The following is a 143456-nucleotide window of genomic DNA, read 5'->3' as shown; positions in this document are numbered from 1 at the left end:
CTGGGGGATTTGGATCACACGGAACTATCCGAACACACAATTTAGGATAAAAACGACGTAAACGTAGGCGGGAGGAGGATAATTGGGCAAAGTAGAAATAAGGAAAGGGCAAGAGCTAGTTCTTCGGTGGATGGTCAAGAGGGTCAGGAGATGAGGAGATTATGTGAACTCCAACATCCAGATGTTGAAGGAAAAGTGTGCGTTTTAGATCTGTAAGGTCAGAGATACCAGACATCTCTCTCTCAGGTCAATCTAAAACAGTTGCAGTTATCTAAAGAGAGCAATACATAAATAGCCTTGGGTTTCAATTTATGAGATATGCTCTGGAAATAACGCTACAGAATAGAGGCAAAGTCAGTCTGTGCTCTCATCAAACTAGTTTGATCTGTTAATTCCTGGTTGACTGTCATTTGCAAAGCACCGTAATTAAACTATCATGCTTTTTCATTCTTGAATTTCTTTAGAAGAGTGGTTCTCAAGGTGGGATTCTCAGACCCGTGATGGTCCTTGAGACCCTTTTGTGGGGGGGGGGGGGGGCTGCCTGTGAAGTCCAAACCGTGGTTCATAATACTAAAACATTATTTGATCTTTTTAATTGTTGATGATTACACTGAGGCACAAAAGCAGCGGTGGATGAAACTGCATGACCCTTATTATGAATCAGTGGCACCACACGGCCCAAGTGATCATTGTATTCTTCACCACTGTGCAATCACAACGTTTTCAGAACGCCGGTGTTTTGGTTATGTAGTATGTTCTTGATGAAGTAGTAAAAATTATTCTTTTTTTTTTTTTAAACCTAAACCCTTGAGTCTTTAATCGTCTGTAGGACAAAGGAGGAAAGACTCATAAAGCGCTTTGCAGAGAACGGAATTGTGAAGGAGAAGCACTTGTTCCGTTGTGGGAGTTAAGAACTCTTCTGAACTGCTGCCATGTTTTTTGTTTGAGGAGACCATCAGATGACATTGTTATTCAGACTCGGGTTGTTTGGCAGCCACTGTCTTGAAAATAAAGGAAGAGAGCCTGTCACTTCAAGAAAAATAGCGGGCAGGATTTGTTGCCAGTGATAAAATTGAGCCTTCAAGTGAAAATTTGAATTTTGGAAACTTGTCTGCCACTAGGTGCTTGAGAGCTTCCTAGTGCTTAAAGGATTTTTTTCTGATGAACTCAGTGGTGATGCTAATGAATGTGATTTTTGGTACTCTGAAATGAAATGTGTCAATATCTGGAAAGTCTACATAAAGCATGGCACTGATATTTTCCAAATGACTCATGTCAAAATCTCAGGGCGCCTGGGTGGCTCAGTCGGTCAAACATCGGACGTCGGCTCAGGTCATGATCTCATGGTTCGTGGGTTCGAGCTCTGTGTTGGGCCCAGTGCTGACAGCTCAGAGCCTGGAGCCTGCTTCGGATGGTGTCTCCCTCTCTCTGCCCTTCCCCTGCTCATGCTCTGCCTCTGTCTCTCTCTCTGAAAAAACAAACAAACATTGAAAAAATTAAAAAAAGAAAACAAAGAAAGTCATGCATGGGTCCATTCAAAGTGCAAACTAGTAGTGGGTTTGAATATATCTGAGTATGAAAAGTTAATTGATACTCTTCAGATTGTATATCGCCACTAACCCTTGAGGAAACTTTGCTGAGTTCTGGTATGTCAAAGAAGAATATCTGTCTGAAATATTATTTGAATATTATCTGAAAAGCCTATTAAGATCTTCCTTATCCAAAAAAATGAAAATAAAAAAATAAAATCTTCCTATCCAACTATGTATTTATGTGAAGTCAGATCATCTTCTTTAAATAACTTACAGGGACTGTGTTGCTCAGTCAGTTAAGCATCCGACTCTTGATTTTGGCTCAGGACACAATCTCAGTATTCGTGAGATTGAGCCCTGCATCAGGCTCTGCATTGACCACGTAGAGCCTGCTTGGGATTCTCTTTCTCCCTCTCTCTCCACCCCTCACCTGCTCGTGTGCACACACTCTTTCTCTCTCAAAATAAATACATTTAAAAAAATAACTTACAGCAACTGATTGAATACAAGGTATATGAGAATCCAGATATCTTCTATTAAGGAAATTTGAAAAAAAGTAAAACTACTTTTTTGGGGGGAATGGGTTAGAAAATATCATTGACTACTTGAGAAAATGTTAACATGTGAGATGCTTAATATTGTTACTTAAAAATTTTTTTAAAGTGTTTTATTTATTTTTGAGACAGAGACAGAGCGTGAGCAGAGGAGAGAGAGGGAGACACAGAATCCAAAGCAGGCTTCAGGCTCCGAGCTGTCAGCACAGAGCCCGACGTGGGGCTCGAACTCACCACGAGATAATGACTTGAGCTGAAGCCGGACGTTCAAGCGAATGGGCCACCCAGGCACCTCAATATTGTTATTTTTAAATGAATTTTGAAAATAGTTATTTTAAAAAGTTTTAGTTTTAATTCTGAATGCAATAAATATCTCTCCACATAAACACAAATTCTCAGGAGTCCCTTAATAGTTTTTGAGTGGAAAGGGGTCCGAAGACTAAAAAGTTTGAGAACCCCCGCTTTAGAGCACTGGTTTTCAGCCTTAATGAATAGCAGGGTCATCAGTGGAGCTTTAAAAACTGCTCTGTCTGGGTTTCACCTCTAGAGATTCTGTTTTCATTAGTCTGGGGTGCAGCACGGCCATCGGGGTTTTTGAAAGCTCTCCAGGGGATACTCATGTGCAGCCAAGACTGGGAGCCAGCGCTTTAATCCAAGGCTGGAGACGCGCAGGCCCTGGAACTTGACCTGCACCTGCTTTTGGTCTGTAAACGAGGGCATGTCTTCTTCAGTCATCCGGCATCGGCTCTATTCCAGGCACCGTACTTAGTACCGAAGATATGTCAGGGAGCAAACAGGAAACATTTCTGTGTTGTGGGAGAGGAGATGAGGCTACACCAATAGATAGGCCTTCTTTTTCTGTAGCACGGAAGGTGGAGTTAATAAAATGCCAGAGTCAGGGTCCAGTGCGGTTCTGATGCTTGGGCTTGCTTTGCCTTCAGACCAGGTTTTGGCCCCGGTTTGCTGCCGTCTTCGGAGCTGGTGCCTTCTGAGTCCCAGCAGACACAGGCATCGGCTGACGCCCCGTTCGCTGCCCGAGGGATCTACCCCGAGGAGATGCCATCGGTGGCCCGGCCACGGCCTGTCGGGGGCACCACAGGTACATGTGGCTGTTTAGCTTGCGTTTCTGAACTAGAGAACCTCTGCTTTCTGGCTATTCCGGCAGAGTGCCTTTCAGACTTCCCAGGGTACCGCTGTCCCCGTGTCCGTCACCTCCTCCACTAGTCTGTGCTCCCTGGGATCCCGGTAGAGGTGCAGGCAGGGGAGGGGGGAAGAGAGAGTGGCGGAGATCCCAAGACTGATGTCCTCCGATTTGTTCCTGTGTCAGTGTCTCAGAACATCCTTTCACGTGGAGTGCACAGCACATCTCCGCCAGGGAAAGTGTTTCTTAATGCTTACGGTAAACTGAAAGATCTGTTTCTGAGCACTTGGTATGGCTTTAAAACAAGTGTCGTTTTCTAAAAAGGCACTTTTCCAGCCTGTGATAAACAACTCCAAATGTTGCTGGACAGTAACCTAGGGAGATTTTTGTTTCATTTGGTTCTCGTGACGAGGGACACTGCTCATAGGTGACAGTCAAGTCCAACATGGCTGAGCTGAGTCTCACATGTCATGTGGCTGGTTGGCCCTGGCGGTTTACCCAGAATTAAAAATTGCTGTTTCATGTCACGGAACTGCGTCTCATGAATAGTTGATACTACAAATACCATATTTGTGAATGTTGTTCATTGTTCCTCAAGCGTCTGTGGAGTTTAAGGTTTTTTTTTTTGTACAGCTCAGCATGCTTTGAAAAGTCTTCGAAGTTCGTTATACCCATCAGACTGTTTTACTCAAAGTCACTTTTATTTTCATTCCTTCACCTTCCTGTTTGACGGTTTAATAAGAAATTGAAGCTTTAAAAAGAGGAGCTATTACATGTTTGCTTATCTTTTACAGTTTTCTAACTTTCTGGACAATATATACCTTTATAATGTCCACAAGGGACTAGTTTAAGCCTTTTCGAAACTTGTGATAATTGGTGGATAGTGATCCTTTATGGTTTCCTAGGCATTTATTATAGGTTGCATTGTCTATCAGTCAACAACAAAAATATCTCTGGATATCCCACAGGATTTCCCATACTTTACAGGTGCTGTACTTGCAGTGAGTTTTCTTTCTCCTGTTAATTACTGCTTATTTAAACATTGGTGGATATTACGTATCCCAAACACAATTCAGACAGCTTCATCTTTAGAAGAATAGAGAAATGGTACATATGAAATATTTGAAGAGGAAGTTATTTTCTAATAATTTCTAATAAGAGATTAAGTTGTAAAAAATGTATAATAGAAAATATTAAGATATACTGGAAGAGTTACCTTTTGACTATTTAAAATAATCGAATATGTATATGTCTAAAAGTTACTAGGGGCGCCTGGGTGGCGCAGTCGGTTAAGCGTCCGACTTCAGCCAGGTCACGATCTCGCGGTCCGTGAGTTCGAGCCCCGCGTCAGGCTCTGGGCTGATGGCTCGGAGCCTGGAGCCTGTTTCCGATTCTGTGTCTCCCTCTCTCTCTGACCCTCCCCCGTTCATGCTCTGTCTCTCTCTGTCCCAAAAATAAAAATAAATAAAAAACGTTGTAAAAGTTACTAGAAGCAAAGGAAAATAGAATCCAGGGAAGTATTCAGCAGGTATGCCCATGAGGTATTTTTATGAGAGGATGATTCAAAGAAATTGATAAGTGGGCAGACTTCAGAGCCTAAATGGACAAAGGACAGGAAGGATGAATTCACAGAAGGAATATGTGTGTGGGGTGTATATCACAGGAAAGTAAACATGAAAGATGCCCAGTTTTGAACATGACTGAGGAAATGCACTTTAAAACCGTGGGGAGACACCATTTCAGTCGTGAAACTGTTTTCATAATAACGTAGCAGGACAACATTAACGTCCACTTTCTTCTTCTGTACAGTGGAGGTAATGTGGCTGTTGTGTGGATTACAGAAGATAACAGGTGCAAAGTGCTCAAAATAGTGCCTGACGTGTTGCAAACTTTCAGTGAATATCAGCTGCAATTATTATTAGTATATTTCCAGTGGTGGTGTAAATCACTAAACATTGGGAAAGCAGCTGGGCAGTATGACTTACTAAGCTTTGCATTTGCTAATTCTACTTTTGAGAATCTAGGATCCTCCTCCCCAAAGAAATCCAAATATTGGGGAAAAACGAGTGCAAAGGTGTTTATCAGCACATTATTCATAATAGAGAATTGTGAGCCCTCTAAATGCCTAGTAATGAGGGGATCAGTGCATAAATTGTGCAGCTGTTTATTATTAATTAATTTCATTTTAGTTTTTTTTTTTAAATCCCAGTATACTTAGCATGCAGTGTTATATTAGTTTCAGGCATACAATATAGTGATTCAACATTTCTATACGTTACTCAAGTCTTCATCAAGAAAAGTATACTCTTTTTTTAAAATTTTTTTTAAATGTTTATTTTTGACAGAGAGAGAGACAGAGCATGGGTGGGGGAGGGGCAGAGAGAGAGGAAGACAGAATCCGAAGCAGGCTCCAGGCTGTGAATGGTCAGCACAGAGCCCGACGCGGGGCTCAAACTCACAGCCCGCGAGACTGTGACCTGAGTCGAAGTCGGATGCTCAACCGACTGAGCCACCCAGGCGCCCCAGATACTCTTTTTTATTAAGTTTATTTTGAAAGCGTGTGCACATGCATGTGCTCATAAGTGGGGGAGGGGCAGACAGAGAGGGAGAGAGAGAGAATCCCAAGCAGGCTCTGCGCTGTCAGCGCAGAGCCCCCCATGTGGGTCTCGAACTCACAAACCGTGAGATTATGACCCGTGCCAAGATCAAGAGTTGGACTCTTAACTGACTGAGCCCCCCAGGCGCCCCAAGATAAGTGTCCTCTTAATACCCCTCACCCTTCCCCCCAACCCCCTCCCTTCTGGTAACCATCTGTTCTCTATAGTTAAGAGTCTGTTTTTTTGGTTTATCTCTTTTTTTTTTTTCTTTGTACGTTTGTTTTGCTTCTTAAATTCCACATGAGTTAAGTGATACGGTATTTGTCTTTATCTGACTGACTTGTTTCACTTAGCAGTGTACCCTCTAGCTCCATCCATGTTGCTGCAGGTGACAAGATTTCATTCTTTTTACGGCTGAGTAATATTCCATTGTATATATACACCACCTCTTCTTCATCCATTCGTCTGTTGATAGACACTCGGGTTGTTTTCACAATTTGGCTATTGTAAGTAATGCTGCTATAAACATAGGGGTGCATATATGTTTTCAAAATAGTGTTTTCATGTTGTTTGGGTAAATACTCAGTAGTGTATTTCTCTTTTTAGATCACACGGTAATTCTATTTTTAATTTTTTGAGGAATCTCCATACTGTCTTCCACAGTGGCTGCGCTAGTTTACGTTCCCACCAGCAGTGCACAAGTGTTTCTTTTTCTCCACATCCTCACCAACACTTGTTTTTTGTGTTTTTGATTTTAGCCATTCTGACAGATATGAGGTGCTATTTCCTTGTGGTTTTGATTTGCATTTCCCTGATGATGAGATGTCTGTTGGCAATCTGGATGTCTTCTTTGGAGAAATGTCTGTTCATGTCTTCTGCCATTTTTGACCTGCATTATTTGTTTGTTTGTTTTGGTGTGGAGTTGTGTCAGTTCTTTATATATTTTGGATACTAACCCTTTATTGTTATGTCATTTGCAAATATCTTTCTCCATTCTGTAGGTTGCCTTTTTGTTTTGCTGATTGTTTCCTTTGCTGTGCAAAAACTTTTTATTTTTATTTTATTTTATTTTATTATTTTTTAAGTTTATTTATTTTGAGAGAGGGAGAGACGGGGGTGGGGTGGGAAGGAGCAAAGAGAGAGGGAAAGAGAGGGAATTCCAAGCAGGCTCAGCACTGTCAGCGCAGAGGCTGACATAGGGCTCAAACTCATGAACTGTGAGATCATGACCTAGCCAAAATCAAGAGTGGGATGCTTAACTGACTGAGCCACCCAGGTGCCCCCAAAAGCTTTTTATTTTGATGTAGTCCCAATAGTTTATTTTTGCTTTTTTGCCCTTGCCTCAGGAGACATAGCTGGAAAAATGTTGCTGTGGCCGATGTCAGGGACCTTACTGCCTGTGCTCTCATCTAGGATGTTAAAGGTTTTAGGTCTCACATTTAGGTCTTTAATCCATTTTGAGTTTATTTTTGTGTATAGAAAGTGGTCCAGTTTTATTCTTTCGCATGTAGCTGTCCAGTTTTCCCAACATAATTCGTTGAAGAGACTTTTTCCCATTGCATATCCTTGCTTCCTTTGTTAAAGATTAATTGACCATATAATTGTGGGTTTATTTCTGGGCTTTCTGTTCTGTACCATTGATCTGTGTCTGTTTTTGTGCCAGTACCATACTGTTTTTATTACCACAGCTTTTTAGTATATGTTAAAATCTGGGATTATGATACCTCCAGTTGTTTTTTTTTTTCTTTGTCAAGATTGCTTTGGCTATTTGGGGTCTTGTGTGGTTCCATACCAATTTTAAGATTATTTGTTTTAGTTATGTTGAAAAATGTTTTTGATGTTTGTTTAGTTTTGAGAGAATGCAAGCAGGGGAGGGGCAGAAAGAGAGTGGGACAGAGGATGTCAAGCAGGCTCTGCACTGAGAGCAAGGAGCCTGATGTGGGGCTCAAATCCATGACCTGTGAGATCATGACTTGAGCCGAAGTTGGACACTTAACCAACTGAGCCTCCCAGGCACCCCTATATTGCTGTTGATAGTATGGACATTTTAACAGTATTCTCCTAATCCAGGAGCATGGAATATCTTTCCATTTGTTTGTGTCATCAGTTTCTTCCATCAATGTTTATGGTTTTCAGAATGTAAATCATTCACCACTGTATTAAGTTTATTCCTAGGTGTCTTATTCATTTCGGTGCAGTAGTAAATGGGATTTTTTTCAAACTTCTCTTTCTGTTACTTCATTATTAGTGTATGGAAGTGCACTAGATTTTTGTGTATTGATTTTGTATCCTGTGACCTTACTGAATTCATTTATCAGTTACAGTAGTTTTTTGGTGGAGCCTTTAGAGTTTTCTGTGTTTAGTAGGTGTCTGCAGATAGTCAAAGTTTTACTTCTTTCTAACTGATTTGGATGCCTTTTATTTCTTTTTGTTGTCTGATTGCTGTAGCTAGGACTTCCAGTACAGTGTCGAATAAAAGTGATGAGAGGGGAGCCTGGGTGGCTCAGTTGGTGAGCGTCCGACTCTTGATTTCAGCTCAGGTCATGATCTCCCCGGTTTGTGGGTTCAAGCCCCCTGTTGGGCTCTGCAGTGACAGCAGGGAGTCTGCTTGGCATTCTTTCTCTCTTTCCCTCTCTCTATCTGTGCCCTGCCTCCATTCCCTCTCCCTGTCTCTCAAAATAAATAAATAAACTAAAAAAAAAAAGTGGTGAAAGTCAACGTTCTTGTCTTGTTCTTCCTGATCTTAGGGGAAAATCTCTCAGTTTTCCACCATTGAGTGTGATGTTAGCTGTGGGTTTTCAAAATGGCCTTTATTATGTTGAGGTATTTTCCTTCTAGACCTAGTTTGTTGAGGGTTCTTAGCATGAATGGATGTTTTACTTTGTCACATGCTTTTTCTGCATCTGTTGAAATGATCATATTGTTCTTACCCTTTCTCTTGTTGATGTGATATATCATGTTGATTGATTTGGGAATATTGAATTACCTTTGCATCCCAGGAATAAATCCCACTTGACTGTGGCAAATGAGTTTTTTAATGTGTTGTTGGATTTGGTTTGCTAATATTTTGTTGAGGATTTTGTATTTATGTTCATCTGAGATATTGGCCTGTAGTTTTCTCTTTTTGTGTTGTCTTTATCAGGGTAATGTTAACCTCACAGAATGAGTTTGGAAGCTTTCCTTCCTGTTTTTTGGAATACTTTGAGAAGAATAAGTATTCTTTAAATGTTTGGTAGAATTAATCTGTGAAGCCATTTTTTCATAGACTTTTGTTTGTTGGGAGCTTTTTGATTACTGACTTGATTTTATTACTGGTAATCAGTGTGCTCAAATTTTCTATTTCTTCCTGATTCAGTTTTGGGAGGTTATTTGTTTCTAAGAATTTATCCATTTCTCCTAGGTTATCCAATTTGTTGGCATATACTTTTTCGTAATCTCTTAGAATCCTTTGTATTTCTGTTGTGTTGGTGTTATTTCTCCTCTTTTGTGTCTGATTTTGTTTATTTGAGTCCTTTTTTTTCTTTTTGATGAATCTGGTTTAAAGGCTTATCAATTTTGTTTGCGTTTTGAAAGAACCAGCTCCTGTTTTTCATTGATCTGTTCTATTATCTTCTTAGTTTCTATTTCATTTATTTTTGCTCTAATATTTATTATTTTCTTCCTTTCATTGGTTTTGGGTTCTATTTGTTCTTTTTCTGGCTCCTTTAAGTGTAAGCTTAGGGTATTTATTTGAGATTTTTCTTGCTTCTTGAGGTAGGCCTATATTGCAATAGGCTTCTCTCTTAGATCAGCTTTTGCTGCATCCCAAAGATAATAGGCCATTGTGGTTGTTTTTCTTTTTTTCATTTATCTCCCTGTGTTTTTTGATTTCCTCTTTGATTTCTTGGTTGACCCATTCATTGTTTAGCAACATGTAATTTAACCTCGATGTATTTGTGGTCTTCCCATATTTTTTCTTGTGGTTGATTTCTTGTTTCATGGTATTGTGGTCAGAAAAGATGCATGGTATGACTTAAGTCTTTTTGAATTTGTTGAGACTTGTTGGTTTTGTGGCCTAACCTGTGATCTATTCTGGAGAATTTTCTTTGTGCACTTCAAAAGAATTTAACCTTCGTGTATTTGTGGTCTTTCCATATTTTTTTCTTGTGGTTGATTTCTAGTTTCATGGTATTGTGGTCAGAAAAGATGCATGGTATGGCTTCATTCTTTCTGAGTTTGTTGAGACTTGTTTTGTGGCCTAATCTGTGATCTAGTCTGGAAAATGTTCCTTGTGCACTTGAAAAACATGTGTATTCTGTTTTGGGATAGAATGTTCTGATGTATGTTAAATCCAAGTGGTCTAATGTGTTATTCAAAGCCACTGTGTCCTTGTTGATTTTCTCTTTGGATGATCTATCCAACAATGTAAGTGGTATGTTTAAATTCCCTACTGTTATTGTATTACTATTGATACTTCCTATATGTTTGTTAATAGCTGCTTCCTGTATTTGGGTGCTTCTATGTTGGGTGCATAAATATTTGTAATTGTTATATCTTCTTGTTGGATTGTTCCCTTTATGACTATGTAGTGTCCTTCGTTGTTTCTTGTTACAGTCTTTGTTTTAAAGTCTATTTTGTCTGATATAAGTGTTGCTACCCCAGCTTTCTTTTCACTTCCATTTGCATGATAAATATTTTTTCATATCTTCACTTTCAGTCTGCATGTGTCTTTAGGTCTGAAATGAGTCTCTTGTAGGCACCTTATAGATGGGTCTTGCTTTTTTATCCATTCTGTCACCCTGCATCTTTTGATTGGTGTATTTAGTCCATTTACGTTCAAAATAATTATTGATAGTTTTGTACTTACTGTCATTTTGTCACTTGTTTTACAGTATTTTTGTAGTTCTTTTCTATTTTCGTCTTCTCTTACTCTCTTATCTCGTGGTTTACTGGTTTAGTTTAGTGATATGGTTGAATTCCTTTCTCTTTATTTTTTCATATTTATTACTGGTTTTTCCTTGTGGCTACCATTAGGTTTATATAGAATGTCTTATGCATGGGGCGCCTGGGTGGCTCAGTCGGTTAAGCGTCCGACTTCAGCTCAGGTCACGATCTCGCGGTGCGTGGGTTCAAGCCCCGCGTCGGGCTCTGGGCTGATGGCTTGGAGCCTGAAGCCTGCTTCCAATTCTGTGTCTCCCTCTCCCTCTGCCCCTCCCCCGTTCATGCTCTGTCTCTCTCTGTCCCAAAGATGAGTAAACCTTAAAAAAAAAAAAAAATTAAAAAAAAAAAAAAAGAAAAGAATGTCTTATGCATATTGCAGTCTATATTAAGTTGATCGTCACTTGAAGTTGAACCCATTTAGTTGAATGCACTAAATTTTTACTCCTCTCCCTCCCGTGTTTTAGGTATATGGTGCATATTTTCCATCCTTTTATTTTGTAAATCCCTTGACTGATTTTTATGGTTATGCTTAATTGTAGAGCTTTTGTGCTTCCTATTTTTCTTATTCGTGCTTATGTTCTCTTGTTTCCACTCAAAGATCCCCTTTAACATTTCTTGTAGGGCTAGTTTAGCGGTGGTGAATTTCTTTAACTTTTGTTTGTCTGGGAAACTCTTTGTCTCTCCTTCTATTCTGAATGATAACCTTGCTAGATAGAGTGTTTCTCGGTTGCAGGTTTTGTTTTTGTTTTCCTTTCAGCATTTTGAATATATCATGCCACTCTCTTCTGGCCTGCAAAGTTTCTGTTGAAAAGTCCACTGATAGCCTTATGGGGTTTCCCTTGTATGTAACTGTTTTCTTTTCTCTTGCTGTTTTTAAAACTCTCTTTTTATCACTACTTTGTGCCATTTTAATTACTATGTGTTTTGTTGTGGACCTCCTTGGGTTGATTTTGTGGAGGGCTCTCCGTGCCTCCAGGATGTGGATTTTTATTTCCTTCCTCAGATTTGGGAGGCTTTCAGCTATTATTTCTTCAAATAAATTTCTGGCCCATTGTCTCTCTCTCCTCCTTCTGGCATCCTTCTAGTGCAAATCTGGTTGTACTTGATTGTATTGCTGAGTTCCCTTAATCTATTCTCATTTTTTATCCTGTGGAGTTTTTTGTTTGCTTTTTTTTTTGTTTTTGTTTTTTTTTTTTTTTTTAATTTTTTTTTTCAACGTTTATTTATTTATTTTTGGGACAGAGAGAGACAGAGCATGAACGGGGGAGGGGCAGAGAGAGAGGGAGACACAGAATCGGAAACAGGCTCCAGGCTCCGAGCCATCAGCCCAGAGCCTGACGCGGGGCTCGAACTCACGGACCGTGAGATCGTGACCTGGCTGAAGTCGGACGCTTAACCGACTGCGCCACCCAGGCGCCCCATTGTTTTTGTTTTTTTTAAGAAGACCTGGCTAGCTACATGCCAGGAAACCGATTCCCTTTATTAAAATAAAATTAGAAATATTAAGGACTATGCCTTCTGACTTGTATTTTTACAACAAAGATGGTGTAACATATTAAGAGAGATCAATACATCTGCAGAGGCAAAGAAAGCTTTACCAAAACATGAACCACTAAGAAAGAAAAACTAGACATATGTGGCACAGCATGTTGAAAATGGTTAGGATTTAAAATAAATTAAAAAAAAAAAGAGTGGAACCTTTCAGGGTTCCTGGCACACTGCCACACTCAGGGCCCTCTTTGGATGGACTCCTGCCAAGGGCATTTTGGAGGGGGTGTGTCTGCAGGAGAATGCGGGAATAGGGTGCCTGGTATTAGCAAGGTTTCTCAGTTCTGCCCTGGGAGGAACCTGGAGCCACTTTGGAGAGGTGCTAAGGGTGGGTGGGAGGGGGTAGGTCCACAGAAGAGTGCAGGGGTGCAGGGCACTGTTAGCGAGCTCGGTGGAGAGTATTTGTGCTGCACTGGTTCCCGCAGGTGTCACCTATATAGGCTGAGGGGCAGGGCAGGGAAGTGACACCTCTATATCCCAGGCATTTTTCAAACTGCTGCTTCTATGCTGTATCTAAGTGGAGCTGTTTGTTGTCTTGTCTCTTTAAGGGTGGAGACTCAGTTTCCTCTTGCCCTCTGACTACCAGAGTTGAGTCTGCTTGTTTTTAAAGTTTCGGGTGTTCAACCCCACTGATTGTAAGAATTCATGAAGTTAAGCTCCTCTGGTTTTTCAAAGCCAAACGATAAGGGGGTTTGTCTTCCCAGTTCGAGTCCCCTGTGCCTGGGGTGCCTGGTGTGGGGTCTGCTCCTCACCCTTTTCTATACTTGAAGTGACCCTCCCTCCTGAGGACAATCTGGAGGGTCCATTTGGTTCCTGACCATGCCTCTGCCCTCCCTACCCTTTTGGATATGGCCTCTTCACTATGTTCACTATTTAGTTGTGGAGAGTCTGTTCTGCCAGACTTCAGGTCGTTTTCTGGGTTATTTACACTGATGTGGGTGTTATCTCGGTGTCAGTGTGGGACGAGGTGAGCCTCAGATCCTTCTATTTCGCCACCTTCTCTGGAAGTCCCCAAGTGTGTAGCTATTTAAAATGAAGAGCTCAAAAGGAATCAGAAAAAGAGGATTTAAGATTTCCCAATTGCCTCTTATGTTTATGGTACTTGACCTATTTTATCTCTTTCAATTCTGAAAATAACATCATGAAGTGGGTGTTTTTTCCCCATGTGAGAAATGAGGCATCCGGGCTCAGTGGGAGTGGTAGCCGGCTGCCCAAGGTCACAGGGCTGTCACTGCCAGGGCTGGAATGCAAACCCGGGCTTCCTGGGCGTGATGCCCCACTTGAATCATGGGGAAAGCCCGTGCCGTATTGTTAAGTAAACAAAGCAAGATACAGAATTGTGTCTGAATTATGATTTCGACTACCATTGCACTTTTAACACAAAGGTATGCTTTTCTGTCTGTGCACTTGTGTGCACCTTGGTAAATGCTGGGGAACAGCGTGCTACATTTTTGTTCTTTGCAGGTTTTGCTCAACCAGTATCTGTTGAGCAAACCATACTGATGGTACTAATAATTTTATTTTTTTAAGTTTGTTTATTTATTTTGAGAGAGGCAGTGCAAGCGGGGAAGGGGCAGAGAGAGAGGCAGAGAGACAGAATCCCAAGGAGGCTCTGCACTGGCAGTGCAGCATGGGGCTCGAACTCACAAACTGCAAGATCATGACGTGAGCTGAAGTGGGATACTTAACTGACTGAGCCTACCAGGTGCCCTGGTCCTGATAATTTGAATCAATTTTATGAAACTTCAGTAATTGGCAAGAGCTCTTCTGGGTACATTGCTCTGACAGGAGCCTAGCAGGTTTTTTTCTGACCTTTAGCATTTAGTTATTACACATCCAAATGAAACTGTGGCATTCCTTTGTTTAAAAACATGTATTTGGTTCATGGAGGCTGTTACTTTGACAGCTAGAGTAGGAGAAGACTGGAAGAAGGAGAGGGCCCCCTTCCCTACCTCTGAAATCTCTGAACCTCGTAGGGCCAGTCTGCACAGCATAGACGGATTTGATGATCCTGGGAGCGTTTGGGAACAAGTATTTGATTCCCCAGAGCTTAAAGGTCACTTTTTTTGTCTCCCTTAATCTATGGAGTAGGGATATATCCATATGCCATAAGTTGATGGAGTAGGAAAATATGTCATTTACAGCCTGGCCTTCATAGCTCCCCGAGGCCACAGCTTGTCTACGTGTAGAGAATGAGCTGTAGAGAGACTCCTGGCTTTGCCATCAGCATAGCTCCCTGAAGAGGCTGGGTGGGTGGCTTTAAAATTTTAATTATGACATGCCTAAGTTGTGGAAACAGTGTAAATATAGTGAACATAAATGTACGTAAACATTCTGAAATCAAAGAAATACACACCCTGCCTTTTAAGAACAAATACATACTGTATTTTCTCTCCTCGTGAGTCTCAGAAACACGAGCACACAGGAGCCAGGTTTCAGCTTTCTCCAAAACCTTTCCCTTCTTTCTTTGGAATCAATAAGATCATCCTTCTTTATAACCTCTTGGAAATGAGTGGAAAGGCCCTCTGCTATAGCCTTTATTCCCCGTCCTCTGATGTCTATATAGGAACATAAGAACATCACTGTTAGGCACCGTATTAAACGGAAGTAAGAGGAACCAAGAAATCCACAGTCCGTTTTTCCTAGGAAGTATCATCCTCTGGAGATGGAATTGGGGCTGTGTTTGAACAACGCTTGTATCCCTTGTCCGTAAGGAAGATCTGTAGTCAAAACCCAAGCGTCTTGCCAGGTGACTTCGCTTCTCAACAAGTGTTGACCCAAGTGCCCGCTCTGTTCCTTCAGGCTCCCAGATTCAGCACCTGACACAGGTGGGGATTGCAAGCAGAATTGGAGCCCAGCCAGTGGAAATCCCACCGAGCAGAGGCGGCCAGTATGGGGGACCAGGCTGGCCTTCCTACGGGGAGGATGAAGCGGGCCGAAGAGAGGCTGTGAGTATCTTGTGTGTGGGTCATCACGGAATAATCACTTAATTTAGCTGCTTCTGCCTCTGCTTTGAGGATCACTCTTTAAAACCTACATACATAAAAGTTGTAACTAACTCCCTCACTTTTTTCTCCATAAGTGTATTTTTGCCTGCAGTTTTTAGATCATAAATTCCCACCCACCGAGAGGGGGAGAGTACTGGCATTGAAATTTTCAAAAGTGTATCATCTTTCTTGAGGCAGATTTTAGACTTAAAGTAGTGAATTTTTGAAAATAACCTTGCAGAAAAAGTAATAAAAGTGATGTTCGTTACATTAAAATCTGGGCAGAGACCTATAGGTAACAGCTACTTTGAAAATTTTTCCAATTTTTTTATATTGTGGTAAAACACGCATAATATAAAATTTACCATCTTAACCCTTCCCAGTTCCCAGCTCAGTGGTTTCAAATACATTCATGATGTTGCACAACCATCACCCCCATCCATCTCCTTGGCATTTTTCATCTTGTAAAATGGGAAGTGTGTGCTCATTAGACACTAAGTGCCCTTTGCCTCTCCCCCAGCTACAGGCAACCACAATTCTGCTTTCTGTCTCACTGATTTTAACTTTCAAGTAGAGAATGTGAACCTGTAGGTGACTAAAATCTGGACTTGATCTTTGGTGTTACTGTTGTATACACGTGTATGATCTCACATGCCTACTTGCTCACCATTTGTGCTTTGTGGTGGGCTAATCAACGTCATATCCATTCTGACCCCCACGAGATGCTTCTGCCGTAGTCTCACAGGTTGGAGCATTCCAAGGCATAGGGTTTCTTTTATTTTTTTTTTTTATTTTTTTATTTTTTTTTTTTCAACGTTTTTTATTTATTTTTGGGACAGAGAGAGACAGAGCATGAACGGGGGAGGGGCAGAGAGAGAGGGAGACACAGAATCGGAAGCAGGCTCCAGGCTCCGAGCCATCAGCCCAGAGCCTGACGCGGGGCTTGAACTCACGGACCGTGAGATCGTGACCTGGCTGAAGTCGGACGCTTAACCGACTGCGCCACCCAGGCACCCCGCATAGGGTTTCTTTTAGAGGCTTCTCCTTGCTTTGGTTGCTCCTTTGTAGGAATGGAGTCAATACGGGCACAGGTAATTTCCACAAATGATTTCCTTCATTTTTCTCAAGACTTTTACATGCATTTATGTGTCTTTCCAGCAGATACACTAAATTCTTTTCATGGCCAGATGGTTCTACTATTCAGAGAAAGAAAATTAACTCCAGAATGTAATTTTCCCCTATCAGATATGCTCTTATACTTAGAATCTCAGGTGTCTACTTGACATTTGCTCACACTTTTCTTTTTCTGCCTTCGTTGTGCCCAGCTTATTTTTTTACTGTGCTTTGTGTTTTCCTATCAGATCTAGCGTTCACTTTATACTGCCTCTTTTATCACTATTTGGAAACGTGAAATGTAGGAATATTCTAGAGCTTGAACGCCATGTTTACCATTAGGCTAATTTTTAGCATAAGTGAAACCACAGATTTAGTACTTATATGTACATCCAAAGAGAGATTTTTCACTGAAAAAATATGAAAAAAAAATCACTGAAAAGTAATAATTCTGGTCAAATGAATGCCAGATTAATTTATATTATGTAAATATAGGCAAAACTCTCGTGTGTTACAGTACAGATAACTATTTTAAAATGTTTATTTTTTAGAGAGAGAGAGAGAGCGTGTAGGGAGGGGCAGAGAGAGAGGGAAACAGAGAATCCCAAGCAGGCTCTGTGCTCTTAGTGCAAAGCCTGACATGGGGCTTGATCCCATGAATCCTGAGATCATTATCTGAGCCAAAATCAACAGTTGGACGCTCAACCGACTGAGCCACCCAGGTACCCCAGTGCAGATAATTTTTTTTTTTTAATGTTTATTTATTTTTGAGAGACTGAGAGAACAGAGCATGAGCAGGGGAGGGGCAGAGAGAGAGGGAAACACAGAATCCAAAGCAGGCTCCAGGCTCTGAGCTGTCAGCACAAAGCCCGATGGGGGGCTCGAACTCATAGACCACGAGATCATGACCTGTGCTGAAGTCAGACACTTAAACCGACTGAGCCACCCAGGTACCCCAGTGCAGATAACTTTTTAAAGAAAAAGGTCTGCAGAACAGTCAATAGACACACATGAATAAAATGGAAAACGATTTTGTGATCTTGTGCATGTTCTGTGGTCTCAGCATGTGTCACAGGCACACCCTCCCAAAGCTCCAGGCCCAGAGCAGAGGCAGTTCTTGTCATTTGCTCTGCAGGGACTTGCTCACCTCTTCCAGCTCTCAGATGCCCTCATTTGACCTTTCACCTCCTCAGGGAAGGGACCCCAGCTCTCTAGGTCCCTTCCTGTTCTCCCAGTGGACCACTGACCTCCACACATAGAGGCCCAGAGACTTGGCCAACCTCATCATTCCTTCTGTCTGCTTTTAAGCAAGTATTTATTAGGCATCTGTGAAGTCCAAGGGTTTCTTTATTGTACTGCTCCCCCTCCAGCACTTCTTCCACAGTCTGTCCAGCCCACCTTGAGGCCTTGTTGGAGAGCCAGGGTGGGTGGGCAGTGGTCAGAAGTCGTCCTGGGAGTACACCTACCACCAGCGAATTTGACTTTCCCTGCTGTTCTTACATGGGAAATACAGTAACGTTTGCCATGTTCTTTCAGACGCACATGCTTGGCCATCAGGAGTATTCTTCCTCACCGCTGTTCCAGGTGCCAAGGACTTCAGGCAGGGAGCCCTCCGCTCCTCCTGGGAACCTCCCACACAGGGGGCTGCAGGGCGCGGGGCTGGCTTACGCCACCAGCTCCACAGAAGACCTCCAGCCCGGCCACTCCTCGGCTTCTCTCATCAAAGCGATCCGCGAGGAGCTCCTCCGGCTTTCCCAGAAACAGACCGCCGTGCAGAACTTCCACAGCTGATCGGCCTCGCCTTGCAGATTTGCCAAGTATCTGCTTCCCGTGGAAGCAAGACTAAATGGAAATCAACTGAGTGGGTGTTTGTAAGAGGATGTGCATCTCCTGGGCTAGGCGCCCATGTAAGGGAGCAAGTTGCAATTTTAGAAGATGCCATAAGTCACATGACAGCTCATGATGCTTTTAATCGGTTGGCAATTTTTTGACCACTTGGGTTTCAGTCGAAATTTACGTACTTTTGGCCAAAAGCCAGCAGCACTTCATGAAGACAAACCATAAGACTAAGCTAACAAAAATCACTAAATTAGTCTCCTTTTTAAAGGTAAAGGATGAAAATTGTGTAGATGGTTTAGGGATTATTGGAATCCAGCGTTTCTGTGGGAAGATGTGATTCAGACTGGTTTGTATGATGAACTTGCTGCTTTGTTTTTTGAGAAAAGAGATTTGAAGACATTTTATTAACAGCTTGATTTTCCTCTTTTTCTCCATAGGAACTTATTTTAATAGTCGTATTAACAACAAAAATACTAAGACTGTTGGGGAATTTACAAAGCTACTAGTGAGAAACCAAATGATAGATTGTAGAGCCTGATGATTCCAAAAGAAGCCATCATCTGCATTTTTCCTTCTACTTCTGGTGCTACAGCTCCGAGGGCCCCCTTCACCTTTATGTCTGTGAAATGCAAACTTTGGCTTTTTCAGTGGAAGAGTATGTTGAGGATTTCATTTTGTCCTAGGGAGGAGAAAACAAACAAACAAACCTCCCAGCGCAGGGAGGGGAAACGTTACTATTTATTTGGTTATTCAAAATACATATCGAAGTTTAGATTTACATTCTTAAGTGTATTTGCTGTTTAATTAATTGGGCGCATGTGACTGTCAATAGCATCCCATCTCAGCGCATGCCATCAGTAAGGCCAGTGCTAGAGGAGGCGGCTTTCAGGAGGTCATAACTAATCCTTGCACTTAGCTGATGAGTTGCTCGCAAATCACATTTGAATGAGAAATCTCCCACGAGCAAAAATTGTCTATGAAAACTCCTAGGGCCAACAGATTGTTATGCACGAGTGCATTTCTAGTAATCACGTTCTCTGTGTTCAAGACCTGGAAATGAAATGGAGTTCGGTCCAGCCTCTCTGTAATAAATCAAGAAATGTAAAGAGGAGCCTTGAGGACCACAAGGGAAAGGAGGGAGTTGCTCCCAGTTTCTGATTTTATTGTGCACGACCGCTGAGTGACTGTTAAAACCATCTTACGTCCTTGGGGCCTGACAGAGGGTATCGCCTCTCTTGAGATTCACTCTTGAAGTAAACATTTCCCTACTTCCCAGATTCGAGGAAGGATCATAATAATAAGGGCCGTTCTGCTTTCTGGTACTTGAGTGAAGTTCAGAAGAAAAACAGATAACTGATTTCCACTCTGAATCCTTTTTTATTAGATCAACTATTACTTGTAACTAACCACAAATCAACAGGCAGAATTCAGGACTCTGAGGAATCAAAATCTGCATCAAGTCTTAAGAACCCTGCAACAGCTGAAATAGGTTTCCAAAATGTAATCACTGGGGGCCAGAATCATGTTTCAGCGCTTCCTCATTGAAGTCTGTCAGATGGTCTTACGATACAGGGCATCTCGCTTCTGGGAAGTTAAATGTAGCCATTTCATCCCTGCCCCTCTGGAAGAGAAGGGGCGCAGGAGAGGAAGTCTCTCGAGGATGTTAAAGGAACGGAGACCCCTTTTCAGGCAGCCCTCAAAGGCTCCAAGGAGTGTGGGAGAGAAGACCCCCCTCTGGGCTTGATTTCTTACCTCTCAGTCTTGGTCGCATACCAGACTCTCCCCAAAATGGAGGAGTACTTTGCATGTCATTCAGAAATACCAGGTTTCCTGATACCCAAGCAGAATTTTATTTGGGACACCTTACAGTGAGTTCAGACTGTGTGACAGCAAGTAGAATAAACACAGGCTCCCTTCTGTTCTGCTCAGTGTTGTGTTTGTACCCAGTGTACTAAGAATCGTTACCTCCTGTGTCCATCACAGAACCAGATGTCTGTTCTCCAGGGAGCTGCAGTAGGGGATCTTGATGCCTTTCAGATGAGCATGAAAGGATTCTACCTGTATTGTTGTGCTTAGAATTGATACACTTTTAAGCAAATGTCAAGACCAAAGATAACATGTAATAACCAGCAGGGTGTGGTGTGGTGTGAGCAGGCCTGTGGGATCACAACGTTCGTGAGTTGGTCGTAAACCATACTTGGTCTGCACTTGTGTTCTCTGAACACCTGCAGCAGTCTACCTGTCACAGAACTCAGGACAGACTAACTGTTGTGGGGAGCACCACACCCAAATGGATCTCCGGACGCTCAGTTAACGTGATCTACTTAAAAGAAAGGTCCTCATGTCGATCGTGGGTGGCCTTGGAGTTCTAAAATGAAAAGTTAAATTTTGTGTCTCTTTTTCCTTAGTTTGAAAGTTCTAGTGGTAATAATGCAAGCTATGAAGTTGAGTTACAGTTTTAGAGAGAGTTGGAGAAATGATCGTTTTCAGAGACTACTCTGTCACCAACTTGCTGTGTCAGGTCCTTTCCTGAGCCTCATTCTCCTCATCAGCTGAATGAGAACAGACCTCCCCTGCCCACCTCCCAGAATTTCTTGTTTTGAGATTCACATGTGCTCATATGTGCAAACAGCCTTTGAGGAGGGAGCACAAAGCTTGGTGAAATGTAAGATGTTATCTGTATGATTGCACTGGAATTGGACAGTCTGATACGCTGTCATCTACCAGTGAATGAATTCACGTGGAGGTAACCAGAGCAAAACTAAGGTCTTCGTGTGTCTCTTCTTCTCTCCCGATTTGCTTTAAATTTGCTTCCGTTGCCATTAATTTCAAAACAGTGTTTATCAAACATCTTTCTGCTCATGATTTTTTGCTGTTTGTAGCACCAAAAAAGTCACCATGAGCCCTGTGTTCTGAGATCTTAGAGTCTAAGGCAGATAGCACAGATGGGTATAAAAGACAGAAGAAGATACAGATACATAATGTGGTGTGAACGTCAGAAAGATTCATTGAAAATACACCGGTGCGTTGGGTACTCACTCAGGAGAAGGGAAGTTGCACTTTGGAAACCACGGGGTTCTGGGGAGAAGCCCACTTGAGAAGCTATTGTAATGAAGACGGGGGAGCTGGTGAGATGGCAAGGAAAGAGCTGGGAGTAGGCCTGAGGAAGGACGTAGAAAGTGGGCAAAGCTGTCATTGAACATGAACTTGATCTGCTGCAGTATGAGGACAGGATCCCTAACCGCACTCTGTAAGGAGTTTTAATAAAACAAGAGGAGGAAATGGGACTGTGAGAACGGGTTTGCAGTAGTACAGCAAGAAAATGGCCAGGTCCGAGAAGAAGGTCTGCTCAGCAAGAGATCCAGTCTGGAGGAGGGAAGAGAAAGGCACCAAGAACTGCTGGAGGAACCAATTCTAAAGTATGAAAATATTGCAAGAATTCCACCAAGGTTTATGGCGTAGAGCCGATCTCAGTGGTCAGCCCTAAAACCACATTAAATCCTTTGTGGAGCAGAGTAGGTTATAAATAAATCCATTCCACTTCTTTGTAGCTACCTACACAATTTTTCTCCAGATTTTATTTAATTTCAGAATATGGTTTGATTTTGGTGGCATATGACTTTTGAGCAGCAGACTAAGCGGGTTTTGCCAACCGGACTTTTCAGGGCATGAGGCCTGTGATGCAAAGCACAGGTGAGAGGGGCACCTGAAGGCTTTGGGCCGAAACAGGTAATGCTGTGCTTCTTGAGCCTCCCATTTAACTGTGTACAGGGTCAGTGTTGACTGTATTCGCACTTCTTAGTGCTCCAGTGGCCAAACCGGTCACTCGGACACCGATTTGCTTTTGCAGTAATTCACACGTTAATCATTACATGAACTTCCCGTCCCCTTTCCTACTGGATTCTCAGACATGAATGAATTTGCTGGTTGAAAGGAAAGCTGGTTGAGGTTCTGGGCAGGGGAGAAGGGGGCTTCCAGTCTTAAGTACCACACTGACCTCTGCTCGAGGTGAGTTGCAGCCATTCCATTTCTACCTCCAAAGCCAGTCTCCAGAGCCTGCTTATCCACATTTGTCCCGGCGGGAGGGTGAGGGGGTCTGCTTCTGTACCTGCACACTGACCATTTGATCACAAAATGATTTTTATGGGATGGTAACTTGAACTTCATTCTGACATTTAATCCAACACATTAATGGATATTCTTGTAACAGGTGAGAGGGGTTTCTAAGAGCAACTGCTGTAACATACTCATAAAATGTAACAGGCTCACACTTACTACCTAATGAATAAGGGGTGTGTATATTTCAGGTTTCTTTTGATATTTTTGGAGGCAACTTTCAGTGCTTAGGACTCCTCTCTCTAATATTAAAAAGACTTGAAAACTGAAACCTCACGGTACGATCCTAATTCCATGCTTGTGTGTGTTAACAGTACATTTGAGAATTTATCTTAAGAACACGCAGCAGCATTGAAATTTAGGAAAAGCATTTTAAATGCCTTTGGAAACATGAAACAAAGTTAGGAACCCGCAAGCAAGTGAGAGAAGGAATGAATGTCTTAAACTGAGGTGGTCTAGTCCAAATTAGTTTCCCACAGGGTAGTTATGCAGGCTCCTTGCTTTGCCTTTCTTCCTCTGGGTTGCTCTGCCCTGGGGCCACTTCACATTTAAAGAAAGAGTGAATAGTAGAAGGGACAGAGATTTGAGTCGCTTGGTCCCTGATTCCACCAGAACTTTCTGGACAACTTGGAGCGTCGTGAAGGGTCTCATGCCCCTGATTCAAGTATTCATGACTTGACAACCTAAGTGTGCAAGTTAGGAAGAGCACAGGGCCAAGTTCAAGCCAGACACCCTGTGCTGTTCCTCTTGTTCATGGGGGGAAAGAAGGAGGCTTTCACCGATTAACGCACTTGCTCTAAGCACCAGAGGGCTCATTTCAGGAAGGGGTATACACTCTGCTTAGCCCTCCTCCAGAGCATCTTCGAAGGAGCATGGAGATTGGGCTCATTACCCTTGCAGGAAAGGAGGCTCAGCAGAGCCATTCTGGGATACCTGCTTGTCTCCTCCTACTTTGTCAAGGTCCACGTTCCTCTGACTCTTCCTGCACTCTCCTTCCTGGATTGTGAGTGATAATGTACGAAAATATGCAGAGTCAATTGAGGCCACTTGTGGCATCAATACTGCAACTTGAACTTGACAATCATGGTTTGCTGGTCTCAAACGGGCACTTAAATTTCAGTGTGGGTATATGATTTAGTAATCGAACCTTCCCTTCTATTTGTCAGTTATGTTTCTACCCTTCAATTAGCTGCACTGTTTTCTAATGTGCTGTAGAGTTTTTGAAATAATTTATGCAAGTGTTTGGTTTCCATGTTTACAATTTATACTGCTTTCCTAGCATTTTAAATGGAAATGTCAATAAATGCTATGAATTGGTGTCAAGTGATATTTTTCTGTTTCTTTCCTTTGTAACGTGATCATTTTTCTCATTTGTGAAATGTGATGGTTGAAGGAGATGATCTTTTTCTCTAATTTTTGTGGCCCTGGCGAGAACACCTACGACTTTGATTTTCTGAGGAATTAAGTGGAAAGGAGTCTCGTCAGCCTGTGGAATTCGCAGAATTGTTTTCACTCCCCTGGGTTGGTGCCACCCCCTTCTGCTCACTGTGTTTTGCACTAATCAAATTGATGCTTGCAGATTCATTTAGGAATTAAAAGATTAGGACTCTACAATCTAGAAAGGTAAATAAGAAGATCAAAGTCTGCACAATCTTGAAAGGTAATAGGGTCAACCTGGAGTTGTTTATGAAACCCAAGACAACGCCTGGAAACGGAGGAAAGCCAAGGGAACAAAATGCCGTAGAACATAACAAGGAGATGAAATGTGGAAGCCTGGATGGGATCCTGGAGCAGCGAGAACAAAACAAATGACATTAGAGGAAAAAAAAAAACAAAAACCAGTGGAACCCAAATAAAGTCCCTAGGCTAGTCAGCGGTATTGTGCAAAGGTTAATTTTGTTGGTTTTGCTAACTTTACTAGGATTACTAAGACTTCTCTTAATGTCAGTAAAGGACATGCAACACTATTTTTACAGCTTCTCTCGAAATCTAAAATCATTTAAAAATTTTAAAACAAGTTTGGTGCAGATCAAGCCCCTAGACCCGTGCAGAGGCTTGCGTGAGCCTTCCATGGGCACCCACAGCCCAGCACCTGCCGTGCTCCTCTGGGTGGCCAGCTCTTGCTGAAGTCGGAACCGTGGTTAGCAGCTGCAAGTCGTGGGTGAAAATAAACCTTCATGAAGGAAAAGTCGCAGGAGCAACCACAAGGAGAGTTTGGACCTAAAAAATCAGAAAAAAATAGACCACTATGAAAGAGACCTTCAAGTATGTTTTAAATGATTAAGAGGTTTAATGTTAAAGAGAAAACAAAAGCCTAGTAAGCAGCAGAATAGGATATTATGAAAGTTGAAGCAAATTCAACAAAACCAAATATTAATCCTTGAAGGAAAAATAAAGGAAATTTAAAGCATACACATGCACACACAAGGGCCAGATACTCTGGTGTTTTTGACATAGCTGAAGAAGCAGTCGTTGTGGTAGTTTTGATTAATAGATCCTTATGTTTTAGTAAACACAGCTTTAGATTAAAAACAAAAAATAAAATACAGGGTAGACCAACTGGCACACCTCGTTCCCCTAAGGCATTTTAGATGTTCTGCATGCAAATCGCTTCAAAACTATAGAAGAACAAGGAGTTGCCAGAAGTAGCTAAGGCTTACAAGAAAGGTCGGGCTGGTCCCATGCCCAGACCTCGAACACCGAGTTGACATGAATATGAATTTAAACTGTAATTGGCATTTCTTTTCCCTCTGTCTCCTCTTCCATATTCTACCTGCCAAGCGTAGCTTAAGGTAAAAAGAAAACGAGAAACTGTAGCATTCCCAAGAGAGAGCCTTTGGTCCAGTGTCTGAGATAGTCAAACTAACGAAATGTTTTTATTGTTGTTGGACCACCTGCTATTTGTTTAGTAACTTTTTTCCTCTAAAGATCTCCTGAACGTTCCTTGCTACACCCTCATGAGGAATAAATGAGGCTGGTGTAGGCTTGATTTTTCCTGTGTTGAGGACTTGAAAAATTACAGCCCCACATCCAGGTAACCCACATTTGTGTAGTTGAATGATTTTTTTGCTGTACTCTTGCCAAAGGATAGCATACAGAAGCGTAAAATAGAACATGTCTAGAAAACTTACTGTGAACTTGCTTTAGAGTGGCTGTGTCATGGATGGTTTATACCAGTGTCTTGAAAATTCAGTAGTGTAAATACTTAGGTGTTGATTCTGCGAAATGATGATATGCCTTAAATCAGTGGTTTTCTTTCAGCATCTTAAAGTTCTGAGATTGTTCTTTAAAAATTTTTTTTTTAACATTTATTTACTTTTGAGAGAGAGAGAGAGAGAGAGAGAGAAGAGAGCACAAGCCAGGGAGTGACATGGAGAGAGGGAGACACAGAATCCAAAGCAGGCTCCAGGCTCTAAGCTGTCAGCGCAGAACCCGATGCGGGGCTTGAACTCACAAACTGTGAGATCATGACCTGAGCTGAAGTTGGATGCTTAATCAACTGAGCTGCCAAGGCACCCCAAAATTCTGAGATCGTTCTAAAGGAGACAGTACAAAGAGTTAAAAGAGAAAGAGAATGGCTTAAAAGCTGAAATGGGGTTGCTGATTTCAGTACAAATGAATGTTGGTCTTTTTTTTCCCAATAGTAGTTGTGCACTGTGGTTGCTTTTTTTAAAAAAATTTTTTTTTTTTTAACATTTATTTATTTTTCAGACAGAGAGAGACAGAGCATGAATGGGGGAGGGTCAGAGAGAGGGAGACACAGAATCTGAAACAGGCTCCAGGCTCTGAGCTGTCAGCACAGAGCCCGACGCGGGGCTCGAACTCACGGACCGTGAGATCATGACCTGAGCCGAAGCTGGCCGCTCAACCGACTGAGCCACCCAGGCGCCCCTGTGGTTGCTTTTAAAGAGCAGCAAGAATGGTCTACTTTGAGCAGAATCTAGAAGAAGCTATTCCGCCTTAGATCGTCCTAAAGTGTAAGAGACAGGAGTCCTCACTGCCTGGGTTTGAAGTCCAAGAGCCCGTATGTTTTTAGATTGCTTTACATTTCTCCAATACTGTTATTTCTGGATTTCTTGTGAGACCAGTTTTATACACAGATTAGGAATACAGTTGTTTTTTTTTTTTTTAAAGAGGACATAACCAAATTTTAAATCAGAACATCCTATTACTGTATGTAGCCCTTTAGCCCTAACCTTTTTTGTTGTACCTTTTCTGGTCAAGATGCAGATTAGCAAAAAAAGAAGGAAACAAAAACAACTCCACCATCAGAAATACTGCAGTCAAGATTTTAGTAAATTTTGGTCTTTAAAAAAAAATAGCCAATTTCATCTCGTTTGGTGACTGGGACTGATTTGCTTTCTAGTTGCTATTACAATAAGCTGTTGATTTGGATTCCAAAGCTTGGGGTGGGGGGAGGGCGGGAGGGGGGTGGAGAGGGCGAAAGGATTAGAATTGGTGCTGGGGGTGATCTGGAAAGCAGCACAGGGAGATGTGTCTGAGGGTCTTCAAGCAGTAGTTTTCTAACTGCTGGAGGAAAATGGCACCATGACCTCGAGAGGCCCAACTAGTGCCTAATTCTGCACACCAGTGGGGGGCACTGCTCGACGGGTCCCCTGACACAATATGTGGAATTTTGTAGGGGCTTTGTGCCTGGTGTTTGTAGCTCTCTTGGAGGACTTCGTGGGTAGCAGAAAGCATTATTCTGGTCCAGAAAGCGATATTCTGTTTCTGGCCCTTGGCCTTAATGCTAGTAATTTACAGACTTCAGCCCACAAACGGCTTTTGGGGGACCCTTGTGAAAAGTGTGTGCTTTGATGTCTTTTCCTTGACAGTGGGCTTCTCTTTAACTGGTGAATTTAGGCATACACTTCAACTCTGCACAATGCATTTCCTGCTCTGGTTGGCCCTTCATCTATCTCTACCCTCTGCCACTTACATACCCATTGACCACACGGAGAATGAAGCAGGAATAGTGCCTCAGCTCTATCGGCAGGGTCCGTGACCTGAGGTTTCTGACACACTTCTCTGTGCCTCAACCCTTTTCCAGATAACTAAAGCTTCACCTTCTGAGGTTACTGGCCCCTGGACCTCAGAAATTAGTTTGTATGGTCTTCACATCAATGGGTTCAGAGTGACTTACTAAATTTTATATGCTTCAAAATTTAGAAGGATGATATTGTGATGGGTGGCAGTCAGAAACACAGGCCAAAAAATAAACAAAAATATCATTTATTCCTACTAAGTTTAAAGCCCTACTTCTAGGATTAAAATGTGTGTGTGTGTGTGTGTGTGTGTGTGTGTGTGTGTGTGTGTATCCCATATATATATGGAATATGGCCTAACAGGACTTAATAGGAAAAGAGTTGAGGATGTTAATGGGCATGTTAGGAGTGCTGGGGATACTTGAAAGACCAACCCAGCCTCAGACACTTCAAATAAAAATATATTGACCCAATGAGAGGATATAAGAATTTCCACCTCCCCAGCTGGTTACTTGAAGAATATAGGTGCCAAATTTGGAAAGGGATGTTTATGAATTGGATGGAGAGACTGGGAGAAGAGGAGCCAGAATGGCAAGATTAGAATCCATGTCATTTGAGGAAGTGTTGAAGAACTTAGGTGTTTTGCATGAGCAGGGAAGGCTTTGTAGGAAGAAAAGCTGTCTTCAAATATCCGAAGAGTTGTCTTGAGAAGGGAGATTGATTTGCTTTACGGTATCTTGGAAGACAGAAGTAGTACCTCGTAGTAAGTCTTGGCCCAGTCAAAAGAATTGAACAATTAATAGGTCAATACAGAAAAACCATTCTCTAGAAGTCCTTCCCATTGGCCTCTGGTGAGGACCTGTTTGCCATGGCACTGAGCTTATCCATCATGTGGCCTCCAGCAGAAGGGTGGCATGTCTGGGCCCTGAGACCTTCCAGCTCACCCAGTCCTTTTCTAAGACTTTCATGAATTGATAAGGTAGAAGGTGAGGATATGGACCCCTGGAGGAGAGATGGTGCTATGGAGGAGGGACTGACCAAAACCAGCTCAGGCTTTCCCCAGAGTTAGTACAATGGGGAAATACTCCATCCCCCACACCACTGGGGGGGGGGGGGGGGCAGAATATTGTTTTGTATGTCTGGGAAAAATAACTATGAATAAGGTTTAATGGCTTATAAATACCCTTCTGCAGTTAGAACTTGGCATATCACTTGTGTATAAAAGCAATCTCAGCTCCAGTGTTAAGAATGTCATGGAACAGCAAATACGTTCACTGCACTGGACTAGTGTGTATGGAAATACGACCGGCACATGAATGCATCATGAGGACCTTGACAGGAGCAGTCTGTGTGGAGTCCTGGAGAAAGAAGCTAGGTTGGAGGGGGAATGAAGGAAGACTAGGAGATGGGAATGGAGAGACAAGTGAATTTAGACCGTTCTTTTCAGATATTTTGCTGAGAAGGGATGCAGAGAAATGGGGTGGTTACTGAAAGGTAGGGATGTAGGGTAAATGACATACAAGTTGCCAAATAAAATACAGGGAAACCAATTAAGTTGAATTTCAGATAAACACGGGATACTTTTTTTAGTTTAGGTATGTCCTAAATATTGCATGGACACACATATGAAAATATTGTTGCTTATCTGACATTCAAATTTAGATGTGTATTTTTATTTGCTAACTGGAAACCTTAAAATGACAGGTACCAGATGTGTTGCATGCTTATGGGGATGATCCACGGAATTGGGGGAAGTTGTTACTGTTAATGCAGAAGACAGAGAAGAAAAGTGAGAGATGCTGGGATTCAGAGCATAGTGGGGAGATTAGCCTTCGGAAGAGCAGGGATATTATTCCATTGTGCAAAGGAGAGAAAACAGAGCAGAAAACATTCAGGCCAGTGAATTTTTGATTCTGAAAAAAAAAAATATTCCAAGTGAATATGCTACCATTTCCTTCAATTTGTAAGCTCAGGGATTGTTTTTAGTAGGTAGCAAAAACATTATTTGATTTCTCATTAAGTTGTCTAACCTTGTGCTTGTTTAAAGATGAACTCCGGTTCATTTTACGTGGCTGGTAAGATATATTCAGGTTGTTAGTGTCTGTTATTTGGGGTAACATAATGAATGAGTGACATAGTAGTATTTATTATTTTAAATTTGTGAAGGTGTGTTTTATGGTCCAGAATGTAGTCTATTTTTGGTGAATATTACACGTAGGCTTGAGAAGAATGTATCATCTGCTGTTGTTGGATGGAGTAGTCCATATATGTCAATTAAATCCAGTTGATTGATGGTGGTGTTCAGTTCAACTGTGTCCTTACCGATTTTCTGCCTGCTGGGTCTGTCAGTTACCGATAGAGGGGTGTTGAAGACTCCAACTGTAATAGTGGAATCATCTGTTTCTTCTTGTGGTTCTATCAGTATTTGCCTCACACATTGTGTTGCTCTATTGCTAAGAGTTTACACATTATGGATTGTTAATGTCTTCTTGGAAAATTTGCCCCTTTATCATTCTGTAATACTCCTCTTTATCTCTGATCAGTTTTCTTGCTCTGAAGTCTGCTCTTAGTGTAGCTACTGTAGCTTTCTTTTGACTAGTGTTAGTATGGTATATTTTTCTCCATCTCTTTAATTTTATCTATGTCTTTATATTTACAGTGCATTTCTTGTAGACAATATATAGCTGGGTCTTATTTTTTAAATCCATTCTTATAGTCTCTGTCTTTTATTTGGTGTATTTAGACCATTCACATTTAAAGTGATTATTACTCTATTTTTTACTATTTTCATCTACTGACCTTGTTCCTTGTTTTTGTTTCCTTGTCTTCCCTTCTTTTTCTGCCTCCTCTGTTTTTTTGAGCATTTTATATCATGCCATTTCTCTCTTAGCATATCAATTTTTACTATTTTAAGCAGTTGTCCTAGAATTAGCAATATACACTTATGACTAATACAAGTCCATCTGCAGATGACACTGTACTGCTTTACAAGTAGTGTAAGGACCTTACAACAGAGTTCCGAGTTCCTTACATGTTGGACTAAAACTTGGAAGACATGGTGTATCTAATTCACAAACACATACACACACTTGCCATTAAGATACACACATTTCCTCATCATGTTGCTCAAGATTAGTATGCATTTACTCAAACAGTCTTCAACATTTAGATGAAATTTCTTCCAGGCTCTTTCCTATGCCTTTTCTTTTACCTAGTACAGGGACATAATGTATATATATAATGTTTTATCCTGTTTTCCTTCTTTATTTTTTAAGAAAAAGTTTTAATGTTTATTTATTTTTGAGAGAGAGAGAGCATGAGCAGGGGACGGCCAGAGAGAAAGGGAGACACAGAGCCCAAAGCAGTGCTCCAGGCTCTGTGCTGATAGCTCAGAGCCTGATGCAGGGCTCCAACCCATGAACCATGAGATCATGACCTGAGCTGAAGTCAGATGCTTAACCGACTGAGCCACCCAGGTGCCCCCTGTTTTCCTTCTTTAGCATTATCATAAACGTTATCTTGTGTCATTAAAGATTCATTTTTGTCCATGATTTTCTGTCTAGATAGACATATTTTCCCCAAATTCTTGTATAATTTATTATTTGTTTATCTTACAGCTTCCATGTATCCGAGTTCATTTCTTTACTAAAAACATTTTTTTTTTCCTCTTTGGCAACTCAGTTACACTTGGTTCTTTAAAAATTTTTGTGGTTGTCACTCCTGGTTCCTTTAAAATTTCTTTTTCTTTAAAAATATTTTTTTTAATGTTTATTTTTGAGAGAGAGAGAGAGAGAGAGACAGAACATGGGTGGGGGATGGGCAGAGAGAAAGGGAGACAAAGAATCTGGAGCAGGCTCCAGGCTCTGAGCTGTCACCGCAGAGCCTGACATGGGCTCAAACCTACAAACTGTGAGATCATGATCTGAGCCAAAGTCAGATGCTCAACCAACTGAGCCACCCAGGTGCCCCTCCTTTAACATTTCAATAAAGGAATTGCTGATTTGTTCATCAATATTGTCTAAATATGATGTACATAATTCTGGATGTGGATGTTGGAGATCAGGGGATCAGCTTGGTAGGGTGAGTGCCCTCCCTCTGCCGAGTTACAGAATCCTCATTGTATCCTCACATGGTGGAAGGGGCTAGATATTTTTTTCTGCATAATATTTTTTTTCTATGGATCTACCACAATTTGTCCATTTCTCTAGTGTTGATGTTTGGTTGTTTCTGATGTTTTGCTATTGTAAATAATGATGGGCTAAATACCTTTTGTGTATAAGTTGTCTGATTTTCAGATTACTTCCTTGGAATAAATTCCTAGAAGTAAAATTACAGAGGTGAATGATCGGAGTAGATTTAAAGGGACTCCTTTGTATTTTCGATTATTTTTCAGAACTCCTGGGTCAGTTTAGATCTCCAGTGTCCACCTTGAGAATACATGCCATTGTCCTCAGAAACCAACATTGAGAAAACAAAACTATATTTATATTTATTTTTTTATAGAGACTTTTAAAAATTATTTGTTTATTTATTTTGAGGGAGAGAGAAAGACAGCGTGAGTGGGGGAAAATCAAAGAGAGAGAATCCCAAGCAGGCTCTGTCTTATCAGCAAGGAGCTGGATACGGGGCTTGATCCCATGAACCACAAGATCATGACCTGAGCTGAAATCAAGAGTCAAATGCTTACCTGACTGAGCCACCCAGGTATCCCTTTATTTATATTTTTAATATTTTTTAATTTGACCAACAAGAAAGTTTCCACATAGTTCTCATGGTTATCATTTTACATCTATCTAATATCCCACAGTGTTATCTTACCTTTACACTGTTCTTTGTTAGCAGTCTTTTTCCAATATGTTACATTATCTAACATAGTAAATTATTAGAAGCAACTATTTTCCAGACTGTTTTCTAGTCTTGTTTTCTTTGAATTATTTTCTGTCAGGCAAATTATCAGCAATAAGTCATAAGTTCTGAACATTTTTATTATGTATGGATTTTAAAGGGCTCTCTCACGGCGTGATGAACATCATTTCCTGGAGGTCACTGAGCAAGGACACATCCTTCTTGAAGTGTGGGAAAGTGTGGGAAAGTGTGTGTGTGTGTGTGTGTGTGTGTGTGTGTGTGTGAGAGAGAGAGAGAGAGAGAGAGAGAGAGAGAGGAGAGGGAAGGGGGGAGGGAAGAGGAGAGAGAAGGGAAAGATGGGAGGGGAGGGGAGGAGGAGAGAGATGGAAACCATTGGCCTCTAAGGTCTCCTCTAACTCTGATTTTGTGACTTAGTATATCGTCTCAGTATCCAAGGCAGTCTTGCTGATGAGGGTTTGAAGAACTCCATTGTGACTTTGGCCAACTCACATTATCTCCTTGGGTTTCATTGAAACCCATAGATGCACATAAAGATAATTTATGTAAATCACATTAAATGCTAAGTTAAATATCTCTGGGTAAAAAAAAAAAAAAAAAAAATGTTGTCACCCTTACACCATCATGGAAATCTGATTTGCCTTACATGCAAATTCCTTCCACCCCACAGATTTTGTCCACCTGGCTCCTTGCTACTCCCTACCTGCCCCCCACCCCCCAGCTTAGGGTTCTTCAAAGGGAATTACCCTTGGGAAACTGGAGGTGAGAGGTTTGTTTGCTCCTGTTGAGCTGGCTGCCTTCCACATGGCTTTATCCAGGATGGCTTGGAAAGCTGACATCTCTGAATGCAAATTGGAGATGATGGGAGACAGTGGGAGGTTCATTGTATCCTGGAGAATTGAACTCTTGCAATAGTATGTGTCAAGCCTGTGAAAATTAGTTTAAAGTACTAAAAATAACTTTTAAAAATTCCACTGTAGTATTTTATAGAATAACACTGCACCTTGGGGCACCTGGCTGGCTCAGTCAGTAGAGCAGGAGACTCCATCTTGAGGTTGAGTTTGTTCAAGCCCCACGTTGGGTGTAGAGATGACTTAAAAATAAAATCTTTAGAGGTGCCTGAGTGACTCAGTCAGTTAAGTGTCTGACTTCAGCTCAGGTCATGATCTCACGGTTTGCGAGTCTGAGCCCCGCATCAGGCTCTCTGCTGTCAGCACAGAACCTGCTTTGGATCCTCTGTTCCCCTCTCTCTCTCTGCCCCTCCTCCAGTTGTTCATTCTCTCTCTCTCTCTCTCAAAAATAAATAGACATTAATAAAAATAATAAAATCTTTAAGACAAAACAAAACAGTGCACCAAAATATCCTCCACATAAGCCTCATAGGTCATGGTGTCTGAAGTTTTCTCAGCATCTTAACACAAAAACCGGGGTGGTGTTTAACCTCATAATCTGCTCATTGTTCCGCAGACTTGGAGAAGTGACCCGCCTTGTGTACATCTTCGTTCATTTCTGGGAAAAACACATGGTGGTCTCACTCAGTACCAAAAAAGCCAACTGCCGATTGCTCTCCTGAACAAAACAGTTTCTTCACATTCTCCCAAACTTGGCATGATCCTGGTACATCTGAGGGCAAGAAGACCGTGCTGGAGCCCAGAATCTGATAACAGGGCCGTACATTTTATTTTTAACCAGCCAGAATGCATACTTGCCTAGAATTTTATTTACAGCCAACTTTTAAAAATCTCACATTGAAAGCAAAATGCTAAATCAGATACAAATCAATAACAATTCTGTCTTCAGATTCAAAACAAAATTGAATTCAGTAAATCGAATTCAATATCTAACAGTGGGAACGCTGTGCATGTTATTTTGGGAGAAGGCGTGGACATGATTGATGTCTATCATGAACAGGCAGATAGAAATAGTAAAAAGTCGATTTCAATTTCTGAGGCAATTGAATGAAATACCTACGTGTGGATTTAAAAAGCATGTATCCCATACTACTTAAATTAAGAATGTGTTTCTTCTGTGACCCAGCATTACTGCATCTGGCAATATTTCCCAAGGAAACACATTCACAGGCCCATAAAGAGAGCATGTGGGGATTTTCATGGTGGTGCAGTGTGGAAGGGGAGCTTGAGCCCATCAGGAGTGCATATCTGAGGGAAGGGAGAAGTGGGCCGTGGTGCCTTACACAGTAGAATTCTGTGTGGCAGCTAGAGGCTTGGGACATATGGACATAGTGTAGATGGATCTTAAAAACATTACTACTGAGTGAGCAAAGAGGCAGGATGAGATCTAGGTAAGGTAGGTTCAAAATACCCGAACTTATAATCGTTCACTTTTTGTAAGAGCATAGATAGGAATTCATGTGGTTGCCTTATGGGAATGGGAGCAGGAAACTGAGAGAGGATTGGGGATGAAAGCGAATAAAGGATAAAAATGCATGGGACCTTCCAGAGGCCAATGACGACAGAATGGCAACAATATCCTGCACAGACACCCAGAAAAGTGGAGGAAAGTACAAGGTATGAGTGAATAAAACTTCACGTGGAGGAAGGCTGGGTCTCACACTGGGAATATGGCATACACTTTCCCAAAATAAGTAAAAAAAAAAAAAAAAAAAAAAAAAAAAAAATGAGTTCTGTTCTCTTAAGGATAAATGCATATTTATAATTTTAATTTATTCAGCCATCCCAAGAATGGATTTAGTGAGCTAATTGGGCATTAAAGTTTGATGCTAGTGCATGTGATGCAGAAGGTGTCCATCCATTAGTTGGTCTTCTCTAAGTTGGTTTTTCAAAAAATACACTCTTCCCATTCATCCTTTTCTCTCCCACAAACTACTGATCTGTTCCCTGTTGACGTAGTTTTGCCTTTTCCAGAATGTCATATGGTTGGAATCAAATGGCAAGGAGCCCTCTCAGATTGGCTTCTTTCACTTACTAATATGCATTTAAGGTTCTCCCGTGTCTTGTCACAGCTCGGTAGCTTATAAATCAGTTTTCAAAAGAATATTTGATCTGAGTATCTTCAGAGTATAATTAAGTATTCTCTGTGCTTAATATATTGCTTATAACAATATGAAATTTGTATCAGACAAGCCTGTAATTGAAGCCAAGTGTTACACCTTACCTGTCATTTTTTCCCCCCTCTTAGGTTTTGGTGGCCCCTAGGACACCTCTCTGCAAATTAAAAAAGGTGCCCATTCCTCAAGAAAAACTGTGTAAGTGCAATGAACAACATGAGCTACCCTAGAAGGGCTTTCCAGATGCCAATGGGCAGCAGCCTTGCTGCCTTCAATTGCCCTCCTGCTCATGGTACCCCGGACTCCAGGGTGCCCTGTGTTGGCTTCTCAAGCGCTCCATGTTCCTTCCATGCTGCCATGTAGAGTCAGGCAAGGACTCTGGCTCACCAGTGTCAAGGGACAGGTAGGTGAGGGAAGCAAGCTCTGAGCCCCCAGAGAAGGGCTGGGACAAGGCGTGGGCATGCACGTGAGCTCTGCAAGTATGTTCACAGCCGTGTGTACAGTGAAGGCTGATTAGAGGAATTTACCAGAAGGAGACTTCCTGCTGCCCCAGAGCTTGTACAAGAAGCCTGAAATGGTACATTCTCCACCCACTGCTGCCACCAGCTCTCACATAGGGTAAGTCTGGATGGAATGGTGACTTTGTGGGGTGCACGGGATGTGTGTGACCCTGGGGCTGGCATCCATCACCTCAAGTAGCATCTCCCAAGGAGAGTCTCCACCCTCTTGACCTGTTCTTGGGCAAGTAGTGTGTGGTGTGGGGGAGGAGAGCCATGATGGGGCCCAGGGAGGGGCAGGAAGGCCATCTGGACGTCCTGTGGCAGAGGGTGAATCACTGCACACTCCCATGGCTTGAAGCTCCCTGGGTACTGCATCTTGCCTATTTACCTACTTGCTTACAGTTCTGCAGTCTGTACTTTGCAAGCCTTTGAGCACAAGGCTGCCCTTGGTTTCCAGTTGAAACTACCCTTTTCAAAAACTCCTGCTCTGCATTAGTTTGCTGGGGTTGCTATAACAAAGGACCACAAACTGGGTGGCCCAGACCAACAGAGATGTGTTGCCTTACTGCTCAGAGCCTGAAAGTCTGAGATCAACATGTCAACAGTGCTGGCTCTTTCTCTCCGAGGGGGAGAATATGTTCTAGGCCTCTCCCCTAGTGTCTGGTAGTTTGCTGGGGATCTTTGGGATTCCTTGGCTTGTGGACGCGTCACCCTGATCTCTGCCTTCAGCACGTGTTGTTCTCCCTGTGTGCAGATCTGTGTCCAAGTCTTCCTTTTACATAAAAAACCCGCTGGATTAGGGGCCCGCCCTATTCTCATGTGACCTCTTAAACCATTATACCGGCAACGACCGTATTTCCGAATAAGTTCACCTTCTGCGGTCCTGGGGGCTTCAACGTAAGAAACTGCAGAGGATACAGTTCAGCCCATAATACTCCCTCCTTCCCAGTAGTTTCCTTCATTTGACCCAGTAACAGGAATCTGACAGGTGAAAACGTCTCCTTGAGGGTACGAAGAATGGGACAAAGTTTTCAACAAAGAGTCACTATGGAAATAAATGAGGACCACTTGAGGAGCCAAAGCTATTCATTCCGAGCTTGCTCTAGCGACGGGGCCGGCCACTGTCACTTCCATTTGGCAGACAGGCAGGCAGGGGAGGGGGAAAGCTTTATCGTGAAGAGCGGGGAGGCCCTGCATCTTCCATGCGCCCTGATTGTAGGCTGTTGGCAGGGATCAGCCTTAGGTGGGCTAAGGAGTGGGGTATCCTGTGTGCCTGGTTAAAGGGGCACATTTGGCTTTCCCTGGATGGTCCTACGTTGGAAACGGGGGCGAAAATTAAATCACCCAAGCTATCTGTTACTAACCAAATCCTGGCTGTTTGGGCCAGTTGCTGTGGAGGGGTTTGGCTTCCTGACCTGGGTGCTGCAGGTAGTAGTTGGACTTCCTAGACCAAATTGACTTCCTGGACAGGTAATGGGTTGGCTGCCCGGACTCGTTGCTGCAGATTGTGAGCCAAAGTTCCGTTCTTATGTATGATCTGGCCCCTGGTCCATTTGTCTCTCATCGCAGAATTAACTTGTTGGGCAGACCTGCCAGTTACTCGCTTCCACAAATGACTTAAGCATGTCTTATTATAAACTTATGGAGACAATAATTTAAATGTTTCCCCATCTTGAGGACTTTCCCAAGTTTTCCCAAGAGCCTCCTCCCCTGTAACGGCTTTACTCCGGTTGTTAGCACAGGCCACATTCTTGGGTCTCCTGTGATTGGCTAAATCATCAGATGTTTACTAAAGCGTGTGCTGCACACATAGGCCTTGGGTGGATGGACCCCTGCCTTCAGAGGGACCAGTGAGAAAGACAAGCAGGTAGATAGTATAGTCCAACCTGCTCCGTTGTCAAAGGTAAAAAAAAGTCAGACGCTGAAGTGGCGAAGGACAGATTTTAATTGTAATATACTATTACTCTAGGGAAGAGGGTCTAGCGGGAACTCAACTTCAATTATACAGAGGTGATTGGGTGTGTTAGGGGGAATGAGGGGGTAGGGAGTGGGGTGAGCCGGGGCTCAGTAGAGTTGGCGGAGTGAGAAATGACAAGAGTCAGGTCAGTGTAAATGTCGATTAGGCCAGCTGTGACTGCCCGCTGCCAGTCGTCCAAGTTAGGATTCTGTCCTCCCAGAGGCTGGGGAGACAGAGGCCCTGTCCTTCCCGATGATTACGTTATAAAGGATAGCTTTCAGGTCCCGGTTGTGGCGGATAGATAGATGGATAGATAGACAGATATGTAGGTGTAGAAATAGACATTTACATCTCAAAGGGACAGAGGCAGAATTCACAATTGTGAGGCTGTTTTAGTAAATGCTCTAAGAAATGCTCTAAGAAAGAGTTAAATCTTTCGTCAGTCTGGAGCTTTCTCAGGCAAGCATTTGGTGAGGTTGGATCATCCTAGGGATGTGACCTTGAGCTGTTAGAATCTGTTGGTGTTTAAGTCTCTGAATATGTGGGGAGAAGGTGGACCTATCAGAAGAGGGAAGAAGGGGAGGAGCAAGGTTGAGGTTTATGGGGCCTAACATGTATACAATTAAAAGACCCTCTTAAAAAAAAATACAGAATTAGGGGCGCCTGGGTGGCTCAGTCGGTTAAGCGTCCGACTTCGGCTCAGGTCACGATCTCGCAGTCCTCGAGTTCGAGCCCCGCATCGGGCTCTGGGCTGATGGCTCAGAGCCTGGAGCCTGCTTCCGATTCTGTGTTTCCCTCTCTCTCTGCCCCTCCCCCGTTCATGCTGTGTCTCTGTCTCAAAAATAAATAAACGTTAAAAAAAAAATTAAAAAAAAATACAGAATTAGAAATACAAAATTAGGTAGTTGGGGGGGGGGGGGGGGTGTGGTGGAGCAGGCAGTGAGGTGACCTGAGCTGTAAGCTTCTCTTGGTTCGTGAGAAATCTACCTCTTGGGAAGGGTGTCTTTTGGGCCCTGTGAATGTCAAGAGCAAAACTGGTGAGGATAGAAAGGCCTGGCATGTTTAAGAACTGAAATCACTCAGAACTGGGTGTGGGTGAAGGATTTGTAAGACATTAAGCTAGAGAAATGCCCGGGGATCCAATTACAGAAGGCCTTAGGGGTCATCCTAAAAGTATGGATTTTACTCTGTCAGCTGTGGGAGTCACAGGGGCATTTCAGGCAGAGGAATGCCTTGATCATTTACTTACGTATTAGAAAGAATGATTATTCTGGAAGGAAGTCTGGAGGGTGCGCTCGACCAGGTAAGGCTGGAAGGAGACGCCAGGTACAGGTTGGCTACAAGGCACTCCTACCACATGCCAAGGAAGACCTATGTAGTCAGTCACAGCACATTATGTGTACATGACCTTAGAACAGATTCCAGGGTGCCGACAGAGAAAGCTGCTTTCCATCAAAAACATTTCTAGGGGCACCTGGGTGGCTCAGTCGGTTTAACGTCTGACTCTTGATTTCAGCTCGGGTCATGAGCTCGTGCTTTGTGAGTTCTAGCCCTGCATCAGGCCCTGTGCTGACAGTGCAGAGCCTGCTTGGGATTCCCTCTCTCCCCTCTCTCTCTCTCTCTCTCTGCCCCTGCCCTGCTCATGCTCTCTCTCTCTCTCTCTCTCAAAATAAACTTAAAAAAAAAATTAAAAAACAAACATTTCTAGATTATTGTTTCTCTAAGTTTAAAGGTAAATTTATATGCATTTTTATGGAAAAGAGGCCCAGGCCAGCCTCAGGCTTGTTGATGAGTTTTGCATGCATAGTATCACATTTTATTTTTAATAAAAAATTATATATTTATTTGTCCTTAGGTATCATACATATAAAACGGAATCGATTTTCAGATGATGATTTTTAAAAGTCAGATAATTATACCACACCTTAATGTTTAATATTTTATCTCTACGCCTTACACTTTGGTACAGAAAATGCCTTGAGCAGTGTGGGCTCTGTATCACACAGCCTGTGACAGTGCTGAGGGCGACATCATTTACTAAAAGCAAAAATCTTAAATGAAAACTGCTAGGCAAGTCCTGCTGCTTTATACCAGGGAGTTCTTAGATCCCTGGAAGGGGGTACTTGGTTTTCCCCTCCAGGTTTTCCTTTTTAATTTAATGACAAATCTTTGCTTTGATAGAATAAAGAGATTCCATGCTGAGAGGGAAGATCTGAGATAAAGCATGTGGAAAGCATAACCGTCAAATTATATAACTGTCTTTCTCGTCTCAAAGGGAAGAGGGATTATTTGTGTTTGGTCTGTCCTTCCTCTTGTACAGATGAGAGAAGGGCGATTGATTCACAACACGCCTAACTCTGAATTCGGCAGTGGCGGCCACATTCACTTGAATTCGCTTGAACGTAGTCTAAGAACTTACAAGTTGTCCAGATTGGAGGGGATGTCAGGCACCGACTGGTGTTCTGGCTTTCTGCCTTTTAAAGCAGCAAATGAAATCTTACCGTGGGGGTCTGGTATAGACGGGGTAAGAGCCATGCTGCTCTGGTTGCAGGGACGGACCTTATGCCCGCCTCCTTCCGTGCGGCCCTCCAGGCTTTTCCCCTGAGTTAGTAAACACTGACGTCCATTTCCTACATTTTCCACTTAGAAAACTGACACTCTGAGAGTACGTGGGCTCAGTTGGTTGAGCATCCATCCAACTCTTGATTTCCGCCTGGGTCATATGATCTCCTGGTTTGTGAGTTCGAGCCCCGTGTCGGGCTGGAGCCTGCTTCGGATTCTGTATCTCCCTCTCTCTCTGCCCCTCCCCAACTCATGCTCTATCTGTCTCTGTCTCTCAAAAATAAATAAATGTTAAAAAATTAAGGGACGCCTGGGTGGCTCAGCCGGTTAAGCGGCTGACTTCAGTTCAGGTCATGATCTCGCAGTCCGTGAGTTCGAGCCCCGCGTCGGGCTCTGTGCTGACAGCTCAGAGCCTGGAGCCTGTTTCAGATTCTGTGTCTCCCTCTCTCTCTCTGACCCTCCCCTGTTCATGCTCTGTCTCTCTCTGTCTCAAAAATAAATAAACGTTAAAAAAAAATGCTTGCAGATGTTAAATCAAAGGGTGGGACTTCCCGAGTTTTTCCATCTCTAAGGAATTCAACCATCACAGATTGTGGAAACCCTTTCCTCCGCTGTCTAAAAAAGTGGATCATGCTCGTGTATGTTCATACCGTTGCGTCGTGCTGACACTTCTGTGCACGTTGTTTATTTAACATGTAGGAACAGTAAATCCACCCATTTTATCCATTAAACAACTGAGATTCTGAAACTACCTGGCTCTTGAGAAAACAGCAGACTGAGGCCAGGCAATTGTTTCAGTGCCCCTTGTCAGGGAGATGTACTGAGATTTTCTTTTTTTAAATGCTTAGTTTTGAGAGCCAGCACAAGCGGGGGAGGGGCAGAGAGAGCGTGACAGAGGATCCGAAATAGGCTCTGTGCTGACAGCAGAGAGCCTGATGCAGGGCTCGAACTCACACACTGTGAGATCATGACCTGAGCTGAAATCAAGAGTCGGACACTTAACCCATTGAGCCACCCAGGTGGCCCGTATTGAGATTAAAAAAAAAATTGTTTTAATGTTTATTTATTTTGAGAGAGACAGAGCATGAGTGGGGGAGGGCCAGATAGAGAGGGAGACAGAATCTGAAGCAGGCTCCAGGCTCTGAGCTGTCAGCTCAACTGACTGGGCCACCCAGGCGACACCCCCCCCGCCCCCACCCCGGCATCGAGATTTTCTAAAAGAACAGCCAAGCAGCTTTGAATCACCTGCCGCCTCCAGGAGATGCTTCTTCCTGCTTCAGAAGCCTCTCCCTTTTCTGTATTGTTATTTCGTTTGTCCAATCTAAATACATACTCCCTCCCAAAGGGCAGAAATCAGCTCCCAAAGAGAGAGTCGTTTTGTCCTTTCTTCCTTCTGGTGAACCCACCCTCCTCTCCTCCTGACCCCACTGGAAATGTTCACGATGACCAGCAGCATCCTCATGCAGGATGAACAGAGACCAAACCAAGTGGCTTTTTTAGAGACTGGCTATTTTCAACCATTTATAGAGAAATGGAAGTGCTGTATGCGGAGCGATAAGCGTAAGTTCATCTAGGGCAAGGACTCATTCGTTCATCCATTCATTCATCGAACAAATGTTACGAAGAGCATTCTGTCCCCAGGAGCGAGAGGAAGTAGCACGGACTGTGTCTTCACGAGGGCTGCACTTCAGGGCGGAGCAGATGCGCCCCAAAAAGCACCAGCTCCAGGTCCCCCATGGCCGTCGGGGAAGGGAGTTCCAATCCTCCAATCTGGAGGCGGAGTTGGAAGGCAGACCCGGAGGCGAGGGCCTGGCAGCAGAGAAGTGGAAGATGTGGGGCTGAAGACTGGGCCATCGGAGCCCCGCGGCGCCCTGGCCCTGGATGTGCAGGGAGACAGGCCTGGGAAGGTGGTCGGACTCCCTCGAGGAGCCGAGGGCCAGACTGAAGTTCTTGTTAGGCGTTACTGAAGGTCATGCTCACAGCTGCCCCGGGAGTGGCCAGTGGGGAGGCAGGTTCCTGCCGGCGGTGAGAACTACACGGGATGTGTCTGCGACAACGTAGGGGCGATGTAGGAAGGCCAGAACCGGGGTGCCGGCGGGGAGAGTGGGGCGGGATGGCCCTGGCAGATACCTTGAAGAAGGGACAAGAGCTGGAGAAGCAAGGCACATGGGGGTGAGGACAGAGAGTGGGTCAATGGCGACGCTTCCGTTTTGAACTGCGACAGCGGCGCCTGTGACTGAAGCGAGGGATGGAAGACAATGACCTTTTTGGTGAGAAGGCTCTGAGTTTAGCTCCGAATGCATGGACAAGAGTCTAGGTCGCATGTTTCTTGTGCTTCCAGAAGGAAGCAGCGGTTACAAGAGAAGCAGTCCCCGTAGACCGAGAAAGGAGACTGTCAGCGCTCAGAAGGCACGACCGCCTTGTGAATTTAGGTGTGAAGCGGCACTGGCCTTCCTTCCTTGGATCCCCCTTTCCATCTTCCTCCCCTTTCAAGAGCAACCGAAGCACAAAGGTGACAGATGACCGTTACATGGCAGAAACCACATCGGCAACCACACTCCCCTCTGTTACCCACCCAATGGTGGCCACGGCCATTCTTGGGGCTGCGGCTCTAAGCCTCATGCTTGCAAATCCTTGGGCTCCTCCGGAGTGAGCTTCATCAGTTTATCCACACAGAGCAGGATGAGGGTGAGGAACCACAGGCTCCAGCCAACCGCGGCCGCGATCCAGCCGTATTCATCCACTCCAGTGTGGCAGCACCGGGCTGCCTGCGGGCAGAAGTCCACATCTAGTGGGGAAGAGAGGGCAAGAACAACGGGGTGCATCACACCAGCCCACCCAGCTCTTCTCCAACGTCCGCAAGAACAGGCAAGGAGGAAGAATACGGTAGCTAACATTTCCAAAGCGTGTGCATGCGCTGTTGCTACATGCTTCACACACGTTCCCTTATTTATTTCTGCCAGAGTGATGGATACAGTTAGTGTTCCCATTCTACATGAACAAGCTGAGGCTGTGACTCACCCAAGATGGCAGAACAAGAGCTCCAACCCAAGTCTGTAGGAGTCCAAAGCCACGTGCTTCACCTCTCTGTGTTATTGCCCGTTACCCTCCTTCATAAGTGCCCGTAAGTAAACACATTCGGTCATTCAGTGAGGGCAGCATAAAGGGAGCCAGATATAGCATAAAGCAAAACTTTCTAGTAATTGGACGTGTATGACAGTGGTTGGTGCTTTATGAAGTACGGGCCTTCTTGCCATTGGGAATATTCAAGTGGGGGATGGACAGAAATAAGCAAAAGGTACAAAACCAAGCTCCTGCAGAGGATAGAGGCGGATTTTCATGGCTTTTTCCTCTTCTAAGTTTCTAAGGCCTCTTTGGCTGCTGTCCTGTGGATGGGTCATTAAAGCCACCTATACTAAATATCATGAGCTTAGATCGAGGCCAAGGCTGAGATAGCTTTTTATATGTGCTATGCATGCAGTTCTGGAGGCCATGAACAAACCACACCGGTGCACAGAAAGGCCAGGCAGGGACTCAGCCAGTGGACACCAAACAACAGAAAGCAAGGAGGCTTAAGATTCCCTCCCAGGTCCAGGGCCACCTCTGCAGTTAGGGCAGTTGCCAGGAGAAGCTTACTGGGACACTGCTCCAGGGTTCCGGGGTCTGGGTGGTGGGTGGTCAAGGTTGCATTGATGCTGTTCCTTGCTTCTGGAAGAAAAGATAGAAGATGGTCTCAGGTGGTAGGAAAAGTCATTCCCAGGTATAGAGTTTGAAATCTGTTTTGTGAATCAGTAGTGATACTATGAGATTATTATAGACGTTCCACTCTAGGTACGTTACGACTTCATGCAACAAAGCCAACTCTCTGTTATGGACTGAACTGTCTCCTCTCCCATGAAGTTCATTGAAGTCCTAACCCACAGGAGTGACTGTATTTGAAAAAAGCGCCTTTAAAGAGGCAGTCAAGGTTAAACAGAGTCATATGGGTGGGTCCTCATCCAATATGACTGGTGTCCTTGTGGGAAGAGGAAGACACATCAGGGAGGCACCTGCACAGAGAAAAGACCTAGTGAGGTCACAGAAGATGGTCATCTGCAAACCAAGGAGAGGGGACTCAGGAGCAAACAAACCTGGTGGTGACACCTGAAGTCTTCAGAACTGTCAGAGAATAGATTTCACTTGTGGAAGCCACCCAGTCTGTGGTATGTTGTTATGACAGCAAATGAATACACTCCCCTTTTCCTTTCACCGTTATCATTCAGAGATGCTTTATCTGCATATCTCATTGACTCATTCCTTCACACCTCATATCCTCCAAATCTCATCTCTTCAGTGGCCAAGGGCCTGTTGTGTACAGCTTTCCAAACACTGTTTTAGCTGTTTTCTATACAAAGAGCTACATCCATAAGTGGTTTTTCTAGTATATATTAAAACAATCACTTAAAAATCTAGAATGTCGTTCCATAATTCTTCAATTCCCTTTAAAAACTTGAGCAAATGTTGAAACCTGACTTTGATTCTGTACTTCTGATGATTATGTTGGTATTACTCAGGCAGATGGTTATCACAAAAATGAAACCCTGTACAAACAAGTCCACAGGTTGCTAGAATATGCAGCCTTTAGAATTGGCTCTCGTTTAATAAGTAAGGAGCACAAAGATAAAAAGAGCTCTAGCAGGAATTCTCAAAGTTCTATCATTTTGGGGGTGAGGTGGGGCTATGGACATGAGCATAAAGATCCCAAGCCAGAAAAGCCATTGTCCATGTTCCCTCTCAAACTGACAATGAGCAGATGGATGATCTAAGTCCATTTTGTCCAATATGGCAGTGACTTGCGGCTATAAAAAATTCAGCTTCCTGGTCATATTGGCCACATTTAAAGTGCTCAGTTACCACAATGGATCACCACATTCCAACATACTACCATACTGGAAGCACAGCCTGGATCTGGAACATTTCTGTAGAGGCCACTTTTAGGCAATGGGCTTGAACCCTGGAAACTTGAGGACGACAAAAGGGCCCACAGTGACCACGGAGCTGAATGCCAACAGGCTGATCAAGTGACCCACCTTGAAATAGCCATAGGCCCCAACTGACCAATTATAACCAGGCACAGTTCCTAAGATTACCAAAAAAGAGGAAAAATTCCATACATTCCCCACACTCCTCTGTTCTGCCCTATAACTACAGCCCCTCACCACCACCGTGTGGCAGACAGTATCTCCTTTGCTGTCCCGCCTGCTGCTCCCTTGCAAAACTTCTATCTCATTTGTTCCGCCTTGGGTGAATTCTTTCACTGCCTGTACTGCTGGCCCCCACCCAGCAACTTGCATCATCAAAAAAATGTTTATTAGATAGTGTTAATCTAGGTAGATCAAAACCAAGAGATCAATTTTAAAGATTTTTTTCTGGACGTTATATTGATGTTCTGCTTCCTTGAGGATGCCAAAAACAAAAAGCAAAAACACAAAAAAACGTGTGGCTTGGAAACTTTCAAGGCCCCACTGACTCCAGGTCAGCGTGTCCTTCAAAGAAGCTTGTTGTCACGTAGCAGGACAAGTCAGGAGGAAACTTCTTGTTTAGCCAAAGCCATGAAATTGCTGCCCACTAATTTTATGCCACCCACCCACCCAGGCCACTCCAATGTCCTGCCTAAAGTCTAGTAATTACTTTGATGCAATCTGATTGTTACTGTAAATTATTTACAACTAAATGACTTAGAACTCAGTCTTTATTTGTTTTGGAGAGATTGATTCAACATTTAATTTCCCTTTTAACCCAGATGACTTCCTTGGCCTTGACTTTCATCTCCCCTCTGCCCTAGAATGGAAGTGGTCTACATCTAGAGCAAGTGAGTGGAAAAAACCTACTTAATCAGATGCTGGTATTAGGTTAAACCATTTGAAATTGCCATTTCAATAAGTCAAAAAATTGCTCAATATCAGTAATTTTATATGGTTCAAACTGAATAGCTTAGTTATTAATTTCTAACAATTTAAATCTCATCCTCCTCCCTTATAAGCACAGCTGGTCAGGGACTGGTCCTAGGTGGGGTCACTTCCAAAGTACAGGGTGCTGGGAGGACCCAACAATTCAGTGTAGTTAGATTTGTCAAGTTTTTTGAGATCCTATCATAAGCAAGTCTCTGTGAAGGTAAATAAAACGAGTAAAACAGTCTTACTTGGGGAGGGGTATTGGAAAATAAAACAAATATGCTAACAGTCATTGAATGTTTACCATGTGCTAATTTATTGAAAGTTCTTTACCTGCAGTACTCTAATTTCATCTTTATGACAACCCTATATATAAGCACTGCAATTATCCCCATGGTATAAGAGAGAGAACTGGGGCACAGAGAGGTTATGTAATTTGCTAAAGTTCACACAGCTGGTAAGTTGTGGAAGCCAGAATTAAGTTGAGGTTGAGTGGCTAGAGCTCACACTCCGAACCTTCAAAGAAGAGGTGGTGAGGCTGAGAGAGACAGATACTGCCCTGAGGGGGACGTTGACGGGTTGGCTTTGGGAGGGGGAAATCTCAAGGAGCTGTGGAGCAAGATCAAAGCTGGAGGGCAAAGCCAGGAGCTTAAGAGTGTAAGGGAGGTCTCTCTGCATGAGTTGCAGAGCCCAGCCTGAGAAAGCAAGACAGGGGCTGCCACTCAACCCCTCCAGCCTCTGTGATAAGACAAGACAATAACTCAACATCTCCCACGCCTGCCCGCCGGAGAAGGTAGGAGAATGGTAGGCAGGCTTTGGCAGCTTTCATACCTTAAGGTTTTGTGAAAGTTGCAGAGGAAGTGCAGGATCAAGGGAAGGAGGGAGGACCTTAGGTGAGGATCAGGAGTACAAAGAGGGGATTGCAAACCACAATAGCCAGGGGCACTGAGAAGGAGCCATTGAGAAACAGCAACCAAAAAAATTTTAAGACAGTTTGGTCCCTTGCTGGGAGAGACTGTCAGTACATTGCTTTCTCCTCTTTGTGGCAAAGGCCAATTGAGATGGTTGCTCCTGTTCTAGCTAAGGAGTTGATTATTTGATCATGGTCTTAGGTAAACGTAAGACACCCCCACCCCAACCCACTACCTTCTGCCTAATCCTTTAGATGAAAAAGAACTGTTTGCTCTTTCCTTTGTGCAGGACCAACCCTAGCCAAGGAATCCTCCTCCCTCCTTCCCTCCCTTCCACCCTCCCTCCTTCCTTCCCTCCCTTCTTCCCTCCTCTCCCTCCCCCTTCCCAGGGTGGCCAAGAATAAAGTTCACAGTTCTACCTGCCAAGCAAGCCAAGTGGAAGGAGGCAAAGACCAGGCTGAGGGCCAGAGTGGCCCAGGGTGCAGGGGTGAGGTGCTTCATGCTGAGAGGAAGGCGTCTGTCTGCACTATCTCCACAGAGGAGTGCTGCGTGCCATGGGTCCTGTATGCACCGTGTCCGCAGGAGCTTGAAAGCAGTGTTGTCAGAGGTGAATTTCTGCTCTGTGTTTGGGGGAAAAGAGAGGGGGTGGAGCAAAAGAAACCAGCTGTCACTCCTTGCTCTTACCTCTCTAGAAAGGAAGCTGAACTGTGTTGGCTGGGGAGGGGTGGGGGTGAGGTGGGGGGAGGAAGGGAGGGGCGATTTATGCAATTCTTCCTTGAGTTCACATTTTATCCCTACTGATAAAAAAGAGGACAGGAGAGAAGTTTTGTGCTCTCCTGGTTCCTTGAAATTGAGCTGGCTGCCTCTTCCATTTGAGGTGGAGCACTGGATTCCTTCTTCTCTTTAGTCCAGTTTTTACTGAAACCTACTGTGTGCACCACACTATGCTAACGTCTGGGACACCTGCCCTCAAAGTGCTTTTATTACAAACACACCTCTTTGAAACACAGTAATGTTTCAGGAATGACTCCAGAAGGACAAAGTACTTTGGTTCTTAGCAACAAGAAGCCACATTTACTGATAGGATGCTTCATGAAAAACATGGCATTGGCATTGGGCCTTAAAGGATGAATGGAATTTTGACAGGCAAAGAGAAGAGGAGGGCACTGTAGGCAGGAGGAACAGAGGAGTAAAGGTCCAGAGAGAAGGGGTGCTCGAGAGTCCACTGTGGCTAGAGTGCAGATAGGGGAGGAGACCAGAGGAAGGTGAGGTGGGTATGTGAATGGATAGCCATGAGGCTATCAGATTGGAGTGCCAGGCTGGGGAGTTTGAAAGAATCAGTAGGCAAAAACAGGCTTTGTAAAGATTTTGAACCAAGTAATAACTTTGATTGAATACCCACCATTTATATGAAAGGCATCATTCTAGGTATTTGGGATTCAATACCCGGGATTCAATGATGCCTGGCATGATCCTACTCTTGATCCTACTCATGGGCCAGCAGTGAGACCAAGTAGTAAAGAAAGACTTGTGATGCTGTATGGTAAGACTCCAATATAGTATCCTCGGCAGTTGTGGAAATACACAAGAGAGAGTGGTTAAATCTGCCTGAGAGGTATGGGGGAAGCATTCACAGGGGAGGTGACATTTGGGCTGGGTATTAAAGTTTGCATACACAGATGGGAGCGGATGGCCTTTCAAATAAAAGGAATAGCATGCACAAGGGCAAGAGAATTGTCTGTGTGCATGCAGGCCTGCCATGTATAGATATATGCACTATTTTCTTGTACAAAAATTGGTTCAGTCAAGAGAGTGAGAGAGAAAGTCTAGCTCATTCGAAGCTATGCGGAAGGACATGTAAGCCACGTGTAAGCTCAGAGGAAAGGTGTCTTTGTATTGGACTGTGTATTGGAATACATCAGCTCAGAGGAGGCATTGTTTTCTAATTTGCCCTAAGGTACGAACTTTAGTGGCGGCCCTGTATTTTTGGGCTTGAGAGCTGGGGGCGGAAGTGCTTTAAGAAGGCTAATCTGCAGGTACAAAAATCTAATTTAGACCTACCACTTGGTTGAACATTCAGTTATTGAGTAGTAGCCACTATGTGCTGGGCCTTTGGTGTGGCAGAGGGATCTGAAGTGGGTAAGGCAACACAGCTCCTGTCTTCAAGGAGTTCAGGGTCCAGTAAGGGAGATGGACAAACAAACGATGACAACACAATGAAATAAGTATGGTGAGGAAGTCTCTACAAAGAATGGGAAAATCGTGGAGGAGAGTTGGGGACGAGGGGACTCAGTGAACATTTCAAAATAAAGATGGCATTCTGACCTGAAACTTGAAAGCTGTGTAGTCCGCTAGGTACCGGAGAAGGGAACAGGGTGTGCAGAACCTCCGAGACATGAACGAACGTATGCCCCTTGTCCGGGGAGTAATTACCATCTTGGAAGCACGGGGTGGGGTCACAATGTGTTTGGTTTGACTAAGTGCACACTGTAAATGGTCTTGAATGCCAGACGAAGCAAACTGGACTCTGTCTTACAACTGGGGCACCTTGTAGGGAACTTGTACATGTGGATACCATTATATTTCAGAAACATGGAGGACAATCCACCAAGGGCAGGCCTGGATTCAGAAGATCCTCTCAGAAGCTTTTGCAAAAATCCCAGCCAGATGGGGTGTCTGGCCGGCTCAGTTGGTAAAGCATGGAGCTCGTGATCTCGGCATCTTGAGTTTCAGCCCCGTGTTGAGTGTAGAGCTTACTTAAAAAAAAAAAAAAAAAAAAAAAAAAAAAGAAAATCCCAGCCAGAGATGGAAAGAGCCCTGAATTTAAAAGTTGGACTAAGGATAGAGAAGAGGGGAACAGAGTCAAGAGGCATCTAGCTGGCTAATTCAACAGAAGGGAACCCGGGGAGTGGCATCTTGAGTGAAGACACAGTTTCCAGCTGGGGTTCCTGGGTGGCCATGAGGCCAGCCTCGGGTGGAATTCTAGCCTGGCTCTTCTTGACCAAGTGGCCCTGGCAAGTTACTTTATACATCCAAGCCTCAGGTTCTTTGTCTGAGAAGGAAGAGGGTCTATCTCATGACTTGCTTTGATGACTTAATGAAGTAATCCATGCGAAGTGCTTCACACGGTGCTGCCGGCCGAAGGCAGTAAGTACTCAGTGAATGTTAACTACCCTTTTGACGGAAGGGTCCTTGCACTTAGAAAATATGGGACAAAGGCAGTTTTAGGGGAAAAAATAATGTTATTTACGTATTGGCTTATTTATATCCTGCCTTGGTCTAAAAAGGGCTTAAGGAAGCTTACATAGGATGAATTAAACTAGATAAAATAAATTTGAAATGAGTGGGAAGAAATGAGGCGAAGAGAAAGTTAGGGTAGGAAATATATAAATGAGTTTAGAGCGCAAAATGGCATGCATGTTTTCTAAGCTTTGTGGTGGTCAGTGGGAAGAGGGTAACATGGTCACGTGGATGATTCATGGGCTCACAAGATGAAAAAAAACCCAAAACAGCGTGAATACAACAGTTCCTGATACCAGACTAGAGAGACATTTTCTCCTTGGGTTCTCACAGAGATGACATTCCTTAATGGGACGGACACTCTTCTCGACATTTTCCTCACGGTAAACCCCACACTGAGCTTCATAGACGAGGGCTGATTTATCCAGTGGGCCCTAGAGATGACAGCAATGTGTGGGGTCAACGAGAGTTTCAAGGATCTCAAAAATGTTGGAGACCTTCACGAAAAGAGGTTCTCAGCCGAAATATGAACAACAACAACAGCAGCCTGTGCATTCGAGAAGAAAAGATTTTTTTCTCAAAAGCAAATTTTATATAATTCGTTTTAAATATGGAAACAGAAACAATTGAGTGTAGGAGGTTGGGTGCATGTTCATATGTTTGATGTGAGCGGGGCGTGTCCCTCCAAAATGATGACAGCCTGGGACATGGAAAGCCCGGCCTAGGGTGGTAGTGACAGTGGTTTGAGTGACACCCCTGATCTAAGCTGACAGCATCGTATCAAATTGTGCCAATGAAAATAATTCTGGATCTAGTAGATGGAGAGGGCAAGAACAGTAATCTGTCCCCTCTCTCCTTTTTAACCCACTGTTGTTTGACTGGGGACTGTTTTAGATGTTTCGAGTCAATTCAAAGAGAAACATTCTCTTAGCAGATGAAAGGATTTTATTATCCTAAAATAGGAAGGGCTTGACTGGTGTCTGCTAACTCATTAATTCCCAAAGGAAGGGCTGCATAGCAACTATTTTCAGAAATGTCACCACTATTAGCTGGTTTTTTTTTTGTTTTTGTTTTTAAAAAAAGAACAGGTCTGTAATAACTCCATGCAGCTGGTTGCCTCACCTAGCAACTTCTCCCATACATTTTATATCAGGTTTGCTTTGGAGAGCGTATGGGGAAGTTGATTGCTTAAAGCTAGACGTTCTGCAGGAACCTCCTCAAGATTTTTTTTTTTTTTAATAGTTAAGATAGGTGTTTGGTTACACATACTTTTAAAAAAGTCCAGGCTAAAATATTTGTGGCCAGGTTCCATGGTGGTGATTGGGATGGAATTGGCCAGAGGGGTGGGGATTCCATGGCCCTCAGTGCCTCCGATTTTATCTGCTTTCCCTGTTAACATTGCATGTAAAAAAAGAGAAGAAGGGGGCACAGTGTTCCCTGTGCCAAAAGACTGAAACCCAGCATTCTGTGGGCTGGAATGGCCTCCTATGGGTAGGATATTTTATGTTAAGGAAGCTTCCCTTGTGATTCTGATAGGCCCCTTTCCCATCCCTTCCATCTCTGGGAAGAGACTACTGTCTTTGAATTTGGGGCTTTGAACTGAGCCTGGGTGGCTCAGTTGGTTGGGTGTTGGGCGTCCGACTTCGGCTCAGATCATGATCTCACGGTTTGTGGGTTCAAGCCCCTAGTCGGGCTCTGTGCTGACAGCTTGGAGCCTGCTTGAGATTCTGTGTCTCCCTGTCTCTCTGTCCCTCCCCTGCTCGCACACTGTCTCTCTCTCTCTCTCTCTCTCTCAAAAATAAATAAACGTTAAAAAATTTTAAATGAACTTGGGGCTTTCATTTCCAATTAACCTGTCCTGAAGAGAATCTTGGCCCCAAATACAACTATGCCTGCTATATTCTAACTTGTGACCAGAGATAGGTCCATAGCTCTTCCTGCAGAGGGCTTTGTCCAAATGTGTTTTCACAAAATAATTGCCAATCTCCAGCTGCTCACAGGACTGAAACATGTAGTTTCACCTGAGCAGGATCTAGTTAACCACACTCACTGCTGTTCCGTTATGGCTCTATAATTTGGAGAGATTTGGAGTACACTTTTAAGAAAAATGAAGTCCAATCTGGAGATCATGCCATAGAGTTGATCAAAGTAACAAGGTGAACAAGGTCTAGAGCCCTCCATTTGGAACCATTTCTGAACAGTTCCCAGGATAATTCATTCATCTGCATTAATGCTTCTGTTTGTACCAGACAGAAGTGGGGTTAACAGAAGGATGGGATTTCCTCTTGGCTAAAGCCATCTTCCATGTGGGTCCTGGATCTCATCCCCTCCCTGCCCCCATTTTCTTGGATTGCCCTGCAATCTGTGAACATACTTTGATGATTTCTGTGTTTTGCTATTCATTAACAACCATCGTATGGCCATTTTTTGGGTAAATATTTGGCAGTGATTGAAAAGAATGTGTCATGTAGTTGTGGGGTTCAGTGTTCCGTGTAAGTCCATCACATCAGGAGTGCTAATTGTGTGGTTCACATCTCCTGTATTTTTCCTGTTTTTAAAAGTCTGGTCTGCTTATTCAGTTGAGTACGGAGACAGATGATTGTGGGTTTCTCTCTTTGCTTTGTAGTTTTGTCTGTTTTCGTAGTAAATATTGGAGGCTGTAATTAGGCCTCATGCAAATATAGAATTGACACCCCAGTGAACTGAACCTTCCTTAAAAAGTCATTTTGAAATACCCCTCTCTATCCCTAGTAATACTTTATGCCATCAAGTTTACTTTGTCTGATGTTACTATACCACTTTTCTTTTGCTTAGTTTTGCATGCTGAATCTTTTCCCATCATGTCTTTGAGTTTTTCTAAATTCTTATTATGTCTTAGAAGTATACCTTATAAAAACACAGTGTAGGACTTAAAAAAAAAACAAACAACCCAGTCTTACAGTCTTCGTCTTTAATTTGGCCGCTTAATCTGTTTACCTTGGCATGTGTTTACTGATCAGTTTAGATTTGAAGTTCTGTCTTACAAGTGCTCTTTGGTTTTCCCATCTGTTTTTTTTTTTTTGTTTTTTTTTTTTTATTTATTTTTGGGACAGAGAGAGACAGAGCATGAACGGGGGAGGGTCAGAGAGAGAGGGAGACCCAGAATCGGAAACAGGCTCCAGGCTCCGAGCCATCAGCCCAGAGCCTGATGCGGGGCTCGAACTCACGGACCGCGAGATCGTGACCTGGCTGAAGTCGGATGCTTAACCGACTGCGCCACCCAGGCGCCCCTTCCCATCTGTTTTATATCTCTTTTCTCTTTTTGCTCACCACTTTTGGGTTGAGTCTTTTATTCCCTTTTTTTAGAGATTACTACATGTATTCTTGTCTTTATCAAAGTCTAATATTAATTGATACTTTTACCATCTTCCCAAATAATGGGAAGAGCTTGGAACTTTAATTCTACCTGTCCATTCCTGATTGTTCTATCATTACAGTCATGTATTTTAACTATATACATATCTTTTTAACTTGGTAACTCATTGTTACTTTTTTTTTTTTTTACATTTATTTATTTTTGAGAGACAGAGACAGAGCACAAGTTGGGGAGAGACAGGGAGAGAAGGAGACACAGAATCCGAAGGAGACTCTAGCCTCTGAGCCATCAGCACAGAGCCTGACGTGGGGCCCGAACTCACAAACTGTGAGATCATGACCTAAGCTGAAGCTTAACCCCTGAGCCACCCAGGCGCCCCTCATTATTACTTTTTTATTCAGTGAATGTTTACTTAAATTTATCCACATATTTACCAATTTATTGTTCCTTGATTCATTTCTGCATGTCTGGTCTTCCATTTATGATGCTTCTTAAGTATTCCCTCAGTGGAGTGACTAATGCTGTCAGTTTTTGTTCGTCACGATATGTTCTCATCTTCCTTTATTCTTGAAAGTTATTTTCACTGAATGTAGAATTCTAGGTTGACAGATATTTTCTTTCAGTGCTTTAAAAATATGATTCTATTTCTTTTGACTCCCACTGTTTATGTTGAGAACTGTCCATCTAACTGCCCTCCCTTATAAGTAATTTGGTTGTTTGTAAAATTCTTGTGTTGTCTTTGGTTTTCAGAAATTTTATTACAGTGTGTTCAAGTATGGATTTCTTTTTAATTGTCTGGCTTGACGTTTGTAGACAAGTGAATATGGAGTTTGAGGTCTTTCATCAGTGCTGAGACGTCGGCCATCAAATACTACCGTCCCATTCTTTTCTCTCCACTGCAGACTCTAATTCTCTTACTATTTCCTTTATTCTCTATCCTTTTGTTTTCATGGGCTTTATTCTGAATATTTTCTTCAGCCCTATATATTTTTAAAAATTTTTAACGTATTCATGTTTGACAGAGACAGAGTGGGAGCAGGGAGGGGCAGAGAGAGAGGGAGACACAGAATCCGAAGCAGGCTCCAGGCTCTGAGCTGTCAGCACAGAGCCCAACGTGGGGCTCGAACCCATGAACTGTGAGATCGTGACCTGGTTGGATGCTCAACCAACTGAGCCACCTATCTTTTATTAGAACTCTTATCATCTGTGTCTAATTTATTTTTATAACTACCCATTGGGTTCTTTTTTTTAACGTTTTATTTATTTTTGGGACAGAGAGAGACAGAGCATGAACGGGGGAGGGGCAGAGAGAGAGGGAGACACAGAATCCGAAGCAGGCTCCAGGCTCTGAGCCATCAGCCCAGAGCCCGACGCGGGGCTCGAACCCACGGACTGCGAGATCGTGACCCGAGCCGAAGTCGGAGGCTTAACCGACTGAGCCACCCAGGTGCCCCTTCCCATTGGGTTCTTAATTTCAGTTATTTTAGTTTTAGAATTTCCATTTTGTCCGCTATGAAATAACTTTTTGTTATACAGTCTCATTTTTCATGTTTGTGAACAGAGTGACCATAATTTTTAAAAATCTGTTTTATAACTTTAATATTTGTTCACCCCCACTGATCTGTTTCTTTTGTCTATTATTTCTGCTGGTTTTCATCCATGTTGCTGTGTTTCCTTATGTACCTGGTTATTTTTATTGTGTGCACAATTGCAATTACACATATTGTAAAAATAAGTAGGATGAGTCATGGGGTTTTTTGTTTGTTGTTGTTGTTTGTTGTTTTTTTGTTTTTTGTTTTGGTTGGGTTGCCTCAGTCAGGTACTTGGGGCCAACAACATTGTGTTACCATATGTCTAGTCTCCGATATTGGGCTATTTGTAGCTAAGTTGTAGACTTTGTAAGGGTTAATTTATTTTAGTCACCTTTCTTTCTATGTGAGGCTCATTGGAAATTTTTTTTCCCCAGGGAAATAGAGATGAGCATAAAAATGTATATCCAAGATTCTCTACCTCAACATTATAATATTTGTGAAAATGTAAGCCTAGAAGCACCTTATAGCGGAATAAAAGATAGCTTCTATCTGTTAAAAAATTTTTTTTTAACATTTATTTACTTTTGAGAGGCAGAGTGTGAGCAAGTGAGGGGAAGAGAGAGAGGGAGACACAGGATCTGAAGCAGGCTCCAGGCTCTGAGCTGTCAGCCCAGAGCCTGATGCAGAGCTTGAACCCATGAACCATGAGATCATGACCTGAGCCAAAGTCAGATGCTTGACCGACTGGACCACCCAGGTGCCCAAAGATAGCTTCTAAAATGATGTTTTAGAATGATATATTTTTTTCCTTTGATATTTAATGATTTGGAAAAACACTTGCTATATAATACAAAGCAGAAAGAGCAGGATGTGAAACTATATATTCAGTGGGATTCCAGCTATTTATTACACATGCATAGGCAAAGAAAAAGCTTGGGAAGCATCCTATCAAGATGTCAGCAGTAGCCATATCTAGAATTAACACTTTGAGACAATTTTTATTTTCTTCTTTACACTTTTATGGGTCTTTCAAATTTTCTGCAGTGAACACATATTACTCTTATAATCAGGCAATAAAATCAAATTAATGCATTTTATTTAATTATTCATTTATTTTAAAGATTTTATTTTTAAGTAATCTCTACCACCTATGTGGGGGCTTGAACTCACAACCTTAAGATCGAGAGTTGCATGCTCTACCGACCGAGCCAGTCAGGTGCCCCTCAAATTAATATATTTTAAAAAAGGATATTTCACAGGAAAGCAATACAGTCACAACAAAGCAGATAGACTACATTTAACAGTACCTATCTGGTTGTGTGGGAAAATTTTCAATGTCAGGAAATCCTTGGTTGCATTAAAGAAAAATCTTAATCAAATTTCAAGTTGTATTGGGGCACCTGGGTGGCTCAGTCCATTAAGTGTCCGACTTCAGCTCAGGTCATGATCTCAGTCTGTGAGTTTGAGCCCCATATCGGGCTCTGTGCTGACAGCTCAGAGCCTGGAGTGTGCTTTGGATTCTGTGTCCCCCTCTTTCTCTCTGCCCCTCCCTTGCTCATGCTCTGTCTCTCTCTCTGTCAAAAATAAGTAAACATTAAAAAAAAAATTTAAAAAAACCCCATAGACTCTCAATGTTGGAAAGGGATCTAGAAGCCGTCTGGCCCAATCCTTAACCTAGTAAGGATCCTCTCCTGCAATGAAAGGAGAAGTTAGAGAGTTTGGTATGGCTGCATTTGACTTCTCCTGGCTCTCAAGGTTGTGACTTGGACTTCTGCTAAAATGCCTCAAGTAGCAGGCTTCTTACCAATTGTTAAGGCAGCCAGTTCCACTGTGGGATAGCTCTACCTGTTAGAAAAGTTAGTGAGTAACTAGCATCAAACAGGTAAGGGCATTTTAAGGTGAAGTTAATGAACAGTAGGAGGGCAGGTCCTGTTCAGCTCTGCCGCCCTATGAGTGGCTATTTCTGGCTCCTTCATTCCCAGCCTTACCATTTGTACAAAATATTTCTGTTGGCACAACACTGCGTGTGGTCAGATTCATTTTGTGTTTAATAAACAGAGATGTGTGTTCTCAAAGAGTAATTTTAAGCTAAGGTTTTGGGGAAATAAACTACACGTTTGTAGTAAACACTCAGCCAGTTTTTCTTTTCCAGTTTGTCCATGTGAAAAGTAAAAAGGACCAGAGAGCCGAGTCAGAGATTGTTGGCCTTCCTTCCCGGTATCCAGCTTCTTCTCTCCGGCCGTGTCTTCTGGTCTCTTCTGTAACCTTCCTTCACCATCTGTCTCTTGTCCAGGCTGCCTGTGGCTTGGACAACCAGCCCTGAGTCAGGAGTCCTGGGTTCCCTTTTCACGTTGTCACCCTCTGTGTGACCTTGGGGGAAGTCACGTAACCTTGGTGATGATGCTTCCCAAGAGATGTGGTGGGGGTTCTCTGGGAGGGAGTCACTTGGGGAAAAATCCAGGGAAATGTTGCCTTCAATCCTCTGTGAGAAAATCTTTGTCTGGGGTCCCCAGGACTCTCCAGAGGGGATAAACTGGTTCTGCTACATATAGTACCTGATACAAAGGGATGTTATGTCCTTTGAGAAACAAACAGGAAAGCTGTGAAGAGACCATGAGAATCAGGAGCACATATTCTGCGTCAGGCTCTGCCACTAATTTGCTGCAGGACTTAGGCACATCCCTTCACCCCCTGGGGTCGTTTACTCAACCCTAAAGCAAGGGGATTGGACTAGAGGATCTCAAAGTTTTCCTCCAGGGGTACAATTCTGTGACTCTGCTCAACACAGTATATTAAATGGAGAAGAAACTAGAGGTGGGAATTGTGCTGAAAAGAGCCTCACCAGTGGATTTGGGGGAAAGTATTATTACAGAAAAATAACTGGGGAGGCTCCCGAGTGACAAATTTGGAGATCTGATGGGTAAAACGCATCCATGACAAACGTTGAGGCGTTCTCTTCTCTTCATGATGAAATTTTATTTTCCTATATCTCACTTCCAGTCAGTCAAAAAGGACGCGGGAGAGTTCCATGATGGAGGGTCTTCTCCTAAGGAATGAGACTCAGCCTTGTGCTGAGGGGAAGGAGGTGAGATGAGATGGAGGGGAGAAGAGAGTGTGCCAGTCAGTGAGAGACGTTGGAGGGCTCTTTCTTTTTTAGGGCATGATCTGGGGGACAGAAAGGTGTAGACCATCCGTGAGGACCCACCTGATGTTGGATGTGCGCCATTGTTCCCTCTGACACTCACTGGAGGGAGTCCACGGCCAGGAGGGAAAGGGAATGTACGCGGCAGGAGATGATTCTGGTTTCAGCACAGAGAACACTGACTTCAGTGTGCTGATGACGTGAATCTTGGACATTACTGTCAACAAATTGCATTTGTGTGTGTGTGTGTGTGTGTGTGTGTGTGTGTGTGAGTTGAATGTCATTCCCTCTCTTTTTAGCAACCTCAAGCCATTCTCTGTCTCTAGTACTTTGTCTCCATTAACGCATATTGTGAAGGTTTGTGGGTGGTGGGGTCAGTGCCTGGCCAGTGGTGGGAACTGCTAGGTAAGTGGATGTTAAAATCAATTATGTGAAGGAAGGTCATCTGGCTGGAATTCAGTTCAGAAAAATCAGACGCTGTGGAGAATCAGGTTGTTACTTCTGCAGCTACAATTTTATTTTTGGATTAAATTCCTTGCAAGCATTTTAGCTTGCTCTCCACTTACCCCTTTTCATTTTTTAAATTATAATGATCTCCTGAAAGTTGATCCTGTACCGCTGAACATGTGGTCGTGCACAGTATCTTCCTAATCCCCGGTAGAGGGATACAGGGACAAAGGGGGCCCTTTGTTTAAAGGAATGTCCACTTTGAAGAGATGTACAGGGAGTGCTCGCCTCTTTAGCTGGTCAAGAGCCACCTTATAGAATGTCCTCGGGCACAAAAGTGCCTCGCCTGAGACCTGCCCAGACAAGTGTAAAGTGGCCCAAACTGGCATTGTGCCCCAGACTTGTCTAAAGAACAGGAGTAGTGGTACGAAACCACTAAATGTCCAAAACAGTACTCTTACAGGTGGCCTTAGGGGACTGATTCTGTTCTAAGGGGGTTGTTTCCCTCAAGACCTCGTGCCAACTGTAAGTGTCATTTTCCTTTAAAGCATTGGGTTGAGAGGTGCCTGGGTTCCTCAGTTGGTTAAGTATCCTATTCTTGATCAGGGCTGAAGTCATGATCTCACGGTTCGTGAGTTTCAGCCCCGTGTGGGGATCTGCACTTGGAGTGCGGAGGCTGCTTGGGATTCTCTCTCTCCCTCTCTCTCCATGCCTCCCCTGCTGGCCCTCTCTCTCAAAGTAAATAAATAAACTTAAAAAGAAAATAAAATCTTTACATGAATAAATGAGGAAGGATGCTTTCAGGCCAGTGAGTGGTCAGGACTCAGTCTTTGGCTCTTTTCTGCCCGTCACCGGAAACCCTCTTGAGGCTCATCACTGTGAAGGGCTCTCCTCTCCCCTTTTCTCTCCTTCCTCCACTGTTGAGATCACAGGAGAGAATCTGGGAAGTTTACTTTGGTCCTAGACCACCTGGACTGTGGGTGCTCGCACTTGAATCGTTCTGACCTTGCATGAGTCAGCGATGCTATGAAATCCTGCGTGTAAGATACCGAGCTCAGTCGGGACACTTGCAGAGAGATGTAAAAGATACCTTTATGGGATTCAAGGTGATTGTGCCACAAGCACCTAAAAGATAAGGAAAAGTAGAAGTTGCCAGTTTCTACACGTGCTGGGCCCCTAGAGCTCACAGAATTGTCTTGGATTATTAACTGTGTCTTCCTTGAAAAAAATAGAGGAAATCTTCCCACGAGGCTAATTTTCTCCTCAGTTCCTTCCCTGCTCCCTCCTTCCTTTTCACAGCCTGGTATTTTGGAAGAGTTGTCTGTATTGTCTTTCTTCACCGGCCAGTGACTTCCCAGTTCCCCAGTCTCTGAATTCTGCCTCCTTCATGCCCCTAAAGGAGGTCCATCAGTGTCACCAGGCACCTCCAGATGCTTCTCAGCTCTCCTGTTGTGTGAGCCCTCCACGATTCTTGAGACACTTCTCTCGAATTCTCTTTCTTCGGACTGTTCTCCTCGATCTCCGTTCCTGGTCCGTCTCCTCTGTCCTGCCTTGGAACCTTTCAGGTCTCCCACACTCAGGCCTGATTTCATTGCTTCCCCCTTGTCACAGACCGAATTGTGTCCTCCACCTGCCCCCCCCATTCATATGTTGAAGTCCTAACCCCGCACTTCAGAATGTGACCTTATTTGGAAATAGGGTCTTTGTAGAGGTAATTAGTTAAGATGAAGTCATACTCTTACTGGAGTAGTGTGGGCCCCTGCCCCCAACCAACATGTCCGTATTAAAAGGGGAGATTTGGACACAGACACACACACACATGTGAAGATGAAGTCAGATCCCAGAGGCTTCTGTAGCTAAGGAACCCCAGAGATGGCCAGTGAATCACCAGCAGCCAGATCAGAGGCATAGAACAGATTCTTCCCCATAGTCTCAGAAGGAATCATAACGCCCCACCCCTATCACCTTGATCTTCGACATCCACCTCCAGGACTCCTAGACGATGAGTTCTGTTGTTTACGCTACCCAGTTTGTGGTGTCCCCTGTCGAGGCAGTTCTAGTGAGCTGATAAACCCCAGGCCAGTGGCGGACCAATGTGTTGGTCTAGAAGCCTCTTCACTCTTAAACATTATTGAGAACCCCAAAGAGCTTTGGCTTATGTGGATCCTATCTACTAATATTTCCCACACTAGGCATTAAAACTGAGAAATTTAAAAATGCTTGTGTGTGAACTCATTTAAATTCATATGAACCTGTTTATTATGTTAGTATAAACACCTCGTTTTATGAAAGTACTGTATTTTCCAAAACAGTTTCGTGAAGAGTAGCACTGATTGCTTTCTTTTGCAAATCTCTTTAATGTGTGACCAATAGAAGACAGCTGGGTGTCTTTTGCATATCTATTTTTACATTCAGCTCATTGCTCTATGTTATTTTTTTTTTTTGAAATATACGATGAAAATCTGGTCTCACGTAACTAGTTTTTAGAAAGGGAAAAAAATTTTTTTTTAATTTTATTTAAATTCAAGTTAGTTACCATATAGTGTAATAACTAACACTACTACAGTAGTAGAATTCACTACTAATTCTAGAGTAGAATTTAGTGATTCATCCCAGGAAAAATGTTTTACTAGACTTTTCAGTAGTTGTGGACATTTTTCTTCGATACTATAGGCCTTTTAAAAAATTTTTGTTAATGTTTATTTATTTTTGAGAGAGAGAGAGACAGAGTGTGAGCAAGGGAAAGGTAGAGAGCGAGAGAGGGAGACACAGAATCCGAAGCAGGCTCCAGGCTCTGAGCTGTCAGCACAGAGCCCCACGCAGGTCTGGAACCCAGGAACTATGAGATCATGACCTGAGCAGAAGTCAGACGCTTAACTGACTGAGCCACCCACGTGCCCCAACAAGTAGTACTTTTTAAAAGCTTAGTTGCAGTGTGGACTCTGAAACCAAATCAATGACCTTTTCATTAAAATCCCTTGGTTAAGCATGTACTTTTCAATGGATCATTTGCCCAAGCATGACTTCATAACATCATGCATTGGGCATTTGGGAAATAATGGTTCATTGAGTTTTGCAGATCTCCCAAATGCTGTCCCATTTCATTATACAATAACTTTTAAAACTCACATTTATAAATATCCCCACAGAAATATCCTCATCAGAAAAGTTGTTAGCATTGAGAAGCTGTCACGTTCATGTGGGCGCATAAAAGTTTTCCAAAATGTTAATTGTTATTTGAGAGTTAGAATTTCATCACTGGCAACAAACAATGTCAGTTGTTTTCCTTTGAAGTGACAGAATCATTTGGATCATTTCTGAGAAAATGCCTGCCAAATGCCTATGTCTGAATAACCACAGTGTGTCAGCTGTTCTTTTCAAGTAAGAATGGTGTTCTGTCAAAATAGCTAATTCAGCTGGCAAATCAAACCATCACTCTTCTTACTTCGTTATGCCACAAACGGGCTTTATGTGTGCTTTCCGTTTTGTCACACGGGGTATTAACGATGAAACGATATTTCGTCTTTTGCCTGGGCCGCAGTGCTGGTCTCAGAACTGCTCTGTCTGCTGCGGGGATTGCCTCTCCTTGCGTCCACTCTGCAGTTAGTAACGTGTTTTCTGGGGCGCCTGGGTGGCTCAGTCAGTTAAGCATCAGACTCTTGTTTTCAGCTCGGGTCGTGATCTCCTGGATTGTGGGTTCGAGCCCCTTGTCAGGCTCTGCAGGCAGCTCAGAGTCTGCTTGGGATTCTCTCTCTCCCTCTACCCCTTCTTCGCTCTCTCAAGATAAATAACATTAAAAAAAATAAATATGTTTTCCAAGTTGTGCCATTTACCCCTACCCTACCTGCTTCAGAGCCGTCAAGGGCCCCAGATGCTCTTGTGATAAAGGCACAGTCCTTAATACAGCCTGCAGATCATGTCCTCATCCTGCCCGCTTTCTCCCCACCCCCTCATTCTCTCTGCCCTGTGTATACTGCCTTCTTTCCCCAAGAAGGAGTCAAGTGACACGACTTAGAGAGCTGTGTTCTCTCCTTCAGTGTACCCATCTTAGTTCTGACACATTTGTCCCCGTGGTTATTTAATAATTTGATTACTGAGACTAGACTGTCTCAGCTCTGGGGCCACACTACCTGGATTCAAGTCCCCTCTCTACCACTTGCTAGTGAGCAACCTTGAATGTGTTACCCATCTCGGGTTGCTAATCTGCAAACCAGACAAACAATAACAACGAGGGTTTCAATAATACCTATTTCTTAGGGTTTTGTCTTAAATTTGCCCGTAGTGGGCATCATCTGTTTGCCATTGATATTGGGATTATTACTTTTGCCTGTCCTGCTAGAGTTTACCACAACAGGCACTGTTTTGCCCAATTTGTGCCTTAAGCGCCTAGTGCCTTGCCTGGCACTTCATAGTTGCTCAGTCAATATTTTTGAGATTATTTTATTTTATTGTCGTTTTAATTAAATGTTTGATTTTCTTCAAATTAGCTGACGGATACAAACTGTAAAAATCAAGTCGTACAAAGGGTTTGAAAGAGCAGTGCTCAAATCTCCTCCCTCTCCATTCCATCTGCAGCCTTGTTCTTACTCTTGACTAATTTTGTCCTTTTGTGGTTACTTTCAAAATCTCCAGGGGTGCCTGGGTGGCTCAGTCGGTTGAGCGACCGCCTTCAGCTCAGGTCATGATCTCACGGTTCATGGGTTCGAGGGTTCGAGCCCCACATCAGGTTCTGTGCTGACAGCTCAGAGCCTGGAGCCTGCTTCGGATTCTGTGTCTCCCTCTCTCTCTGCACCTCCCCTGCTCATGCTCTGTCTCTCTGTGTCTCAAAAATAATATAAACATTAAAAAAATTTTTTTTAAATCTCCAAATAATATGCTCACGCTGCTCTTCTCAGTTTATCGGCGTTTGACGTTATCTTTTGAATTGAATACTTGTTTCTTTTTGGTCTCTCCCATCTCCACTAAAACGTAAGCTCCATAAAAGCCGTGACTTTCGGGCGCTTGGGTGGCTCAGTCGGTTGAGTGTCTGAATTCAGCTCACCTCATGATCTCACAGCTCGTGGGTTCAAGCCCCGTTTTGGGCTCTGTGCTGACAGCTAGGAGCCTGGAGCCTGCTTCGGATTCTGTGCCTCCCTCTTTGCCCCAATACATTCGCATTCTGTCTCTGTCTCTCTCAGAAATACATAAACATTAAAAAATAATAATAATAAAAAAAAAGCAGCGACTTGGTTGTGTTTCCTGCTGTGTCTGCAGAGCCTAAAACAGGGCCTGACGCACTGGGGGTGCCCCATAAATAAGCCCTGGATGAGTAAGCATCAAGACATGCTTCATGAGCATCTTTAGATGCTTAGTGTTGTGCTGGCCTCTGAGAGGCACTCAGCAAGCACCAGTAATGCTCCATGGAAATGAAATCGGTGCCGTTTCTATCCTTACTCTCGTACAACTGTTACCTTCCCTCTCTTCTTTTGTCTGATCAGTCTCCAGGTCCAGGTCCATTTTATTACTTACACAGCTGTGAATATGAGGCCCGCTCAAGTTGACATTTTGTTTTGTAACATTGCATCACCAAGGGCTTAAAGTTTCCCCTCAAAGCAGTTTCTTGTACTGTTTTTGTCTTTACGGTCCATAATCTGTGATCTGCTCTCCAGAATTCCATAAAGCTCTGAAAACAAAGATGTTTTTATGCACGTGGCAGCACAGTCTGACCTGATTTAACGTGAGGCATGTGTAATTTTTATTGATTCTTCATAGTGAGGATGTATATATTTAAGTACAGAAGGATTAACATGCTTTGATTACAGCGTGCTGCCCCCAGGGCCCATGTGGTGTTATATAACATATAGTATATACCTGGCTTAACTTTCTAAAATAGACGACATTCTGAAATCCAAAAGCCTTCTGGCCCCAAAGTTGAAGACCTGTAATATATGAGCTTTATGTGTTCGTTATGGAAATATCAGGGAATAAAGAAAAGGACAAAAGACATAAATCTAAATCCAAATCCTATCCACCATGATGATCTCAGTATAGTTCCTTCCACATCTTTCCTGTATTGATTATACATGTTGAAGAAAGTTCAATGATACTGTTTCATAAAATACTTTTTATCAACAGCGTTCCAAGAACCTGTTTCCTTGTCTGTAGAATGCTTTTCATGCTATTTTAATAGCTGCACTAGGGGCGCCTGGGTGGCGCAGTCGGTTAAGCGTCCGACTTCAGCCAGGTCACGATCTCACGGTCCGTGAGTTCGAGCCCCGCGTCAGGCTCTGGGCTGATGGCTCAGAGCCTGGAGCCTGTTTCCGATTCTGTGTCTCCCTCTCTCTCTGTCCCTCCCCCGTTCATGCTCTGTCTCTCTCTGTCCCAAAAATAAATAAACGTTGAAAAAAAAAAAAAAATAGCTGCACTATATTCTATCACAGAGATGTGTCAGAGTTCGCTTAACCGTCTTGATCTTTTACTTCTTCCTCAAAGCGGCCCCTGAAGAGGGTTCTGCAAAATCTCCAGGGTTCTGTGCACCAGTTTGAAAACCACCAATCTGGCTTAGGATCCTTTTCCAGTGAAGGAACTGAGTCAGTCCAGACTCAGTGAAGGAACTGAGTCTCCTGATGGGTAGCCGCCTTCCCTGGGGCCACTCAACCCCCCCCCCCGCCCCGGGCTACTTTGATTTAGAACACACATCTCCAGAGATTTGTCTCTGTCCTCTCTCCACTATATAACGCCAGCTAAGCACAATTCTTCTTTGCTCTTTCTGAAATCTTTTTTTTTTTAACCTTTTATTTTGAAATAATTACAGATTTTACAGAAAGTTGCAAATAGTACAGGGAGGTCTTGTGTGCCCTTCAAGCAGTTTTCCCCATTGGTTATTTACATGGGGAAATTGACAATGATAGAAAGCTTGTATATGGTTCTGTGTCATTTTATCACGTGTATAGATTCACATCTCCAGCACCATAGTCAAGCTCTAGAACTGTTCTGTCACCATGAAGATTTTCCTCATGTTGCTCCCTCATAGACACACACATACACCACCACCATGACCATTCCTAATGCCTAACAACCAGTAATTTCTTCTCCATCTCTATAATTTTTGACATTTAGAGAATGTTGTCTAACTGGAATCATATAGTGCATGACTTTTTCAGATTGTTTTTTTTTTTTTTTTTCACTTAATCACCTTGAGATCTATCTAGGTTGTTGTGTTTATCAATAGTTGTTGCTTTTAGTGATGAGTGGTATTCTCAGGTATGAATATACCATAAGCAGGATATTTTGGTTGTTTCCAGTTCTGGGCTATTACAAATGAAACTGCTATGATTGATGTATAGGTTTTTTAGGGGTGAACATAAGTTCCATTCTCTGGGATAAATAGCATGAGTGTGATTGCTGGGTCCTAAGGAGAGTGCATATTTAGTTTTTTTTAAAAAGCTGCCAAACAGGGGCTCCTGGGTGGCTCAGTCGGTTAAGCATCTGACTTTGGCTCAGGTCATGATCTTGTGCCTTGTGGGTTTGAGCCCCGTGTCAGGCTCTGTGCTGGCAGCTCAGAGCCTGGAGCCTGTTTCAGATTCTGTCTCCCTCTCCCTCTGCCTCTCCCAATCTCATGCTCTGTCTCAGTGTCGCAAAAATAAGTAAACACTAAAAACAAATATTTTTTTTTAAAAACTGCCAAACAGTTTTCCAGAGTGTACCATTTTACATTTCCACTGGCAATACATGACACATCCAGTCTGTCCACATTTTTGCCAGTGTTTGGAATTGTCACTATTTATTATTTGTCATTGTTCTGATAGGTATATACTGATATTTCATGGTGGTTTTAATTTGTATTTCCCTAATGGCTAATAATGTTGAACGTCTCTTCCTGTGCTTAGTGGCCATCTGTACATCTTTTTAGGTAAAATGTCGTCTGGCTTTGGCCCATTTTTCCAATTGGATTGTTTGATATTTTGTTGAAGTTTGAAAACCTGATAAATTCTAGGTATGAGTCCTTTATCAGATACGTGACTTGCGTATATTTTCTTCCAGTCTTGAGCTTGTCTTTTTATCCTTTTTTCTAGAATCTTTTGCACAGCAAATTTTTGAATTAATTTTTTTTTACTTCTCTTGTGGATAGCAATTTATGTGTCTTATTATAGGAACTCTTCACCAAACCGTCGGTTCTGAAAATGCTCTACTATGTTTCTGCTCAAAATCTTCTAGTTTTACATTTGAAATTTATCCCTGATCCATTTTGGGTTAATTTTTGTCAAGGGCGTGAAGGTTGTTAGGTCTTCGTTCCATTTTTGGCCTGTGGATGTCCATTTGCTCTAGCACCATTTGCTGAGAAGGTGATCTTTCCTCTACTGAAATGCTTTCCACTTTTGTCAAAAATCAGTTGGCCTGACTTGTGTTGGTCTATTTCTGGATTCTCTATTTTCTTGCATTCACCTATTTGTCTGTCTTTCCCCCGGCAACACAATCTTGATTAGTGTAGCTGTATGGTAAGTCTTGAAATTAACTAGAGTGGTTTCTCCTACTTTATTTTTCTATTCATTATACCTCTGCTGATAAGACCCTGGCTGGGAGGAGAGGAATGCCTGGTTACTGGTCCCCACATGGCCTCAATGAGGGGGTGGCCTCATTGCCAATGGCAATCGGGAAAGTTCCCATTAGATCTCCTCTGACATCACCCAGTGAGGTTAACAAAGGGTGTCTTATTACCACAGGGTGAGTCTGGGAGTTCAGACTCCGCACTTGGCCTTCTCTGACACGATACTGGAGGGTGTCGCTTTGGTGCACGTGGGGGAAGGTAGAAGACTGGGCTCTCCCCACTTGGGCTTTGCTGACATGGGTGGGCATAGAATCACAGTTTTTTCTGTGGTGTTTGGCTGGATTAGAGTGATTACTATCTGAAAGTCTTCTTTCTTACTAGGCTGCCTCTTTCCTGATGCCTTGGCTAGAGAGAGCAGGCTGTATTGGGGATTTTTTTTCTATCTGCCTATCTTGCTGGCTTCTGCAGCATCATGCCTAGAACATAATAGGCAAAAGAAACCCCAGAGAACTTGCCTCTGTCATTCCTCACACCCTGAGGTTCCTAGAAGGTCTGTCTTCTCTCTACCTTTCAGAGTCTTCTAATATTTCTTGTACGTATAATGTTCCGGGTTTTCAGTTTTAGTTATTGGGAAGAAAAAGTATTTCCACTCCATCTTTCCAGAAGCAGAATCAAAGTAATTTTTCAAAAATGTCAATCAGTTGGGGCGGCTGGGTAGCTCCGTTGGTTAAATGGCTGACTTGATTTCGGCCGAGGTCACGATTTTACGGTTCATGAGTTCGAGCCCACATTGGGCTGTACGCTCGCATACAGATCCTCTGTCTCCCTCTCTCTGCCCCTCCCACGCACATGCACTTGCACGTGCGCTCTCTCTCTCGCACTCTCTCTCTCAAAAAGAAATAAATGTTAAAAAAAAATTTTTTTTTAATGTGAATCAGTTAAGTAATGTCATTTCTCTGCTTCACAATTTCCAAGGGCTTCCCGGTATGATTGTAAAAAATAAAATATATATAAATCATAATCAAAATATATAAAATCAAAATTTCCTAATCATAATCAAAATATATAAAATCAAAAGTTCCTAAAAAAAGCGAAAGAACAAAATCCAAATTTCCTATCGGCCCATCAGAACTTCCGTGGCTCCCTGTTTCCACTCTGACATGCTTTATACTCCCTCTCCCCACCCCTCTCATGCCCCAGCCACATTGGCCTCCTTTCTGTTTCTTGAACGTGTTGCGCCTTCTTGGACTATGAAACAATATCACGCGTAGTTGTCAACAGGGACTCTGGTGTTAGATGACCTGTCCCGAGTGACTGTGTGACCTTGGGCCACTTTCTTGGCCTTTTTGCACCTCTATTTCCTCATATGTGATTTGAGAATAAGAATACTGTCCGCCTCCTAGGGTTATTGAAACGATTAAATAGATTGGCCCATGTGATGTAATTTGAGGTACTCTAAAGTGCAGGAACGATACCCAGCGCAGAGGAAGCATTCAGCTGTGGGGATGAAGTTACCTACACCTCCCTGCTCTTGAATGGCTGTTTCTGTTGCCTGGAATACCTCCTGCCCGCCCCCCCCCCCCCCCCCCCCGACTCCCACCCCCCCAACCCCACTTTTTTTTGCAAGACTGACTCATTTAAATCTTCCACGCCTCAGCCTAAATGGCCTTATCTGCTTATGTAAAGTAGTCTCTCTTCCTTTCTCTAAAGCCTATCTTTCTATAATAGCACTTTTTATAATCTGTGATATCTGGCTAACTTATTACTCGTTTACTGTTCGTCTCTTGCCCCGTGGACAAGAAGCTTCGTGAGGGCAAGCACTCTTGTCTCTTACTCACTGCCCTACCCCCACCCCGCCCCCCCACCCAGCCCCGAACAGAAGGAGCCACATAGTAGACTCTTAATAAAGATTTATTGAATGGATGCAAGAATTCAGGTCATTTATGGTTACACACCTATTACACATAATGCTGCAATAGACATTATTGTGGTTAAATTTCCGTATACAACTTCCAAATTTTTTCGTAGGATGAACTTCCTAGAGTGGGGTTGCTGGGTCAAAGGATATACACATGGCCTTTCAGACAGATTGTATTAATTTATTGTCCTGCCAGTGTCCTGTGAGTGTGTTGTCCTTCTGCATTTTCCACTTAGGGCTTTAGGAGGGAAAAAAAGAAGCAAACCTTGAAATGCATTCTCCCTCCTCTCCTTCTCCATTCAAAATAATTAATATTCTGTTATACTTTGCAGATGAGGATACTGGGAACCTGGGGTTAAATAAGCTTCCCCAGGGTCAATGGCAGAGCTGGGATCGTGGCTCGGGTCGTTTGGTTGTAAACTCTGGTCTTAACCATCAAGGTGTGCTTTTCGTCTATATTTTTCCTCAGTGATTCCTGGGCACTGGGACATTTGAGGACGTCTGCACCACCCACTGACCGGGGGACCCAGCAAACCCCACCTGGGCTGAAGAGCAGAATGGGAGGTAGGCAGCGGAAGGGGCATGAGGAGGGAGGCACCAGTTGAGGCAGGGGCTCCTCTTGCCTCGAGTTCATCTGGCAAGAGAGACGGAATCAGTGTCGGTCATTCTCTTTGCAGTTGCCAGTTCTAATCCTTCTGCTCTGCTTTGTGGGTCCTGAGTTCAGCCTTGAGAAGTCTGACCAGGTGAGGCTGGGCTCGAGTGATTCTGCCATGTTGGGGTGGGTGGCTCTGGCCAACCTCTGTGTCTGAAGAAACCCGAGCATTGCTTTTCCTACAGGCCTCGTTACAGGCCACCTGCTCCCCCCAGGGGCCCTGGCCTCCGCTCCCCCAGGTTCAAGCTGCCCCTTCTCAGCTGATCTTCCCAAACTGCCTGCATTCACCCTGCTGCCTCCCAAGGTAAAGTTAGATTTTCCACCCTGTGTTCTCAAAAGCAGTAGTTCTAATTTGATGACGCACAAGCATCACCTGAGGCGCTTACTAAAAAGACCTCAGACAACCTGGGCCATTTGAATATTGACGGGATATTTGATTACTGTTGAATTACTGTTGAATTTTAAGTGTGACCATGGTATTACATATGTGTGTATTATATATGTAATATATATGAATATGTATCTTTTAGGTTACATATGTATTATATATATATTATATTATTATATAATATATAATATATGTATATGAAAATGTATCTTTTAGGTTACATATGTATTATGTATATTATATAATATATAATATATATTATAATATATATAATATAATATATGTTAATGAAAATGTATCTTTTAGGTTACATATGTATTATATATAATATATAATACATAATATATAATACATAATATATATTATAATATATATAATATAATATATGTATATGAAAATGTATCTTTTAGAGATACATACTGAAATATTTTGAAAGAAGAAATATGTGTGGGATTAGCTTCAACGTAGCCTGGGGTGGGTAGGAGAAGTGGGAGAAAGAACTGATGATACAAAATTCACCAGTTGACGCTGAGCAGTGTGAGTATGGAGGTGCCTTATATTGGTCTCTGTACTTTTGCGGTTGCTTTAATTTTTCCACTCTAAAAAGTAACAACAACAACAAAACACCCTTCTTATTCTAGGGTACATGTGCCACTCACCCCAGGTGGGTGCATGAAGGGATCTGCACCCCCCCCCCCCCAGGAAAGCTGCTTTGCCAAGCTCATTATTGTGAACGAAGGTGGCCACTGCAGAGGACCCCCAACCAGGAGACGCGGTGTAATTGCTTTACTCCTCTGCTCCTTGGCCCCCTCCACCAAATAAGTTGATCAGGACAGTAATTCTCGGTCAAAGGGTAAATAGTCATGTCTGGCCCTGTCTCTTTACCTGGCCCACAATGGAAGCCGATCTTAGCTATTGAGTGTTTATCTGTCTGTTCTCTGTTGCAAGTGAAGTGTTTTTGAAGATAGTTGTTGATAAGATAGTGGGGATGATTTGTTTTTCATGTCCCAAACGATTTCATTTTACAGTGACAAGAAGGAGTGTTTGATGTGCTTAGTAGATGCACTGGAAGGTTGTCTCCAGGGCCCTTCTAAGTCCTCTAGAAACCTTTCCCAAAACTCTGCCCACCGAGGGGTGAGTTACTTTTCTTACAGGAGACAGTCACTGCTTCCACTGCTGGGGCTCCAAGGTCGTGGCCCTGGGCTCAGGTGGCTGGGGGAGGGAGGGGGTTTGAGCAGGGCTGGCTGGTGAGGCAGGTTCTCCTCACTCCCAGGCAGGTGTTGATACAACAGAGCTGCCTCTGGGCTCTGTAGGCACCTAGGGAGGAGAAGCACCGGGAGGGGCTCTTTGCCTTAGGGAAGCTACCGGAGGAATCCTGGTCCCAGGCCTGTCACTCACAGGCCCTGACCAAACACAGCTGCCTCTGGGGGATCCCTGCTAGGGGGGTTGGGCCGAGGGAGTACCAGAGAGCTGTAGCCCCCGCCCTGCTGCGGATCCCTGTCTAGAGCCTGCTGGGACAAAGCCGGGGTAAGAAGGCCCTTTACACTGTGTTCTTGGTCTGCTTGATGCTAATGTCTTGTGTCTCTCTTCTACGGAAACATTCCTTTATTTATCAGAGAGGGTAGTATGAAAAGTTTTGAGTCATCTTTTGTCAAAAGGCAAAAAATGCAGCATCAGGCGATGCATTCTGGAGGGAGGGATGATGTTTGGTCTCTAGTCAATAAATTGGGCAATAACTTTTGAGAACCTGCTTTGTGGCTGAGCTATACTGGTGATAGAATGGAAAACATGACATAGTTCTCACCTCATGGAATTTACTGGTTAGTGGGCAACACAAACGTGAAACAAGTAGTTGCCGATGATTTATCTTCTGGGAGTACTGGTTTCACGTGGTGGTGGTGGTCTGAAAGGGCTTAGGGTAGAAGAGGATCTTTGCACTGAGGCTCCAATGACAGGATTGTGTTGGGTGCATGGAAACCAGGGGGACTTGGGGAGGAAGAAAGTGAGGTTCCAAATCTAGGGGAATGCATGGACAAAGGTCCTGAGGTAGGAGGGAGCTCCGGGAGACATTGTGTGTCCAGAGAGCAGTGTGAAGGGCAATGAAGCTGGAGGGGAAGGCAAAGGCCAGATATACAGCCTTTTTGTTGGCCAAATCAAGGGTTTTAGACTTGATTCTATGAGAAATAGAGATAAAAGAATAATTAAAGCAGAGAAGGGATAACCCCAGTGTCTGTCAAACAGCAGCTACTGTATATATTATAAAATGAAATGAGAAAAAGGGGCCCATTCTGGAGGTGTGATAGTTATTCCAGAAGGTTGGTCTTTGGGGAAATTGATTTGGCTTGGCAGTGGTAGAGCAGTCCAGAGGGCCTTTGATGGGAGTGGGTTCTACATGAATACCCTTTTTCCATACAGAGGACATACATACAGATTTATTTCATTCTGGCTGACTGCACAGGGTTCTGTGAGTCAGCTTAATCACTGTCCTGTTGATGGATATCTGGGTTAGATCCATTTATTATAATTATGATATACAATGTTATCAGGAACATCGTTGTGCATACATTTTCCCATACATCTCCAAGTTTGTCCGGATGAATAGTAGTGGAAATCCTGGGTCATGGATATGAGTGCTATAAAATTTGATAGACACTGACAAATTGCTCTCTGAAAAAAACTGTCCAAATGTACACTTCCAAGACTAAAGTACAGTGTATGAAGATGCCTGCTCTCTCATACCGTCCACAACATGGGTCTTTACTCATATTTTTTAATCTCTTGCCAGTCCGATAGGTGGTGAAAAGTGCTATCTTGTTTTTGTTTATATTTTTAGAATTAAGAGTCATTCCTGTTGGATTTTTTTCCCCTGTCGGATATTAATATAATGCAACTAAAGCCAGTTTTCATCCTAAGGCTTCTATACTCTTATTCCCTCCGATGTCTTTGTCTCCTGCAGACCAAGGCTGTGTCAAGATGGCGTCCGTGTTTCGCAGTGAGGAGATGTGTTTGTCCCAGCTGTTTCTCCAGGTGGAGGCTGCATATTGCTGTGTGGCTGAGCTTGGGGAGCTTGGACTGGTTCAGTTCAAAGATGTAGGTGCCACATTCTTGGGAGACCAGAGGAAGGTGGGGTGGGTGTAGACATCTCTTTCACACCAACTTCTTGGTAGTGAACTAAGTTCAGGGAGTAGAGCCCTGAGCTGGGATAGATGGAGTTCCACGTGGTTCTAGTTGTTCTGGCTAAGGTTTGTGATAACGTTGAGAAGTGACTTGCAAACATGTTCTCCTTTCCTCTAGATGTATCTCTTCTATAGGAATGTTTTGAGGCTCTAATGCAGTCACTACATGTTAGATGACATTATACTTTATTTCCTACATAGTACCTTCAAAGAATTAGAGGTCTCCAATGGGCATGTGGACTACCAAACCTTGTTCCGAAGACAGAAACCAATTGTTCCTAACTAGCTGGTCTGAGGACAAAGTGCACAGTCTCCCTAGAGTGACATTCTAGGGCTAGACAGTCTTGAGTGTGATGTTGGGGTATCATTTCTCAGAGGTGGTTTGGATCCTTACCAAGCTTTTTTGAACAACGTTCTTTACTCCTTTGCTTCCTCACCAAGATCACAATCAAAACTAAGCTCCTGCAGGGAAGGATCTTGTCTTGTTCTGTGTGTTCTTAGTTTCTAGTACAGGATCTCACGTGAGGCAGTTCCTTAATAACATTTGTTGGGCTGAGCTGAGGGTCGCCATCACTAGGACACTGAATTTTTGTTGATGATTGTGATAACATTGCATGGAGCTATGCAATTTCAAGATCCTGTCGTATTCATGACTCCACTGAGGATTTCAAGGCTCATTTGGATGTAAATCCAACTAAAAGCAAGGAAACCTTAACTGTGGGAGGACTTTCTAAGTGTAGGAAGACCAGAGCTGAGGCATTTGGGAGATTGTGTATAAGAACATCAAGGTGTGTTTTGCCTGTAACTTACCTGTCTCATGCATGGAAGTATCTATTCCGAAGATGGTTCTGGCAAACTTCCCCAGCATTAATAATAATAATAATAATAATAATAATAATAATAATAATAATTCCCCAGCATTAATAATAATAATAACCAAAGGGAATACATTGGCATCTGTTGCTACTAATGTGTGGCTTCTGGTTTCCCCCCACTCTAGTTAAATGTGAATGTGAACAGCTTCCAAAGAAAATTTGTGAATGAAGTCAGAAGGTGTGAGTCGCTGGAGAGAATTCTCCGTAAGCCAGTTTTCTGTTTACTGTCTAAGTGTCACCTGGTTGGGAGGTAAATGGTTTGCAGAACTAGATTATAACAAACATGTACCTGTTTGTATACTTTTTGAGGTGATTCCTGAGACAGAGTGGGGAAATTAGGGTTGGGTTGCTGGTGCCATGGCAGTCCTGGGGGGCGGGGAACGGGGGTGGCGGGGAACTCAGGTGGCTGGGCCGGCTGAAAGGTACCTGTCTGCTTGGGCCCACTTCTTAGGTGAGAAAACACAATCACCTTGGGCTCTCTCGTGGGGTTTCATCCCACAGGTTTTCTGGAAGATGAGATGCAAAATGAGATCGCAGTTCAATTGCCAGAGAAAGCCCCACCAACCCCTCTCCCACGGGAAATGATTACCCTGGAGGTAGGTTCTTTTCTACTTTGCTAAAGACAGTCACGAAGCCTGTCTCCTGAGGAGCTCAAAAAAACCACTCACGGATCTTTACCCAGTTGTAGAAGGTGTAGGGGCGGATTTATGTGACTGTCCACTTTTCAGTATTAATCCCCCAGGAAAATCCCACTGTAAAATTTTTATTTTCATTTTAAATGTTTATTTACTTTGAGAGAGAGAGTGGGTGTGTGCATGTGAGCTGGGGAAGGACAGAGGAGAGGGAGAGACAGAATGCCAAGCAGGCTGCATGCTGTCAGTGCAGAGCCCGAGATGGGGCTCAATCCTGCCAACCATGAGATCATGACCTGAGCTGAAACCAAGAGTTGGAAGCTTAACCCACTGAGCCACCCAGGCACCCCACCCCCACTGTACAATTTTTAGAGTCACTTCTGATCATGGGGAGAGCTCTTTTTTTCTCCTACTGCAGCCCGAAGGGAGCTCACCCCACTTTGAGAAGTGGTTTTCATTGATGGACATAAATTCTCTCTCTCTCTTTTTTAATGTTGTATCTATCTATCTATCTATCTATCTATCTATCTATTTGAGAGATATAATTTTTATTGAGTATTCCCTAGGTCCAAAATACTGCTCAAAACATATTGTATGTTTTACATGTAATTGTAATTGGTCAGTGATTGTCCCTATTTACAGGTCAAATATTTGAATCAGACGTCAAGTAACATTTCTGTCATCATAGAGTTAATAAATGAAGGAGCCAGGAACTTATCCCATTGGTATTCAGAACCCATATACTTTTTGTGAGGGAGATACATTTTGTTTTGAAATAATTACAAATTTATAAAAAAATTGAAAGAATAGGCCAGGAAACTCCTGTTTACACTTGTCTCAAATACCTTAACCGTTAATATTTTGCATATTTTTGCTCTCTTATTTTCTCTTTCACTCCGTTTCGCTCTCTTTTTCTTTCTTTTTCTTCTCCTTATACACATTACACACAGATAAATGTGCATACAAGTTTTTTCTAAACTATTTGAGAGTAAGCTGTAGATACGTCCTTAACCCCTAAATACTTTACTTTTCATGAGAACAAGGACATCCTTTTGCATAAACACACTACAGTTATCAAAATCAATACATTAACATTGAGACAATACTATTATATATCTCATTTACAGACCTTGTTCAAATGTGACCAACTGTCTCAACAATGTCATTTACAGAAAATTTGACAAATTTTATAGTCTGTCTATTCTCCTCTCCAGTCTAGTATCATGCATTGTATTTAATTGTTATTGCACTTTATTCTTATCTCTCTGCCACAAGTCCTCAGTCTTACTGTCTTACTCAACCATAACAATTTTGAGAAGTCTTAACCATTTACTAGAGTGTCCCTCAACTTGGGTTTACCTGATTTTCTATGCTTATGATTAGATTCAACTTTTGCATTTCTGCCGGGAATACCACACAGTGATACTACATCCTTCTCAGTGCATTATGTAAGTTGGCACATGATATCCATTTGTCCCAGAATTGGTGACATTAAATTTGATCTCTTGGTTAAGGTTGTATTCATCAGATTGCACTCATGTAAAGTTAATATTTTCCCATTGTTCACTTAAATATTTTGTGTGGGGATACTTGGAGGCTATGGAAATACTCTGTTCTATGATCCATTGATGATTTTTTTTTTTTACTTTATATTTCTTTTTGTTTTAAATAATTTGTTTATTTTTTAATTTACATCCAAGTTAGTTAGCATGTAGTGCAATAATGATTTCAGGAGTAGATTCCTTAATGTCCCTTAACCCATTTGGCCCATCCCCCCTCCCACAGTCCCTCCAGCAAGCTTCTGTTCTCTATATTTAAGAGTCTCTTATGTTTTGTTCCCCTCCCTGTTTTTATATTATTTTTGCTTCTCTTCCCTTATGTTCATCTGTTTTGTATCTTAAAGTGTCATATGAGTGAAGTCATATGATATTTGTCTTTCTCTGACTGACTCATTTCACTTAGCATAATACCCTCTAGTTCCATCCAGGTAGTTGCAAATGTAATGTTTTATTTATTTTTGAGAGACCGCAAGCAGGGGAGGAGGAGAAAGAGGGGGACAGAGGATTGGAAGTGGGCCCAGCTCTGAAAGCAGTGAACCTGATGTGGGGCTTGAACTCACCAACTGCAAGATCATGACCTGAGCCAAAGTCGGACGCTTAACTGACTGAGCCACCCAGGACACAAAGTTCTTAGAAGCAGTGAAGTCTTGTCTATATGATGCTACTGAACAAGACTTTTGCTGGCACAATGGGATCTTCTTTTTCTTGTCTTGTCTTCCTTCTTTTCTTAACTGTTGTCACTGTACTACACATTATAGCCTAAGGATTTATTTATCTTTTAGCTGGAAGACCACCTTCACCCATTTCACACCCTGAAGCCCCCATAACCACCAATCTGTTCTCTGTATCTATGAGTTCAACTTTTTGTTTTTTTTTCTTTTCTTTTCTTTTGTTTCTTTCTTTTTTTTTTGAGATTCCCTATTTAAGTGAGGTCATAAAGTATTTGTCTTTCTCTGCCCGATTTATCTTACTTAGTATACCCTCAAGGTCCATCCATGCCATTGTTATGGCAGGATTTCCTTCTTATTATGGCTGAGTAATATTTCCCTGTGCACATATACCCCATCTTTATACGTTCATCTGTTGATGAACAGTTAGGTTGTCTTCACTCTTGTAAATGATGCTGCAATGAACACGGGACTGCAGGCATCTTTTCGAGACAGTGATTTTGTTTCCTTCGGATAAATACCCAGAAGTGAAATTGCTGGATCCAATGTGTTGTTAACTAATCATCTTTCTGGTGGGAAATGACTCATGCTTTGTATCTACTCTAGACTGAGGCCTCTCCTCGATTGGCTTCTGGGATCAGCTGTGCCTCAGCCAGCTGTTTTCTTTAGCCAAGGACATTATAACTGAGGGGGCTACCCCTTTCTTTCCCTCTCTCCTTCCTTTTATAAAACTTTGAGTGCCCACCATGCACGAGGTAGCTTAGAGAGAAACAAAACATGGCCATGTCCATTAGGAGCTTCTAGAGCAGATGGTGGTGAAAGGAGGGAGGGGTGAGGCAGTGAGAAAGAATGTCAAAAGGTAGGCAGAGCCAGATCCTGGAAGGCCCTGTAGATCTTGATTTAAAAAATTGGATATTTTATGCTAAGAAAAGGAAGGGCCCATTAAAGGAGGCAGGAAGGTAGGGGAGCTTCACTGAGCTGAGCCTTATCTCTGGCTGGGTTTGTTTGTTTGTTTTCTTTAAAGATAATGTAAAATTCTTGAAATTTTTGAAGCCTTTAGTAGTATAAATAAAGATACTCTAACAGAGATACGAGCCTGGCAACTCCCCTGGAAAATATTTTGGATCTGGCCATACTAAAGCCTGGATATTTTGGAAGATATTGAGTTGGTTATACGTTTCAGATAGTACTTAAAAAAAAAACAACAAAAATCATTGCCTCCAAAGGAGGTAGGCATTGGCCCACTGGTTGGTTTTGAAACTCTACACTTTCATACATTTATACTGGTAACCAGTTAGATTACAGTCCAATGTGTACCAACAGCCCTTCCTCAGTATTTTCCTCCTGGGTATTATTTGTTGTAAAGATGAAATTAGAATGGCATGAACTTATACATAGCAATATTTGTCTAACCATTGACCAAGGGAACAGACTGATTCAACGGTCTGGCAGTTAGTTGAGTGTTCCTCCAGCATTCCTATGAAGGGGAATCCTTCAAGATTGTGCAAGAGTACACAAGTGGCTTTGGGCCCTTGACTTGCAAATTTTCTAAAGAGGCTTTCATAACAATCCTAGAGGAAATATTAATTCAGAAAAAAAATCTACCCACAAATCCACAAATCTCAGCAGAAACGGCCATAACTTCTCAGTTTTTAGGTTTTATCCTTATCAGCTATATTTTTATGTAACCCCATGTCCATTGTCTACATTATAATTTTCTACTTTTTGCATTTAACTATCACTTTGTAAACTATGTTTTAAATAATGGGCTGTTGTCCAAAATATTTTTAAAGGCAGAATTATTTTAAGAAAGGTTTTTTTTAAATGTTTATTACTTATTAAGAGAGAGAGAGAGAGAGAGACACGGAGTGTGAGTGGGGAGAGTTAGAGAGGAAGACACAGAATCTGAAGCAGGCTCCAGGCTCTGAGCTGTGAGCACAGAGCCTGATACGGGGCTCAAACTCATGAACCGTGAGATCATGATCTGAGCCGAAGTTGGATGCCCAAGTGACTGAGCCACCCAGGTGCCCCAGCACTGTTTTTTTTTTTTTAATATATGAAATTTATTGTCAAATTGGTTTCCATAAAACACCCAGTGCTCATCCCAAAAGGTGCCCTCCTCAATGCCCATCACTTACCTTTCCCTCCCTCCCCCCCTCCCCCCCATCAACCCTCAGTTTGTTCTCAGTTTTTAAGAGTCTCTTATGCTTTGGTTCTCTCCCACTCTAACCTCATTTTTTTTTCCTTCCCCTCCCCCATGGTCTTCTGTTAAGTTTCTCAGGATCCACATAAGAGTGAAACTGTATGGTATCTGTCTTTCTCTGTATGGCTTATTTCACTTAGCATCACACTCTCCAGTTCCATCCACGTTGCTACAAAGGGCCATATTTCATTCTTTCTCATTGCCACGTAGTATTCCATTGTGTATATAAACCACAATTTCTTTATCCATTCATCAGTTGATGGACATTTAGGCTCTTTCCATAATTTGGCTATTGTTGAGAGTGCTGCTATAAACATTGGGGTACAAGTGCCCCTATGCATCAATACTCCTGTATCCCTTGGGTAAATTCCTAGCAAGCCCCAGCACTATTTTTAATAGAATCATTGAGCGTATAGAGCAAATGGTTAAGAAGCGGTTAAGAAAAAACTTCGTTTTCTCCCCCAACTTTCTGCCACTATAGTTAGTGTTCAAAATTTAGGGTAGTGATTATCACTGGGTGATGTGCATGTGGGGCCCATGGTGGAGTTCTCTCTGCAACGTGTATGAAATTTTCCATCATAAAAAATACTAAAAAGTCAACTTTTTTCTGATATTAACATGCTTTTTTTGGGAGGGAGGGGAACTAACATTTGCAGGAATATTTTTGTTTTATTGTTTATTTTCTAATAAATAGAAAATTTATTAGACCTTTGGTAAAGGTGTCTCTTAGGTAGATTAAAAAAATATCTAGCATGATCTTCTCCGTCTTTTAACAGGTGACCTTAATCCACTTTCATCTATTATGGTTGCTGATTCACTGACCATTGTTTTTGATAAATGTTGAATTGATACAGTAGAATTTTTAGAAACTGTGTGTAAGGTATAAAGAATAATGATACAGTAAACACTGAGTGCCATCACTCTGAATGAGATAGAGGTGACCACAGTGATGGTGTTAAAGCCCTCTGTGTGCCCTCCCCTCCTCCCTCTCCCTTCCACTCTCCTCTGCACTCCTCCCCCCTTGGAGATAATCACTGTCCTGAATTTTTTATTTTTCTTTTCTTTGTTTCTGTAGAGTTTTATCGCATATTTAGTCTTCTAAATAGCATATGATTTAGCTTTGCACATTTTAGGTTTTTTTTTTTTTTTTTTTTTTTTTAATTTTTTTTTCAACGTTTTTTATTTATTTTTGGGACAGAGAGAGACAGAGCATGAACGGGGGAGGGGCAGAGAGAGAGGGAGACACAGAATCGGAAACAGGCTCCAGGCTCCGAGCCATCAGCCCAGAGCCTGACGCGGGGCTCGAACTCACAGACCGCGAGATCGTGACCTGGCTGAAGTCGGACGCTTAACCGACTGCACCACCCAGGCGCCCCTTTAGTTTTATGTAAATGAAATCATGTTCATTCTTTTGCAACTTTCTGTTTTCTTACATCGTTTTATTTTTAAGACACCATATTGTTTCATGTTTCTGAAATTAATTCATTTTCACTGCTGGGTAGTGTTTCTTGTATTGAATGTACCACACTTTATCCATTCTATTGTTGTTGGACATTTGAATAAGTGAGAAATGAGCTTTCATATGTGTGTGTGTGTGTGTATTTTTTTTTTTTTTTTTTTTTTTTTTAGAGAGTCAGGGAGAGGGGCAGAGGGAGGGAGAGAGAGAGAGAGCGAGCGAGAGAGACAGAGAATCTTAAGCAGGCTCCATGGTCAGTGCAGAGCCTGATGTGTGGCTCGATCCTACCACTCTGGGATCATGACCTGGGCTGAAATCAAGTTGGGCCCTTAACCAGCTGAGTCAACCAGGCACCCTGAGCTTTCAAATTTTTTAATTATTTGCCAAATCTTAGTAGTGCATTCACAAATTGTGCCCAACAGAGAGATCCTCACCTATTACATTTTGAATTTCAATACCTATATTTTACATTTCCAAGATTTCTTGTTTTTAAAGTTTATTTATTTTGAGACAGAGAGAGTGAGCACAAGCTGGGGAGGGGCATAGAGAGTGGGAGAGAGAGAATCTCTCCCCCACTGACAGTGCGGACCAGTCAGAACAGAGCCCGACTCAGGGCTTGAACCCATGAACTGTGAAATCATGACCTGAACCAAAATCAAGAGTTGGATGTTTAACTGACTCAGCCACCCAGGCGCCCCACATGTCCAATGGTTCCCCCTTTTATATTTACCTGTTTTTTCATTTTAGGACATGCTTATTTAATAATTTAGTGGTGTGTGTGTGTGTAGGGGTGTGTGTGTGTGTGTGTGTGTGTGTGTGTGTGTGTGTGTGTGTACGTGGTGCTCTTTGAGCATTCTAAAAAAAACCCTTAAACTCTTTTTCAGACTATTCCATAAAAATAATTGCACCCAGTGTGAGTTTGTGTTCTGACTGTTGATTTTGTTGGTGATTTTTCTTATCGTAAGATTTCTTCTTGAGACCTACTCATTTTGTATGCTCATTTTGGAAGGAAGATTGTTTCTTAGTTTTTGATTTTGTCTTCTTGCCTATCGTACTCCCGTTTCTCTATGTAGCCTTTTTCTCTTGCTCGTACCTGGTTCTCCAGACTCCAACCCAGAACTAGCGATTTCTCTTCTTGTATTTTATCAGTACAGTGTGTTTGAGGCGGAAGGAATTCTCAACATGTAAATTCACTTTAGCTTCCCTTTTAAGTGTTTGAAATGGGGGAGAGACACATACTTTGCTGAAATGCCTTGGCTTCCCGAAGCTAATTTCCATCCCCCCAAAGTGTTTTCTAATCCTCCCCATTTGGTGAAAACGGATCTAGCTTGTAGCTCTGCGGTCATACTGTGTTGCACTGAATGGGCCACTCAACTCCAGGCTACCTTATGATGCACTGAATTCTTTTTGATATTTAGTTATTTGTAGTGGTGAAGGTAGGGCAAATGTCATAGGACTTTCTGCCTGCTTTACCTTCTTTTTCCATTCTGCATAGACTCTTCTAGAAAAACTGGAAGGAGAATTACAGGAAGCCAACCAGAACCAGCAGGCTTTAAAGAAAAGCTTCCTAGAACTGACCGAACTCAAACATCTCCTGAAGAAAACCCAGGACTTCTTCGAGGTTGTTATCTGGGGATTGATTATTTATTAAAGGGAACTTTCCCCCAGGGCCTCAAGTTTCCATTTTGAAAACTGACTGGTTTTGGAATATGCATAAATCACTGTGTTTCTGTCCCATGGCTAGGTCATTAGTGAGGGGGAGGGTATTCTGGGTGAAACATGTTGCCGTTGTGAACTAAAGGCAGAAATATCATGGCGCTCATTAAAAAGTACGTGCCCTAAACACGCAGAACAAAAGTCAGAACAAAGCATGAGATTGGACAGGTTTGGGCTTTAGGTAGTAAAAGACTGGGGAAGGTTTTGATCTGGCAAGGAGCACTCCACTTTTTGAATTCTACTAACTCTTTGTGGAAAATTAAAGTTTCATTAAACATGGGCAAACCCTTGAGACGCAGGGAGATTTTAAGGTAGTCCAAATGCATGTAAAAGAAAATAAATGGTTCTTTGACTTTCAGACCGAAACCAGCCTAGCTGATGATTTCTTTACGGAGGATACCTCTGGCCTCCTGGAATTGAGAGCTACGCCTGCATATGTGACCGGAAAGCTGGGGTTAGTGTCTCTCTGCTCTGAAAGTTACATGTAGATGGGTTTCTGGTCCACAGCTCAGTGCCTGGTTGGTGTTGGATTTCCCTGAGTGTTTGAGTGAGTGAATGAATGAATGAATGAATGAACTAGCCCCTGGAATGATGACTATTTCAATAAATATAAGGCTTCCACACAGTAATAAACCCCAGAGTAACCTTTTCAGATTGGTGGAGTGATAACTTCGAGTTAGTGGTGAAACTAACATGCTGGAGCCTGAAGAGTACAATGTCTGTGTTGTCCCCACACGCAAGGGCAAGACTATGGCCAGAATTGTTTAGATGGGTTTTCGCAACTGTTCCCTGCTTCCTTATCTTTGGAATACTGCTTTGATAATAAAATAGATTTGGAGTTTGACATCTGAAGTGCAATTAGAAATGAGGTAATTATGTGAGTAGCTCATCCATAAGGAGCAGTAATGTGATATGATGACACCACCAAAATGTGTGGTGATTCAAAATGGAGGGATTTCATTCAGTGTCCAAGTCAAATTGATGAATCCGTACAGAAAATATTTGATCAGAAGGTAATATGGGGTCAGTGTAGGTTTAAACTAATAGATCGCCGAAAGTAACCATTTTGAAATGAGTATAAAGTTTCTGTCAGAAATTAGCTAGACACCTGGATGGTTTTAAAAGTAGAGATGAGGGGCGCCTGGGTGGCTCAGTCGGTTAAGCGTCCGACTTCAGCTCAGGTCACGATCTCACGGTCCGTGAGTTCAAGCCCCGTGTCGGGCTCTGGGCTGATGGCTCAGAGCCTGGAGCCTGCTTCCGATTCTGTGTCTCCCTCTCTCTCTGACCCTCCCCCGTTCATGCTCTGTCTCTCTCTGTCTCAAAAATAAATAAACATTAAAAAAAATTTAAAAAAAATTTTAAAAAAAAAGTAGAGATGAGTGGAAATTAGTATGTATGTTACACTTCTATTTTTTAAATTAAAGTTTATTTATTTAGAGAGAGAGAGGAGAGAACGGGTAGGGGAGGGGGGCAGAGAGAGAGAGGGAGAGGGGGAGAGAGAGAGAGAGAAAGTGCGTATGAGTGAGCACATCCTAAGCAAGCACCACATTTAGCACGGAGCCTGATCTGGGGCTCTGTCTCACCACCGGAGGGGCAGGACCTGAGCAGAAATCAAGAGTCAGAGGCTTAACTCACTGAGCCACCCAGGCGCCCTGTATATTTCATTCTTAGTACATTATTTGTAAAAATACCCAGAGCCCATTGTTGAGCAGTTGGGATAGTTCCTTTCTTTAGTTCTGATGCCATAACAAATAGTCTAGTGTATTTCTAATCGCAATTAAGTGAATACGTAGTATCGGGGTGATTAGGGAAACCTCAACACGTGAGAGGAAACACGACTTGGTGGGGTTGGGGCTCTGATGCAGGGTGGCCTCCCTACGCCTGCCACCAAGGGCCGAGTCGTTGCCTCCTGCTCAGGGCGAAGCGGGCCTGTGTCTCCTGGTGGCACATCCTCACGTCCTACGGGGCCTTCTCCCTGCCTCCCGCTCTCCGTGCTTCAGCAGTGCCTCTGTCTGACTGCCCAGGTTCACGGCCGGTGTGATCAACAGGGAGAGGATGGCTTCCTTTGAGAGGCTGCTGTGGAGAGTCTGCCGAGGGAACATCTACCTGAAGTTCAGTGAGATGGACGTGACTCTGGAGGATCCCGTCACGGTGGGTGTCCCAGGCTACAGAGAGCTCTCTCCTCGGCTTCCTGGGGCCTTGGGTCTGCGGGGTGGGGGTGGGGCTTCTCTGAAACAGTGAGTCTGTAGTTCTTTGAAGCTAATATCTGCTTCCTTTCTTTTCTCTGCCCCCCCCCCCCCTTTTTTTCCTCGTTTCTTTTATTTTAAAAATTTTAAATCCAAGTTAGTTAACTTATAGTGTAGTAATGGTTTCAGGAGTAGAATTTAACGACTGATCACTTACATGTTAATACCCAGTGCTCATCCCAACAAGTGCCCTCCTTAATGCCCATCACCCATTTAGCCCATCTCCCTGCCCAGGTCCCCTCCAGCTACCCTCAGTTTGTTCTCTGTATTTCAGAGTCTCTTCTGGTTTGCTCCCCTCTCTGTTTTTATATTATTTTCCCTTCCTTTCCCCTATGTTCATCTGTTTTGTTTCTTAAATTCCACATATGAGTGAAATCATATATTTGTCTTTCTCTGACTTATTTTGCTTAGCATAATACATTTACTTCCATTCACATTGTTGCGAATGGCAAGATTCCATTCTTTTGATCACCGAGTAATATTCTATTGTATATATATTCATGGTATATTTTATTAAAAACTTTTTTTTTAATTAATTGATTATTTTTTACATTTATTCTTTTTTGAGAGACAGAGCACGAGCAGGGGAGGGGCAGAGACAGAGAGAGAGACACAGAATCCGAAGCAGGCTCCAGGCTCCGAGCTGTCAGCACAGAGCCTGACACAGAGCTTGAACTCACAAACTGCGAGATCATGACCTGAGCTGAAGTCAGATGCTTAACCAGCTGAGGCGCCTCTATTTTTAAAATTTTTTAACGTGTATTTATTTTTTTTTAACATTTCTTTCTTTCTTTTTTATATTTATTTTTTAGTTTACATCCAAGTTAGTTAGCATATAGTGCAACAATGATTTCAGGAGTAGATTCCTTCATGCCCCTTAACCCATTTAGTGCATCCTCCCTCCCACAACCCCCTAGCAACCCTCTGTTTGTTCTCTAAATTTAAGAGTCTCTTGTGTTTTGTTCCCCTCCCTGTTTTTATATTATTTTTGCTTCTCTTCCCTTATGTTCATCTGTTTTGTCCCATGAAACCCTCATATGAGTGAAGTCATATGATATTTGTCTTTCTCTGACTAATACTTTCACTTAGCATAATACCCTCCAGTTCCGTCCTTGTGGTTGCAAATGGCAAGATTTCATTCTTTTTGATTGCCAAGTAATACTCCATTGTATATGTATATACCACATCTTCTTTATCCATCCATCTGTTGATGGACATTTGGGCTCTTTCCATACTTTGGCTATTGTTGATAGTGCTTCTATAAACATGGGGGTGCATGTGTCCCTTCAAAACAGCACACCTGTATCCCTTGGATAAATACCTAGTAGTGCAATTACTGGGTCGTAGGGTAGTTCTATTTTAAATTTTTTGAGGAAGCTCCATTCTGTTTTCCAGAGTGGCTGCACCAGCTTGCATTCCCACCAACAATGCAAAAGAGATCCTCTTTCTCCGCGTCCTCGCCAACATCTGTTGTTGCCTGAGTTGTTAATGTTAGCCATTCTGACAGGTGTGAGGTGATATCTCATTGTGGCTTTGATTTGTATCTCCCTGATGATGAGTGATGTTGAGCATTTTTTCATGTGTCGGTTGGCCATCTGGATGTTGTCTTTGGAGAAGTGTCTATTCATGTCTTTTGCCCATTTCTTCACTGGATTATTTGTTTTTTAGGTGTTGAGTTTGATAAATTCTTTATAGATTTTGGGTACTAACCCTTCATCTGATATGTTGTTTGCAAATATCTTCTCCTAGTCTGTTGGTTGCCTTTTAGTTTTGCTGATTGTTCCTTCACTGTGCAGAAGCTTTCTATTCTGATGAGGCCCCAATAGTTCATTTCTGCTTTTGTTTTCCTTGCCTCTGGAGGCCTGTTGAGTAAGAAGTTGCTGCGGCCAAGGTCAAAGAGGTTGTTGCCTGCTTCCTCCTCTAGGATTTTGATGGCTTCCTGTCTTACCTTGAGGTCTTTCATCCATTTTGAGTTTATTTTTGTGTCTGGTGTAAGAAAGTGGTCCAGGTTCATTCTTCTGCATGTCGCTGTCCAGTTTTCCCAGCACCACTTGCTGAAGAGACTGTCTTTATCTCATTGGATATTCTTTCCTGCTTTGTCAAAGATTAGTTGGCCATACGTTTGTGGGTCCATTTCTGGGTTCTCTATTCTTTTCCATTGGTCTGAGTGTCTGTTTTTGTGCCAGTATCTGCCCCCTTTTCTAAAAAAAAAAACCTACAAAAGTTCAGTTCAAGGTCTGATTGTTGGTAACACCTCCAAGACACAGCTCTACCAGTTCCTGGAAGTTTAGCTAAGAACTGAGTTCAGTCAGTGCAATCCAAGCTTCAGTGTGCACAGGCACATGAGTGACCCTGGTACCTAGTTAAATGCAGATTCTGATACAGTGGGGTGGGGGTGGGGCCTCCGATTCTGCCCTTTTTTTAGAGGGTTTATTTTATTTTTTTTTTAAGTTTATTTATTTATTTTGAGGGCGAGGTGCAAGCGGAGGAGGGGCAGAGAGAGACAAGGAAGGGAGAGAATCCGAAGCAGGCTCCGCACTGTCACTGAGGAGCCGTGAATTGTGAGATCATGACCTGAGCCAAGATCAAGAGTCAGATGCTTAACTGACTGAGCCACCCAGGTGCCCCCAGATTCTGCATTTTTAACAAGCATACTGATATTGGTAGTCAGTGGACAGGATGCTTCAAAGAAGGATGCTGAGAGGGCTCTTTGCTGAGTGCCACGCACTTCCTGCTATTAATTCCGTACGGTTTACTTCCTCTGCCCTTCCAGTTAGTATTTAAATTCCCTTACTTAAAAAAAAATTGTTTTAATGTTTATTTTTGAGAGAGAGAGAGAGAGAGAGAGAGAGAGACAGAGCATGGTCAAGGGAGGGGCAGAGAGAGGGAGACACGGAACGTGAACCAGGCTCCAGGCTCTGAGCTGTCAGTGTAGAGCCAGGCATGGAGCTCGAACCCATAGACTGTGAGAGCATGACCTGAGTTGAAGTCCAGTACTTAACCAACTGAGCCACCCAGGCGCCCCTAAGTCGCCTTACTTTTTAATTCCAAGTTGGGCTTATTTCTGAGTGTCATCATCTTTTCCAGGATAGAGGGGGAAAAAAATTAACTTGGGTTTTATTTCATGGAAAACAATTTCATAGTTAAATGAAATTTAAAATAGGAAGAAAGCTTACTTGTCTCTAGTGCTATTTTTCTCTTGTTCATAAGCCATAGGCAGGTCGTAGTAATAAACATGGAATCATTTTTTTGGCTTTCTCTTGATCTGAGCTAATACAAAATTCCTCTATATCACTATGTGTCCCTTATAGATATTATTTCAAAAACTGACTTTATATCATCACTTTGACCACCATGTTTTGGCATGTAATAGTCATGGTGGTAGAGACAGTATTTATAAAGTCAGCATCTAGAAAAGGATGACCTTAGCCTGTTAACATTGAAGGTCACTGAGCAGATCAGATGAGATTAGAGCAGATTCCTGGTTCTGGTGGATTAAGGGACAAGTGGAATTGAAGGGTTCAGAAAAGGACCAGTGTTTCTTGGACAAAGGAAACTTTGGAAATAACGTAAACCAAGTAGCTCCCCAAATCTTAAATACCCCTCACCTGCTGCCAAAGAGACGATTCAATTTATCTTCTTTTTAATTGATGCCTAGGTTTTCCAGTGAGTTGATGTGACATTAACTATCTATTTATGGACTTTATTTCCTGTGTTTCTCCAGAATATAGACACTATGATGAACATCTTCGTGCATGTGGATTATTTTCTTTTGAACTATTTCCATGATATAAATTCAAGGAAATAGGGTTGCTGGTTTAAAGGGTATGGGCATTTTCATGACACTTGATGGGTCCTGACAAATGACTTTTCAGTGGGGCCATACCTGATTCCAGTGCCCTGAATGGTGTGTGGTTATAACTTTTCCAACAATGGATTTCATAATTTTACCTTTACCCCCATCCACCCCGAACTAAATAAGAGCAAAATAGCTCATTTCTTTGCTAGAACATTTTCATATATATTTGTGAAATATATATTTTCTCTTTCTTGTGAACTGTCAAACTTGAACTTTCGATTTGCATTTTAATCAGTGTTCTTATGGTCATACAGTGAGTCAAAAATTAGACATGGCTTTATCTTTGTTAAACATCGAACACCCACTCACCCCTGAAATATAGAAGTTGTGTATGAGTTGGGGCACCTAGGTGGCTCAGTTGGTTAATCATTCGACTTTGGCCTAGGTCATGATCTTGCCGTTCCCGAGTTTGAGCCCCGTGTTGGGTTCTGTGCTGACAGCTTGGAGCCTGGAGCCTGTTTCAGATTCTGTGTCTCCCTTCCCCCACTCATGCTCTGTCTCAGTCTCTCTCTCAAAAATAAATAAACATTAAAAGTTGTGTGTGAGTTAACTTTAGCGAGCTAGGTCAGCTATTTTCATTTTAAGCTTTATAATATCCTGGTTCCTGTCTTCTGCATGGTTTCTTGTTTATCAACCCGTCTCTTAAGTGTAGGGTTAGAGCTGAAAACAGGCCCAGCTGTAGTCCAGCTAGTGTAGCCAGTTGTTGGTTGTTATTTTAAGGCTGTCTTGACCTGTTTCAGGGGCCTTGCCTTCAACCATAAGGAATAACAAATTAGATTAACTGGGAGAGGGTGAAGTTTTCTTCTTTCTTTCTTTCTTTCTTTCTTTCTTTCTTTCTTTCTTTCATTTGGATGCTTAGCCGACTGAACCACCCAGGTGCCCCAAATTTATAATTTTTTTAAATATGAAAACAAGATTTTACATTTCTGTTACATTATAACCACAAAGAAAACATTATATATATATAAATATAATTCTGATTTTTGATTTTCCAGAAAGAAGAAATTAAAAAGAATATTTTCATCATATTTTATCAAGGAGAGCAACTCAGGCAGAAAATCAAGAAGATCTGTGACGGGTAAGAGACTGTTCATGGCTCTTTCATCAGGGATTGGGTCATGATTAGGTGAAGAGGGATGGGAGACAGAGTACTCTTGACTGGGCCTTCTTTGAGATCCCTTAGGATTTTAGAACAACTTTCTGACATTTGACCAGATAATGTTAAACATGAGACTGATTTTTATGGGGCACCTGGGTAGCTCAGTCAGTTAAGCATCTGACTTCGGCTCAGGTCATGATCTTGTGGTGAGTTCGAGCCCTGCGTTGGTCTCTGTGCTGACAGCTCAGAGCCTGAAGCCTGCTTTGGATTCTGATCTCCCTTTCTATCTGCCCCTCCTCCACTCGCATTCTCTCTCTCTCTCTCTCTCTCTCTCTCTCTCCCTCTCAAAAAAAAAACATTAAACAAATTAAAAAAAATTTTTTTTAATGTTTATTTATTTTTGAAACAGAGACAGAGCATGAAGGGGGAGGGTCAGAGAGACAGGGAGACACAGAATCTGAAGCAGGCTCCAGGCTGAGCTGTCGGCACAGAGCCCGACTCGGGGCTCGATCTCACAGACTGTGAGATCACATGACCTGAGCCGGAAGTCGGAAGCTCAACTGACTGAGCCACCCGGGCACCCCTAAATTTTTTAAAATGCAAATAATTTTTAAGAGCTGTGGGACTAGGAGCAGAGAGGACTTGAATCAGCAAAACTCAAGGTAACTAAAAGTAGACATTGTAATCAAGTAAGTGTATTCCCTCTCACACCCTTTATCAGCCACTAATGAGTAGGCAAACTGCATGCTGAATTGTTTCTGATTTTACAGAATCGTTTTATTCCAGCAGAAATTATTCAGTAGGGAAGGACGTTATTGCATTAATATATTCTGGGGAGAAGAAGAGACAAGTCACGCTGTAGTCTTATTTACATAACAGCCCACAGTTTCTTTGGTTTAAACGAAGCTCATTCATATAATAGAACCATAGCTTTAATTCAAATAGTGCGAGCGATGCGTTGGGAACCCTTAGAACTGGGATTCGCTTTCCGAGTGCCAAAGAGACAGTTATTCTAGAAAAGGATGGTCATCCAACCGAAGCCAGTGACGGCTAGCAGAAGAGGACATGCGGAATGTTTTTCCGCAGTAACCCCCCGCCTTGTGACCTTTGGAATGTATGAAACACAGGTTTCGAGCCATCATATATCCCTGCCCGGAGCCTGCAGCGGAGCGCAGAGAGATGCTGGCCGGCATCAATGTGAAGCTGGAAGATTTAATCACCGTGAGTGAGGCGTTGAGGCACGTGACCTACCTCCCCCACTTCCAGAGAAGTCCTGTGTCCCAGGGCCCTCGCTTCCAGCCTGGCTGGAATGGTAGCTGTGCTCGCCCAGCTACCACTGCAGGAGATTTCGTAATCAGAAAGCACTGTTCACGGGGGTGCAGGGGGTGATTGGGGATGTCAGTACTGCTCTTCCTGGGCTGAGAACTGACCGCAGCCCCGGTCGGCTTTTGGGTGGCCAGCCCAGTCTGATATTATCGCCGAGGCCACATCTATGGTATAGCTAACTAGCCAATTCAGTTGACCAACCAGTCCGACTGATTCTTTTTCCATGGACTCACACACTTCTTTGAGCTGACCAATTACTTCTGTAAAAACAGTGAGTGAGTCCTGTTTCACCGAGGGCACACACCTCAAATTCAGATCCTTTTGTAAAGTTAGTCGTCCCCCAGGGTGACACTCAGCACTTCTGTGATTAGAACACTTGCTTCAGTAAACTTTCAAAGTAGTCTCTGAATGCTGCTGGGCTTACGTCAGGTTGTTTATTGTAGATGAGTGCGTTCCACCGGAACTTTCTGTGGACATGTCGTCTGACTTGCAATGCCGTGGCCATGAGCTCCACGTAACCACGGAGCACTTGACACGTGGCTAGGGCAGCTGAGGAACTGAATGTTTTTTTCACTTTTTTAAAATTTGTTTTTTAAATTTTTTAACATGTATTCATTTTTTTTCTTTTTTTTAAATTTTCTTTTTTCTTTTTTAAAATTTACATCCAAATTAGCTAGCATACAGTGCAACAATGATTTCAGGAGTAGATCCCTTAGTGCCCTTACCCATTTAGCCCATCTCCCCTCCCATGCCCCCTCTAGTAACCCTCTGATGTTCTCCATATTCATGAGTCTCTTCTGTTTTGTCCCCCTCCCTGTTTTTATATTATTTTTGTTTCCCTTCCCTTATGTTCATCTCTTTTGTCTCTTAAAGTCCTCATGTGAGTGAAGGCATAGGATTTTTGTCTTTCTCTGACTGACCAGGAACTGAATTTTTATTTTCAATTCATTTTAATTAAGTTTAAAATTTTAATGGCCGCATGTGTCTGCCGTGTTGGTTGTTAGCACAGTTCTGGGTCCTCCGTGAGTATCTTCAGGAATTAGGTGTGCAAGTGTGTGTGTGTTTCAGAACTCTTAGGGTAACAAACGTCTTTGCCTTCCCAGAAAAATCTTTGCTTAATTTCTTTAATCCCTTCTCCTCCTTCTTTCTCACTTGTCAAAGAGACTGTGCTTCCCTAAAGCAATTACCCTTGAACTCCTTTCCCCGAACGCTCCCTACTAGATTTTAGGAAAACCTCATGGGGAAAAGAAGTTATGCCAAACTTACGCTCCTGGGGAGCCACCTGAGAACGTTGCTGAGAGGGGTACTCTCTTGTAGCCCTGAACAAAAATGAATCCCATTAAATAAATAAACTCTGTGGGCAAAATTGTCCATTCCCTCCTTCATTAATTCACTTGTCGTTTATTGAAGACATCAGGTACGAAAAGCATTTTGATAGATGTATTAATTTCCTCGGGCTGCTATAACAAATTACCACAAACTGGGTGGCTTAAAACAACAGAAATTTATTCTCTCATGGTTCTGGAGGCTGTAAATCTGAGATCTAGGTGTCAGCAGGGCCGTGCTTCCTCTGAAGGCTCTAGGAAGGGGTCCTTTTCTGTGTTGCCCCCACCTCCAAACTCCTGGGTTGAAAACCTAATGCCCAAGGCGACGGTATTAGGAGGTGGGGCTTTTGGGAAGTGATTGGGTCATGAGGAGGGGGCCCCCGTGAATGGGATTAGTGCCCTTATGAAGGAGGCCCCGGAGAGCTCGCTTGCCCCTCCTACCATGTGAGGATAGCCCAGAAGAGGATCCTCACCTGACCGTGATGGTGAGTGCGTTGATCTCAGACCGCCAGCTTCCAGGACTGCAAACGATAAGTTTTTGTTGTTTGTAAGCCACCCTCTATGGTATTGTATTATAGCAGCCTGAAGAGACATAGACATCTCCCTAGCCCCTGGTCGTTGTCTGCAATCTTTGGTGTTCCTTGGTTTGTAGATGCCTCACTCCAGTCTCTGCCTGAATCGCACAGGGCATTCTTCCCTGTGTGCCTAGATGTCCAAATCCCTTATAAAGACACCAGTCATATTAGTTAGGGCCCACCCCACTCCAGTATGACCTTAACTTAATTCCATTTGCAAAGACCTTGTTTCCAAATAAGGTCACATTCATAGGTACGAGCGGTTAGGACTCAACCTATCTTTTTTGGAGACACAATTCAACGTATGACAATAGTACTGTAAGGAATTTAGAAGAAAGGAAGATACAATCTTTGCCCAAGGGTTTTAACCTCTACAAGGGAAGATACTCTGCTCATGAGGGTTGAGGGCGGGTAAGGGCCACAGGGCGGGGGAGGGAACCCAGAGCGGAAGAAGCCTTTATGACTGACGAGCTTCCATTTTGCCTCATTGCGGGGCTCCCTGTGAGTGTTCCTTGTTTCTCTGTGTGTCTGTCTCACCCAGGTCATCACACAAACAGAGTCTCACCGTCAGCGCCTCCTCCAAGAAGCAGCTGCCAACTGGCACTCCTGGGTCATTAAAGTGCAGAAGATGAAAGCTATTTACCACATCCTGAACATGTGCAACATTGACGTCACCCAGCAGTGCGTCATTGCTGAAATCTGGTTCCCGGTGGCAGACACCGGGCGCATCAAGAGGGCATTAGAGCAAGGCATGGTGAGTGGCAGATGGAGCAGGGGAGGGGGAGGAGGAGTCGCGTCCAGCCTCCGCAGCCCCTCTGTCAGGCGCTAAGGTTGTCATCCTCCTAAGTCACACGAACTTCATAAGTGACTTGCTGGTGACAAGTGGCAAGTCTCCTTCATCTTTGTGTCTTCAGTTCTTTTTCTTTTCTTTAATTTTTAATGTTTATGTATTTCTGAGAGAGAGAGAGAGCGAGCACGTGCACACAGGTGGGGGAGGGGCAGACAGAGCGAGAGAGAGGGAGGGGGCCGAGGATCTGAAGCAGGCTCTGTGCTGTCCGCAGAGAGCCCGATGCGGAGCTCGAACTCACGAACTGCGAGATCACGACCTGAGCCGAAGTTGGACGCGTAACTGACTGAGCCACCCAGGCGCCCCTGTATCTTCAGTTCTTAATCTAGTGCTGGGCATGTATCAGAAAATTCCTTTTCTTCTCGATGTTTGACAGATATCCACCATCTCTCTGATTTACTGCAAGCGCATGTTGAGCACTGATGTGCTAGTCACTCTGCTAGATGAGACTGTAGGTCCCGCGTGCAGTGTGACCGTAGGTATGTCCGTTCCCTCATGAAGGTCACCGTCTGGCCAGAAAGACAAACAGCCAGACCCCTGTGCTCACTCTGTGCCCACAGCTATGCTCTGCACTCTGTACCTTGGTTAATCTTACAGCCTTCGTCGTTCACCTCTCCAGATGGTCACTGTGCTCCAGGAACAGATCCAGGGCTATGCAGGCAGAACGAAGCCCTGGTCTGACAGACTTTCTAGAAAGGAAGACAGATAGTAGGCATGTCCATAACTAATGTGATTTCAGGTGGTGATGGTGGTGAGCAGGAGGGCGGCAGATGGTGGAGGATGGGGTGGGGAGAGACGGGCTTTGTTCTGATCACCTGTTCACCCCGTTGGTGAAGAAAGGAAACTCTGCCCTAAATGGTACAAGATGGCCAAACACACAACACTGGCCATCGGACACATGAAGCTGGCAGCGGTTGATTAGTCACATATGCTTATAGCCCAGGGCAGGAGGACACCACTCCCCACACAGGGCCGCATGGAGGTTGTACTTGGGGCTTGCACTTGGGGGCACAATGAGCCAGCCGGGCTATGGGAGGCAGCCTCCCACAACAGGAGGTGGTCTGGTTTCCATGGGAGGACGTGAGTAGCTTGTTAGAATACCTTTCTGGGGTGGCAGGGGGGTGAAGCCCATTGGGTCGAAGACTGGGCAGTGTGCAAATGGTCTGGCCTATGGGAGAGCTAGCTGGGTGGGGAGCCCTTCCCCCTCCATGGGAGGCAAATCTGATGAAAACAGAGGAACTCGTGGCTTGGCCTTTGGGGCCCTGTGAGACTCAAAGACATCAAGGTGACACCTGGAATTTTAGGTCTTACAATACTGTGATAGGGCTGTTGCCCTCAGAAGGCCCCTCTGAGCGGGTGGCTTGGAGCAGGAGCAGGTGACAGGATAGGAGGGAGAACTTTCAAGCTGAAGGATCTGGAAGTAAAGGCCTTGACATGGAATTGGCCTAGGAGGCAGGAGCTATCTTTATCCCCTTTGTACATATGAGGAAACTGAGTCACACAAAGTACAAGTAACCTGACTGTGATCCTGAAGCCAGAAGGCTGGATTTAAATGTCCCCATATGGTAGTCCAACAACTACTTAAATAGGGCACCTAAAAAGAGCATTTCACCCAGGTTGGGAAGGGCAGGGGTGCTCCCTGGAGGAAGTGATGCCTGAGCTGAACCATGGAAGGGTCATCAGTGAGCAGGTGGATGGAGGTGGGGAGGAGCGTGGAGTGCAGGCCCACCTGGCTGGAGTGAAGGTGTGGCAAGTTTCAAGAATGGGAAGAAGGTCAGGGAGAGGCTGCAGGGCAGGTCCTGAAGGACTTAACAGTGGTATAAGGGATCTGATTTTATGCCCATGCTAGAGCGGCACAATCCAGGTTGCATTTTAGAAACATTTCCGTGCGATATGGACAAGACAGCAGGGCCACCGGGAGGTGTCCTGACACACGTATGTGAGCTAGACAGGGTCATCCTGTAATCACAGAGGGGCCAAACTTCTACAAGTCTGCTTCGGACTGTTTCTTCAGTGTCTTCAGCCCTCTGAAATAACAAGTCTTTCCCAGATAGGAGTAGAAGGCTCTACGTGGGTAGGAGGTGAGGAGAGAAGTGTAATAGGCTAACTTTCGTTGTCAGCATCACAAACAAGCAAAATATACTTACTCTATGCCAGGGGTTATGTCAGCTGCTGGGGCACATGTTAAGAAAAATGAAGCACCATAATTCTTGCCCTTAGGGAGATCATAATCTCACACATGAAAAGATATATCACAAGAGAGTAAAGAACTCCACCGCTTGCGGTGGGACCTAGGGGAAGTTACTTAACCTCTCTGGACCTTTGTTCCCTCATCTGTCAAGTGGGGCTGGATAGGAAGGTGATACGGACCTCATGGCATTTTAGGAGGATTGATGGGCAGTCATTTAGCCAGTGCTAAGTCCCACTGAGTATGCAGACTTTGGGCTGACCGAAAGGTTCCTGGGGAGTGAGCCTGGGGAACGGTTCATACCTGGGTAAGTGAAGAAGAGAGATGGCTGGTGTAAAGTCACCTGGTTTCTGTGCAGAAGTAGTGGGGGTGAAGGTGTGAAGGGAGTAATAGTCAATATTGGAAGGAAGTCTTGATGACCAAATGGAAGAATTTTGATTCCATTCTTGAGGTAATAGGAAGCCTTTGAAGATTTTTGAGTAGGGGAGTAACATGACGGAAGCAGTATTTGTTTTATTTTATGAAAGAAGGATTGCACCATCTGGAGCATAGGCTAAATGGGGAGGCTCAGGGCTAGGCTAGTAGGTTATGGGAGCGAGAAAGAGAAGGACTTTAAAGGGACAATCAGCAGGATTTGGTGATCGATTGATTGAACCAGGAGAAGAGACGCGTCTGATGATTCCCAAGGTTCAGGGATCTGGAAAACGGAGTCTGCTGAAGGAGCAGGGAGGCCAAGAGAGAACCTGGCTTTGGGGCAAGTTGATGAGTTTGATCTTAGGCTCCTGGATATTGTGGGGTTGCTGAGACATGAGAGTTTGAAAGCCCAGACAGGAAATTAAAACAGAATCGAAACTGGGGAGGGAGTAGGACCATTTGGAAGAAAAGGGCAGAATCAAGAAAGTGGGTTAACTCTTGAGGGTGTGAGTAGAGAGAAAGGAAGAGGAGAGGACCCAGAACTGGGCATAACAGGTGAATTGGCAGGAGCAGGAGAATGGAAATGGCCAGAACTCCACTCTCTTGATGACTCTCCTGTAAGATAAATTAGATATTAGGAAGGTATTTTACAGAGTGGTCATGGGTGTCAGAGAGGTCAAGAAATTGTCCCAAGTTCACCTATAAGGGATGGCAGGAATTGGACATCCGTGTGCTGACATTCTTCCTTACGTTTTTGTCAAATTTTTTTTTTTTGTTTTTTTGTAGGAACTAAGTGGCTCCTCCATGGTCCCCATCCTGACTGCAGTGCAGTCTAAAACATCTCCTCCCACATTTAACAGGACCAATAAATTCACAGCTGGCTTCCAGAATATTGTAGATGCATATGGTGTGGGCAGTTACCGGGAAATAAACCCAGGTAAAGTGTCTGATGCATTGTATAATGGGGCAACTTGAAAATGAAAACTGGTTAAGATTTACCCCTTGGGTGGCCTGGGAGGTGAATTGCTTAAAACTGGATCATTCCTAAAATTTTGTTTGGCTTCCTAATGCCCTGCATTGGTTGCCTAAATGGTGATTAGTGAAAGATTTGTTCTTTGTCAAGATTTCACCTGTTCTCCCTTGAACCATCGCCTTATTAGGCAGTCAAATTCAGTTCTTGTTTCCTTAACGATTCAGTGGGGTCATCTCTCAACATTTTCACAGAGCTGTAGCTGTATTGTGGGTGAGATGGGAACACACAGCTGGCTTCCAGGACTTGGAGTCAGAAGACTGGATTCTAAGTGACATAAGCTGTGTGATATTGGTAGTCTGGTTTGTGAAATAAAAAGGGTAGACCAGGTGCCCTTCAGCCACGTTGTCTATAGTGCTCTTTTTCTCCAAGCAGAGTCCTAATCTTGTGACCTGTAATGCAGCGACCCCATAGGCTGGGTATCCTGTGAGTAGAGGTGTGTGATACATGTGGAGTATACGAAACACTCAGAGATGGGAAACTGGTTTTAAGACCCGATACATTTTGTGATCTTGGGCAAGTCACCAAACTGCTTCAAACTCAGGTCATCTGTAAACAGGGACTTATAATGCTTACTTATTGATAAGCTGATGTGTGTGCGAGCTCAGCAAATGTTGGGGATGGGGAGGGAAGACAGAATCAGAAAGATACGAGGGAACCAGCTTGTGGGTCACGGATCGTGTTAGACAGATCTTTGATGGAGCCACTGGCTGTCGGAAGGACTCAGGCTGTTGTGGGTCTCCCCTCTATAGCTCCCTATACCATCATCACATTCCCCTTCCTCTTCGCTGTGATGTTTGGAGACTGTGGTCATGGGATTATCATGCTCCTGGCAGCCCTTTGGATGGTCCTTAATGAGAGACGCTTGCTCTCCCAGAAGACCAACAACGAGGTGGGTGTCCGTCGAATACCTTGCCTCAGTTCTCCGAGGTTATAAGTAGAATCTGAAAAATGTGTATGTTGTTTTCACCAAAGAAACAAACCTATTTTATGAAAAGCAAAGGGTAGAAAGTAAAAAGGGGCCAAAATTCAGCCTAGAAATTCCTGTCCAAAGGTCAGTGCTTTGGATGGTATAGTGCAATTTCTTTCAGCATTTTTGTTTTTTGTACATTGCTTGACAAGGCATTGATCTCTATTTTTAAGTTTTTTCCCTCCTAACATGAATTTTTTTCTTTGATTATAAAAAAACAATATGTGTTTATTTTTAAAATTGGGAAAATACAACAATTTAACTACCTAGAGAAAATTACAACTAATGTTTTTATCTATCTTCCTGGTTTCTTCCTGGGCTTATACACAAATTTTTCAACATTTTTAAAAATAGGGATCACATATTGCATATTAATTTCTGGCCTTTTTTTTTCACTTAAAATATCACAAATAGTTTTTCTCATGGCAGAGCCCTTCTCCCACAATCAGTCCATGATCAGTGTTCTTATGAGCTCTGTGTTCACTGGAATACATTTTGTAAGCTGGAAACATGCCTTTAGCTGTGTTCTGAATTTTAAGAATATCTGCAAACTTTTATTACAAGTTGTCTTAACTAGAGCTAGTTCAGTGATGTCACAGCAGCTTAATCATAAGCGAGGTTAGTGGGAGACTCCACCTCTGGCCAATATAGTTTTGTGTGACCAACACTGTAACAGCCGTAGCTTCCTAGAATAAAGAATTGAAATCTCAGAGCTACACTTTGGCAGGTCTGTGAATGATTGACACCCATCATCCAGTATTATATAAAGCACTTGACTCTTCTTAGTGGACGTGCTTAGACAAGACTTGATTTTATGACAGAATGAGTGGAGCTTTGACTTGCCATGAAATTTAGCTGCCATATGCATCCAGCTCGGAGCTTGTCTCCTAGAAGTACTTGAAAGAGTGACTGCACACTTTCATGTCCCTCCATAACGTGTGAGGCCTCAGCCTCCGCTTCAGTTATGTTTTCTAACCAGTGATGACTTAAAGATTATGAGGCTTATATGGTTTTTCTTCCACAGTAACAACCACCGGTCTAGGACTTTTCTGACTGATGTATGTAGGCTCGGGGAAATCACGGTGTGTGTGCTCTCTTTGGATCACTTTGATGTTGCCCCGTGCTGTGGCCCCTCTGTGTGGGGCCTGTGTGCCTTGCCGTGGATGTTCCACTGGTGCTGGAGACATTCCATAACACATTCCCCCCCACCCCGGGGCTCTGGTGCCAAGCCCCCTGACGGCCATCTTCTCTGTCTCCCTGAGACCAGATCTGGAACACCTTCTTCCACGGACGCTATCTGATCCTCCTTATGGGCATCTTCTCCATCTACACGGGCTTGATTTACAATGACTGCTTCTCCAAGTCTTTCAACATCTTTGGCTCTTCTTGGAGTGTCCGACCGATGTTCAGAAATGGCACGTGGAAGTAAGTTTACAGACAGAGGTGGGTCACTTGCTTGGCTGCCCAGGTAGCTTCAGGGGCACTTTTCATGGTCAAGAAGTCTATGCCTGGCTCTGCTCAGAGGCGTGCCCACAAATTCAATGAATGATTCCATTTTATTTACCAAGTGAGCAACCTCCAACCAGTCCCTCCGTAACTGTGCTGGTCATTCTATTGTGTGGAGATAGTTTGTAACATTTCAATTAAGTATATATCATGGTGTCCGTAGCATGTGCCAACACTACTGTGAAAACAAATAGTGAAGCAGGTACAAACTGGGCATCTTGGTGTCAGTCACAGAAGCTAAGTTCCCCGGAGGAGAAGGTTGCATTTGAAGCAGACCTAGTTCCAGCAGGGGACTGGACGCAGTGTGCACTTAGGGCAGAAGCCTGATGTGGTGTTGAATTATATAAATCACTGGTTTCCAGTGCTGGAGGCCCCAGACTCACCTGAAGGGCATTTTCTTTGATGGTTCAGAGTGACTCCATTCAATGTCAAAAGCGAAGGAGGGGGTGGCTAGTTTTCATAAGCAGCTCTCTGTGTTTGTCTTTTGGGTGATAGAGTGAGGAGGGCAGGTAGGATAGAGTAGCTGGCGAGGAGTGGCTGTGTGGGTGGCTGTGTCATGGAGGGGTCAATGCATCCCCCCTAGTTTCTTTGCTGGTCCAGCTTCCTTGCAGTAGAGGACAGGACTATTAAACAATAAGGAAGGGAAGGAAGGAAGGGAAGGGAAGAAGGAAAGGAAGAAGGAACAGAAGAAGGAAGGAAGGAAATGAAGGATAGGACATTTTCCAGAATCCAGATGGCTATATTGACAAGTGCTTTTGTTTTTGTACTTGCTTTACGATTAAGTACCCTGAAGAGATGCCTAGGAGAACAAAGCTTCCATAAATTTAAAGACAAATTACTTGGTTCTGCTCTTTAGATGTAAACTCGTAAGCATAGCGATGGACTTTGAAGCATGTTAAATCAGCAGAATTTCACCAAACTACCTACATGAAATCTCATTTACCCAGGAGCATGATTGGGAAAGGTCTGAGTCACTTGGCTTTTTGTCATTCTGCAAATGTGGGCTCAAGTACTCTTTCATGCACCTGTGAATGGAATGACCCCTGCCCCAATTCAAGGCTCTCGGAGGCCAAGCCCAGTCTGAGGGACACTCAGCCACATGCCAGGCATCACTTGTATGAAGTGGGACCTTATTAACAGGGAGACAAAAGAAAATTGCAGTCATCCATCAGAGTGGCAAAGGACACAGCAAGCTGGTTTTGGTCACCAGTCACAAGCTAGGTCTTGAGCTTGCTTTCCCTGAGAATTGACTAGGGGCGCTGTCACAACGTTCTTCAGCCAAGGACCACCAGAAGCATTCCTGGCATCACCCAGAAACTGAATTTACTAACTCAGGGAGGTGGTGTACCAGTGGGGGAGCATGGGCATCTCAGCAAGAGGACGTAGGGAAAGGGCCTACAGGGTCTGGCTTCTAGGAGGATGAGGGCAATGTTTGGTCATTTTTGTGGTTCAGGCATTGCCCTTATTTTGATAGGTCCATATTTTAATATCAGATATGATGTGGATCGGTCTTGTTTTTGTCTGGATCCACCAAGGTCAGAGGGTGGCTTTGTCTGATGTTGGTGTTCTGTGAACTTGTTTATGTCAACAGCAGAGATCATGCCTTAGCTGTGGGTGCCTGTTCCCTCTTATCGGGAGTGGCTTTGTCCGCACACAAACAAACCTCTTCTAGTTCAGTGTAACCGTATGCACTGAGCCATGCATTAGGATCTGTGTCTGAGATGGCCAGTGAGGCCATCTGTTCCCACTGTGTCCTGAGGGTCTGGTCATTGAGATCAGGCTTCCTGATCCCCCCTGTTGCTCTCTAACACCTTCAAGCACCTCAGTTGTAGGAGGGAGGGGGTATATTTCTAGGTAGCCAACCAAAGTTGCCAGCACTCTTTTCTTCATCATTTCAGTATTCCTTCTTGGCCCTTCTATAGATGTGTGCTCTGTTGAACAAACAAACAAACAAACAAACAAACATCCCTAATATTCTCATCCCCTTGGGGCTTGCAGAGATAGTAAGAAATTCCTACCCACTGACGTTCATACTTCTGGGCAAAATTGGGACACTGATTTAAAGACATTCAATGATTTAAACAAACCTACAGTTAAAAAGTTATGAGTAATTTGGGAAAATTTGAGCAATGATTGCATGTTTGATGATTTTAAGTGATTGCTGGTAATTTTTAAGGTATGATACTAGACTGTGTTAATTTTCTTTAAGTCTGTATCATTTAAATACATACTAAAATATGTGTGGATAAAAGTAGCGGTCTGTTAATCAGAAATGATTCATTTGGTAGGAGGCAGCACTGGGTAGAGGGTCAGATGGAAAAGACTGGCCATGTATTGACAACTGGGAAATGGGTAGCTATATGGAAGTTTAATATATTATGCTCTCTACTGTTGTGTAGTTTTGAAATTTTCTGTTCTAAAATTTCTTTGTTGCACATAAAATAAAAACTAAGAAGATTTAAAAAACTTACCTGAGCAAAAAAAAAAAAAAAATAAAGACATTCAATGGACTGCAACTTTTGAGAGCTAAGTTCCATGAAGATTGGGGTCTGTGGGTGAAAGCCAAATTATACCTCCAGATGAGCCCATGTGTACGCAGGGATGATTTCCCAGGCTTGTCCCCGGGCTGAGATTTCTTTCTTATATGCTCCTCATCCCTGACCGACTTTTTTTCTGACGTAGTATAACTGCTTTTCTTTACAATACTCCACCAGGCTGAGAGCCTTTGGAGACTCAGACTGTGAGCGTCTTGGGGCCAGATGGTAATGTGCATAGTCTCAGCACCTAGGACAATACTTCGCACATAGCAGGTATTCATTACCCACTCATGGAATGATTGAATGAGCCAAATGATGAGTTGCACCAACAGTGAGGCTTTGATTGGCTTACAAGTTCATCACCAAAGGCACTATAGTGTTTTTTTTTCTACCTCTGGTTAATCATTGGTTTTGTTTTTATTTTTCCTTTCCCCCTCTCTAGTGCACACGTAATGGAAACAAATCCATATTTACAGCTGGACCCAGCCATTCCAGGAGTGTACTCTGGAAATCCATACCCATTTGGGATTGATCCGGTAATAATGTCTTCTTGGGTTAGATATTTATTACGTAAAATGTCTTGCTGAGGAGATCTCTATGTAGAGGGGAGGAAAGTGCCAGAACCTTTGAAATCAACAAACTTACACACTGAGATAGAATTACATATACGGGAGGTTTTGTGGCAATGTGTAGGACTCAAGTAAATGTCCTACCTGTACCCTTTACCTAGCCCCTGGGTCATTTTCCATATAGTTGCTCAAACATCTGCTTCCTTCTACAATAATTTATACCCCTGGTGGTTAATGATTGCTTCTTTAAAAGGCCCTTGGTTGCCTGGAAAGTATGCATGTTAGAGAAGTTATTAGCATCCGGATCAAGTTCCTTACCTTGGCATTTTCTTGTAGTGAGTAACATCTCCCTTATCCTAGCAAAGTATGGATTTGCTCTTAGCTTTGCTTAATTTTACCGCCTAGAATTGACACAAGTTTTTTTTTTTTTTAAATGGTACGAGTTAACTTTTGTGTTCGTTATATCTATCTCAACTGGATTTGAGCCAAGAGAAACAAAGGTGCTTCCTTGCACAGCCTTTCAGATCTAAAGGGATTTCCAGAAGGCTCACATGCCTATTGGCTTATACGGGATGGCCCAACACATAACTGCCACTAGGTGGCAGCCTTGTGCTCCGAATGAGCTTGACCGAGCTAGACCGAAACTTGGCAAATGTTGTCAATAAATGTTTCTTCTAAGCTCTTTTTGTGGGAGAGATCCTGAGACATTAGTTTTAGTTGCTGCCATTTGAGAGTAAACAGTACGGGCCCTAAAACTGTACTCTCCGATCTTTTGGGGTGTCTCCTCCTCGGTTAGCCTGAGTCCTCCCATTGCTTGCCTGTCTCCCCTCCCTTACAAAGGCAGAAGACATCACCCGGGATTTGTTTATACTTGGCCACTCAGGGACACTCGTATTCTAAATTTTATCACACGAGGTAAAGTCCTTGAAAGTTGAGCTGTAAGCCGCAAAGTGCTGAAAACAAACGCAAGTTGATATTTTTGTGGCTTGAAAGGCTTTTTCTGTGGTCCGAGGAATTTCATGATTAGCCCGCGGGCTGCGGAGGAGGACAGACAGAGGGTCTGGTTGACCTTCCTTTGCTTTGAATGTCTTTGCTGCCACTGTCCTCTTTTCACCTTCCCAGCCCACCCCTGAATCATCAGCATATCCTGTCTGCCCGGGTCTGCTCCTCAAAGGCCAGTGTAGCCCAGAACCCACGGAGCCAGAGTATCTACTCTGGCAATTTTATCATTTTCCCGATAGACAAGAAAGGAAAAATGTGAGGGGTAGAGGAGAAGTGCGATGTTGAGAAGAATTAACTTTTTCCCTAGTAACATTTACGTTTTTGAACATTCCTGGTCTTTTTGTGAAAAAATAAGAGTTATATGAGATTAAAAATCCACAAAATAGTATAAACTAGAAAAGAAAGAGTCTCCTTCCCTATCTCTGCTGTTCTGGCAATTCTGTTCCCCAGAGATACCCCCTTTAACAGAACGTTTCTGTGCCTGTGTTAGACCCTATATATATTAATGAAGGGTTGGATTTTTACATAATGTAAATTTCTACAGCAGCATTTATTGACCATGTGCAGCCTTTTTTTGTGAATCAAATCATAAGATATTTGGTTATCAGAGCTGACAGGTCTTTCTAAAATTTTTTTAACGTTTATTTATTTTTGAGACAGAGAGAGACAGAGCATGAACGGGGGAGGGTCACAGAGAGAGGGAGACACAGAATCCGAAACAGGCTCCAGGCTCTGAGCTGTCGGCACAGAGCCCGACGCGGGGCTCGAACTCACGGACCGCAAGATCGTGACCTGAGCTGAAGTCAGACGCTTAACCAACCAAGCCACCCAGGCGCCCCTATCTAAAAGTGTTTGTAGAGGGGCTCCTACGTGGCTCAGTTGGTGGAGCGTCAGAACCTTGATTTTGATTCAGGTCATGATCTGAGCCCTGTGTGGGGCTCTGTGCTGACGGCACGGAGGCTGCTTGGTTTTCTCTCTCTCCCTTTCCCTCTGTCTCTCTCTCTCACCAAAAAAAAAAAAAAAGAAAAGAAAAAGCGTATGTATTTTTAAATAAATGAACGTAACACAATGGTTAAAAGCCTATGCTTTTGGCTCAGATAGCTGTGTATAAATCTTGCCTTTTCTATTTCCTCACTATGTGGTTTTGAGCAAGTTAATACCTCTGTGTCTCTGTTTCCTCATCTGCAAAATGGATATAACAGCAGCCCTCACTCACTGGGTTGCTCAGAAGATTAAATGATTTTTATGTGTCAAACACCTGGAACAGAGTCTGGAAAATAAGTAGGTCAAATACCCTATTTGCTATAGTATTATTTCTTCCTAGGTGTGTAGAGAACTTAATCGCCCCGAGATTGAGATAAATTTCCCTTCTCTGTAAAATGCGAATATTTACATCTATCTCGTGGGGTTTTTGTTAGAATTAAATGAGATAGTACATTTAAAGAGATTAGTTTGTGCCTGGTACTTAATTTATAGTTCATCAGATTTGACTGGGCCTAAACCGTGCTGGGGACCCTGCCCTAACCGGGTTCGGTGATCCCGTAGGGCTGGCCAAGCAGGCGGGCAAAGGGAAGAGCAGAGGGCACGGGGCAAGCCTGGTGCAGCTTAAATGCCAAGGCAGATGGCGAAGGGAGAGGAGACGTCTCTGGTGTCTGGGCACCTGTTACTGGAGACCCTTTGCCTACCTTGCCAGCAGCCCCCTTAGTGATGGTCCAGCTGGCAGCTGCTCAGGACATTGTAAAGGACGTGTCGGTGAGGTGTGGTTCCTGCCTGCTTGTGTGCCTGGGGTGGGTGCAGGGTGACCTTGCATTGAGGCCGTGCCTAGCAGAGCTTCGAGCTCTTACCCAAAGCAAAGTAGTTTGGAGGAGGAAGTCATGTTAGGTGGGAAGATGTGGCTTTGTTACCTTTGAGATGTGGTATAGAGAACCCTTAAGACATATGTATAAGCTTTTTAAAAAATTTTTACATTTATTTATTTTAGAGAGAGAGTGAGCAGGTGCGTGAGCGCACAAGTGGAGGAGGGGCAGAGAGGGAGAGGGAGACACAGAATCCGAAGCAGGTTCCAGGCTCTGAGCTTTCGGCACAGAGCCCAACACAGGGCTCGAACCCACGAACCATGAGATCATGACCTGAGCCGAAGTAGGATGCTTAAGCACCTGAGCCACCCAGGTGCCCCACCCTTAAGACATAGCTAGCAGGCAGTTTGGGATGTGTCTAAAGTTGAAGAGGGCTGAGAGGTAAGAGCAAAGACTGAACCATTTACATAGGGGTGGGAGTGGAGACCATGGGGATATTGGAGATGTCTTTGGGGAAGAAGAATGCCAATGAGTGGGGCCATTAACTAGCATGGGACCCTACCCAGCCCCCTGGCCACTCTGAGTGCTTGCTCTGTGTGTCAGTCTTGGTGGGAGGGCCGGGACACATGCCCCTCACTTTTCAAGCCTGGCAGTTCTGCTTAAAACAGGGACTGCGTAGGGGCGCCTGGGTGGCTCAGTTGGTTGAGCGTCCGGCTTCGGCTCAGGTCATGATCTCGCGGTTTGTGAGTTCGAGCCCCGTGTCGGGCTCTGTGCTGACAGCTCAGAGCCTGGAGCCTGCTTCCGATTCTGTGTCTCCCTCTCTCTCTGCCCCTGCCCCCAATCATGCTCTGTCTTGCTCCCTGTCAAAAATAAACAAACATTCAAAAAAATTAAATTAAAAAAAACAAACAAAACAGGGACTGTGTGGAAGGCAGGGAGCATGTCTTGCCCATAGTGCTAACAAATATTGACTCTAAGTGTGGTTTCTTGCGATGGGCCCTGGAAAATGCTTTGTGACGTGAAGCATTTTAGAAATGCCAAGTCAAAGGTGGTATTCTCAAGAAGGGATTGGAAAAATTCTTGGGCCGGAGCTCTACGTCACTACCAAGTGGAAGTGAGGCCAGTTTGAGATCTCTCCACGATGTTTCAGAATGTCTTTTCCCTTAGAACAGAGGAGAAATCGTGTAGGATTTTTTTTCTTCTAGCCACGTAATATCTTCCTAATGGCACTAATAATTCTGCCAAACTTGTCATTAGAATCGCATTTAAAAGGGGTTTGGTCCCCTTCCTTTCCTGAACCTAAAATGTCCGCATTGAACTGGATCAGAATGTGAAAATATGGATGGTCCCCAGAGTGACTTCCTCAGGAGGAATCCTGCTATTTCCCCCGATGCCAGGAGAACTTCTCGACTCTGATCTCACGTATTCCTTGTCATGTCTCCCATCCAGATTTGGAACTTGGCTTCAAACAAACTAACGTTTTTGAACTCCTACAAGATGAAGATGTCAGTTATCCTGGGAATTGTCCAGATGGTTTTCGGTGTTGTTCTCAGCCTTTTCAATCATGTGTGAGTTTCACGATGAACTTTCTGCCCGTTGATCTGACCGCGTCATTGATGAGCGGGGACTGAGCCGCTACATTGGTCCTGCGTCTCCTTGTGCGAGGGTTTCTTCCTTGCCACGGGGAGAGCTTCGCCGCGTCTCTTGGCTTGAGCCAGGACGGGCAGGTTTGGCAGAAATGGGACCTCTGTCTCTCCCGAGCTGGGTCACTGAAATATGAGTGACCTTTCATCTCAGGCATATTTGAGGGTTCAGAAAAACCTATGGCAAGCGCATAGCATCTTCTGTCCCCCAACCTGAAAAACTTGGGGTCACCGCTATATCCAGGATTAGCTCCCACCAGTGGGCAAATGGAGACATAAGTGCATTTGGGCCACCATGCCCTCAGAGTCCTAGAATCCTGATGTAGTGTCTTCCAAATGGCTGTACCCTCTCTCTCCCTTGGACTGTTAATGTTGTCTTATCTTTCCTTTCCTTCTATCAACCTGCCTCTCTAAACGTCTGAAACCTATTCTCTAAGGATGTAAATGTACGAAAACATGGAAACTAGTCAATTACACATTGATTCTTAAGCTTCCACCCCAAAGTGACACATACCCCTTCCATTCCCACTGGCCAGAGCCAGTCCCGTGGTGACCGCCGACCTGAAAGCTCACAGAAGTACAGTTCTGCTTGAAAAGTAAGATCTATTTAGTGAGCAAACTAGTCACGACTAGTGACTAGGGACCCCTGGTACTCCTGCTTACCTGAAAGGGCCGTGGGATTAAATGGGAGGTAATCCCAGAATGTATTTTCTGGAGCAGATTATCATTGGTATCACTGCATGTCATGCAGGCCCCTGTCTAGTAGTCATGTTTTGTTGCGGGATCTCCCCTTTCCCTCAGATAACTCTTAGAATTAGCAATGGGGCTGGGGGCCCTTTCTGACATTTTAACTTGGTGGCCCCCAACTCAGCCTTCTGAGCCTCTCTCTGTATCTTAGAGCAGGAGTTGGCAAACTTTCTCTGTAAAGGGCCAGAGGGTAGATACTTTAAGCTTTGCAGGCTCGATGGCCTTTGTCACAACTATTCAGTCCTGGCATTGTAGCATGAAAGCTGCCATAGACAATTTGTAAGTGGAATGTGACTGTGTTCTGATAAAACTTTATCAATGAACCCTGAAATTTGAATTCCGTATAATTTTCATGTGTCATAAACTAGTCTTCTCCTTCTTCTGATTTTTTGGCCAACCGTTTAAAAATATAAAACCTATTTTTATTTAACTTTGGGCTGTTTAAAAACAGGTGATGGGCTCAGTTTGGCCCGTGAACCTTAGCTTGCCGACCCCTGTCTTAGGAGAAGCTCTTCCTAGTCGCTCCTCAAGGGCACACTCTTTGTGCCCTTGAATGTGTTCGTATAAGCTAGATGTGCAGGTGAAGCTGTGGCCGGATCCCCAGCTCTCCCTACAGGCATGCCCTTTGCTTCCGACGCTACCTTCCAGACTCTGGCTCTCTTGAATCCTTCCTTTCTCTTCTTCTCCATCCATGCATAACTGCTGCTTGCCAGGAGAGTGGATGCTGTGGGGGGGGGGGGGGGGAAGAACATTTCGTGCTTTGGGGGAGAATAATGGGTGCGTTTCCCACCCCCAGATACTTCGGAAGAACTCTCAACATCGTTCTGCAGTTTATTCCTGAGATGATTTTCATCCTGTGTCTGTTTGGATACTTGGTCTTCATGATCATTTTCAAGTGGTGCCACTTTGATGTGCATATGTCCTGGCACGCCCCAAGCATCCTCATCCACTTCATCAACATGTTTCTGTTTAACTATGACGACCCTTCCAACGCACCCCTGTACAGACATCAGGTATCTGTGGCGTTTCCTTCTTTTATGCGCTGGGGCGGGGGGGGGGGGTGGGGGGAGGGTGTCATGTCTGTGTCATGCTCCCAAGTGTCGCAGAGTGTAGTCATTTGCAAGACTGCGCCAGGTTAGCACCCCGCCGGGGTTGTTAGGTCCTTTCAATTTCCGAAGGTGTTTATTAGACTTGGATGAGTGCACAGGTGCTGGGGGCGGTATGCCGCTGCTGCTCTGCCGGCTCCTGTTGGGGTGATGCCCGACGTGGCTATTGCTGTGCAGTTGAAAATCGGCTTGTGCGTCGTCTATGAAGAAAGGAAAAAAAAACCAGTCCTTCAGATGGGTTGGCCTGAAACCGCACATGGTCTGCATAGCACCTTAAAATGTCGTCATCTTTGATTCTAAACATAAGCTGAGGTGTACGAGAAAGAAACTGGCAAGAGACCAGAAGAGGAGTCCCTCTGTTGACATGGGCAGGGGGCCCCTGGAAAACTAGAATCCAAATCCCCGCTCTTCCTGCTCAGAGCTTCCATGGCTAGTTAGAGATGACTTCTCTCTCTCTGGCTCTCTTTTTCTTTTGATTCGTCTTCCGGGGACAGCACCTCCCAACACCTGGACCGTGCGGCCGTTCTGACTTCTTCCGCTTCTGGCACTTCATTGTCAACTTAGCAATTCAGCCTCATTGTCGACTTAACGTTTTTGTTTATGTTTTTTTTTAAAAAAAGCATAAATGTTCCATGGGAGCTGGATATAAAAACAACTCAGTGAGTAACTCTTGGTTAACGCAAATAGTTTTCCTCTGGCCTCTCTCCGTGATGATACCCTGTGAAGGTAGATTTTCGTTCAGGGAGGCTGTGCTTACGTAAGTTGTGATTGCCCTGTAGCAAGTACCAGGGCTGTTTGCCCAGTGCCAGGTGACCCTCTGTTGCTCGTGTAACTTACCCGTGGTTGCTCACCCTGCATGTCCGCATTAAACACATGCTCCGCTCCTCCCGTGCACGGCCTCATGAGTTTGATTCCTAGGTGTGGCCCCCTCCTCTGTGGGAGCAGCAAACAGTAAGAAGAGAAAATGCTTTGTGACAGGGCATTTTTTTATGCAAAATAAGGAATAATTTTGTTTTTAATTTTTAAAGTTTATTTATTTATTTTGAGAGAGAGAGAGCGTGAGTGAGCTAGGGGCAGAGAGAGAGAGATGGAGAGACAATTCCAAGTAGGTTCCGTGCTGTCAACGCACAGCCTGACGTGGGGCTCGATCTCACGAACGGTAAGATCATGACTTGAGCCAGGATCACGAGTCGGACGCTTAACCGACTGAGCCACCCAGGCACCCTGAAAAATCAGGCAGGATTTGAGATGATAGTGAAAGAAGACACATACCTCTGAAAGCTCTCTTGAGGTATCCCTACTTTACTATGGTAGCACGTTTTGTTATACATCAATGAATGGTTGTATGAACCACCCATAGATTGTAAGCACTAAGTAAATATATTTGGAAGGTTCATTGACTCAACGCTGGAGTCCGAATGAAAGTTTACTTGTATTTCCCAAACAAGTCTTCCCTTTGAGGCAAAGGACTCAGACTCATCAATTATTTCATGTGCTAACTCCTTCCCTAGAGACTAAAGTCCTCACCTGGTCTGGCATATACACTGAACATTGCACAGTGAGTGACTTTTCCAGCTTTTTTCCCATTCAAAACCCTTACTGGGAGTTGGCTGGTTTCCCCATGCCCTAGTATGAAGATGAATTATCCTGACATAGTTTCAGGTTTCCATGACGTCATTTTGGGGTCATGCAGCTGGAAGAGACGATGTCAGTTGATAAATTCAGCCCCTTCCCGACACTGCCCTGGCCGACTTGGTGCCCTGTCTGGATATCAAAGGACAAGAGCAACAGATAAATATAAATATCTGGTTGCTGTGTATATCACGAGGTGGGAAAGCCTCACATAAAGATGGACAAACTGCAGGGAGGTAGCTTTGTGTGCAGGGAGTCAGAGCTGGCAAGCACAGTGTGTGTTTCTGTGGCTTCCCTCCCTCTCCTGAGCCTTCCAGAGTGGAGAAGCATAGAAGATTGGGCAGATAAGATGTTCCCACCGTTAGCAGGGCAAATCTTGTTACAACTGGGCTAAAAATCATCCCCTGGCATTCAGTGAGAACTTGGCCAGAACAGTTGAAGAAAAGGGAAGGCTCAAGGAACGTTTTTCCTTTCCTCCAAGCACCCAGTGTCCATTCCTTTCCAATAGCTCTGGCCAAGCCTCCCTGGGCTGCCTGGTTCTTTTGACAGCTCTAGGTCACTCCTCAAAACTGGTGACTAGAAGGTGTATCACTAGACAGGTGGGGGCACGAGGGCGTGATAGGAAGCGTGTAGCAGGATGATAAGGGGGGATCACTCCCGAGTTTCAGCGGAAGCATAAAGACTATGGGTGCCTCATCCCAGAGGGAACCGTGAGGGAGACAGCCGGGGAGAGTTCAACATGGCTACCCCAGAGCCCCATGTCACGTGACTCACCCACAGCGAGAGCGTGCTGGTCAGGGGAGAGCGTAAGGAAGCTTTCTTTTTTTATTTTGAAAGAGCAAGAGAGCTCAGATAATTATCTAGCACTGGAAAGATAAAATTACTAATTGAGATAAATGCTTGTGACTTAAAGTGACCCAAGGACTTCTGGCTACAACAGAGTGACCAGTGAAGTCATGGGGCCTGTCACACTTTTCATGCAGGGCCAGGGGCTATTCCCACGGGGCAAGGGATACATAAAGCTGCCCTTATTATGTGCCTCATGAATACTTCTTGTTCACATATGGTATGGGTAGATAGCAAGGGGGTACTCGGTAAAGAATAAGAGAGTGGGTTTCCAGTGACTACCCTGGATTGACACAGGGCACCGCTGGTCTGAAATAGGAGTACTCCAAGATGTAAAAGTGAGTGGATTCATTGAAATGCTTTAGATCTCTTAAAATAGGTACAATGAAAATGATCCATGTTTACCATTTTTATCATATGAAGTATGTTGTGTGATCACCTTAAAATGACGGGATCTTACCATTTTAATCTTACAGCAAGAAGTCCAAAGTTTCTTTGTTATCATGGCTTTGATTTCTGTGCCTTGGATGCTTCTGATTAAGCCGTTTATTCTTAGAGCCAATCATCAAAAATCCCTGGTAAGAGCCGTTCATTTAAATTCACTCACTGTGGGTAAGAACGTGGGCTCCTTGAAAATAGAAGTCTGGGCTTTAGACAGATTGCTGGGCTTCCCGAGACCCGAAGGACCTAAAGAAACTTCCCCCCCCACCCCCCACGGCATGTTTCCTTCTACAGAGCTCCACATTTACCTGGGGTCTTATTTTATTTTATTTTATTTTATTTTATTTTATTTTATTTTATTTTATTTTATTTTTTAAATATGAAATTCATTGTCATATTGGTTTCCATACAACACCCAGTGCTCATCCCAACAGGTGCCCTCCTCAATGCCTATCACCCACTTCCCCCTCCCTCCCACCCCCCACCAACCCTCAGTTTATTCTCAGTTTTTTCTCAGTTTTTGAGAGTCTCTTATGGTTTGCCTCCCTCCCTCTCTAACTTTGTCCCCCCCTTATCCTCCCCCATGGTCTTCTGTTAAGTTTCTCAGGATCCACATAAGAGTGAAAACATATGGTATCTTTCTCTGTATGACTTATTTCACTTAGCATAACACTCTCCAGTTCCATCCACATTGCTACAAAAGGCCATATTTCATCCTTTCCCATTGGGGGGTCTTATTTTAGAATAATGTTCTACTAAGGGCAAGCATGTTTAAATCTTATATTTTGCAAACTTTGCTCAGGGTGTGTGTGTGTATGTGTGTGTGCATCCGTGTATGTGTGTGTATGCACGTGTGTGTGCGCCAAGTCTACGGGTAGTTAAATACTTACAACAGTCTGAACACGGTTGTTTCATTAGTTGGAAATAAAAGTACTTTACTACAGTTTTAGTTTATTAATGAATATTGAAAGTTGTTTTTACTAGATTTTAAAGTTGTGAGGTTTCACTGTTCATCTATCATGTCATAGATTGTTTGAGTGAAGTGCAGTTGTAAACACATACAAGTAAGCCAGCTTCTGTTTATTTGTGATTTTTCCCCATTGCCAAACACCAATTTCAGTCCATTTCCTCCTTTTGTCTGAACTGCTTCTGAGCCCCAGATTTACTCAGGGAGCGAAGAAGAGTTTACTGTCAGTTTAAATCAAATGGGATTTGGGAAGATTGACCTCCTAGGGCACGTCAAAGTCTAGAAATCCACACGAGCGCTGTTTCAGATTATCACTCTCTGCTTTCTCTATCTACATCAGTACAAAAGAGTAAGTGGGACTTGCTGAGATTACATATGTTTTAAGTTGTTGTAAATATTTTCAGATAAATTCCCCCCCAATATCTGTTGGGTATTGACCTGGCTGAGTTCTGGACCTGGAGATGATGAGACTGGAGTTCCAGAGGTTCGTCCCTAGGTGGCGCCCTCTCTCTACATCACCTGCTTCTCTCCCTATTGTGTCCTGCCCGCCTCGTTTAGTTATGAAATTGTCTGATAAATACAATTTATATGGGAGATAAATAAATAGAAAGGCGAAGCAAAGAAGAATACTTGTTTATTGTTTAGTCCATTTGTAAGAGACCCAGATGGTAAAGCGTGGCTGAGGTGGAAGGCTGTCTAGAGGTGACCAAGTATTTCAAAGGAAGGTGGCAAATAGCTCTTTATAGACATAGATGCAACTCTCTTTTCTACCTGTCCATAAATTTAATGAGCTTAAGTCCATGAGTCCCACCTGAGTCCCCAGACTCTAAAACAATAGCTTCCCTTGCTCTTTGCTCCGCAAAAAGTGTAAACAGTTGCTGATCTCAACCTGGTTGATTTCTCTCTTTACCCCATGGTAACTTATACAATAGGGAAGGAAATATAGAGGGTTTTCTTAGTCTGCCATCTTGGATGATACCCCCTAAACCAACTCTGGGTAGTAGGAGCTCCCTAAGACTGCATGGAGGGCTGTCTCCTTGGGATTCCTTGGAATGCATAGCTGTTGATCGGTTTTATAGGCTGCTGATAAGGGTCTTGGTGATCCTTTTTCATGTTTCGTTAGAAATATTTCTACCACCTTCATCCAAGAGATGATCCCACCAGGGCATTATTTGCCCCCCATCCAGTTCCCTCCGTGAAACCTTAAGGAGGCCCAGTATATTGAGATTATAAACATGCTTGTTCTGATGGGCCTCAGGGGTATGAGCAGAAGTCCCATGTATTTAGGCTCCTCTATACGCTATAACCTGGGGCCCCTGCAGAAACTGATTTGGAAACCTCTGCACTAGAGGGTCACCGAGTAGTATTCCATTGTGTACATATATGTATATACACCACATTTTCTTTCTTTTTTTTTTTTTTTTAACGTTTATTTATTTGAGACAGGGAGAGACAGCATGAATGGGGGAGGGTCAGAGAGAGAGGGAGACACAGAATTTGAAACAGGCTCCAGGCTCTGAGCTGTCAGCACAGAGCCTGATGCGGGGCTTGAACTCAACGGACCGCGAGATCATGACCTGACCGAAGTCAGATGCTTAACCGACTGAGCCACCCAGGCGCCCCTACACCACATTTTCTTAACCCATTCATCAGTTGATGGACATTTGGGCTCTTTCCATAAATTGGCTATTGTTGATAGTGCCGCTATAAACATTGGGGTGCATGTGCACCTTCAAATCAGCATTCCTGTATCCTTTGGATAAATTCCAAGTAGTGCAATTTCTCGGTTGTAGGGTAATTCTATTTTGAATTTTTTGAGGAACCTCCGCACTTTTCCAGAGTGGCTGAACCAGTTTAGTTTACATTCCCACCAACAGCGCAAGAGGGTTCCTCTTTTTCCACATCCTCGCCAACATCTGTTGTTTTTCTGAGTTGTTAACTTTAGCCAGTCTGACCTGCGTGAGGTGGTATCTCAATGTGGTTTTGATTTGTATTTCCCTGGTGATGAGTGATGTTGAGCATCTTTTCATGTGTCTGTTTGCCATTTGGATGTCTCCTTTGGAGAAATGTCTATTCATGTCTTCTGCCCATTTCTTCACTGGATTATTTGTTTTTTGGGTGTTGAATTTGATAAGTTCTTTATAGATTTTGTATACTAACCCTTTATCTGATTAAGTCATTTGCAAATATCTTCTCCCATCCCATTGGTTGCCTTTTAGTTTTGTTGATCGTTTCCTTTGTTGTGCAGAAGCTCTTTATCTTGATGAGGTCTCAGTAGTTCATTTTTGCTTTTGTTTCCCTTGCCTTCAGAGACGTGTCAAGTAAGAAGTTGCTGTGGCCAAGGTCAAAGAGGTTACTGCCTGTTTTCTCCTGTAGGATTTTGATGGTTTCCTGCCTCACATTTAGGTCTTTCATCCATTTTGCATTTATTTTTGTGTATGGTATGAGAAGGCGGTCTAGTTTCATTTTTCTGCATGGTTACTGTCCAGTTCTTCCAGCATCATTTGCTAAAGAGACTGTCTTTTTTTCCTATTGGATACCCTTTCCTGCTTTCTCAATGATTAGTTGGCCATATATTTGTGGGTCCATTTCTCGGTTCTCTATTCGATTCCATTGATCTACGTGTCTGTTTTTGTGCCAATAGTATACTGTCTTGATTACAGCTTTGTAATACATCTTTAAAAATTTTTTTTTTAACGTTTATTTATTTTTTGAGAGAGGCAGACAGAATGCAAGTGTGTTAGGGACAGAGAGAGAGGGAGACACAGAATGCGAAGCACGCTCCAGGCTCTGAGCTGTCAGCACAGAGCCCAACACGGGGCTCGAACTCACGACCTATGAGATCATGACCTGAGCTGAAGTCAGACGCTCAACCGACTGAGCCACCCAGGTGCCCTGAAATACATCTTGAAGTCTGGAATTGTGATGCCTCCAGCTTTGGTTTCTTTTTCAACATTACTTTGGCTAGTCAGGGACTTTTGTGGTTCTGTACAAATTTTAGAATTTTTTGTTCTTTTTCTGAGAAGAATTCTGGTGCTATTTTAATGGCATTGCATTGAATGTGTAGATTGCTTTGGGTGATATTGACATTTTAACAATGTTTGTTCTTCCAATCCATAAGCATGGAATGTTTTTCCATTTCTTTGTGTCTTCTTCAATTTCTTTCATAAGTTTTCTTTAGTTTTCGGCATATAGATCTTTTACCTCGTTGGTTATGTTTATTCCTAGGTATTTTCTGGGTTTTGGTACAATTGTAAATAGGATCGATTCCTTGATTTCTCTTTCTGTGGCTTCGTTATTGGTGTATAGAAATGCAGCCGATTTCTGTACATTAATTTTATATCCTGCAACTTTGCTGAATTCTTCTATCAGTTGTAGCAATTTTTTGGGTGGAGTTTTTTGGGTTTTCCTTGTAGAGTATCATGTCATCTGTGAAGAGTGAAAGTTTGACTTCTTCTTTGCCAATTTGGATGCCTTTGATTTCCTTTTGTTGCCTGATTGCTGAGGCTAGCACTTCCAACACTATGTTAAACAACAGCAGTGAGACTGGACCACTGTCATGTTCCTCATCTTAGGGGGAAAGCTCTCAGTTTTCCCCATTGAGAATATTAGCTGTGGGCCTTTCATATATGGCTTTTATAATGTTAAGGTATGTTCCTTCTCTCCCGACTTTCTTGAGGGTTTTTATTAAGGATGCTGTATTTTGTCAAATGCTTCTTCTGCATCTGTTGACAGGATCATGTGTTTCTTCTCCTTTCTTCTATAAATGTGACGTATCACATTGATTGATTTGCAAATATTGAACCAGCCCTGCAGCCCAGGAATGAATCCCATTTGATCATGGTGAATAATTCTTTTAATTTACTGTTGAATTAGATTTGCTAGTATCTTGTTGAGAATTTTTGCATCCATGTTCATCAGGGATATTAGCTTGTAATTCTCCTCTTTAGTGGGGTTTTTGTCTGGTTTGGGAATCAAGGTAATGCTGACTATGTCATAGAATGAGTCTGGAAGCTTTCCTTCAGTTTCTATTTTTTGGAACAGCTTGAGAAGAATAGATATTAACTCTGCTTTAACTGTATGGCAGAATTCCCCTCAGAAGCCATCTGGCCCAGGACTCTTATTTGTTGGGAGATTTTTTTATAATCAATTCAATTTCTTTGCTGTTTATGGGTCAAATTTTCTATTTCTTCTCTTTCAGTTTTGGTAGTGTGTATGTATCTAGGAATTTGTCTATTTCTTCCAGATTGTCCAGTTTGTTGGCATATAATTTTTCATAGTGTTCTGTAATAATTGTTTGTATTTCTGTGGTATTGGCTGTGATCTGTCCTCTTTTATATGTGATTTTATCTATTTGGGTCCTCGTTCTTTTCTTTTTGAGAAGTCTGGCTAGGGGTTTATCAATTTTGTTTATTTTTTTAATTTCATTTTTTATTTTTTAAAGTTTACATCCAAATTAGTTAGCATATAGTGCAACAATGATTTCAGGAGTAGATTCCTTAGTGCCCTTACCCATTTAGCCCATCTCCCCTCCCATGCCCCCTCTAGTAACCCTCTGATGTTCTCCATATTTATGAGTCTCTTCTGTTTTGTCCCCCTCCCTGTTTTTATATTATTTTTGTTTCCCTTCCCTTATGTTCATCTGTTGTCTCTCTTAAAGTCCTCATATGAATGAAGTTATATGATTCTTGTCTGACTAATTTCACTTAGCATAATCCCCTCCAGTTCTATCCATGTAGTTGCAGATGGCAAGATTTCATTCTTTTTGATTGCTGAGTAATACTCTGTTGTACATATACCACATCTTCTTTATCCATCCATCCACCGATGGACATTTGGGCTCTTGCCATACTTTGGCTGTTGTTGACAGTGGTGCTATAAACTTCGGGGTGCATGTGTCCCTTCGAAACAGCACACCTGTATCCCATGGATAAATGCCTAGTAGTGCAATTGCTGGGTCGTAGGGTAGTTCTATTGTTAGTTTTTTGAGGAACCTCCATACTGTTTTCCAGAGTGGCTGCACCAGCTTGCATTCCCATGAATTTTGTTTATTCTTTAAAAAAAAAAAACAACCCAGCTCGTAGATTCATTGATCTGTTCTACTGTTTTTTTGTTTGTTTTTTTTTTTTTTTTGGATTCTATATCGTTTATTTCTGCTATCATCTTTATTATTTCCCTTCTTCTGCTTCCTTTGGGCTTTCTTTGCTGCTGCCTTTCTAGCTCCTTTAGGTGTAAGGTTAAGTTGTGTATTTGGGACCTTTCTTGCTTCTTAAGATAGGCGTGAATTGCAATGTATTTTCCTCTTAGGACTGCCTTTGCTGCATCCCAAATGGTTTGGACTATTGTGTTTTTATTTTAATTTGCTTCCATATATTTTAAAATTTCTTCTTTAATTTCCTGGTTTACCTGTTAATTCTTTAGTAGGATGTTCTTTAGCCTACATGTATTTGGGAGCTTTCCAAATTTTTTCTTGTGGTTGATTTCAAGTTTCATAGCATTATAATCTGAAAATATGCATGGTATGATCTCAATCCTTTTATAATTATCGAAGGCTGCTTTGTGACCCAGTATGTGATTTATTTTGGATAATGTTGCATATGCAATCAAAAAGTGTGTATTCTGCTGCTTTTGGATGAAAAGTTCTGAATATATCTGTTAATGTGTCATTAACATCTGGTCCAGTGTGTCACTGACCGCTCTTGTTTCCTTATTGATCTGCTGCCTAGATGATCTGTCCATTGTTATAAGTGGAGTGTTAAAGTCCCCTACAATCATGGTATTATTATCTATACATGTGTTTATGTTTGTGATTAATTGATTTATATATTTGGGTGTTTCACATTGGGGACATAAACATTTATAATTGCTAGCTCTTCTTGATGGATAGACCCCTTAATTATGATGTAATACACTTCTTTATTTCTTGTTACAGTCTTTGTTTTAAAATCTAGTTTGTCTGATGTAAGTATAACTACTCTGGCTTTCTTGTGCCATCCAGTAACCTGATAGATGGTTCTCCATCCTGTCACTTTCAATCTGCAGGTGTTCTCAGATCTAAAATGAGTCTCTTGTAGGCAGTATATAGATGGATCTTTTTTTTTTTTTCATCTATTCTGATACCCTGTGTCTTTTGACTGGGGCATTTAGTTCATTTACACTCAGAGTGATTATTGAAAGATAAGGATTTAGTGTCATTGTTTTATCTGTAGGTTTCATGTTTGTGGTGATGTCTCTGGTCCTTTGTAGTCTTTGTTGCTTTCCACTCACAAAGTCCCCCTTAGGATCTTCTGCAGGGCTGGTTTAGTGGTCATGAACACCTTCAGTTTTTGTTTTTCTGGGAAAGCAAAGCCTTTATCCCTCCTTCTATTCTGAATGACAGCCTTGATGGATAAAGGATTCTTGGCTGCATATTTTTCCTCTGCAGCCCATTGAATATGTCCTGCCGCTCCCTGCTTGCCTGCCAAATTTCAGTGGACAGGTATCCTGCCATCCTTATATGTCAACCCTTGTAGGTTGAAGCCTGTTCGTCCCTAACTGCTTTCAGAATTCTCTCGTTATCTTTGTATTTTGCTAGTTTCACTATGATATGTTGTGGTGTTGACCTGTTTTTGTTGACTTAAGGGATTGTTCTGTGCCTCTTGTACTTGGATGTCTGTTTTCCTCTCCAGATTAGGGAATTTCTCAGCTAATTTGTTCAAATAAGCTTTCTGGCCCATTCTACCTTCTTCTTCTGGAACTCGTATAATATGGATATTATTTCATGTCATGGAATCACTTAGGTCTCTAATTCTCCCCTCGTGTTCTAATAATTTCCTTTCCCTCTTTTTTTTTCAGCTTCGTCATTTTCCATAACTTTATCTTTTATTTCACCTGTTCTCTCCTCTGCTTCTTCCATCCTCACTGTCACTGTATCTAGTTTAGCTTGCATCCCATTTATAACATTTCTTAATTCACTGTGACTATTTCTTAAGTCTTTGATCTCTGCAGCAATAGATTCTCTGCTGTCTTATATGCTTTTTTTTTTTTCAAGCTCAGCTATTAGTCTTATGACTGTTCTTGTAAATTCTTGTTCAGATATATTGTTTATATCTGTTTGAAGCAATTCTCTGGCTGTCATTCCTTCCTGGATTTTCTTTTGAGGAGAATTCTTCTGTTTTGTCATTTTGGCTAGGTTTCTGTCTTTTACGTGTTTTAATAGCTTGTTATGTGCCCTGCACTGCAAGTACTACTATATTTAAAAGGAGCCATACACTGTCCAGGGCCCGGCACTTCAGGAGATGTTTCTGGAGTGTGCTGCGTGCACTCTCTGGTTGTGTATTTGGCTGTTCTGTCCCACTAGTCAGTCCTCTGCAGAGCTCCTCCTTACTCATCGTGGTGGAGTGTTGGGACTTTCCACCAGGTGTGCTTTGATTCGTTCGTTGAAGTAACCCTGGAAAAAAGGAAAGGGCTGGGAACCTGATCCCATACAAAGAGAAAAATGAAAGGGGTGAAGAAGAAAAAAAAAGACCAAGCAGAGAATCAAAGAAACGATAAGGTTAATCCAGAGAGAGAGAAAGGAAAAGAAAGGAGATCTAGAAAAGGTGTAAAAGAATAGAGTAGAAATGCCTGATGAAACAAACAAAACCGAAAAAACATATATATAGAGAGAATAAGGATTGACCAAAAATCAAATCAGAAGCCATGAGCCGGATTCCAAAAGAAAAAACAAGGTAGAAAGAAAAAAAAGAGAGAGAAGAGAAGAGAAGAGAAGGGAAGAGAGAGAGAGAGAGAGAGAGAGAGAAACAGACTAACATACAAAACTGCAGGACAGTTGTCTGTTGGTGCCTAGACCAGTGGCTGTGCTGGTCTAGAGGAGAGACTGGTTTTATCAGTGTCAGTCCCGCTCAGGTAGGTAAGCAGTTGCCAGGAGGGGTGGGGTTTGGTATAAGTGGGTTCTGCCTCCACTGGGGGCTGTGTGCTGCTCTCTGAAGCCCCACCATGTAGGTGATGGGGAGAAAAATGGTGACACCCCAATCTTCCCTCCCCTGACTAGGTGTCCCAGACCACACTGTTCAAGCAGCCTTCACAGGGTAGCACAGGCAGGCAGCTTGCCCTGCTCCACAGTCTCCCTCGCCTCCTAGGTGCTCGGCTGGGATTCAAAACCCAATGTCTTAAAGGGTCCTGCACTGTGTGGACCCTATTCTAGTGTAGCACCCCTCCACCCTGCCCTGTAAAGGCCTCTGACTGGTGCCTGCAGGGTCTTTTGTCCTTGGGGGAGGCAATAAACCCTCTTCCCACAGTAGTCGAGGAAGGAGACTGTTCTCTCCCAGTGTGCCCCTGAGATCACTACTGCCCCCCAAGGATGGCCCCCCTCCCCCCGAGACACGTGCACACTGCCACTCAGGTCCAGAGAAAGTTGTCCCTTTTGGAAACTCTGATCTTCAGCTCCTGAGGCTGTTTGCAAATAGAAATGGACACTCTCTATATTTCTTGTTCCCCAGTCCATGGTCTGGAGAGGTTTTTCTCTTATACTAACACAACATCCCAGTACCACAGCCTCTCTATCTTTCTCCTTTGTCTCTCCGCATAGGGGGTTCCCTCCCCTCAATGCCTACATTGTTTTATCTCCCCCAATTCCGATACACACACCTCTGTCCTGCCAAGCTGTCTCCCTCAACCTGTGGATATCCCTCTGCCACTCTGCAGGTTGATTTCCTGGGTGTTTCAAGTGTTCTGACCTCAATACAGCTGTGTTTGAAGGACTAGGGAAATCCCAGTCTCCGTACTTCTCCGCCATTTTAACTCCTCTCCTACTTATTTCTGGTCATTTAAGTTTTACTGCTTCCTCACCAATTCAGATCCCATCTATTTCCTTTTGCTGTCTGATTGTTGTGGCTAGGACTTCCAGTAATATGTTGAATAAAAGTGTCAAGAGTTTACATCCTTGTCTTGTTCCTGATCTTGGGGTGGGGGAAAGCTCTCAGTTTTTCACCATAGAGTGTGATGTTAACTGTGGATTTTTCATATATAGCTTTTATTATGTTGAGGTGTGTTCCCTCTAAACCTACATTGTTGTGGGTTTTTAAAATCATGAGTGGATGTTGTACTGTGTCAAATTTTTTAATGTATCTATTGAAATGATCGTACAATTTTTATTCTTTCTCTTGCTGATGTGATGTATAACATTGATATTTCTTCCTGCTTCAGTTTTGGTAGGCTATATATTTCTAAGAATTTATCTGTTTATTTTAGGTTGTTCAGTTTGGTGGCATTTACTCTTTTATACTATTATAATTCTTTGTATTTTGGTGCTGTTGGTTATTATTTCTCCTTTTTCATTTCTGATTTTGAGTCCCCTTCCTTCCTTCCTTCCTTCCTTCCTTCCTCCCTCCCTCCCTCCCTCCCTCCCCCCCTCCCTCCCTCCCTCCCTCCCTTCCTTCTTTCCTTCCTTCCTTCCTTCCTTTCTGATGAGTCTAGCTAAAGGTTTATCAATTTTTGTTGATCTTTTCAGAGAACCAGCTCCTGGTTTCATTGATCTGTTCTCTTGTTTTTTGTTTTTGTTGTTTAAGTTTCTGTTCTGTTTATTTCTGCTCTAATCTTTATTATTTCCTTCCTTCTAATAGTTTGGGTTTTGTTTTTTGTTCTTTGTCTAGCTCCTTTAGGTGTAAGTTTAGGTTGCTTGATAGTTTTCTTGTTTTTTGATGTAGGCCTGTATTGCTATAAACTTCTCTCTTTTTTTAATGTTTTATTTATTCTTGAGAGAGAGAGAGAGAGAGAGAGAGAGAGCATGAGCAAGGGAGGGGCAGAGCGAGAAAAGGACACAGAATCTGAAGCTGACTCCAGGCTCTGAGCTGGTAGCACAGAGCTGGATGCAGGGCTTGAACTCACGAGCTGTGAGATTATGACCTGAGCCGAAGTCAGACAGACACTCAACTGACTGAGCCACCCAGGCGCCCCTAAACTTCTCTCTTAGAACAGCTTTTGCTGCATCCCAAAGATCTTGGATCATTTGTCTTTTCATTTTCATTTTAATTTGTCTACATGTGTTTTTTGATTTCCCCTTTGATTTCGTGGTTGCCCCATTCATTGTTGAGTAGCCTGTTAATTAACCTCCATGTATTTGTGTTCCTTCCAGATTTTTTTCTTGTGGTTTATTTCTAGTTTTATAGCCTTATTGTTGGAAAAGATGTATGCTATAACTTTAGTGTTTTTGAATTTGTTAACACTTGTTTTCTAGCCTAACAGGTGATCTGTTCTGGAGAGCGTTCCATGTATACTTGAAAATAATGTGGATTTTGCTGTTTGAGAAAGGAATGTTCTGAATATATTTGTTAAAGCCATCTGGCCCAATGTGTCATCTAAAGCCAGTGTTTTGGGGGCATCTGGGTGGCTCAGTTGGTTCAGCATTCACCTCAGGTCATGATTTCATGGTTTGTGGGATTGAGCCCCACCTTGGGCTCTGCCTTGAGAGTGTGGAGCCTGCTTGGGATTTTTTCTCTCGCCCTCTGTCTCTCTTTGTCCCATGCCTCCTCTCACTGCTCTCTATCTCTCTCTTAAAATAAATAAATACACTTTAAAAAAAAAGTCTATTTTGAGGGGTGTCTGGGTGGCTCAGTCAGTTGAATGTCAGACTTCAGCTCAGGTTATGATCTCCTGGTTCATCAGTTTGAGCACCACATCAGCCTCTCTGCTGTCAGCATGGAGACTGCTTCAGATCCTCCTTCCCCTCCTCTGCACCTTCCTCGCTTGCACTCTCTTTCAAAAATAAACATGCATGGAGTTCCTGTCACCGAACTTGCTTGCACCATGCAAACGCCCAACGCGGTGGATCCATCCCTCTGATGGGCCTGCCTCCCTCCCAGTGCTGCAGGGCCCCTCCCACAGGGGACCACAGACAGCAAAGCTAGCTAAGTCTGCCCCTCTAACCCCTGTGCACCTTGCAGATCCATCCTGTCTAATATGACCTTGGCCAGATCCCATTGAAGCAGCACCACAAGCCTGGCAGTGTGCAAGCAGCCCAGACGGGGCCACACCACTCCACAGTGAGTCCTGGCCCTGGGAGAGGGGAAGATAAGGTACACACCAGTCTGACTGTGGCCCCAGCGGTGGGCTGGGGGCAGACATCGGGTCTGACTGTGGCCCCACCCACCAACACAAGTTTCTCCAAATAGCACAGGGGAAGTGCCCTGCAGTTTAGAGCTACCGCAGGGACTACCCAAAATGATGAAATGGAAGAATTCTCCTCAAAAGAAACTCCAGGAAGTAGCGACAGCTAGCGAATTGATCAAAACCGATTTAAGCAATATAACGGAACAAGCATTTAGAATAATAGTCATAAAAGTAATTGTTGGGCTTGAAAAAAAGAATAGAGGACAGCAGAGAATCTATTGCTACAGAGATCAAGGGACTAATAAATAGTCATGAGGAACTAAAAAATGCTTTAAATGAGGTGCAAAATAAAATGGAGGCAGCCATAGCACAGAGTGAAGAGGCAGAGGAGAGAATATGTGAATTAGAAGATAAAATTATGGAAAAAGAGGAAGCTGCGAAAAAGAGAGATAAAAAAAAAATCCAGGAGTATGAGGGGAGAATTAGAGAACTAAGTGATGCAATCAAACGGAACAATATCTGTATCATAGGAATTCCAGAAGAAGAAGAGAGAGACAAAGGGGCTGAAGGTGTACTTCAACAAATCATAGCTGAGAACTTCCCTGATCTGGGGAAGGAAACAGGCATTGAAATCCAAGAGACACAGAGAACTCCCTTCAGATGTAACTTGAATCTATCCTCTGCATGACATATCATAGTGAAACTGGCAAAATACAAGGATAAAGAGAGAATTCTGAAAGCAGCTAGGGATAAACAGGCCCTAACTTACACAGATAGACACATAAGGGTAGTAGCAGACCTATCTACTGAAACTTGGCAGGCCAGAAAGGAATGGCAGGAAATCTTCAATGTGATGAACAGAAAAAAATATGCATCCAAGAATCCTTTATCCAGCAAGTCTGTCATTTAGAATAGAAGGAGAGATAAAGGTCTTCCCAAACAAACAAAAACTGAAGGAATTCGTCACCACTAAACCAGCCCTACAAGAGATCCTAAGGGGGACTCTGTGAGTGAAATGTTGCAAGGACCACAAAGTACTAGAGACATCACTACAAGCATGAAACCTATGGCCATCACAATGACTCTAAATACATATCTTTCAATAATAACACTGAATGTAAATGGACTAAATGCTCCAACCAAAAGACAGGGTATCATTATGGATAAAAAAAGAAGACCCATCTATTTTCTGTCTACAAGAGACCCATTTTAGACCTGAGGACACCTTCAGATTGAAAGTGAGGGGATGGAGAACTATCAATCATGCTACTGGAAGTCAAAAGAAAGCTGGAGTAGCCATACTTATAGCAGACAAACTAGACTTTAAATTAAAGGCTGTAACAAGAGATGAAGAAGGGCATTATATAATAATTAAAGGGTCTATCTATCAGGAAGAGCTAACAAATATAAATGTCTATGCACTGAATGCTGCAGCCCCCAAATATATAAAATAATTTATCACAAACATAAGCAACCTTATTGATAAGAATGTGGTAATTGCAGGGGACTTTAATACCCCACTTACAACAATGGATAGATCATTTAGACACAGGATCAAAAAAGAAACAAGGGCCCTGAATGATACATTGGATCAGATGGACTTGACAGATATATTTAGAACTCTGCATCCCAAAGCAACAGAATATGCTTTCTTCTCCAGTGCACATGGAACATTCTCAAAGATGGATCACATACTGGGTCACAAAACAGCCTTTCATAAGTATACAAGAATTGAGATCATACCATGCACACTTTCAGACCACAATGCTATGAAGCTTGAAATCAACCACAGGAAAAAGTCTGGAAATACTCCAAAGGCATGGAGGTTAAAGAACACCCTACTAAAGAATGAATGGGTCAACCAGGCAATTAGGGAAGAAATTAAAAAATATGTAGAAACAAACGAAAATGAAAATACAACAATCCAAATGCTTTGGGATGCAGCGAAGGCAGTCCTGAGAGGAGAATACATTGCAATCCAGGCTTATCTCAACAAACAAGAAAAATCCCAAATACAAAATCTAATAGCACACCAAAAGGAACTAGAAGCAGACCAGGAAAGGCACCCCAAACCCAGCAGAAGAAGAGAAATAATAGAGATCAGAGCAGAAATAAACAATATAGAATGTAAAAAAACTGTAGAGCAGATCAATGAAACCATGAGTTGGTTTTTTGAAAAAATAAATAAAATTGATAAACCTCTAGCCAGGCTTCTCAAAAAGAAAAGGGAGATGACCCAAATAGATCAAATCATGAATGAAATGAAATTATTACAACCAGTCCCTCAGAAACACAAGCAATTATCAGGGAATACTATGAAAAATTATATGCCAACAAACTGGACAACCTGGAAGAAATGGACAAATTCCTAAGCACCCACACACTTCCAAAACTCAAACAGGAAGAAATAGAAAATTTGAACAGACCCATAACCAGAGAAGAAATTGAATCAGTTATCAAAAATCCCCCAACAAATAAGAGTCCAGGACCAGATGGCTTCCGTGGAGAATTCTACCAGACATTTAAAGCAGAGATAATACCTATCCTTCTCAAGCTGTTCCAAAAAATAGAAAGGGAAGGAAAACTTCCAGGCTCATTCTATGAAGCCAGCACTACTTTGATTCCCAAACCAGACAGAGACCCAGCAAAAAAAGAGAACAACAGGCCAATATCCCTGATGAATATGGATGCAAAACTTCTCAACAAGATACGAGCAAATTGAATTCAACAGCATATAAAAGAATTATTCACCATGATCAAGTGGGATTCATTCCTGGGATGCAGGGCTGGTTCAACATTCGCAAATCAATCAACATGATACATCACATTAATAAAGGAAAGAAAAGAACCATATGATCCTGTCAATCAATGCAGAAAAAGCATTTGACAAAATTCAGCATTCTTTCCTAATAAAAACCCTCGAGAAAGTTGGGATAGAAGGAACATACTTAAACATCATAAAAGCCATTTATGAAAAGCCCACAGCTAATATCATCATCAATGGGGAAAAACTGAGAGCTTTCCCCCTGAGATCAGGAACACAGCAGGGATGTCCACTCTCACCGCTGTTGTTTAACATAGTGTTGGAAGTTCTAGCATCAGCAATCAGACAACAAAAGGAAATCAAAGGCATCAAAATTGGCAAAGATGAAGTCAAGCTTTCACTTTTTGCAGATGACATGATATTATACATGGAAAACCCGATAGACTCCACCAAAAGTCTGCTAGACCTGATGATACATGAATTCAGCAAAGTTGCAGGATACAAAATCAATGTACGGAAATCAGTTGCATTCTATACACTAGTAATGAAGCAACAGAAAGACAAATACAGAAACTGATCCCATTCTCAATTGCACCAAGAATCATAAAATACCTAGGAATAAACCTAGCCAAAGATGTAAAAGATCTGTATGCTGAAAACTATAGAAAGCTTATGAAGGAAATTGAAGAAGATACAAAGAAATGGAAAAACATTCCGTGCTCATGGATTGGAAGAATAAATATTGTTAAAGTGTCAATACTACCCAAAGCAATCTACACATTCAGTGCCATCCCAATCAAAATTGCACCAGCATTCTTCTCGAAGCTCGAAGAAGCAATCCTAAAATTTGTATGGAACCACAAAAGACTCCAAATAGCCAAAGTAATTTTGAAGAAGAAGGCCAAAGCAGGAGGCATCACAATCCCAGACTTTAGCCTCTACTACAAAGCTGTAATCACCAAGACAGCATGGTATTGGCACAAAAACAGACACACAGACCATTGGAATAGAATAGAGACTCCAGAAGTGGACCCACACACGTATGGCCAACTAATTTTTGACACAGCAGGAAAGAATATCCAATGGAAAAAAGACAGTCTCTTTAACAAATGGTCATGGGAGAACTGGACAGCAACATGTGGAAGAATGAAAGTAGACCACTTTCTTACACCATTCACAAAAATAAACTCAAAATGGATAAAGGACCTGAACGTGAGACAAGAAACCATCAAGACCCTAGAGGAGAAAGCAGGAAAAAACCTCTCTGACCTCAGCTGCAGCAATTTCTTACTTGACACATCCCCAATAGTTCATTGGGACCTCATGAAGATAAAAATCTTCTGCACTGCAAAGGAAACAATCAGCAAAACTAAAAGGCAACCGACAGAATGGGAAAAGATATTTGCAAATGACATATCGGACAAAGGGCTAGTATCCAAAATCTATAAAGAACTCACCAAACTCCATGCCCAAAAAACAAATAATCCATGAAGAAATGGGCAGAAGACATGAATAGACACTTCTCTAAAGAAGACATCCAGATGGCCAACAGGCACTTGAAAAGATGCTCAACGTCACTCCTCATCAGGGAAATACAAATCAAAACCACACTGAAATATCACCTCACGCCAGTCAGAGTGGCTAAAATGAACAAGTCAGGAGGCTGTAGATGCTGGAGAGGATGTGGAGAAATGGGAACCCTGTTGCGCTGCTGGTGGGAATGCAAACTGGTGCAGCCGCTCTGGAAAACAGTGTGGAGGTTCCTCAAAAAATTAAAAATAGATCTACCTATGACCCAGCAGTAGCACTGCCAGGAATTTCCCCTAGGGATGCAGGAGTGCTGATGCATAGGGCACTTGCACCCCAATGTTTATAGCAGCACTTTCAACAATAGCCACATTATGGAAAGAGCCTAAATGTCCATCAACTGATGAATGGATAAAGAATTGTGGTTTATATACACAATGGAATACTACTTGGCAATGAGAACGAATGAAATATGGCCTTTTGTAGCAATGTGGATGGAACTGGAGAGTGTTATGTTAAGTGAAATAAGTCATATAGATAAAGACAGATACCATATGTTTTCACTCTTATGTGGATCCTGAGAAATTTAACAGAAGACCATGGGGGAGGGGGAGGGGGGAAAAGTTAGAGAGGGAGGGAGGCAAACCATAAGAGACTCTTAAATACTGAGCATCAACTGAGGGTTCATGGGGGGTGCAAGGGAGGGGAATGTGGGTGATGGGCATTGAGGAGGGCACCTGTTGGGATGAGCACTGGGTGTTGTATGGAAGCCAATTTGACAATGAATTTCATAATAAAAAAATAAACATAAGCCTATTTTGTTTAATATAAGTATTGTTACCTTGGGTTTCTTTTCACTTCCATTTGCGTGATAAATATTTTTCACTCTTCACTTTCAATCTGCATGTGGCTTTAGGTCTGAAGTGGGTCTCTTCTAGGCAGCATGGAGATGGGTCTTGTTTTTTTATCCATTCTGTCACCTTATATCTCTTGATTGGAGTGTTTATAGTCCATTTACATTCGATGTAATTATTGATAGGTATGTACTTATTGCCATTTTGTTAGTTGTTTTGTGGTTGTTTTTGTAATTCTCTGTTCCTTTCTTCTCTTGCTCTCTTTTCTCACAATTTGGTGGGTTTCTTTAGTGATATAATTGGATTCCCCTTTCTTTATATTTTGCATATGTGTTACCAGTTTTTGGTGTGTGGTTACCCTTACATTTATATATAACATCTTATGTATGTAGCAGTCCATATGAAATTGATGGTCACTTAAGTTTGAATCCATTCATAAAGCACTAAACTTTTACTCTTCTCCGTTCCTTATGTTTTAGTTATGTGGTGTCTTACTTTACCTCCTTTTACTTAGTGAACATCTTGACTCGTTTTTATAGATGTACTTAATTTTACTGCTTTTATGCTTCTTTTCTTACTCTTTATTACAATCTTTCATTTCTACTCAAAGAGCCCCTTTTAACATTTTTGTAGGGCTGTTTGAGTAGTGGTGAATGTCTTTAACTTTCATTTGTCTGGGAAACTTTTTATCTCTTCTATTCTGAATGATAGACTTGCTGGACAGAGTATTCTTGGTTGCAGGTTTTTTTTCTTTCAGCACTTTGAATATATCATGTCACTCCCTTCTGGCCTGCAAAGTTTATTCTAAAAAGTCCACTGATAGCCCTATGGGGTTTCCCTTGTATATAACTGTTTTTTTCTCTTGCTTCTTTTAAAATTCTCTCTTGATCACTACTGTTTGCCATTTTAATTACCATTTGTGATGTGAACCTCCTTGGGTTGATTTTGTTGGGGGATCTCTGTGCCTTCTGGATCTGGATTCCTGTTTCCTTCCCCAGATTCAGGAAGTTTTTAGCTATTATATCTTCAAGTAAATTTCTGCCTCCATTTTTTTTTTCTTTCTTCTTCTTTTGGAACCCTTACAATGCAAATGTTATTACATTCGATGGTGTCATTGAGTTCCCTTAATCTATTCTCATTTATTATTATTATTCTTTTTTCTTTCTTTTTTCTGCTTGATTGCTTCCCATCACTCTGTCCTCCAGGTCATTGATCCATTCTTATGCTTCCACTAGCCTACTATGTATTCCTTCTAGTGTATTTTTAATCTCAGTGATTGAGTTATTCATCTCTGATTGGTTCTTTTTCATGTTTACTGTTTCCTTGTTGAGAGTCTCACTGAGGTCCTCCACTCTTTTCCCAAGTCCAGTGGGTATCTTTATGACCATTACTTTAAATTCTCTATCAGTCGTATTACTTATCTCTGTTTTGCTTAGCTCTCTTGATGTTATTTTGTTCTATTTCATTTGGGACATATTATTCTGTCTCCTCGTTTTGTCTCACTCTCTGTGTCTATGTGTTAGGAATGTCAGCCATGTCTTCTGCTCTTGAAAGTAGTGCAATGTCCCCTGTTCGCTAGGATCTTGTGCTTCAGGGATGTTTGTGTATTGTGTTTGCCCTACTTTTGTGGCTGAGCTGTGTCCTTCTTCAGTCCAGTCATCTGCAATGACTCTCTTTACCTGTTGTGGGCAGGGTTTGGTCCCTGTGGCCAGTCTGGGACCACCTTGGGCTTGAGGTGGTTCACACCAGGCATTTGCCAGAGATGCAGTGGCACTGAACTTCAGGACACTTTCCCTGTGTTGTCCCTTGGAAGCTTTTGTTGGTGGGCAGGGCCTGCAGTTAGGCCCGATATCTGCCCCCAGCCCACTGCTGGGGCCACACTTGAACAGGTTTGTGTGATTATCTCCCCCTTTACCCAGGGCAAGAATCACTTTGGGATGGTGCTGGCCTCTGTGGGGGCTGCTTGCACACTGCCATGCTTGTGGTGCTGCTTTAGATGGACTTCTGCCAGGGGTGGGTTGGAGTTGTGGTCCGCAGAAAAGCATGCAGAGGCATTGGTGGGTGGGGTTGCTGTTAACAAGGTAGATGGAGAGTGTTCGCTGGCTGCACTGGTTCCTGCAGGTGCCTGTCTACCTAGGCTAGGGGATGGGGGAGGGAAATGGCTCTGGCAGCTTTTTGTTCATGGAGAAGTCTCTTAAAGGTCTCTGCCCCTCCAGCACAAGTTCTGAGTTTAATAAGTAAATCTCCTTCCCTTATATCCCTGTTTTTCAAACTGCGGCTTCTCTGTTGTATCTCAGCAGGTCTGTTTGTTATGCTGTTTCTTTCAGGGTGGGGACTCAGTTTGCTGTCACCTCCTGACTTTCCTTGGGCAGAGCCTGCTGAGTTTTACAGTTCTAGGTGTCAAGCCCCGCTGATTATAAGAACTTGTTACGTTATGCCCCTCTGTTTTTCAGAGCCGAATGATATGAGGATTTGTCCTCCCAGTGTGGGTCCCCCAGATGTGGGGTGCCTGGTGTGGGGTCTGCTCCTCTCCCTTCTCCATGCCTGTGTGTCCCTCCCTCCTGTAGACAGTATCATAGGTCAGTTTGTTTCCCAACCTCATCTTTGTCCTTCCTACCTTTTTCTGATGCGGCCTCTTCTCTACTTTTAGCTGTGGAGGGTCTGTTGTTCTGCCAGTCTTTGGGTTGTTTTCTGGGTTCTTTACACTGATGTGGGTGTTATTTAGGAGTGTCCATGGGATGAGGTGAGCTTAGGACCCTCCTATTCTGCCATCTTCCCTGAACGTCCTCGACCTGTTTCTAGTTTTAGTGACTACAGATAATCTGTAAATATCCTTGTGCATATCTTTGGGCACATGTGTTTTTAGAAAGTTGTCAGTAACTAAATTTAAAATTGAGTTGTGCATTTTATTTCGCTGGGCACTCTGCTCAAACATTGTGGGGTATTTAGTAAAGTGGGGAAGATGGGCAGTAGGATTCACAAAGTCCAGTATCATGTTTCTATAAAATTATTCATCTTCATTTTAATCAATTCTAGGATAATGACCAGAAAGGGCTAGAGTTTAGGGATGGATATGTTTAGGAGTCTGTTGGCTTGATTTATAACTCTTAAATATTTAAATATATGGCATATGGACTTCCATTTTTACCTTTGCCCATGGCTCTGTAAATAGTAAGTGCAGAACCACTAAAGAAAGAAAGGCAAAGACATCTTAATGCCTAATTTGCAATACCCCCCTCCCCCCATGAAATCATTCTAGGAAACACTTTGGACATGGGACATTAAGTTTCACAGTGACTTGAAAGAGATCTTCTATTCAGACCTAGGGATAAAACTAGGCCAAATTATATGCTAATTATACCTAGATTTTCTTTCTTTGAATTTTTTTTCTTAGCTATTTTTATAAAGTGATGTTTTTATTTTTAAAACTTATGTTAGTATTGAAAAAGTCATTGTCTTAGTCCTTTTGGGCTGCTATAACAAAGTACCACAGACTGGGTAGCTTATAAACAACAAATTTATTGTTCAGTGCTGGAGGCTGTGAAGTCCAAGATGAAAGGCTGCAGCATATTCACTGTGGTGAGAACCTCCCCCCCCCCCCCCCACCTTCCTGGTTCTTAGCCACATTCTCACTGTGTCCTGACACAGTGGAAGGGGTGAGAGTTGTGTAGGGACTCCTTTCTAACGGCACTAGTCTCGTTCATGAGGGCTCCATCCTCGTGACCTAAGTACCTCCCAAGGGCCTCACCTTTGACTACTATCATCTGTGGGGTTTAGGATTTCAACATATGAATTAGGGAGGGGATACAAAATATTCAGACCATAGCAGTCACTAATCTCTCCTAATTTTGCCTATAGAAATCTGGCTGTGCATGTCGGTCACAAGATTATGTCAAAGGTACCAACGGACAATTTTATGACAATGCATATTATTTTTTAACAATAAAAGGTACTCTTGTACGTGCACTGGTTTACTGTAAAGACGGATTAATTTGGCACATTCTGGAGCACCATGGAGAAGAGGGCATACTCAGGAATCGGATTGCCTGAGTTTGAGTCCTAGCTCTGCCACTAACTAGCCTTACAAGCTGTATGATCTTGAGTACATTTCTTAACCTTCCTGTGCTGTCGTCTCCTTCTCAGTAGAGTAAGGTGATAATTGTGTGTATCTGAAAACATTGTTACAAAGGCTAAACGAAGTGATATAGAGAGAGTTTAGAACAGTGTCTGGTACATAGTTAATATTTGGCAACAGCCTTTATTTTATGTAGAATTGTTGTAATTCTAGTTCTAAGGGTGAATTTAGTGCTTCACTTCCTTCCTTGCTGACAGCTGCAGGCATCCATGATCCAAGAAGATGCCACCGAGGACATTGAAGGTGACAACTCCAGCCCTTCCATGAGCACAGGTCAGAGGGCTTCTGCAGGTGGCCACGGGGCTCAGGATGACCATGAAGAAGAGGTATGTGGGATTCAACACCCAACAAAGATTTCCCAGTTTGTACAGATTCTAGATGTGGGATCTCACCAAGGGTGATGGTCAAATGTTTAACAGCCAGTAAGTAGGGCATGGGCACCAGCTCACCTGAAAGCACTTAGGCAGTAGATCTGGGAGGGTCAGGGAGACCCTGCTGGTGGCAGTCCTGTAGTTGCAAAGTCATGGGAAGTTGGGGTGGTCCCAAAGGAGGGGGAGTGCATATAGGATCAGAACAACAGCTACTCACCAGCCAACCTAGGAGTGTTTTAATATTTTAACCCAGTTACTGCTGTATCTGTGAGTGTGGGGTGAATATCAGCCTTCAGATTTACTGACAGAGAAGGTCCTCAGTGCTAGTCGGTCCTCTTTTTTTTTTTTAAAGTGTATTCATTTATTTTGAGAGTGAGCGAGCAAGTGTGAGTTGCGGGAGAGGGTCAGAGAAAGTGGAAGAGAGAGAATCCCAGGCAGGTTCCACGCTGTCAGTACAGAGGCTGAGGAGGGGCTCGATCCCACAAACTGTGAGATCATGATCTGAGCCGAAATCAAAGAGTCAGACGCTTAACCAACTGAGTTGCCCAGGCGCCCTGCTAGTGAGGCCTCCTTGACTCAGAATTGTACCCCTGGGAGTCAGCTATGTTTATTATGAGGTGCCCAGTCAGTACCCCTCACACCATGAGAGCAGAGCCCGAATCTAGCCCGACTGAAGAAGTAAAAGGGAGGCTGTTAATTCTCAGCCCGCCTCCCCAGCAGAAGCACGCCCAGCTGCTGTCCCCTCTTTGTTCTCCTGTCTCAACCCAACCCTGGCTCTGCTGAGACTTTGCTGACCTATCTTTGTAAGGTTATCTGCCTCTCCTGTGAATTCAGGAATTGCTTTGTTCCCTCCTCCCTCCCTGCGCCTTTCTGTCCAAGAGCAGCCACTCCCCCTCAGGAATGTGCCACATTTTCCCAGCTGAAGGCAGGTGGCTGTTTTTATATTACCACCGAAGGATCCCATAAGCCTGAACGGGCTGGAGACTTTAACTGGAGCTCTGTTCTAATCCTGGAGTGGGGACGGGGTTCCTGTGAAGCCTGAGAGATGCTATAAGAAGTTCCATTTGTGGTGTTAATTACTTAAAAAAAAAATTCATTTAAACTAATGGATAGTCAATTAGAAATAATGAAAAATCTGGATCAAGTTTTTCCGACAAGATTCCAGGAACAGAAAGTAACCCATATTAGTGGCTATTAATATTACTAAGCCTGCCAGACCTGCGGGGATGTTTTAGAATCCAGCCCACACATCGTTGACTCATCCAGTCCCAGCCCGTCCAGTACAACCTCTCTCGTCTGTTCTTCCCATGCCCTCAATATTTACCCTCTCGGTGTTCATCTTCTGCCTCTGCCATGTACTGGCTGCCCTTGTTTGGGCAACTTGAGGCTCCATTTGTAGGTCCCTTCCCCCAAGTACAATCATGTGTGGATCGTCCATTGCCAAGCATATATACAGGTTTGGCTCTTTTGTCCCCTCAAGGTCCTCTCTGACCTCTGTCTACACCAGGTGTTGGCCAAACTCTGGGTCAAGTTCTGCAGACTGCCAAGTCTGCCCAAGACTTCTGACACTAGCCACAGGTTTGGGGGCCCCCAGGACCACCCTCTCTTCAGACCAGTCAGTTACAAATTCAGGGTCCCCTCAGATTCCCTCAGGGTTGGTGATTTATAGAACGACTTACAGAATTCAATGAAGTTTAACCCTTACTTACAGTTAGGCTTTTACTGTAGCTCAAATATACAGATCAGAAGCAGCCGGAGGAAGAGGCGCGTAGACAGAATCTGATGCTGGGAGGGTTCCAAATCCCAGAATTCTGTGTCCTTAGAGAGACATTAGTCTCCGGGCCTCAACATGTGGCACTGTGCACACAGCATTGCCAGCCCAGGAAGCTCACCGGAGCTCCAGCATCCAAAGCTTTATTGGGGTTTCATTACGTAGGCGTGCAACTCAGTGGTTGTGCTCACTCTCCAACTCCATCCTCTCCTTGGAGGCTGGGCTGGTAACACATGGCTCCAAGTCTCAACCCTCCAACCACAGGAACCATCCGATGTGGTCCCAGGGGCTCACCGTGAAGAACACAGACAGTTCTTTCAGGTGGGAGACGTCAGGAGTTTAGAGGTTGCCTCCCTGGAGCCAGGACAAAGCCAGCCCTCTCCTTGGGTGGGGTTCATTCTTCACCACTCATTCCTCCATTCCCTTGCCTCACTCCCCTCTCTGCCCTTCCCTGCCCTTCACCTCCTCCCAGCTGTTTTCATTGCTGAGTTAGAGGCATTGATTCCTGTCTCCTCTCCAGAGCTCCTGACATGGTTGACTGCACCCTCCATGCCTTCCTCGGTATTTCTCTATCCTTGGCCACAGCCCTGTGACTCCTTCTGGGACTCTGACCTCTTCTTTCCATCATCCATGTCTTTCTTTCTCACCTCCAGATGAACTTTTCCCAGGCTGGGAGCTCTGTGATCTTTCCCTCGTGTGTCTTCCTGGTCCCCTTACCTCCCACAGGTGAGTCCTAGGTGTTCACTTCCAGCCCGGACTGTTCTTCTGAACCTGTTCTTCCTCTGTCACTGTGTGCTGAGAGATTCTACTTGTGTGGCCAGCTGTCACCTGAGACACAACACACCTGAACCTATCACTAATGTCCTTCTCCAATTTATCCATTTCTGTCAATGCCATTCTTTTAGCCCCTCGGACTCAAGACCCTCAGAGCCCTGTAAGACCCTGGCCCCTGCTGGGTCAGAGGCCCTTTTTCTGCATTCCCACAGTACTGCTGAGTCTTGATTATTGCACTTTTCCATGCACCCTGTCCCCACCACGCTGCGAGCCACCCGAGGGCCAGGATGGTGCCAGTCACACTGTTCCCCTGACAGCATCAGAGTGCGTGAAGGGAACAGCATGCTCTTGCTGTGTGTGTGCTGTTTCTTCCCCTTCATCTCTAGATTAGTGAGCTAGTCAACAAACAGGCTTTTTTGCTTATAAGGCTCTGCCTTTGCTAGTCCATTTTGCCACCAGATTAATCATCCCCCCAAGACTTCTTTATTCCCCCTCCCCACCCCGGCCACTTTTCATTCAGATGCTGTTTATGGTTCCTCATTGACTCCAACTTATTTTCCCAACTCTGTTCTTTACTGAAACTTCAGCACCTGGGGGTTCCTTTCTAGTCCTCACCAAACAAGCACCTACTTCCAGCCAAATTGTTTCCCGCCCAGAACTTGCCTTCCTGATGTTCCCAAGCACCCACCTTTTCCTTACCGGGAGTCATTTTCTTCACCAGGAATGATCTTGCTTATCTTTTACTTCCAGATGCCTCCCCAGCCTTCCCGGCCCAGCACAGACCTTACCTCCTGTGACACCTTACCGACCGGTCTCTCTTCTTCTTTGAACTTCTTTCAGCTACTTCTGGCAAATGTTCCTGCACACACACACTGTACCCTACTTTGTGCTGCTAACTCTCTCTCTACGAGCATATTAATATTTGTTTTCCCCTAGTTCGACTGGAAGTGCCTTAAGAGCGGAGCACATGTTTTATTCATCGGTGTATCATTAGTAAGACCTTTCATGGAGGAAATACTTAATGAAATAGAATAAAAAAATTCTCTCTTTCAGTTCAACTTTGGAGACATCTTTGTGCATCAAGCCATCCACACGATCGAGTACTGCCTGGGCTGCATTTCAAACACAGCCTCTTACCTCCGGCTCTGGGCCCTCAGCCTGGCTCACGCACGTGAGTGAGCTGCCCTCGGGGTCATGATCAGATCTCCCCTGGGAAACAGAAGCAAAGCGCTTGTTTGGAGAAGTGCCTTCTCTGGGTTATTTATGGCATGTTTGCCCAAAGAATGGTTGATTTTTCTTAGGAAGAAGTGAATTTTTCTGTAGGTCTGACTTTACGTTACTGGAGTAGTTAGCCTCTGTGTCAGTTTCCTGTTGCTGCTATAACAAATTGCCCCCGTTTAGCAGCTTAAAACAAATGCAAATATACTGTCTTACAGTTCTGGAGTTGTAGAACCAAGATGTCAGCAGGGCTGGGTTCTTTCTAGAAGCTCTAGGGGGGAATCCATTTCCCTGCCATTTCTATTTTTAGAGGATGCCTGCATTTCTTGGCTCTTGAGCTCATCAGTCTGATTCCTGCTTCATTCATCATGTCTCTATTTTCTCTGGCTCTGACTCCTTTGCTTTCTTCTTCTAAGGACCATGTGGTTACCTTGGGCCTACCTGGATAATCCAGGATGATCTCCTTATCTCAGCACCCCTTCACTTTAATCCTGTCTGCTTAATCCATTCCTTTTTTTTTTTTAAGTTTATTTATTTATTTAGAGAGAGAAAGAGAGGGCACATAAGAGCATGAGTTGAGGTGGGGGGCAGAGAGAGAGGGGGAGAGAGGATCCCAAGCAGTCTCCACGCTGTCAGTGCAGAGCCCAACTTGGGGCTCGAACTCATGAACTGTCAGATCATGACCTGAGCCGAAATCAAGAGTCAGGTGCTTAACTGGCTGAGACATCCAAGTGCCCCCTGCTTAATCCATTCTTAATCCCTTTTTGCCATATAGCTTTTTCTTAAGATTAGAACATGGCCATCTTTGGGGGGTTCACTTTGAGAGAAGGCCTGCCTTGATTGTGAGCATTGGTGGGAAGTAGGCCAGTTGGCTGACCCTTGAGCTGCACCCACCCCGCCCCACCAGAGGTACTCACCACCTCACAGGGTCATGCTAAGCCCAATTTTGGTCATGATTCCATCCCAAAGGGGTTACTTAAGTCTGGAATCCTAACTCATCAAGTTACTTTGTAAGATCCTTCTTGATCCCTGCCTGATTCTCCAGTCTTGTCCCTTGGTATTGCCCTCAATGCCCCACCAGTCCCTGGTACCCACCCATTTCATAGGCAGTGGCCACCAGGACCTGCACTGAGGCTCCTGAGGCTGCCACACGCTCTGGGCCCCTCTGTGTTGGCCCTGCAGCCCCCTTTCCTGAAATCTTCCTTTCTTCCTTAGCTTTCTCCTCACCTGATTTCTAGTTCCTCCTTTAGAGCTCACTCAAACGGCACCTCCCCTGGGAATCTTCCTCCCTGATCTCCAGTCTGGCAGGTGCCCTTTCTCTGGGTTCTGGGAGTGCCCCCTCCTAACACTGATTGCAGTTCAGTCCTGATTGGCCTGTGTCCCTACTGGACTGCGAGCTCCTGAAAGGCATCGGCCCTGATTTCCACCCCTGCATTCCCAGCCCTGAGCACAATGTGTGGAACAGAGAGATCAGGCCAAAGTATGTGCTAGATGGGTAGAAACCAAAGCAAGGAAAGTGAGCCTGCTTCTTGATTTTTAGCAGAAATGCAAGTACTCACTGTTAGCCTTCGTGGCTTGGGCTGTGTTCATTTCCTTACATCAACTCCCACACATACACTTTACCTGTGTGCACACAGGTGCTTGGATGCATACATCCACAAGCACCTGCCTGTGTTTGCTTGTGCATTGACATGCACTCATGTGAGGTGGTTTCCCAGGGCGCTGAAGTAGATCTCTGAGCTTCGTGTAGTCAAGTGGTGTTTGATGTCGGCCTTTAGCTCTGATCCCAGATGCGGTTTGGAAGTGTCACGTCACAAGAGGGCTGAGCCCAGATGGGACAGGAGGGTGCTCTCTGACCAGTCCATGCCCATCGAAGATGCAATTTGACATCAGAAAATCCCTATGGCTTATAGCTGCCTGGCACGGTCTACCCGTTGGATCTTTCTAGAACTTCCTGAGACATATAGTTCCCACGGAATATCTTCAACTCATGCTAACAAACTTGCTTGAAGAGGTTGTTTGGCAGAAAACAGATGCTGATTTAAGTCCTAGTTTCTCTTCTGCCACTTTTAGCTCAGTAACTCAGGCAAGCAGGCTAACCTGTGTGTGCCTTGGCTTTCCTGTGTGGTTCCAGTAGTGAGCCTGCTGTGTCAGTCAACCGAGGCTAGAATGTGTTGCAGTCACTACCAGCCCCGGATCTCAGCAGCTTAAACAATGGAAATGTACTTACTCTATCACATCTGTTCATCAGTGCCATGCTGAGACCTAAGTTGAGGGAGGCTGTATTTGGATACATGCTTCAAAAATCACCCAGATGGGGGTACAAGGAGGAGGTGAGAGTGAAACACTGGAAATTAACACACTTTCCCATTGTGTTACTCCAGCAGAAAGCCAGGGCTGGGGGACAGGGCACAGCACAGGTGCAGATACTCCCCCTTGTGCCCTCACATGTCTCTCTTCTCATCGTGTCCAAATATCCACTTGCAAGTGACAGGTCTTTATCTCTCTGGGCCATGCCACTTTGACCTTTTGGCTGGGTGACCTCCAGTCTCAACCCAACAATGTAATGGTAGTATCTCCCCGAAAGGGAGAGTGTGAGCAAGCTTTCTGGTGTCTCTTCTTATAAAGGCACTAATACCATCATGAGGGCCCCACCTTTATGACCTCATCAACCCTTAATCACCTCCCAATGGCCCCTTCTCCAAATACCCTCACTTTGGTGGGTAGGGATTCAACATAGGAATTGGAGGGTGGGCGGGACACAAACATGCAGTCCATATCAAATCATATTCTACGCATTCTGTTGCGTTTCGCTTCTCTAGTGTAACATTTTGTTGCTCAGATTTATTCATGTTGCTGCTGGTAGCTGTAGTTTGCTCACTTTCACTGGTGAATACTGTGCCTCCGTATGTTTGTTGTCATGACAGAAACTCCTCTATTGTGAGCACTGCCCTAGACAGTCTCATACAGGTGCCCCAGGGCACATGTGCCTGAGTTTTCTAACTGAAGAGCACAGTGTTGGGATTCTAGGGTGTGTAGACCCAGGTATATGGCATGAAAAAACCCTGCACTTGCTACATAAACTCTGTGGTTGAGAAGGTTTCTCTTGCTCTTACAGAATTGTCTGAAGTGCTCTGGACCATGGTGATGAACATTGGCCTTCGCGTGCGAGGCTGGGGAGGACTCATTGGAGTCTTTATCATTTTTGCCATATTTGCTGTTCTGACGGTAGCCATCCTTCTGATCATGGAGGGTCTCTCTGCGTTCCTGCATGCCCTGCGACTACACTGGTGAGCGTGGCTGCACTGGGGAGGCTCTGTGTGCTCTAGAGAGAGATGATGGGCCATAGGACCCGCCAGCTGAGGTCACATCCTGACCCAGTTTGAGTCACCTGTTGGCTTAATATTACATGATGAGGTGTGTGTATGTGTATGTGTATACACCTATGATGGCTGCCCTAGGATTAATGTTAGTTCCCATTTACTCATTCTCTTTTATTTTTATTATTACTTTTTAAATGTTTATTTATTTTTGAGAGAGAGAGAGAGTAGAGGAGGGGCAGAGAGAGAGAGGGGGATAGAGGGTCCAAAGCAGGCTCTGTCAGTGCAGAGAGCCCGATTCAAACTCACGAACTGTGGGATCATGACTAGAGCCAAAGTTAGATGCTTAACTGACTGAGCCACCCAGGCGCCCCTTACTTGTTCTCTTTTAAGAGTTCGTTTGTTATATCACAACTAGCTTCAAGATAAAGAACACTTCAAGTATTGGGAAGATGACAGATCTGAGATAGTCTCACAGCGGCATACTTAGTGAATCTGGGACATTAGGCCCTTGGTGCTGAGTGCAGGAACTATACCAGAAGTACAGGCTACTAACCTCTACAAAGTGGGAACAGAAGAAGGGTACCTGGAAGGAGGAAGGCACTCACAGGAGGCCCTTGACATCCGCAGATGTGTCCGGAGATTATGAGCCCTCACTAGGCTTACAAATATGAAAACATTTGTTGAAGCTCCTGTTTTTCTAACAAGTCATAGGTTGGCCAAGAATTTTGAGTGTGTGCTCATACCCTTAAACCGCAGAGACTGTCTTTAGCTCTCACCGATGCTTTCTACCTCCCTCTGTGCGCGCTGTTCATAAAGAAAAGTTTTTACATACTCCGTGTATGGAGTGGAGGGAATCACAGCGCCCCTGCCTCAGGTTATGACATCGGCTCTCCCCATGTCCTTAAGGAAATGAACCCTGTAACATAATCAAGCGTGAATGATCATGCATGATGTCTGCGATGTAAATTACAAGAACGTTAAGTCAGGGTCCTGGGTATTGTGAAATAGCATAAGCCCCGTGGTTAAGATGAGGATGGAGAAGAAAAACCACGTGGAACCTCGTGAAGCATTCTCTCATCACTAGCTCGTGAGACAAGACTTCACAGCAAATGCTTCCCTGCTTGTGGGAGCCGTGGTGGGGGTCGGGTGGCTCTGCCGTCGTCTGAGAGGCTGGTGGCAGGGGCCTGGAGGAAGTGGGGTGGGATAGGAAAGGAAAAGTGTGACTGGGAGGCAAGAGAAGGATTTCTATAAGCCTCAGAGGATCCCTGTAGTGGCCACCAACGTGAGTGTCTTCCCTGGCACACCTTCCTGACCCTGTGCTTGATTTTACAAATGCCCCGCTTCTTCCCTTCCCGGCCAGCCTCTAGCTTACATGTTTTTATCTCGATTTTTTTTTTTTTTGCCACCCCTCCCCCCCCAAGGGTGGAGTTCCAGAACAAGTTCTATGTCGGGGCCGGTTACAAGTTTTCTCCTTTCTCCTTTAAATACATCCTGGAAGGGACATCGGAAGAATAGCAGCAGGTCCCATGGCTGCCGCATCTTCTGCCTCAGTCTCTGTGCCTGTGAAAGAAGTTCAGCTTTGTCTTCAATGTCGGCCTGTGCTAGGCGGTCAATGGATGATTGTTCTTAGCTATCTGGAGACAGGAAGCCGTGTATATTTTACTTATAAGCCTTGGAATTTGATACGACTTAACCATGTCACAGAGGAACCGACCTCATGTGGGGTCGTCATTGTCAAAAACTAAAATGACTGAGAAATGGGGAGTGCTACACTGATGTTTTCCTGCAATATTGTAAGTATTATATGCAAGAAAATAAACTTCTGGGCCATTTCCTTGTTCTTTAAGATGTCTTTGTCCAAAATTATTCTGTAATATTTAGTATTGATAGTTATAGGCCAAAGCTCAACAATAGAGTTACACAAACTAATTTAAGAGGATTATGTTTATTTTATTCTTTCATTTCCTGGTTCCTCAGACGTGTTTTTTCCTTGGCCGGGGCTAAGCTTTATAAGATTAGAAACTTTCTCATGAATCTCCACTCCAGGTGGGAAAGAAAGGGTAATGTTCCCTGGACGGATGGCTGGCCCCATGTGGCTCTGTTGTTAAACCCTGTGGAATGAAGTGTGGCAACATATCATCAGCGGCTGTTTGCTGGATGCACATTGTGCTGCAGGAACTGGAGAAAGAGATTTGAAGACTCGAGAAAGTTCTGGAAAACATCCTGCCAGACAGGAGTCTGCCAGACAGGTCTTCCCTGATACTCTCTGGGTCTGTCAGCCCTGAAGTCATTTCTAAGCCTCCTGGATTGTCAAACTCTTAAGAGCCAGTTTTGTAGAGGAAGATATGTGTCATCAACTATTTAGATAACTATTTAGTTATCCAGGTT

General features: G+C 43.4%; 3 protein-coding genes across 4 annotated transcripts in view; 2 read left to right on the top strand and 1 right to left on the bottom strand.

Annotated features, from left to right (window-relative positions):
* The window catches only part of KIAA1549 (KIAA1549 ortholog), a 161607-nt gene extending 137931 nt beyond the window's left edge, over window positions 1-23676 (top strand). Inside the window, exons 21-23 of the mRNA XM_081790753.1 lie at window positions 3028-3185; window positions 15095-15240; window positions 17929-23676. Coding sequence (XP_081646879.1) covers window positions 3028-3185; window positions 15095-15240; window positions 17929-18183 — 559 coding nt within the window. The 3' untranslated portion in view covers window positions 18184-23676. The remainder of the gene's footprint in view (window positions 1-3027; window positions 3186-15094; window positions 15241-17928) is intronic.
* A 14893-nt stretch (window positions 23677-38569) lies between these two features.
* TMEM213 (transmembrane protein 213) lies at window positions 38570-47764 on the bottom strand. The gene is made up of 3 exons (XM_060633236.2): window positions 47506-47764; window positions 43879-43950; window positions 38570-43030 (listed from the first exon to the last, which is right to left on the bottom strand). Exons 1-3 carry the CDS (start codon window positions 47585-47587, stop codon window positions 42861-42863), a joined length of 324 nt encoding a protein of 107 aa, XP_060489219.1. The 5' UTR covers window positions 47588-47764; the 3' UTR covers window positions 38570-42860.
* On the top strand, window positions 47585-142890 carry ATP6V0A4 (ATPase H+ transporting V0 subunit a4). Of its 2 annotated transcripts, XM_078438859.1 has the most exons (23): window positions 47585-47693; window positions 69717-69811; window positions 69925-69990; window positions 73244-73377; window positions 74464-74542; window positions 74840-74934; window positions 82352-82477; window positions 82932-83026; window positions 84597-84723; window positions 89673-89755; window positions 90904-90997; window positions 93544-93756; window positions 97238-97388; window positions 98234-98373; window positions 99719-99876; window positions 102937-103030; window positions 107311-107429; window positions 109048-109264; window positions 112312-112413; window positions 133809-133937; window positions 137581-137698; window positions 140864-141035; window positions 142490-142890. In XM_078438859.1, the coding sequence occupies exons 4-23, from the start codon at window positions 73261-73263 to the stop codon at window positions 142581-142583; spliced, it is 2523 nt and encodes an 840-aa protein (XP_078294985.1). In that variant the 5' UTR covers window positions 47585-47693; window positions 69717-69811; window positions 69925-69990; window positions 73244-73260; the 3' UTR covers window positions 142584-142890. The 2 variants fall into 2 exon arrangements, with proteins under 2 accessions (XP_078294985.1, XP_078294988.1); XM_078438862.1 differs by lacking the exons at window positions 47585-47693; window positions 69717-69811; window positions 69925-69990 and adding an exon at window positions 71613-71814.
* Window positions 142891-143456: the final 566 nt, after the last annotated feature.

This window comes from Panthera onca, chromosome A2, assembly GCF_046562875.1.
Source record: "Panthera onca isolate mPanOnc1 chromosome A2, mPanOnc1 haplotype 2, whole genome shotgun sequence".
Classification (NCBI taxonomy): domain Eukaryota; kingdom Metazoa; phylum Chordata; class Mammalia; order Carnivora; family Felidae; genus Panthera; species Panthera onca.
Note: the sequence above shows the minus strand (reverse complement) of the source record. Positions and strands in the feature narration are given on the sequence as shown.

Bases quoted from the DNA above. Each gene is read 5' to 3' on its own strand.
- TMEM213 (XM_060633236.2), bottom strand. From the start codon at position 47,587: ATGAAGCACCTCACCCCTGCACCCTGGGCCACTCTGGCCCTCAGCCTG. The intron at 43,951-47,505 runs GTAGAACTGTGA...CTTTTCTTCCAG, and splicing joins CCACTTGGCTTGCTTGGCAG to AAGCAAGGAACAGCATCAAT. The intron at 43,031-43,878 runs GTAAGCTTCTCC...CTTCCCCACTAG, and splicing joins AACCCTGGAGCAGTGTCCCA to ATGTGGACTTCTGCCCGCAG.
- ATP6V0A4 (XM_078438859.1), top strand. From the start codon at position 73,261: ATGGCGTCCGTGTTTCGCAGTGAGGAGATGTGTTTGTCCCAGCTGTTT. The intron at 89,756-90,903 runs GTAAGAGACTGT...TATGAAACACAG, and splicing joins ATCAAGAAGATCTGTGACGG to GTTTCGAGCCATCATATATC. The intron at 133,938-137,580 runs GTATGTGGGATT...TCTCTCTTTCAG, and splicing joins AGGATGACCATGAAGAAGAG to TTCAACTTTGGAGACATCTT.